A 140656-nucleotide genomic window follows, 5' to 3' on the forward strand; every position below is an offset into this window, starting at 1 on the left:
TGTAGGTCTTCACAGCTCCTTTACCACAGCTCTGTGGGATGCTGCTGGACCTCGACTGAACGACTCAGGTAGGATAAGAAACCCCCCTTCACACACTCACATACACCTCTACATCACAAATACACCTTCATGGATCCAGTAGACAAACTAATGGAGAATCGTAGCTGTTTGGTTTTTGGATTGGAATCATTTGAAATGTGTAGTGAACTGTAAATAAGTAATGTGATTTATAATGTTTTTTAGTTAAATTATTGTTGAAATTGTGCTTTAAGCAGTGAAGCACACAGCATCCTACATGGTATAAATTGTAAAGTCAAAGATGCAAATTTGTGATTTTGGGCAACTTCAATAAGACTGATCATGTACCACAGCCCAGTTTAAAGTGCCAGCAAAATACTAGAGTTTACTAGAGTTCCCAACCCTGATGATTGATTAATTAGCTAATTCACTAACTGGCTAGCTGGCCAGTAAACTGTCTACTTAACGAGCTAATCTTCTGACGACCCATTTGGCTGATGGACGATGATCATCAGAACTGGATACTGGATCAAAACATGTCACCCAATTACCATGAAAGCTGATCAGTAGGTCATAACCAACAAAATATTCATTCATATTTGAATATAACATTTCTCCCGATGTTCTTCTTGGTTCCATCTCCTCCCCGAACATATTGACTGGGATAAACACTCCACAAATGATAACTACAAAATCACTCCAGTGGCCGGAGCAGATCCTGGGGACGCTATCCGGTTAACCCAGCGACTTGATTAACAGGCTGGTTACCTGGTAAAACAGGTGGATTCGGTGACTAGTCAACTTGTTAGCTGGCACTTTTGACTAGCTGGGTAAACACTAACATTTTTAATTTTAGCAAGTACATCATGGATCTTTGTACCTTTTTGGTATTTTACTGTATTGTGCTGAACTACCTACAGTTCCTCACTCTGTCATGTGGTTGTTTTTCTAACGGTTTAACTGCTGAGCCTTAAGCAGATTCTATGACTTGTGAACTCGATCATTTGTTTAACTACAGGTGACAAGAAAACCTGTCTAACTGGTCAACTTTGACTTGGGTTCAATTGTTAAAACTAACTGGTGGGTAAAAAGACAAACCAGCTTAAATGGACATTAGGTATCACAGTGACCGAGCTGTCCTCTGCTGCCAGGCCTCCTGTGGAGGATTAGGGTCATGATCCATCGGCTTTACCTGAGACTGACGCTCAGTCACAAATGATCTAAACACCATTAAGCTCAGTCCAGAGAGAAGCAGGTCAGTGTTTACCTCAGTTAAGAAAGAGAAATATTTCATATGTTTTTCATATGGATGTTAGTGTTTTTATTTTTAATTGCTAAGCTTAAAAATTCTTCTGGAGCCTCTTTATGAACCCGGCACTTAGTTAACAGCATATTTCAGGTTCATATTCAAAATGTATGCATATGAACAAGATTTAATTTGCACACGAGGTAAAGACAGAGGACATAACGTAAAAATAAAGAGAAAACAAACAATGCACATGCTGTAAATTGCTTTGTAAATATGTACCAAATAAATACTGTAAATCTGCCACTAATTTTCACTTTAAACGACACAAAATAATTATTATACAAGATGAAAAAAATATCAATACAAGATGAAGAAAAACAATACTATAAAAATACAAAATAACACTGTACAAGAAGTAGTGACCACTATAGTAGATGAGTGATCACCTGTGGGGCTTTAATGTCAGCCCTCATGTTCATCCCTTTCTTGTTGTTTCTCATATATGTGTATTATAGGATGTTGAGCTGGGTGGTCAAAGTCGTTCCCCAGCCACCTGAGCCCACTCCCAAAAATACTGCGGAGCAGAAGGAGGAGAAAGCAGCTGCACCTCCTGCTCCTGTGAGTCATTTTTATCATGTTTACACATGACAGACACCTGACAAACAGTCACAAAAAGTTATGGATATTTGATTTTCGCATGAAATTTCAAAATGCACCTAAAGTGGACTATATCCTTTACAGGTGAACTTAATTTGACCTTCTCCAAACTTTTGAATGCACATGCCCAGCTCTTCAGTGTTTTAGTACGTTTTGCATAATGTGCTGTTCTCTAAGAAGTTGATTAATTACAAAAGTCTGATCCATGAATCGACCACTAAATGTTCTGGTTCAATGACAATTTGTATTTAAATAGTTCTCTTCATCATGCTGTTCACATTTTGACATCATGAGAACAAGACGACACCTAACAATTAATCGACAATATCTGGCCACTGCGAGGATTCAAACGGGATGTTTTCAAAGGGGAAGTTGTCCCTGAGCTTAGAGTGTCACAGAGTGTCATCAGCAGGTCGAGACTGGAAGAGCCAAAGAAAAGCACAGTAGTGGATGTCTTTTGGCCACATCCCATGTTGATGACCGCTGAGAACAGTGTCCCATTGGAAGAAGCTTGGAACCACCAGGACTCTTCCTAGAACGAGCCAGCCGGCCAAACCTGAGAGATCAAGAGAAAAGGGCCTTAGTCAGGGAGGTGAACAAGAACCCAATGGTCATTCTGGAAGAGCTACAGTGTTTCTCTGTGGAGAGAAGAGAACCTTCCAGAAGAACAACCATCTCTGCAGCACTCCATTAATCAGGTCTGTATAGTAGAGTGGCCAGATGGAAACTACTCCTCGGTAAAAGTCATATGACAGCCTGCCTGGAGTTTGCCAAAAGGCGCTTAAAAGACTCAGACCATGAGAAACCAAATTCTCTGGACTGATGAAACAAAGATTGAACTGTTTGCCAAGTGTCATGTCTGGAAGAAACCAGGCACCGCTCACCACCTGATCAATACCATCCCTACAGTAAAGCATGGTGGTGGCAGCATCATACTGTGGGGATGTTTTTTAGGAGCAGCATCTTGGAGACTAGTCAGGATCGATGGAAAAATGAATGCTGCAATGTACAGAAACATCCTTGATGAAAACCTGTTCCAGAGCACTCAGACTGGGGCGACGGTTCATCTTTCAGCAGGACAACGACCCTAAGAACACAGCCAGGATAACATTAAAAAGGAGTGGACACAGGACAACTGCCCAGAAATAGGTGTTACAAGCTTGTAGCAACATACTCAAAAAGACTAAGGCTGTAATTGGTGCTAAAGGTGCTTCAACAAAGTTTTTTTTTTTTTTATACATTTGCAAAGATTTCAAACAAACTTCTTTCATGTTGTCATTATGAGATATTGTCTGTAGAACTTTGAGGAAAATATTGGATTTGATCCATTTCGAAATAAGGCTGTAACATAAAGAAATGTGGAAATACTCTCAGGACACGCTGTAAGTAGTCATTTCAGAGCATCTTATACTGTTCAGTAAATGGTAAAAACCCTTAGGTCACCAGGAGACTGTCTTGAAATAATCTTCACCAAGAAGCTTTTAACACGTCTTTAATTAAACCTGCAGTAACACGGGTGCAGTGAAACTGATCTCTTCTGCTCAGCAGATTAAAGAAAAGGTCTCACTACATACTGAACACTGTAACTCACAGAAGCTGTTTTCATGTATTTTACCACTATTTACATATTTACTATATTTTTTCTATTTGTATTTAATAAAGAGACATGAAATCAATACATCCACTCTGCTCATCATAGTATTACTATAACAACTAAAACAACCATCTTAGGCCACCATGATTTTTGCACAGTACTCTATGTATTATGTAAATATGTTTATTATTTAACTTATAAATGTGAAAGATGACATAATTTTATGTTTCCAGCAGGAGAAGAAGGTGACATTTCAGGATGAGTGTAAAACTGAAGGTGAGATCATCCACACGGTGAAGCTCACGTTGTTGTTTGATTTTGTTATTCACGCTAAACATAGTTCACTGTTTGATTGACAGCTCAGAAAGCTGACAGAGCCAAGCAGGAAGCAAAGGTAGCAGAGGGGAACAGGTGAGTTAAGTGTGTCTATGGTATGGCTAATCTATGGTATGAAAACAAGAAATAATCATCGTGTGATTTCAATTAGAGTCAACATCTTTCTAATTTAATTTGGAGAAAAAAATTATAATTATTTATATTTATTTGTTTTAACAAAAAAAAAAGGTCCTGTAGCTTTGTTGGCCTGAGTTTGTGACTAGTGTGTGAGTTACAGTAACATCCCATTCTCAGCCCGGCGTCTGGCTCTCAGCCTGGTGTGATGACATGGATCAGCGGAGCTCTGCCTCAACCTGCAGTCGCACCTAACCTGAGCCAGGCCAACTCCACCACCCCGGTGAGGACCACACACACACTGACCCGGGCTCCAACAGAGGCCCCTTCTGCTTTCAGCTCACCAGGAACTTGGGATAGTGTTTTTATGATAATGCTCTGTTTATTTTTTTCTTATTGTCCTTTACAGGAGGAAAATATGGCGAGCAGGTGAGTGTGTGAAGGTGTCTGTGTGTGACACAGTTCAACCAGGAAAGACTTTGAAAGTGAGCCACAAAAATGAATCATTTCTGTATTATTAGTGCAGGAACAGTTTGAAAATTCAGACGTGACATGAAACCTGCTTAAGATGTGAGATGATGGGAATTGTCTCTGCAACTTAACACTTGACTAGGACACAGTCCTCAGTGAATTAAAACATACTTAGAAATTAGCTGGAATGGTGGACTTGATTGTTAGGACGTTACTTTTCACCAGTGGTTCTCAAAGTGTGGGGCATAAAGACATGACAGGTTGGGTGAAGAACAGAAGGACATTTGTCTTATTTTGTGCCTATTTTCATTAATTCTATGGTTTATTCACAATAAAGTGGGTCATCAACATGTAAATTCAAACATCAGTTAGGGACCAGGAGGGAAAAGTGGAACCAGTTCGAAAGTAATTATTTAATGTCGGCATGTTAATTGCAACGGAACAATATAAACGCATTTTCACACAGAGACGCAGAATCGTAAGTAGCAGGTATAACAACATCAATGGATATATTTGTGACACGGACCACCAAAAAAAACTATAGATTCAGCGGCAGCAGAACAACAAGAGACAGAATGTAGGTCTAATCAACCAAAAACAAAACCCTCAAAGAAAATGATGAGGCCTGTCTTTCTCTTGGATTCACCGTAGGGATGGTGGAAGCAGAAGAGAGCCCAATGAGTGTCTTCATTTATAATAAACTAGATTTATTTAGGTAAGACCTGAGACTTCTATTTGGATTAGAGGGCCTGGACACTGATGGTGGCTCGGGGGGGGGGGGGTCATTGACCAAGTCCCAAGCCACGTCTGTAAATAGGACATTGAATCATCATTTTGTTAGTCCATAAAAGATGTAAATTGAAGTTCCTGGTTGAACACTGGTTATAGGTGTTTTGTATAGTTAACATCAAACTAGTTGCTGATGTTTCCTCTGTTCTCTCACTGTGGACGACAGTAAAGCTGAATATAAGTGAGTAATCATCACATGAAGCACTAACTGCCAAAGAGTGAGCTGCTTTCCAAAGCTAAAGAACAAAGCCAATAGAACCTACTTTTCTTGCCACGTATACAAACACACAGTAAAAAGTAAAGCTGCTGGATCTGCAGTCTCTCATACACATCACGTCTGTGTTTTCTCCACAGAAAAGGGGTGATAGCCTGGATCGCTCAGGGTTTGGAGAAGGTTGTTCCTCATCCTGATCTGAAGAGCAAAGAATCTGCAACAGCTGAGCCGCCCACTGAGGTACCACACGTACTGCAGGATGTCCTAAAGTGGACTAATACACTGCCAGGATTTCATTCTGTTCCACTTTAAGTTTTTCAGACCGAATCAGTTCTAGCTCTGTGTACCTAATAAAATGAAATAAAATGAAATCTGTGTATATCTGCACTTTATGTGTAAAACTGGTGGCGTGTTCCTTTAATGTCCGTCTTACCTTGTGTGTGTTCTCAGGTATGTCAGACATCAGCTGCACCAGGTGAGATCAAATGAATGAAAAAAATAAATAAATATATATATATAAAAAGTACAGAGGCTGGATGTTTATCGCTCATGTTCTGTCTTGTGTGTCAGCAGCTGAGCCTCAGGTACTTGTGATGGAGGTGGAATCAGACCGAGAGGATGCCGACAACAAACCTGTGCCACCCAGGTCAGCTGCAGATTTTGTCAATAGATTTAGCTGCACTTCAGTGTGTTTCAAATTCCTGTTGTTCAACATGAAGAGAGACAATCATTTTAAAATCATGGGTCACAGAGCTTTACACGAGATTCAGTGTCATGTTTTCAGATCAATGTCAAAGAAGACATGATGATGTAACTGGACTGAAGTGGGCGTGTTATTCTAAATGCAGCTAATTATGACATATTTGTTAATTTGCTATTTAATGCTATGCTCTGTTGGTTTGGCTGACAGGATGATAGACTGGATAAAACAAGGTATAGAGAAGGTGGTTCCTCAGCCGGAGATCCACATTCGCGCAAAGTCAGACAGCAACGAGAAGACTGAAGCTCCTGCTGCAGCCAAAGGTATAGACCCTGACCAGTTCTTTGTCAGCGTCACTCACAGCCAGGCTTTCAACTAGAGCTGACATGTTGTCATACAAGAGAATCACTACTAATGTCAATGTCTCATTCTGCTTGAAACAGCTCCATCTCCACAACCCCCAGCAGCTCCGAAACCTGCTGCTGACACTGAGAGGTAAGTCTTACTGTAACTCAGAGGTGGAGCTCTTATGACACTGATTGAGAGTCAGGAATGGAGCTTAAAATCTGTCCAAGTGCAGGTCAAGGATGGTCCCTGGTGGTATCACTCAGCCCTTTCCAGTGAAGTCAGATACAGTAACTGACTGTCCCCTCAGTTCTGTGGGTCTCCACTAGTCTCGCAGTTACTAGTTTGATTCCTGGCCCTCGTTCACGCTGCTACAACATCCTTTGTGTGTCCTGAATGTGCCCACACTTCACTCACCGGTGCTCACCACAACAGAAACACTGATTTCTGTTCCGAGCTTGTGCAGCCTTCAGTCCGGACATGTATGATTTCTGTGTTTTCTGTCCGTCTGCAGTTCAATAGAAAATCTAATCATGCTTATTTATTGAGCAAACTCTCAAACACTGATGTTTGTTTTGTCCTTTCAGATCTTCTAAGGAAGCCGAGCAGCAGCCAAAGTAGGTGGAATTGGGTTTAAGGGATAAGGCGAAAGGAAAAAAAACGTATATTTTGGGGTTTTTGAATGCAGGACTTGTACTTGTAAATAAGTATTTTTACATTGTGGTTTTGCTACTTTTACTCGAGCAGGATGTCTGATGATCTGGCAGATGTTTTCTGCTAATGTTTACAAGTGACAGCATAAGAGGATACAGGTTTAGGACAAATGTTTTTGGACACATATTGTGTTTGATTGATCGACCATGTTGGTATTGTGTTGGCAGTATGATGGGCTGGATCGTCAGCGGCATTGGCCGCATGTTGCCTCAGCCGGTGCAGAAGCAGGTTAGTCTCAGCAGTGAGAGGTTCCTCTTCTTAAATTACGTCTAAATCAAGGTTAGAAGCAGATTGTCACTGAATGTATCTATTTTACATTTTCACGCAGGACACAAGCAGTGATGAGGTGCAGAACAGTAAGTAGAACCGTTTCACAGCTCACACTGAAGTCTTGACATTTAAGGACCCGGTTCTACAGCTACAGTTTGCAGTAACACAGGCACAGTGAATGGATTGATTGGTTGGTCACTAGTTGTGTATTGATAGACAGGGGATGGTGTCAGTGATGAAGCGGACTCTAACAGAGCTGCTCTTCTCCTTCTGTTTCAGGGGGGGAATGCAGCAAGAGTCCCTTAAAATAGAAGGAGAAGGAAGAGCAGGACAGAGTCGCTCAATCTGACACTGACAGCATAGTTTGCCTTCGCTCTGCAAACACACATAAGCTAATGCAGATCCCGATCTGGACTGCCAAGAGTTTGGCACTGCTTACTTTTGCTGATCATATTGAGGCAGATATTTCAGTTTAGACATCACAAGCATTTTACTCTGTATTCATGAAAATAAAGACATTGAGTGGTAAAAAAGAGGAATTTGTTGAGTGCTTTTCTTTATGGCAAATTTTAAGGTTGAGGGAATCAACCAACCAACCAACCAACCAATCAATCAATCATGGGTCCATTAAACAATTAATACATGGCCAAATATATGAAGTGTAACCTCCAAGTAACATAAACATCAAGTGTTTCTATTGCATCCCTCACATGTTTGTATAGCACCTGTTCAATCCAGATTAGGGACAATAAATAACCAGTATCATTCAGAACAGGTGGTTGATATTTGCAGTATGTGATGATAACAGATGATCGTCAGCCTTGCTCTCCCTGCTGTGTGCTGTTCAGTTAGCATCGTGCAGAACAAGTCTGACCTGCTGCTAGAGGATGTTGAAATGGAGGAAGCCAAGCAAAAGGTGAAGGAGACAATACAGGAGCCACGGCCACAGCCCAGAAAGAATGTTGAGTCAGTGAGAAAAGAGGTGGGTTTGTTCAGAAGAATCAGCTCTTTAAGCATAGTGTCTACACACTAACAGGAGCATGTTTATATCCAATTGTTGTTACTTACAGGTTACTTAGGTAGCTTGTAGACTACAACAGTGGCTCCTCTGATACTAACAAGTGTTCCTTTCAAATGCCAAGGCACCGATCATGGGTTCCTCTGATATTCTGGTGACCATTTCCTGATACTACCATGGCTTCCTTCATGATGACATGGCCTTTAGGCTGGTTAGTGGCACATTAAGGGTGCAATAGTAATACCAGAAAAGGTACAGCAGGACCTCAGAGGATACTAGTGTAACCCACATGGTAGATATGATGAGACATTCCCCAAATTACCATGCTGCTATCAGATTACTCACTGTGGTACATTAAAGAGTTATCTTCTAGGTTCCAATTACATTTAGTTATTTGGTTTTTATCCTTAGTGACTTACAAGTAAGTAGTAAACACTTGGGACAACTTTGGGGTTCAGTCTTACCCAGGGACACTTCAACATATATCCAGTTGGCCCGGGAGTCAAACCACTAATGTGGTGGGCGACTGTGACAGAGGAAGGTAGAGCGGTTGTCCACCAATCTCACAGTTGTTGGTTCAATCCCCGCCTCCTCTGGTCACATGTCGAAGTGTCCTTGAGCAAGACACTAAACCCCAACTTAGTTGCTCCCGGTGAGTGTTGGCCAGCTGCATAGCAGCTCCCCCATCGGTGTATGAGTGTGCGTGTGATTGTGAGTGTGAATGGGTAAATAAGAAGCAGTGTAAAGTGCTTTGAGTGCCAATAGGTAAAAAAGCGCTATATAAGTGCAAACTATTTCCTAATGCTGTGGTCAGTGGACAACTGATCTACCAGCTGAGCTACAGCCACCACCACTGTACTTTCTGAGGTACAGTGGTACCCAGTTAATATCATGGTAGGTACTTTGAAGAGTCCCATTGTGATGCAGTACAATATAATGGGTTTTGCTGTAGTTAGCATCAGATACAGTTTGTCCTGCAGTAGGTGCTGTGGTGACAGTGGCGCTAGTCATGCTAGCATCACTGTAATAGTCAAAAGGGACTAAACTAGATTCTGTTTTCTCTATGGTCAGTTGCAGACCGAAGATGCTGACACTCAAGTGGATCAACTTACCCCACTGATTGACACCATCAAGAAGGAAGCTGGAGAGGCAGTTCTAGCTCAAATGGAAGAAAGGTCAGTAACTACTGTAATGTGTAATTTATTGTTTTACTCTTCCTCATTCTTCTGTTTGTTCACTATCAGCACCAAACATGAAAATGTTGGCTGTCTCTCTAGTACAGCATCTCAAATGTCTTTGTCACTGTACAGTGTTTCCAGCATTTATGGGACAACTTTATTTTTACGATTGTTTAATTCATACTGAAAACAGTATTTAAACGCGTACTTTCATTCTTGTTTGGTGAGTATTTAAGCTCTTCTCTTTTGTACAGGTTGCAGCGGGAGCGTCTGGAGGCGGCCCGTGTAGCTGAGGAGATGGCCAGGAAGGCAGCAGAAGAGGCAGTGCGACAGCTGGAAGTGGAGCATTCAGCTAAGATTGTCATAGAAAAGCTGCCAGAGTCCATTGAGCAGTAAGTCGCATCAACATCAGTCAAGGCCAAGGCCCTACAACTGCAAATAATACACTTCCAAGAACGAGACTGTTTCCAGCTTGACCTCATGTATGGTTTGAGTTAATGCAGATAATGCAACCTAAGGTGAGATGACCTTAGTAACTGTCTTGCTCTGTTATTAACAGGCTGCCGAACATCCTGGAGGAGGAGAATGAGGATGACCCAGAGTAAGTCCTGCTGTTGTGCTAAGTGAACTCCTCCTCCTCCAACTGGTAGCTCTTATCACCTGACTCTGAGCTGTTGAAGGTTTAGGGTTAGAGTGTAACTTTAAAGGATAATTCTGGTGTATTTAAATGTGGTGGTTCTGCGGCTCATGGTAACTTTGCATCCCCACTTTGGTTGTAGAGATTTGGTGAAACAAGAAGTCAAGCAGCATGAGCCTCATTTCAGAGGTTTGTCACTAAGTTTGGCCAAATCCAGATATCTTCGTTTTTGCATGAGTCATTGTCTCCCATAATCTCTGCAGCAGAGGTGGAGAATGAAGATTTGCATCTTAGCCGACATTAATGTACCAAAGTTACCAGCTGTTAAACAGAAGGGTCTCTCTGGTCGCTACATAATGACACATGTTGTCAATGTGGCAAATATTTTATGTACAGTACTATTCAGATTTGCTTTATAATGCACTTCCTGAGTTTGAGCAGCCTCTGCTGGCAACCTCAGAGCTTAAACTTCAGCCTGATCTTGTAAGGCTCCACTTGATATTCTAATACTTTCTACTTCGGATGCCAATTCCTTTAGCTACTAATTTTTACTGAACCAATGGCCTGAATTGTCTGATGGTGCCTTACCGTTTTGTTTGTTCCTTGCTGCACTGTTCAGGTTGCATAACCTGCACGAGGACAGCGAAGACAGCACAGACAATAGGACTCCTGAGGAAACTAAAGTAGCAGAGGAAAATGACAAAAGCACTGTTGAGGAAGAGGAAAAACCTGATGAGTAAGCTCAGCCATATTTAGATAAAGGCTTGGCCCTGCGATAAGATGGAGGGATGCTCCCATACTTCTAATGATTTAGGTTCAGTTTATCTTTAAACCATCTACAATGAACCTGTTATCTCTGTATCTTGCCTGAACCTCTGATAAAGTTCTGTGCGGAACTCTACAATGTCAATATACACTATGCTGGTGTGGGTTGTACACTTCCTGTGTATAGGTATGTGCCAAGTGCTAGTACTTTGGTATCATCAGATAAAGCTTTTTAGAGCAAGTTGAAGTCCTGCCCTGTACCAGGCTAGTGTTTTTTTTTCTATGGTATCTGTCAAAACCGGACTTTGGTCCTGGGCATCACCTTGTGTCCGTGGTTAACACACCCATTCAAGATGTGTCATGAGTGATGCACCAGAGTAAATGCAAGTTTAGTTGTTTGAGTCCAGATGTTTGCGCCGAAGCAGAAGCAGGCCCAAAGAAGGCCCAACATTTGCTAACTAGATCTGAAACCCACAAAACATGGCCACCACCTGGGGCCAGAGCTGGCTGACATGTGGTACATTGGTAGCACAGCAGCTGAGCTTGTGTAATTTGGCATCATTTATTCTCAAATAGAAGTTATTACATTCTATCTACTTTATTGCTTTGCTAAAATTACAAGGTGGTACAATTCTTCTACAGTTGACTTGAGTAGTGTTGGACTTTGGGTCACAATAGTTTCTTTATACCATAGATTGCTATCTGCTGCATGTTTGTGCAAAGCTTTGCCTTTTCTGCTGTGTTCTCATGGTTTAATTTGACTTTTTGTTGCTTCTGCTATGAATCAGTTCAGAGCTCAAAAGGTAGGTCAGAATTTTCAGTCACCAGACAGAAAGTAAAATTTATATACGTGGGAAAATCTTGGTAAAGTTTTTTTCTCTTGGTTACTATATAATACCAACATCAAAAACCATTATGTATTACAAAAGCTACACCCTGTGACTTTGCTATAGCAACTTTGCTATGAGATCTACACTACTGTCTTTATGGGCCAAGGCCACTAACACTAAGTGAAGATGCAACTTATTGGGGGGCTTATCACAAGGTTTATTCTGCTCTTGTTATGTTTAGTGTTTAGTGGACAAGAGGATAAAGGTACAGTTTAGGAAACAATTTTCTCTTAAAAAGACAAAAAGAAATTAGCTTCACTCCAGGCATTCTAAACCAGCAAAGGCTAACAGATATGATGCTGGAAGGCAGGCAATGGTCAGCCAATGATTGACTGGAAGCCTGAACACACTGGGAAAGTCCAGTAGAGGGGGCAAAAGGCTAAGTCCAAAAAAACGTGGAAGGCTCAGGACAAGAAGTTGACACAGGCGGGTAAAACGGCCAGGAATAGCTGGAAAGCTACGAGAACAGTGGCATTTAAGACATTTAGCATGAGCAGAGAAATCGTTCTGGTTTCTTTTTACAGAAAAAGTATTGAGGGCAGTGGAAACAGGTGTAATGCCTGAGTGAAGCAGGTGATAAGGGAATGGTGCAGGTGTGGAGGGGTATCTGAGGACATCTGGTGGCTAGGGGGAGAAATAGCATGTGACAGAAGGGGTTTCTATAAATCCAGGTCAGTGGGGGAAGTGAAGACAGAGACAACATCAGTAGAAACAGGGCAGAATCCTACAGCTCACCTACCCACCTACCCCTCTTCATCAGGTTCCCAGTAGACAATTATCAGGCTGAAGACCACACCGAGGGTAAACTCCTTGATGGTCAGATGCAGCCTGTTCCAGAAACAGTAAACCCTCCAACTCCACCACAGGAATTCACTGATTCATCAACAGATGTGGAGCCGGTATCTGAGAGGAGAGACCTGGAGAGTCCAGTCCCACAACCAATCACCAAACAACCACAAGCTCCAGTAACCTCCACCACAGATCAGGTGAAGCAGAGCCGAGCAGACACGGAACATTTCTTTATACTGTGGTCAGAAAGCCTCTTGATTTATTTTAGCTCTTCCTGAATTTACTTTACTTTACTTTAAATTAACTGTACGTTGGTGGTTGCAGCTGTTTTCATGCTACAGCTTCTTCAACTGGTTAAAGTAGTGAAGGACCTTTGAGGAAAGTTTAAGGAAAACACTTCTTTTACTAAATGTCACCATAATAACAAATATTAACTTATTGGGGAAATGATATTGATGCTGAGACAGAAACGCAAATTTGATATAAACGAGAAACTTTCATGGCTAAAAAAAAGGAAGAAACAAGTGAACAACTCTGCTTCAAGGGGTTTAGTTTGTGAAAACACATTTTTTTGTGTGTTCTTCCTCAATAGCTGTTACAATTTCATGCATACTACTTTTAGAACTTGTACATGTGTGTATATGCTAAATCCAACTTATCAAAGTAAGTTCTGTGGAAGCGGCTCCTACTTATTGCTTCTTTATTTTTGCCTTCATTAGGCTGCTGCAGCAGCTGCGAAACACGATGAAGGTGGATGTGAAGGTGAGAACTGAAGAACAATTGATAATGTGACACAAGCACGTGACAAAATTTAAAGGCAATTAAAATATAACATAGTTTAGTCTTTACTTTATGTGAACGTACTAACTGGTGCCTCCAGGACCTTGGAAAGTTCTCACTCTGACCATTTCTCCATCCAGCTCCTGTCCTTTGCTCTCCGATAAAGAGTTTTATGCTTCGGTTCCCTCGTGCTGCTGAGTGTCTGAAGAGCTGCAGGAAGCTGATGCATGACCATTACCTCACCCCTCCCAAACTGTCCGTGCCGACCCTGCCGCCGGAGCTTGCTCAGCTGGCCCAGGAGCTGTCACAGCTTCCCAAGCAGGCGCGCCAGTGCTGCATGAGCATCATTAGACGCCTTAACTCCAAATCCCAGCATCCTCCACAGCCTTAATCCCAACCCTCACCTGCAGACCTGTAGAGAAACCTTTTAGATGTTTACCTCTGTGTAGATCTAAACCCTTACTGTGCCAAACAAACTGTCCCTGTCTCTAATTGCTGTCTAACATCCCACATCCTGCTCAACATCACTCCCATCATGCTCTGCAGCTCTGCACTGCTTCACTGTGAGCTGATAGCTAACCACTCTTCAGGTGACCTCAACAGAAGTGCATGTTTGTGACGTGCTGTTCTAACTGTGGCCCCTTTGATGTAAACTGTTCATTTCGCTAAGCAGAGATGTTTCAGGGTTCAAAGAAAATGATTTACAACTTTGTTTCAGTAGCTGTAGTAGAATGTGTGAGAACACCTGTGTTATCTGTGGCCCCTCAGTGTTTTTCCTGCTGTGATTCTCAGGGAGCTGTGGGACAGGGTTGGGTGAAGCTCCGGTGCTGAAGGTGGAGGAAGTAGATCAGAATGTGGAGCAGGAAAAAGGCTTGAACGTCCCCCGAATTATCACAACCCCAGAACCAGACTGTGCACTGCTCCCTGATGTGGCCCTGGCAAGACTGAGGTAACAAACAAGCTGCACATCCGCACTGCTGCTGGGCTGCAGAATCGGGCTCAATAGCCAGGACAATGCTTTTACACTTTCCAACCTAACTGCACTAGTACTGCACTGCACAATGTTGAGATTTTTATAGTATTTCAATTTTATTAGTTTAAATTAGTTTGTTTATTTAATACATTTCAGAGGGAAATATTCATAGTAGCAACATATTATGGTCACACAGCATATGTTGGTTTTCAGACATGAAACTGCCCATAAACTATTTGAAAGGTGTTTCTGCAAAAAACAGCTGCCAATCTGTTAAGTGTGAATCCCAATTTGCTTATTTTCACCTAATGAGGCTCCACACACTGGCTGGAGTACTTACAAAATGCAGTGATAGGAGCTGAGCAATGGTTATGCATAATCAAAACGTTTAAATCCAAACTGACAGAAACGGAACTCAACAGCTCAGCACATAAACATGAAAGTTATAAATAGACTGGACACAAACTGTGTCACATGACCCTCATCTGATATTTATTGCACAAAACCAAGGACTGAAAATATTATGACAGCACATTTTGTTATTCATAGAAACCACAGGTTCTGAACTATGCTAGTGCTTAGCATAGTGCTAAGTGCACATCTGTGTGATGACCTTAAATAAATTAGGCTGTATTTATTTTAGCAAAATGATCTAAGGAAACAAAAATTGTTGACTAATCACAGAAATAATTATGTCAAGCTCCCGTGGGATCAGTGTTTGCAAAATAAACATCAAAGTTTCATGTAGCTTCTATAAAGATTTGTGTGATTGATAAATGGGGATTTACAGTGTGCAGCATTAAAGCACAACCTCAGTGTTAAAGCATCAATAAAATTAAATAGTCCCATGTACTTTTACTCTTACTTTACATTAAATATGTGTTATTTTATTGTCTTTACTCAAGGTAAATTTTAAATGTACCAGTTTTACTTGTAATGATGTTTCCAGCGCAGATGAAAAATATAATTTAACAGACACATTTCTAAACATTTTCTGTTTTTATCTTCATGTTTTTTACATGTTGGTCTCAGTGTCTTCTTGCTCTGTCCCTCTCAGTCCTGCAGGGGATCTGTCTGCAGATGAGGATGATGATGAACTAATGAGGACTGCTCTGAAGACCTGGTCCAGTCAAGGAGACCTGCTGGCTGCAGATGAAGAGTGAGTGAAATCACACAAACACACCTTCTGTCCACTTTTGTCCTCTGTGTTTACAGCCCTATTGTTTTTGTCCTGCAGGACACGTCCTCTATCTGCAGCCAGCGTGGGCAGTGTTGTGGTCCAGGACCGTCTGTATGAGCTTGTCCGCCTGTTTAAAGGTCGAACAGAGCGGCAGAAAGACCGGCTGGTGGACCCGGACGAGTCTGAGGGGGAGAGTCCCACAGCCTGTGAGTTCTGACTCTTCATCATAACTGTTGTTCATTTCCTGATGTTTCATGACAGAACTTGGATTAAAGGGACAGCACTCATTACACCGGTCCATTCATGCTTCCAAGCGTAACAAACTCTAAACAAACGCTACTTTTCTCTAGCAGACTTCACAGCTACAAACACTCGAGTGTTAATGCTGAAAGTCTGACTCCAACAGTAGCAGTTAAAGCAGCAAATTGATGGACAAACTTATTCTTAAGTTTTATTTATTATGACAGAAACTGTCTGTTGTGACAGATCCAAATCAAAATGGTACAATGAAGAATTCTAGTTTTATTACAGCAAGTTTTCATCGTCTTCTCCTTAATGGAGCAGTTTCATCCGGGACATGCAGAGCTGTGCGTATTAGAAGCCAGTTCACTTTCTGTTAAACTCACCAACTAAAACCTGCAGGTGATTTATGGGGGAAGCTCCAGAAGCTTGAGGAGCTGAACCTGAGGGTGAGAGCTTCAGTTGCTGTTTAAATTGATGTCAGGTTGAATCTTTGGTCATGATGGATGTTTAATGTTTAGTTGTGTATTTCAAATTTCCGTATGTGATGTTCATCTGTTCTCTGCAGCCCCAAGCAAAGCTCCACCACCTCCTCCACCCCCACCTCCACCAGCAGAGGAGAAGGACGACGATGCAGTAGGAGCAGCAGAGGAAGAAGAAGAGATTGATCTCCAATTTGAACTTCTGGGACATCCTGTGAAAATTCCCAGATTGCCAAAACTTCCACCAATGCCTGACTGGCTCCGGGCCATCGTGGAGTATCGCTTCCCCTCCAGCATTGACCCCTTCACTGGTAAGCAGAGAGACGGTGTTTGGAAAGAGCTGAACCAGCGAAGAAAATGCTTCTTAAATTTTATTTCAAAATGTGAGGCCCCATTGACAGCGCTGTCTACATGGGAGAAAGTCCCACAGATTAGGAGACTCTTTGTGGTAGTGTTTCCTTTTAGTCCTTTTGTGTCAATGAGGCCTCAGTACTTCACTGTGATCATTGTTTCTCATTTTCAGTTTTCTTTTGCAGCTGTGCTAGTTGTTTGATTCACAAAATCATACATAAACAGTGTGGTGACCTTAGACATTTCTGCTCTTTTGGAAAAATATGTGATATTACATATGTTCATGCATTGTTTCAGGATTTATAAATATTTAAGTTTGCAAGAAAAAAGATGATATCCAAGCTTCCCCCAGCTAACTTTAGTAAAATAGCTAGTGACTACGTTACATCTCTTCAGGAAGCGTAAATCTTTGTCTCCACAGATCTGATCTATGTGGTCTGGCTGTTTTTCGTGGTGGCAGCGTGGAACTGGAATGTGTGGTTGATTCCTGTCCGCTGGGCGTTCCCGTACCAAACCCCTGAAAACATCCACCTGTGGCTGCTGATTGACTACGCCTGCGACCTCATCTACATCACCGACATCCTCGTCTTCCAGCCCAGGCTGCAGTTTGTTCGTGGAGGAGACATCGTGGTCAGTGACAAAACGGCTGGTTTGATTTTAGTGTGTTTGATTTTAGATCCGAGCAGCATCTTTAACCTCAAACTTTTTAATTTCAGTGTGATAAAAAGGACATGAGAGAAAACTACATGACCACTGAGAGATTTAAGGTAAAAATGAAACTGTTACTCTGTCCAAGACAAGTCAGTGCTATCTGTAATTAGGACATAGAAGTTCTTTCAGACCTGGCACCACTGAAACCAATGTTTCCAACCTACAAACGGTCACATTTCACAAAGAACAGATTCACACAATGTAAACAATCTATTTCAGATAAATAATAGAAAATAAAAAGAGACAAATTTCAGATGTGTTGGTGTTTGGTTATGTTTTCCACTGACGAGTATCTGCTGTGTGTTTTACAGATGGATGTCATCAGTCTGTTTCCCATGGAGATATTTTACTACTTCACTGGCGTGAATTCTCTGCTGAGATTCCCTCGTCTGCTGAAGGTTGGGTTTATCTTCATACGTGTTTGTATGCTAATGCTGCAGCACAGAGTGGTTTAGAAAATAAATCCTGTTTCTCCTCTCAGTATATGGCTTTCTTCGAGTTCAATGACAGAATGGAAGCTGTGATGAAGAAAGCCTACATCTACAGGTGGGAAGAACATCTCTACACAATAACAAATATCAGCAAAGGGTGCTGTCAGAAAACAGAAAGGAAGAACTTAACTTCCCCTCCAGGAAAGGAAATAAATCAAACCAGGATGTTGTTAGACATTTTACAAATGTATTCAAATCTTTTAAGTAACAACACCTTGAATCAACTGCATCCATAGACTACTATGCCAAAACGTGTATAAGCAACATCTTCCATTAGGAAATGGTACTGTATATGCTGGTGGAGAACAAGTGGAATCCCACCGGAGAATATACATCTAGGAAATCACCATATGCTAATGAAACAATGCTGCTGAAAGAAATTTGTTTAGGATTTTCAGGTGATAACAGTAGGATAAAGTAACTCATCTATATGAAATTTCAGGGTAAGCGTAGTGTTCACCTTCAGCTTAGAAACAGTTTTCTTGACGGTTTAGAAGTTAAAGTAATTTAACAGTGACTGTGTTTCTGAACCAATAATCAACCTGCTCTATTTTGTGGAAGTTTACAAACCTCTGTCACTTTCACTTCAGAAACACTTAAAATGTGTCTCAGTCAAGGCAACATAAAACAGTGGGTCATCCACATATTGGTTTATCTACAGCATAAAACTCATTATAATGTAATGAAAAGTAGACAAACTGGATCTAAAATTGATCCTTGGGAAACTCCACATGTAATTTTTTTTAAGGCATGTGTTATTTGTGTGTTTTTGTTAATTAAATCATTTCTGTGTGTCAGGGTGATCCGAACCTCCACCTACCTGCTGTACTCTCTGCACATCAACGCATGTCTCTTCTACTGGGGCTCTGACTACGAAGGTCTAGGATCCACCAAATGGGTTTATGATGGAAGAGGCAACGCGTAAGGAAACCACTGTGAAAGTTTGAGAAAACTAAATATTTTAAAGGCAAAACATGTATTTTTTCTTAAAAAGTTGACAGTTTAGATGTTTGTGAGAAAAAATCTGTAAAAATATTTCTTACAGCTACATCCGTTGTTACTACTTTGCTGTGAAGACTTTGATTACAATTGGGGGACTGCCGGACCCCACCACCGTCTTCGAGATTTGCTTCCAGCTTATCAACTACTTTGTTGGCGTCTTTGCTTTTTCTATTATGATTGGTCAGGTCAGTTCATTACTAAACAAATCAGATTTCACTGATGTTTTGCTTACACATCCACTTAATAATAATAATAATAATAATAATAATAATAATAATAATGGCAGGACAGTGGTGAAGTGGTTGTTGCCTCTGCCTCATGTTTCGAATCCTGATTGGCTGCAGCCTTTGTGTGTTGAGTTTGCATGTTGAATGTGATATAAATCTTATTTTTGTCCAAGTGATAATTAAGATAAACCCAGTAACAACACGAAAAACACCAATAATCCACTTTTTTTGAACAGCTCTTGGAAAGGAATAAAACCAAAAGGAAAGCTGGTTTCCTTAAAAGAGATGTAATTCACCAACTCTTGTGCTTTATGAAAGAATTAAAAAAACTTAAAAGATGCCAAATGTCAACGATAAAATAAGGTGAAGGTTTATATTTAGTTTCAGAAGAAATCTGGGATGGTATCTTTCATACTGGTTTCTTATTTCTTTTTTCTCAGATGAGAGACGTGGTCGGAGCGGCAACAGCTGGTGAGAACTATTACCGAGCCTGTATGGACAGCACCATCAAGTACATGAACTCCTACAACATCCCCCGAGAGGTCCAGAACCGCATCAAGACCTGGTACGACTACACCTGGAAAAGCCAGGGCATGCTGGGTAAGAGACAACAGTTGAACCTGAGATGAGCACAAAGCTGACACTTGTGTTCAGGTAAAAAAAGATCAGAGAGAACCAGTCTCTTTCAAAGGAAACCTGTAAATCATCAAACATAACAATGTTACCTCATTATCCCTTAAGCCATTAATTTATACATGACAAATCCAAACTGTATAAAAATATGGATCATGAAAAAAAATCATGAGAATGTTTGAGCTTGTCTTATATTAGAAATCTTAACAAATCTTAACTTGACATAAAATATAAATCTACTCAAGTCATTTCACAGACTGTGTCTCCAGAGGTGCTTACAGAAAGTAACTCAGAGATACAGATTTTACCTGAGTCCCTGAACATGCCACGTTTACTTCAGGTTCACTCAGAGTGTTTTCATCTTTCCCCTGCAGATGAACAGGAGTTGCTGGTGCAACTCCCTGCTAAGATGAGACTGGACATCGCTGTGGACGTCAATTACGCCATCGTCAGTAAAGTCGCACTGTTTCAGGTCAGCAGCAAAGGAAACACACAACCAGGATGAATGGGATGGATCCTTGGTGGTCAAATTTCTTCTACCCTGAAATCTGAACATTGCTTTTCTTTATATCGCCAACCTTTTTATATTTAAACAGGAAGATCTTGTTCGTAAAGCAAAAATGAACAAGTTAACAGACAAAAAGCTGTATCTTTAGCAGATTTTGACAAGCCAGTGAAAGTTAGGAGATGTGGTAGCCGCCCACCACAATGAGAATAACAGAGAAAATAAAATGAGTGAAGACTTTAGGACGTCTCTTAACCCCAAAAGGAAAGGACAAGAATACTAACATGATCTACCACAAAGCTTAATATTGTCTTTAAATGTTCAAATACAAAGTAATTTAAATGTATCTTGAATTAAACAGAATGAATTCTGAACTTATCAAATGGGCTTGAAAAACCTTTTTCTGGAAATCTCCTCCTGCAATAAAGGTTAGAATTTTGTGTCTCTCTCAGGGTTGTGACAGGCAGATGGTGTTTGACATGCTGACCAGGCTCAAGTCTGTCGTCTACCTGCCTGGAGACTTTGTGTGTAAAAAGGTGAGTACACACCTGTGTGAGCTGCTAAACCTGTTACAGAACTGCAGAACATGTGCGTGTGCGTGTGCGTGTGTTGACCCCACATTTCTGCGGACAGGGGGAGATCGGCAGGGAGATGTACATCATCAAACAGGGGGAGGTCCAGGTGGTGGGCGGTCCTGACCTGCAGACGGTGTTTGTCACCATCAGAGCCGGCTCTGTCTTCGGAGAGATCAGGTCTGAGCTGCTTCCTGTCATCCTATAAACCAATTAACTGTATGTCCGTTAGAACAGCAGGCTTAGACTAACAGAGAGGAGCAGATTCAGCTGTGTGATCACTGTGCAGCTGCTTGTGTTGTTCAGCATCTTTGTACACAGCTCTGAAACTTCATGAAGGAGGATTTTCTGCAGCAACGTTATGTTATGTTCAGACAGTTGTTCCTTACAAAAAGGATAATTCATGATCCCAAAATACCCAAATACTGCAGGATTTTCTTTTGATATTTCTTCTACTCCATACTATTTTTCCTCCATCACATTTTTCTTTAATTCACATTTTAGCAAATCACATGAAGGGTATTAAAAATTAAATCATTATTATACCTTAAATAACCCAACAGCAAATAATGTAAAGCTGAAATAATTGTCTTTAACCTGCATTTGGTATCATTAAAGTATTTTTTTTTCTGGTTGTGATAACTTCAGTCTGAGGATTTTCTGCTTTTTCCTTCAAATTATTTAAATTTTTTAATGATGGTTAATAAGGTTTGGACAGTGCAGGCACCACTGTGGACTCACTGATTCTGTCACAAACTCAATCCACTTATTAATCCTCAAAGCGAATAATCTTTAACTTAAAGACAATATTAAAATATTTATAATAGCAGTAATAATAATTATATAATAATAATAATAATAACAGTCACAGGGGCACTTTCTTTAAGTTGTTTATATACAATTCTCTGCATCTACTTCCTGTTAGTAGTTATGCTTAGTAAACCATTGTTTGGGCAGAAAACTAGTGGTCGACAGTTTCTATATGTCTTTCATTGATCAGGGACAGATCTAGAGTGGACATGTCCTCTGCTGCACAACCTCTGGACCAAATTCAGTTAATCGATCTGGTTATTAACGTTTACAAAAGTCAAACTAATGTTACTATTTCAGCCTAAATCACTGCTGACATACGTATCACTCCTCTCTGATTGACTCAGTTTACTGGCAGGAGGTGGAGGAAACCGCCGTACGGCCAACGTAAAAGCGCACGGATTCGCCAACCTCTTCATCCTGGACAAAAAGGACCTGGCAGAAATCCTGGTGCACTACCCAGAGTCCCAGAAGCTGCTCCGCAAGAAGGCCAAGTAAGACGAGATTGTAAACCACATATCATACACTAAATCGAGGCTTCTAAAGTTGTAGCTTCAGTATAAAAAGCTTCTGAAGAGAAGTAATCTGAACAGTTGATGATCATATCTGAAAGCAACAAATATTCCTCCTTCCACCAATTAGACAGTTGCAATCCCAAATGTGAGACTGTGACATACTTTGATCGCTGCATCATACATGAAAAGGAAAACCACAAATCCTGACATTTAAGGAACCATTTAGAGAAAACTGGGGCTTTTTGCTCGATTTTAGTCACAAATGAAAAGCTAGGCAGTCGGGACTGCTAATGAGGACCCCGTGATGGGCTGCTTGGTGCATAGGACCTGAGGGGTCAGGCGGCTCCTGGTCCAGAGATTCTATACGAAGTGACAGCTAATATTTCTTGTTTGTTAAAAGATAAAAAATGGCCAACTGCAAAACAATAGGGAGATTAAAAAAAACAAAAGCATGACTGTTAAAAAAGACACAAAAGAGAAGCATGTTGTCAGCTGAGCTAAAAGAATAAAAATGTCTCACTTATTGCTTATTAAGTTTTGTGGTCAGCACTTTGTTCCATGTGGTCACATGTTGGTGGAAAACTGTATCACTGCAGACAACAACAATAAGATCAACAGCTTCATCACAAAGCAGTTTTTGTTAGAGACAGTTTTTTTAGAAAAGGACAGTGGTTGTTGATGAAAGTCTTGAGTTTTAAAAGTCTTATAAAGATCAAATGGGTGCAGCAGCAGGATGCTCCACCTGCCTGCGTCTGTCTCCAAGTGTCTCGCCCTGTGTCTGTCTGCGTCCATTTGTCTCCTCTCTGTTGTGTCCTGAACAGGATTAGACTCAGCTCTAATCTGCTGGCTTCGTTCTACTTGGTTGTGCAGACAGTTGAAGAACTGGGTCAGATCAGTGCAGAGACCATGATCTGAACCATGTTCCGAGTCAGATCATGGTGCTGCAGGACAGTGGGTGGACGTGCTGGAGATGCTCTTTAGTTTTACTGTGTTTGTAGGTCAGATTCTTTGTGTAGTAAGTTAGGCAAAGGTTTTTGTGTTTTCCTTTGGCTCTTCATCCGATCTCTGTGTTTGTGCAGGAAGATGCTGACGAAGGACAAGAAGCCAGAGGAAAAGGAGGGAGTTAAGGAGGCAGTGGAAGTCATCCCACCCAGACCGGAAACCCCCAAACTGTTTAAGGCAGCGCTGAAGGTGACGGAGCAGGCGGGACTAGAGGGGACCTTTACCAAACTGAAGAAGGCCTACAAACCATCTGAGGGCGCAGCAGAGGTACAGAACAAAACCCGACTTCCTAGGTTCATCCAAAGCTTTTTCATAATTTACTTATTGGAAAGTTTGCTTTATTAACTGTGGAGACAGTCCTGTCAAATTCAACCTGTAGCAGCAGCTACGCAGAGTTTTACATTTCTTTTAACCATAGTTATATAGTTATATCCTGATGATGATACTAAATGAACCCAATCAAGAATCTATTCTTAAACATAAACTATGCTGATGAATAAAGTCTTTAATCTCCACCTGTTACTTACTTGATAACACTAAAAATGCTCAGAGAGCTTTTAAGTTGCGTATCTGCTGATACAGTTTGCAGAGGACAAGAAAAGAAATAGATTTTTGAAGTTTGTGCCCATCAATCTATATGCAAAAGATCCAAATTAAAAATAGTATTTTAATGTTGCATGTGAATCACAAATTAAAAACTGAAATCTGAGATTCCCGATGAAGAAAGTGAAACCTCCAGCCCCAATTTAGACGCTTCAGAAAGACCCTTCCCCTCACACTGTAGCAGAACTGTGCTAATTTTTCTCTCATGCTCTTTTGTCTCTCCTAGGCCCCCACCTCCATCTCCCCACATCCCCCTCCCTCTCCGATGCATCGCTGCTCTGTCGTTCCTCTTGTTCCAGTTAAGGATGATGACGACGCAGTGGCAGAGACGGCCGACAGCTCCTTCGTCATCCGGATGACACCACAACAAGAAGGAGAGGAGCTGCTCACAGTGGAGGTGACGCCGAGGGAGGAGGAGGAGGAGGAGAAGAGGGGGGAGGAGCTGGAGGCAGCAGAAGAGTAATTGGACAGGACAGGATGCTCCTCCACCTGCCTCCTCGTATTCTGCTGTAAGTGAATGACAGACCCCAGTGCATTGTGGTCCCGGGCTGTTGGCTCTGCCTCTTCTTCTCGTCGTTTGAACGTGAAACATGTTTCCAGTTGAACAGTGCAGTGTTGATCCTCAAGTGTAAAAGTATCCGAGGTGTGTTACGTTCATCCTCCCCTCATCCCAACACACTGAGCATTTGGATCCTGGTGACGGAAACTTGTCGGCATCAATCCATCGATGACAGCAGCTCCAACTTATCTGGACATATCAAGAGTCCTGTGATCTGCAACTGTATCATTTCACAGTATTTCACAGTATTTCGGCCATAATGATAAAAATCATGATCTGAACATATAGAACCATTGGACCAAATGTTTTAGGCAAAGGTAGAACACAAAAAGACAAAAAGTGACAAAAATAAAAGTACTCCATATTTAGAATGACTCATTTTCAGAATATTTTGTGTCATATGGAAAATTGTCTGCACTTATATAGCGCTTTTGTACCTTCTGGCACTCAAAGCACTTTACATTACACTTCGACATGTGACCGGAGGAGCCAGGGGTTTCAACTGGTGGTCTAAGGCCCTCTGGTGGTCTGTGAAAGGTTTGCAGGGGGTCCCTGGCTCAGTACAATAGTTACATAAAATTGACATAAATTATTGTTTATGAATAATCACATTTATGCAAATATACTATTTAGAACAGCCAAAGTAACTTTAGGAATAAATATAATGTCTAAACTAAATCTGAAAATCAGCTGGAAATGATCAAATAGATTTAAACAAATCTATGTATTGCCTGTAAAACATAGTGAAGTACATGCTTTACAGAAAATACAGTACAAAATAGCTCATAATTGTGTTGACATAAGGATTTTGAGTTAATGTTCTTTCCACTATCAGTAACTGGATTACACGCAGTAATGGAAAATGCCAATTCAACGTGTTCTGCACATGCCAACCACAAACCACGAGGGAAACTCTGGAGAGTAGCAACAGTAGAGAAGAAGAAGAAGCGTGATGAAAAAATGATGAATATGAAGCAGAACATGGACACTGACCCACAGGTTACAAACCATCACTGTGTGAAACAGTGGTTGCACGTGGCCTTCGGTGGAGACTCTGTCCTAAACTCCACAGGAAATAAAAGCTTTGTCCACCATGAAAAATGAGCTCCACAGATGAAACCCCTTTACTTTGTTTGTTCTTCCTCCTCCTCTGTCTTCACGTTTTTCTTGTCCTTGGGTGTATGTGATGATCACTGGGACATGTAGGGTCCAGACTTAGGGTTAGTCTGACCAGACCCGTGGTTTCTCACATATCCAGCACTGGATTCTCCAGTTTGTTTTTGGGAGTAATTCTTGTTTTTTAACGTCTTCATTAACTTGTTCAGGATCCATCATAGAGATTCGGGAACTAGTGATGGAACACTCCAAGCTGACGAATTATTACAGTATTGAGTTTTCAAAGCAGAAGCTTCGCCAGATTTACAATTACACTCATATTTGAAAACTGTCACACTGCTTTTGAAAAACTGATCTGCTTCTAACTCTAACATGAAAACATCTTGTGTTTTGATCAACTGTTTTAGTGTAATTTGCATGTAATACAGTGGTTTGACCAGCAGATACTTAATCTTTGTTAGATGCTTTGAAAACCCAGTGAACACAGCAACACAGTTGCTTCATGTTAATTCAGTGTTTCAGAAAGCTTCCGTACTTCAGCACCAACCACCGCTGATGCTCAGTTTTCCTCCACTTTGTTTGAACGTCCCTCACAGGGACTGGATATTGGCTGCAGAGCTCTACAGATTCAACAGGAGCTCAGCAAAACCTCAGAGGAAAACTGAAAAAATTACTTTGTTTATGCAGGTTTTCTATGACACAGTTCGGCTACAGCCGGGTGGGTAGTAATCAGGAACGTCTTCATTCCAGCGGAAAGCCAACAGAGTCAGTAAATTACCGGACGTGATGGATTTCCTTATTGGAGCAGCTTCTGATTCTGATGATGGTGTAGAGGTTACTGCCGTGTGATGGTTTTACTGATGTGTCGCGTTGGTGGTCAGAGGACGACCTTCAGCTCTGCAGCATCCAGCTGTGATCAGTCTGCCTGAACAGCTCAATAACTGTCTGACACAATTTACTCTCCACCACTTTTCAGGTCATTCTGGATCATGAGGGCAAGAGACACAGAACCAGTTTTTATTGTGGTCATGGTTCATTCAGGGCCGGCATCAGCACAGTATTTTGCCCACAAGCTTTATGGTGAAGTGCTCATGAAAACCAGTTTAAAACTGTAGTTAGAGACAGTGAGTTGTTAAATAACCACAATGATTTATGCACATTTCCATAGATTGTGCTTTAATAGTAGACACATCTGTAGTCTCACTGTTTGACACCAGTGTCTGTCTCCTCTGAGCTCTCTGCCGAGGAAATAAAGAGCTGGACCCTCCCAGGAATACAAACACTGAGTCTAAGTGCATGAGGGGAAATGCTTCAGGAAGCAGAGGAAACGTTCATTGTGTTGGTCTGAGCCGAAGAGGAAACACAGAAAACAAGAAAAAGGCGGGAAAACAGGAACGATGTGGAACTGAACGCAGGAAGCCTCATCATCACTGCAGGTCACAGAGCAGAGGAAGAAACCACATGATAATTTACTGTGACTGTGTTAATGAAGAACATGTGGAAACAATTTGTAAATAAAATCATTTATAATGCAGCCGGAGTATGTGTGTGTGTGTGTGTGTGTGTGTGTGTGTGTGTGAGAGAGAGAGAGAACCATTAGCCCCTGTTGTTATCAGTTGACCACTGGAGGAACCAAATGAACAGAAACACTAGATGAAGAAGGAGATTGATGTGAGCTGCTTTGTATTTTTACCTCAGAATAATGGCTGCCCCATTTTTTATGAATATTTTACTTCTGTGATGTTTAACTTACTCAAAGCTCATCCCCGATTTTCAGTTTACATGACACGAAACCAGCTTTCCAGAGAAAGACAGCTGTAACCTGGTGACTTAAGTCCATGTAAATACACTGACTCACGTCTACACAGTGTGAGTGAGGCTCGGCCTTCCGACCAATCAGTGAATTGTAATAATTTCTGCTTCCTGGCAGCTTTCAAAGAGCCCGACAGAAGACAGAGGAGAATCTGGGCTGTTTGTGAACGGACGCCATGGATACGTGTAACCAGGTTCCTAATCAGTTTTCTCCAACAGCACGTGTGTAACAAACGGCTGCAGACAGGAACAAGCAGCCGAGTGAATGAATGAAAGTAGAGATTATGAATGAGTTAATGTGGCGATGCTGCTCATTTTAAAAAACAGAGTCTGTATAAAGTCAGAAAGACTTTAACTATCACAAAGATAGCAACCTGACACAGACAGACAAAACCTAAAACAAAAACCCAGAAAAATGTGTTAATGGAACAAATTAATACAGTTAAGCCAGTGTTTGTATGTGTGTGGTGGGGGGCTTGAAAAGTAAAATCATTTATTATTATAATATAAAACATAAGTATACGAACATAAACTGTGTTGAAATCTTAACATCTTTCTGACTAGCTGCTCCGTTTCTCCTGAATTCTTGATCTCCTCCAGCAGCTGCTGTCGTTTTTTATTTACTGTCACTGGCACTTTCAGACAAAAGAGGGGGACAGGAGTCAATGCTATGTGGGGGCCCTGCATCAGCCTGAGCCTCCAGCTGTGGTCGCTGCGGCTCCGTCCCGCCCTCGTCCTTATAAATGTTCTTTGTCTCCGCCCACATGCGCTCTGCACAGTGAATCTCTCTCTGTCCCACGGTCCGTGAAGGCAGCACAGTCAGTCTTGACGTTTGGCGGCGGAGCGACACCCGGATCCTGAACCGCTGGAAAACCGGAGACCCAGCGCCGAAATTTGTCCTCCTACAGACAGGTCAACAACGGGACTCAGACCGGGACAGTCACCGCGGAGGAGACAGCGGGGACCAGAGGTGAGGAAAAGTTCGCTTCCTTCACACTTTGTGGGGCTTTGCGGGTCCGTAAGGACGCAGAGGTGTTGCCCGCTCACAGTGTCACACGGTGCGGATCCGGTTCTCCTCTGTTCATGGAAACGTCCAGCAGTTTCCACCGCTTCTATCTGTCCTCTGCAACAAAAGAGGCTCGGCCTCACCTGGTCCACAGAGAGGGACACAATACCCCACACAGAGAGACGCACAGAGGACACACAATTATACACAGAGAGACACACAGGGACACACAATTATACACAGAGAGACACACAGGGACACACAATTATACACAGAGAGACACACAGGGACACACAATTATACACAGAGAGACACAATAACACAGAGACACAAATTCACAGAGAAACACACACACAAACTGTTTACTGATGAACTGAGTTCAGCCACTGAAACAGGGACGTGTTGAGAGTTTTTCAGGGCAGGGGCTCAAATAAAAGGGGGGGGGGGGGTCATCCATGAGTATGGATCCTATTGTAAACAAGTTAGTTATGATGCTCTTGTGTACTCATTCAAAATGCGTAGACTGCGTGATTTGGATTTTAAAGCTCGGTGTATGTGAGATGTCGTCCTGTGTATGAACGCTGATTCTCAGCAGCTGCTTCTGGTACAAAGTCCATATTATCCGCACGTCTCTGATATACTGTAAACTCAACCCTGTTTCCCACAGTCTAAGTTCATGTTGTGCCTGCTGTGCACACTGACCGAGCACTGAAATCGAGCTGAGTTTGAGGACGATTATTGTGGCCATGTGTGAAAAGTAACTCTGGACAAAGTCCGAGGCTGAATTCTCTGGGCTTCATTTTTAAAAACAGAAACGTGTTTGGCCTTCAGCGCCCTCTACAGTTAGGACGGATACATTACATGTTGTAGGAGACAGTTTATTTGTCTTGATGTATTTGTGTGTAGTCTCATGTAGCGGTGCAGTGTTACACTCCGATACAACAAGAGTTCAGAGTAAATCTTTTGGGCCTCATGCAAAAACAGTTTAATATTTATTGTCATAAATGTCTCCTACTTTCCTCTGAGTCTCTTTAATGTGAATGTTCCACGTCAGATTCACCACATGCTCCAAACTGCACAAACTCGTGAATCGCTTGATTAGTGACACCTGGTCAGGGAAATTATATTTTTAACATAACCAGCGCCGCTAAAAAAACACACTAGGCTCCTTTTCTGCTTTTAGTTTTATTCACTAAAATGTCATGAAAATAAAAAGAATTCGACACAATGGAGCTTAAAGTTTGCTGTGTAAAGATTCTGGTCTTTAGTCTTAAGACTCTCTTTAGACTCCATAGTCCACGTTGTCCTTACCTTTACATCCATGTTGGCCATATTTGTTTTGGTACAAGAACATGTGATAATTTTTCAGTCTTGCAGGATTTGGGTGTGTGTCCATTTCCACAATGTCCAGTTGTCCCCTGTGTTTTCCCCAGTTTACTCAGTCGTCAGGTGCGTGCTGCTCCCAGACTGACAAACACTAGCAATCTGTAATAGTTGGTGGTAGCTCCGTGTGAACCATCCAGCCTTTCACAGTCTTTGCTTGTCTTCAGGTGTGTCCCCAGGTTAAGTGCAGCAGTCTTTCATGTTTTTGTTGCACCTGTTGCACTTTCAGGTACTGAGATTTGATTTGATATAACTTTGTAAAACTGTAGCAGAGCATTTTTTACCCGCGGTTGGAGGCTTGTTGACGTGTCCGCTCGTCTTTCTGACACTCGTTTTCCTGTAAACGTGCTTCTAACCACTTACCTCTGATTATTCCTGAGCCTCATGATCAAACCATTACCCTTTGTCTGATGCCCTTCTCTCAGCAGCAACTAAGCCCCTGTATTTCTGCAAAGATGGCCACACTGCACCTCTTTTAACATAACATGAAACACTCCAAGCCAGTTTGGGTCAGAACCTGGACCAGAGTTTGCAGTTGGCCACTGACTTAAAGAACATCTGTCGTAAATCTTGTTGTTTGCTCTTTTGGCTCTTCTTCTGTGGTAAAGGGTCTTCCTGAGTGCGGGACACGATGTGGACAGGTTTTTTCCAGCAGGTGAACCATTGTTTTGTGTAGAATCTCTGGCTGAAGTAAAGATGCCATCACCTGGCTGAAAGAACAGCCAGAGTCCTCCGTGGATGACCACTGATGTGGTCCAGAGAAGGATACTGATACAGAATTTTAAATCAGTTGAATTTAAAACAATAACACAACAATAAAACGGCAGCTGTGACGATGATGTGAGGAAGAGAATGTTAATGTAGGATTGTTCTATAATCAGTTTCTGTATCACGTCTCACTTCGAAACATTGACTTAGTTTGAAATGTCTGTCCCTGAAAAGTCACAACACACTGGAGGTGAGTTCAGTTTGTGTTAAACATTTAAAATCAGACTCTCGGTAACATTATTGTTACTCTGCACAATCCACGGATGTGTGGTGTCTTCATTAAAGCTGCTTTCTTTTGAGGAAATGAGCCTTATAAAAACCATCAACAGCAACCTAAACCCAGAATTAACCCCCTCCAACACACACACACACACACACACACACACACACCCCCCCCCCGACGGCTGCAGCTCCAAACTAAACAGTCGGATCCTGTTCTATAAAAGCAGACGTGGACTTTCCACCACCTCCTTTCTTTTCTTTATCTTCAGGCCTGATTAAAACTCAGCTTTAATCCCAGACTTAATCCTAAACCCAGGATTAAACATTAAACAGTAACTATCTGCTGAACGTCTTCACAGGGGTTTGTTTTTTTTCCTGTCCTCATGAGGACATGTGGGACACACACAGGCCTTGGTTTCCTGTGTGTGATGACAGTAACATCAGTGTGTGTGTGGGTGTGTGTAGGGTGGAGTCTCCCACAGTGACCGCTCAACACAGACTTTCTATAAATAAATGCAGTTTTTGTCTGCAGAGACAGAGCTGCAGCCACATCACACAGGACGTCCTCATCAGAGATTTCACTGACGTAGACGGGACTTCACTCCTCCTTCTTTGTTCCTTTGTTTCTAATAATTTGAAAAATCAAACTGACACATGAAACTGAAAACATTAAAACAATGTTGGGGGAGAAATTGTCCGACTTCCTGTAGTAAACATCTGGACAAAAAGCTTGAAAGTGTTTGTTTTGTTTTAGCTCTATTCAGACTTTGAAATTACAGGATGAAAACTAAAAGTAATGTTTATCTCTGCATTTTGAGGCTGTTTCCTTGCTGGGCATGGTTACCATGGTTACAGCTGGTGCTCATAGTCCTGTACAGCATTTTACAGTTAACTAATGTGACTGGAGACTGATATTATGAAATGATCCTGTTACCTTTATAACCTCACTACTGACTCCTGATACTGATGCTGTTTTCCAATCTGTCACCATGTTTGTTAGTGAGAGACGGGGAGAGAATCAATAACATCACAAGTTTAGCTACAAACCTTTGGTTTTCTTCACTTAGCACAAGCATAGTTGTTTACCTGCTCGTCAGTGACCTGGTTCCTGCTGTTTTTCTCCAGTAGCTGATTGGCGTAACCAGAAGAACCTGGTTACTACAGTAGAGGATCCGCTGGATTTCTCCTGAGAACACTGACTTCTGTCACAGATCATTCCCCCTCACATTTACTGATTCCTTATCTACCCCGTGTGTATGTGGATTAACAGTAATCTGGTCAGTGACTGGTTTGCTCTTTTGTTCTTGTTGAGGTGCAAAAAGAAGAATATTTGGAAGCAGGAGAGACATTTGAGGCTTCAAGTCATCCATCACATGGACCTCTGCATTTCAGATCAGCCCCCCCCCAGTATGAGACTTCCTGTAACTACAAGCATGTGACTTGTTCTCTGCTATTTGACTTAAACACTGGCCTGTGATCAGCTGTTTGCTTTGCTGCAGCTTGAGTGTCTGTTTGTGCTTGAGTGTCTCTGAGACAAACACAGACCAGCAGCAGTTGGTCCGTCCTCACGCAAACCTGCTCGGTTAAATGCAGCGGCTCAGATCATTAAAGATTAACTGAGCATTTGCTGAGTTCAGGGTCTGAGCCCAGGCCTATGGTGGCTAATAGATGTACAGTGGCTGCAGTGTTTGTTCTTCCTCTGTGCTGTTTGTAGGTCTGATAGGAGAGGAGAGCGGAGCAGGATGAGGTTTAGTCCTGCCTGCGACAATAGTGTTTACTGCTTTCAGAGGTTAAATCTGTATAAATCTGCAGAGACAAGGAGGAGTAAAGGTTGGTGACAAGATTGAAGTGTGTGAAAGATGAGATATAAGCTTGTTTGTGCTTTTTCAAAATGAGAATAAACACTGAACCAATGTGTTTAAAACATTGACTGGAGGACGGAGGGACTGACTGGGTGGGGCCTCATATTTTATTTGCACAGTTAATGAGCTGAAAACATTCTTGCTTTTAAGGGAGGCAAAGTTGCCTCATGTTCACTATGTCGAGAATGTTACGTAAGCACCGACATGAGGCTAATGTTAAAGACAGGACTGATCTGAAAAGCCAAGACTTGCTGCTGTGACTTCACAGTTACCACAGCAGTCGTCTCCTGACGCCACCCACACAAGCCTGCTTTCCAATGTTGTTCCACTGAGTCAATAAAACCATGAGTCTACTGGTTTATAGAAGAACCAGAGCAACACAAATGTGCTGGTGCAAATGGAGATAAATCTGAAACCATTTCCTTAAATGTTCAGCCGTTTGATGAAAAACTACACTGAGAAGCCGTTTGTTTCAGATGAAGTTAAATGTTTGTCATGTGCTAATACTGGAGCCTAATTTAGACTTTGATAAAGTGTAAGTTAATGCTTACTTTAGGGAGGTGATGGCCTAAACCCACAGTAGCTCAAACCCTTAGAGAAGCGAGCTTGTAACTACAGGAATAAATCTGGCTGGACATTAGAAACAAAAGCAGCTCATTAAACCTCAACTGCTGCAGTGGAGCTGCTCAGTGGTCTCAGGTCAGACATGATGGTTGTGCTGATCCGCTTCTAGCTGTGACTGGATGTGATCAGGACTTCCTGAACAAGAGAGGAGACCTCAGTGAATCTGCTCTGAATATATAAAGGTTTTGGTAACATTAAGTTTTTTTTTCTTGTTTTGTATTTTATATTTTTGTCTTTGCTGGAGCTGCTGTTTTATTTTGGTGGTCAGAGGTCAAAGGTCACTGGCCTCACATCTGTATCTCACTCATTTAAGCATGATGTCAGGAAGAGGTCTGCTAGGACTCTCAGATTAACTGATGAGTATGAGCAGTGGAATCTGTCTGTCTCCTGTCCGTTGCCCAGAGCATTCAGTGCAGACAGACAGTTGCAGAGCTCGACTGGATTTTTTGTTTTGTCTTTTTGAGTTTATATAATCAGAGTCGGAATAATTGTTGATTTTTCTAATTAGAACATTAGTCTGGAGACATTAAGGCCTTAAATCCAGCTAATACTTTTATTGGTGTTTTGATGTTATAGAATTTTAGTTTTATTTTGAAGCTGTGTACATTTACCATGGTTACAGATGGAATTCCTATCTTTTGTGGTTGAGATTGAGGAGCTGGATTCTCCCCTTTACAGCAGTTACTTTGGCATGATTCACATAAACTGCATTATGTGCTTGGACCTGCATATCACTGCCGAAACATTTAGTGTAAAAGTACTACAGAAATGTGAGATTCAGTGTGGTTGGAACTGAGCGCTACAGACAGAATAACTGGGTTGGAGACTGAGAAGAAGGTGGAGAATATTTGTATTCCACTGTGACAGAATCGTGTGTGTGTGTGTGTGTGTTGCTGAGTATTGATGTGTTTGCTGTTGCAGGGGTTTGACTTGTTTCATGAACTCGCCTTTCTTGTCCGACGTGCCTCTGAGTGACACCCAGCTTCCAACTGTCGCACTGTTACAGGAGCCGCAGTCTTCAGGTGTGGTGTCGTTAATTTAATCTCGACGATGTGAGATCTGCTTCTCACTAACACACGATGGAAAATTGAGGCTGAAATGCTGCAATTGTAGAAATCCTGCCACAGCCTCAGTGTGTCAGGGAGACTGGGGTCTGTGGATCAGGTGTCTGACAAAACAAAACCCAGCACACATTTACACAAATTACTGAACAGCCCCACCAGACACGAACATCAGGGAGTCCATGGGCCGGAGTCTCTGTATGAAGGGAAGATGGTTCTTCAGTTAGAAAATACCAAATCACGTGACAGAAACGCAAATTGAACAAATTAAGACACAAAACCACCGTGATGGAACCCGATCATGGCTCCCTCAGTCTGCATGTCCATGGCCAGTGGGTGGAGTTTGTTGTCCCTGCACAGAAAAACTTGTAGTTTTACAAAGTTAATATGTGGATGTATGGAGAACTTTTCATCACAGAAGATTTAACAGGAACTGTCCTCATGAAGACCCTGTGAGGTCAAACCCATTTATTGTCTTAGGAGCAGTGTTTGTTCTACCCACGTTAAAACTCCCTGTGTTCAAAATGGATTAAAAATGTGAATAAAGTGAGTCTTAAATGACTTCGTTTGTAGCCTGTGTGACGCTGAAGGAGAGAAAAATAGCATAAGTGGATGAGCGCGATAATGGAACTTCTAACATTATTAGTGTGATTGCTGAAAGCAATCTTGTTGTTTTCAGTATTTAATTTTCCGGATTCTTCCGTACGTTTCTTGGCATGCTACTAGTCCTAAATGCTAACAGCTACAAACATGGTTTCAACTGTAATATGTTACGTTATTAATGTTATGCTATTACTCTGTGTGCTGACAGCTAATGTACTGTAATTATTAAGAATATTAATATAATTTTTTTTTTTGAATGGAAAGTCTATGGGAGTGATGTTTAAACTGCAATATCTCAAAAACTACACATGGTAGCATGAAGCTTTGTGTACAGCTGCCCCATGATGAAGTGATTCACATGTTACTGTGTGGGCTCTATAGCGCCACCGTGTGGTCAGTTATCTACTACTCCTACACGCTTACAGCTAGAAACATGTAACATGTAACATGTTCCAACTGTAATATGTTAAGTACAGTTAATACAGTGATCTATTACTCTGTGGGCTGACAGCTGATGTACAATAATTGTTATGAATATTTGCATGATTTTATTTTTATGCCGTCTATGAGAGCAATCTTCACATTGCTATATTTTGAAAACTACAAGTGATATTGTTATAAAACTTTGGGAGAAATTAGTTGCTGCAGAAAAAAGTTGAATAAACTTTAAAGCATTTTCAGGCAAACTAAAGAAAAAACTGGTAGCACAGGACACACTGCAAATTATATAATGTTTTACATTTGGTTTTGCTTTAAGAAAACAGCAAAATCTAAATTTAAAAGCTTTAAGTAAGGTATTTTTACAGGTATTGTTCATGTCAGAAGAAATAATGGACAGAGTAACTGATTACTACGATGGATTTTTTGTTGAAAAAATTCCTGGAAGTGTTTTATGTTCAGTTTGTCCTGCTTTTTTTTTTCTTGCACACAGGAAGCTGCTGTAGATGTCCTCACAACTATAGAAACACGTATCTGTTTTTGGGCTGGGATTGTGTGTGAATCTCAGCTGTTACATAAAGTGTGTGTCTGTGTTATTAAAACCAGACGCTGAGACTCAGACTGATCCATGTGGGTCGACAGGAGTCCAGCAGGTGGAGCTGTTTAGCAAATTCGTGTGTGTGTGTGTGTGTGTGTGTGTGTGTGTGTGTGTGTGTGTGTGTGTGTGTGTGTGTGTGTGTGTGTGTGTGTGTGTGTGTGTGTGTGTGTGTGTGTGTGTGTGTGTGTGTGTGTGTGTGTGTGTGTGTGTGTGTGTGTGTGTGTGTGTGTGTGTGTGTGTGTGTGTGTGTGTGTGTGTGTGTGTGTGTGTGTACTCAGACATTTAGTTCAGAGCTGATATTACTTTCATAAGATCCATGTCCTGGTTTTTGTATTTGCAGCAAAAGTGTGTAAATGTGTTTTTACGTAGCAGCAGGCCTTTAACAGTCAACAGTCAAGATCAAGACCTTAGACAATTAGAAAAAAAACCAACAAATCTGTTGATGGAAAAACTCAGGGTGGGCAGCCGTTGGGGTAGAATAGAAGGTTTAGAGACGTCAAACAAGAATGAAGCAGCACTTTGTGTTTCAAGTTTTCTGTGTCAGAAGCATGAGGATTTTTTAAAAGCTGGTCTGAAAACCTGAGTAAGATTTATGGCTCAGACAGAGACTGAGACTTTCCCACTTTCCACCGTGTCCACAAATGTTTAACCTATTAAGGCTGACTGTGATGTGTATCTAGACCATGTCCTTGTTTTTGAGTCCTGTGATGGATAATAATGCACTGGGATTTGCTGAAATATTGGCAAGAAAAGTGAAATGCAGCATGGGAAATGTAGTTTGTTAATTTGTGGACCTCACTTGTCCCTTTGGATAAAAGTTTATACTGCATGAATGGCACAGTATTTACTTTAAGAATTAGATTTATTTGTATATACACTATATCATGATGTGACTGTTGTACTGGTAGCTGAGACATAAATTGGGAGGAGGCGGGTTTTGGAAGAGTTTGTCAGATCTAAGATAACAGATAGATAGATAAAAAAAAAAAAACAGGGAGGATTAATACAGATGTACAATGATTGGGAAAATAAAATAATAAATGTGGAGGATTACACTGCCATTTTATTCTTTCCCACTTAAAATGACGTATATTTTCATAATAAACACTTAACATTAGGGCAAAAACAGTATTTTCAGCTAAAACCAATTGTTGAAGATTTGACTTGGTTTTGTTTCTTGTTTCGACTACAGAGGCTGAAGAATGGAGGTTTGGGTGAAGATTCAAGTTTGTTTAAGGAGTTTTAAAAGGGTGACTCAGGACTTAATGGGTTAAAGAAGGAAGCTCTGAGGAATCTTCTGGATTTGTTTCTAGACTTAGGATTTGTTTAAAGTTTCAGGGTTTGGACAGAGAGCTGAGGACCAGCCTCCTCCTCCTCTTCGCTGACTTGGTTCCTTCTCTCCTTTATTTTCTCTTTGCCTGTTTTCAGATGTCACGTCACCATGTTTCCACCCAGCTGCTCGCTCTGTAATTTCCTCCTTAAATAGCTCAGATGGAGAGCTGAGAGCTGGGCGTGTGCAGTGCATGCTGGGAATCTGTGAACCACTAAACCCAAACAGTCCTCCTCCTCTTCCTCTTCCTCCTCCTCCTCCTCCTCCTTCACCATTCCAGTGTAGTGTGAATAAACCAGCTTGAGTTTCTTTATATCTGATCTGGTCCACACACAAACTTTGCGTGAGCGAGCTGCTTAAACATAGTAAATATTAAAAATAAAACACAAGTAAATATTTGAAACTCTGAGATTCACTCCACCGGCTGTCTGTTAACTAGAGGACTGTTTCCTGTCACTCCACCTCTGTTGTACCTGATCTGCAGACCTGGATTCAATGTGGATGCACCTGTTAGTTGTTGTTCTGTTGTTATTTGAAGTGTAACCGTGTAAATGTAACTAGATCCACTGTGTGACCCCCTGGAGAGACACTCTTTGTCTCTTGTTGCTGCCTAGACTTAAATTTGTTATTAAAAGCTTCTTGAATAAAGAGCAGGAGGTGTTTGCACTAATCTGCTTAAATCCAGAGTCACTGACACACCTGCAGCAGCACAGGTGACCTCCACCTCACCTTCGTCCTGTTTTTTTGCTGAGATTAAAGCCTTGTCTCCCCCAGACACAAATCGCTCTGATCTGATAAGTGACACATTTATCTCTGGGTGAGACATTTATTGACCACGGCCCAGTTTCTCTGGAACTATTTATTGTTTTTTATTTTTTTATTTAATCAGATGGCAGGTCACCAAATGGAGCCAGAGTTAGTTTGATCAGGGTGTGTTGAAGTTCAGCTGAAGGTGAATGAACTTAATATTTCTGTGTGTGTGTGTGTGTGTGTGTGTGTGTGTGTGTGTGTGGAAAAAGGATCAAGTGTCAACAGAAACTCACCTCATCGTAACACTGATTTGTCAACTTATAAATCTCACCAATGTTTTTTATCTTAAGCCATCGTTCTAAAGTTCTTCTCTGCTGATTAAACACTTCTTACAGTTTCTAGTCCATCTGCCCTGTTTTTACAGACACGTCTGACCTGTGACGTAAAAACCTAAGGATCATGAGAAATGATGTTCTTTAAAATCCGCTAACAAACTGGATATTACAAAAACATTAGCTGTTTTTTTTTTTTTGGAAATCCGCTGAAGCTTTCAATGTTAAAACAGTGAGTAAGTTGCCAGACATCCTGCTCAAAAGACTTTGAGGCTGGATCTTCTGTAATTAGCAATGTTGGAAGCTGGATTAGAGCTTTTGCAAGTGTGTCCACTTATCACAGATTACATCCTCAGATTTTTGTTGCTCTTCTTTGATTAAAAAAAATTGAACAGTGATCAATTTTTTTTCATTTTTGTTTGAAGTTCTTGTAGAAAGTAGATATCGATAGGAAACAAGTCTTAGTTTATCACCGAGGGATTGTCTCTCATCATAATTATTAACTTAGATATGGTTAGTTCCGATTATTTTTTCACTGTAGGTTCCTGTTGTGCGTCTGGGTCGACTCTGCTGCACAGTCACCTGTTAGAGCTCACTAACCGGATCATGTGCTCAACACATGTTGGGCTAAAACGATGGAAACGCAAAAAAGAGCCAACGTGGCCAGAATCAGATGTCTGCAGCAGACCAGTGATTATAAAACAGTCGAGATTCTAAATTTGAATAAACAGCAGAGACACTGCAAAGAAAAAGGACACAGCATGTGCAGGTTCTTCTATAGATTGCACATGATGAGAGTTTTTAAAAAGCAGCTAAATTTGTTTGTCTCTGGTTGTAAAGTGCAGAACAGCAGGACACAAGAAGATTTACTTTACACTTGTCACCACTGCTGACATGTAGCTGCAGAGACTCACAGGGGCCGGATGGACTTATAGGTTCAGGTATCCCGAGTGTCAAATAGTTAAATTTTTAATCAAGCATCCTTTGATCCTGGAAATCTCCTTGTTTAACATATGATCAGTCTGTTGTGGCTTTGAATGTTTTATAGTATGAAGTGAAACAAGTGTTTCCTGCTGTGACTCCTCCTCCCTCATTAAGACCCTGAATGTGGTCATTGGACTGGAAACGTCCTATTTTTTCCTTCACAAGTTTGTAGAAACTGTCCCAGCTCTGTGTGAGGCACGTTCAGGTCACCACTATATACAGTGAGGTCCTGAAGTGACCGCAGCCAATGAGATCCATGCATCACGATTCACTGGCTGTGATTCACACTGTCAGCTCCCTGTTGATCCAGTTCCCAGGGTGCACAGGTCTTTCACATAAACAGAAGGGGGGTCGAGCTTTCTAGCACACTGAGCAACAAGGTTGCCTCTGACCGCGGTGTAAATATCTTTAAAGGCCTTTTGCTTATCATATGGTAATTTTGGAAAAGTCTGGAACTACAGACAAGTGTTTGCAGATCTGAGTCCTCAATCGGCAACACAATGTAGTAATCTGCACCTTTTCAAACAAACTAAACTCTAACTCCTGATGGAGCATCAGCATTTTTCTTTTTTATCGGCAAATGCTGTTTTTGATGTCTGCACAGTGTTAAATAAATTAGCATTCACTTATTATACATAGATGAGCCAAAATGTGTTTATGAGAAAGTAATCAAAGCTGATGTAGCATTATGTGTCAACCACCTGTCACCACTTAAAGTGGTCAAAATTGGCTCCATATTTACCAACAGTGACCGTTGACTTGTCATGTTTTCCCATAATTATCAGTAATGTTTAAAATACATAATTTTCTTAGTGCAGTACTTTAAGTAAAATGTAGATATTTTACTTTTACCGGAGTAAAAATTTGAAGTGTTATTTGTAGTGGATATGTTTTAGACCAATACTTGCCCTTTTACCTGAATACACACATTGTATCACATGTTGTTGTGTATGAGGGTGTGTAGCTGCAGACTGCTAATCGGGGTGTATCCATAGTAAAGAGGACCTGTTGCATTGTAATTCAAATTTAAATGAACTTTTAAGCACTTTTAAAGAAAAATTGAATTAGTAAAAAGGCAATTAAAATAACAGACTGAGAAAACAGTTTGTGTGACGGTGTCAACATGACTGTGTGTGTATGTGGGTACACACTCAAACATGTGGAGGTTGATTAAATGAAAAAGTGACATATCTGAGGAGTTTCTACATTATGCAGAGTCTGAATGTCTAATAAATACATCTCATTATATGATCCTGTGTTGGCTCATCAGTGACATTGGTCCTCAGCAGAGTTTTTATCCTGTAGCAACAACAGATGGTCTCAGGACAGGGAGGGAGAGAAGGGGGAGGGGACGGGCAAGGGAGGTGTAGGGCAAATGGAGAACACTCTCTCTCTTCAGCCTGTCACTCACTCAGTCTGATGGAGGTGAAGCCTCCCTCAGCTTTAATCCGAGTGCCACAGAGGGGATAATGGAGCAGAAAGTCCGAGCTGTCCACCATGGACGTGACTCGTCCGATCAGGAAACAAACCTCTTAACAAAGAATTAACAAACCGTGTGGAGGAAAGGGACGAAACTCTGAGCTTAGCAGTGGAACAGCTATTGAGGAAACTTGGATTTGGATTTTTACACTTCCTGTTGATCTGGATAACAAACCTTAGAATCTGCAAGTGTGTTGTTTTCAGTTGGAGTCTTGGATCAGATTTGTGCTGATTCAGTATTTGTCTTTTGTCCTTGTTCAGGATTTTACTTCTGCAGTCTAATGAGCGGGAACTGTACCATTGAGCTAAAACTTAAAAAACAAAAAGTTTGTAACCCTCAGGTGGTCATTTGGGAATTTTTAAAAAGTCAGTGCTTTTAACAGTAATAAAATATATTGTCTAATTTTAAAGGTATCTTACTTAGATTTATATATTTTGTTAACAAAAATCTAGTTTGCTTTTTCTGTGCTCATAGTTTTTGAAATGGATGTTGTCAAACCAAACATGAAAGCTACAAAAAGTAATATTTAAAGTTGTTATGGTATGTTTTGTGTTCAAAAGTCAAAATCATTTTTAATATTATTTGGTCTATGTATAGGTAAAACTAAAGCTAGTGGAACAAGCTTTACTTTTATTGTGTGCATTTTTTTTCCCTTAATGTGGATCATCTAATGGGAATCTATTTCCCACCCCACCTGCACTGTATCTTTTTAGGAAGATTTAAAGTAAATGTTTTAATTTTGTGACTTTTGTAAATTTCAAACTAAGAGTTTCACTTTAATGCAGTATTCACTAGAAAATTTCCTTTAGCGGCTGTTTTAAAGTAGATGACAAAACACACTAAAACACTAACATTCTCAAAAGGTAAATTTTTTTTAACCCTGCTTTTTCTCTTTTATGCTTTTTTTTTTTTATTTTAGACTAACTTGAATATTTATATTAAAAAAAATTAAATACTCAGTAATTTTAGTTATACCTTAATGTCTTGTATGTTTTTAGCAAGAATCTAGGGGGGAAATCTCTGTTAGCTAAACCAAAAACAAACAAAATTCTATTTAAAACCACAGTTTGTCTAAAAATATCACATTCTTTAAACATAAATTTTATCTATTTTTTTCCCGTCACAACTGTTCGACAAGGCAGCTTCAATAATAATTTTAGTCTTTTTGTGTAAACAATTTTAGGGGGAAAAATAAATTCAGTGAGATGTCAGAAAACACTGAACTGTTTATGCTGTAAACTTTGAGTTATTCTATGAATCTATTTCCTGCCAGTTCTGCAGCAGCTGTGACTGCAGAGGGTTAACGTGACGTAAAGTTGTTTGCAAGCAGCTCAGTGTTTTAAGTTACACTGAGAAACTCAATCTGCCTCCTGCAGGCTCTGGTTACCTGTTGATTTAATTGTAGACGTAACAGCAGAGGACGTGACAAGGTACAGAAGGTTTTTATCAGTTCTGTGGAACTGTGGACTCTGTGGGGGCGGGATTCAGAACAGAGGTGAAACAGGTGAGATACAAAAGCAGTGTTGAGAGAGAAGATTACACAAACACGATTGAACAGGTGCCATCTACTTTCACCTGGGATGAAACTTCAATAACTACACAGTGTTTTGGGCACAAGTTTATGTCTCAAACTTGTAAACAAGACACCTGTGAGTTTTCACTTTGACTACATCTTAACCCATGTGGTTCTGGATTCAAGAAAGCCAAACGTTCACTTAGCAGAGCCCTCAAGCTTAACAAGAGCTGGACACTTTAGTGGAGGTGGAACTGGATCTGCAGGACGGGGTCATGTATGTCCTGTGCACCCTTGCGGTTATGACCCTCCACAGCCTCTTCAAGAAGCGGAACAACAAAGGCGCGGAGCCTGGAGGAACCTCGGAAGTTGCGGGGCAGGAAGGTAGTCCGGATGTTGCAGGTGTTGCCGAGGTGTGGTCCAGAACTCGGGGTGATGGGAGTGGTGCGGTGAAGATTGTGGACCCTATAGGACAGATTAGCTGCAGACCTGAGAGGAAGAGGAGGCGAGGAGCTGGACGTAAAGTTTCTGACAGAAGGAAACAGGCTCAGGTGAGAGGAGGTTTTGGAAGAATGGTTCAGATCCCTTTTTTTATTTTTTATTAATGTCTGAAAGGAGGAACGACGGGAAGAAACTGCAATAAGTACTTCAGTCGTGCCATTTTATGGTATTACTGGATAACTTATGTGATAGAGTTACAGGGGTTTGCTAACCTTTTTATAAGGGCTGCACAAATTATAAAATGGACAGAACTCGGTGTCGAACAGAATAAAGTGTGCTGGTAAACACTGCAGCATGGCGTTGTTTTTCGATGGCTGTCTGGTTGTGGTTTTCATATAAGGGGATGCAAACTTTTTCACTCAACGGTAACTGGAGAATGTTGAGTGCTCAGCTTTTGGTTTTTTGTTGACACGCTGAGTGACATAAATTCATAAAGATTATGGAATTCAGATTGGATAAAATGCTATCAAACCCATCCCTAGTCTTTGCCTTGGTTTGTCATAATGTTATTGTGTGATTAAAAACTGGATTTAGTGGCTGTAAACCTGGCGTTGGACTTTAGATTTTGGTGTCTCCTCTGTAAGATTGAGAGTTGATGCCAAGAGTTGGTCTGAAATGTTTGTCTGAAATCCTGAATAGAGTGAAAGACCCCGATAGAACTCACTGTTAACTTGAGGGTCTCAGGGACCAAATGTCTGTAACACCTGAACCGTCTTCATCATTAAGCCCCAGAAATCAGCATCCGTGCTTAAGGGCTTTCTGTCAAGAATTTACAGTGGACCTCATGTTTCTCTGTGCGTCTTTGACATTGTGGCGTTTCCTCCCATTATTACTGACGCATTTGAGGTCCTGCAGCCTTTTGACTCGTTACGTGTCGATGTGTTCTGGACCTAGACTACAAGACAGATCAGGAGTTATGTAATGGATTCATCATCGGACGTTAATCTGCTGAGCTCTGGAAGCTCTGACAGGACAACATGGACTCTTTATTGTGTGGTTTACTGGTTTTGGTCTGGTCTACATTTAGTGCAGAAGAGAAAAGATTTGAACAGTTAGTTGGTGCAGTCATACATTGTCCTAAATGTTTATTTATATTTTGAATATAACAAGTCATGTTAGCAGAAATAAAATGTCCCAATCATATCTGCAGTCCATAAAATATCCTCACAAAACAGGATTGTCCTCTAAATGTAGAAAATGTCCTCATGATGCAAAATATCCCTGCAAAGACTGGTCCTCCATTAGACAGTCATACATGTATATGCACACACACACACACACACACAGGCCTGCTGAATATTTCAGGTGGGGGTAGGGGCAGCTCCTCATGCTTCAGATAAGGCTGAAATATTTATCTGCTAAGGAGGGGAGGAGGCGTCGCTATAGGAGGTGTAATGCTGCTGTGCAGTTGCCATGGTAACAGTAGGAGGAAGCTGTGTGTGGTGGGGGTCGGTGGGCAGTGTTGACACAGATCCTGCTGCTGTGTGTCGTCGGTGTGAAGCTGCGGAGACGAAGACGAGGAGGTGGAAGAGAAGGATGAAGGGATGATGTGGAGGACGAGGCCGCAGGGAGGGAGGTAAGAAAGGAGGGGAGGGAAACGGAGATGGAGGGGTGAAGGACAGAGGGTGGACAGACAGACATGTTGAATACAGACAGGAGGTGTTAGAGAGGAGGAGGCCTGACTGTAACCTGATGCAGAGTGTTGCGTTTCCTCAGTGAACAGTGGACGGCTGCAGAGCGCTGCATTGTCAGTTTCTCTTCCTCCGTGGATTTTCTCTCCTGATGATTATCCTCCTGCTCCTCCTGTCCGGTAACGTTCTCGCTCTCTGTGCTTTTTATTTTAGCTCCACCAATCATTGGTGTGTTCCACATGTAGCAGCTCATTAAGACAGATTACCTCCCCATGGACCAAGGGCAGTCGTTTCTTCCGGTGAAAAACCTATTGATCATTTCATGATTTCAGTCATTTTTCATAGTGAAACTGTGCCATATATCAGCAGATTTCAGCCTCAGCAGAGATGAATTTTGGTGCTTTTTGTGCTGAAGACATCAATGTTGGCGTATTAGTGACTAATCAACAGCTGTTTTGATAAATGGTTCATGTTTTTACTCATTTGTTTCAAGGAAACTGCCCAATATCTGCACATTTCAGCCTCTGTTGGTCATTTCTTAAGAACAAATATGTTTTTCCCAAAGATGCTGACTTAAAGCTCTGAGGTCATAATGGACATTTATATTGACCTTGATTGATTTAATCAAAGAGATAATCGTGTATCCTCCAGCCCAGAAGAGCCCAAACAAAGAACAGTAAGATTTTTTCCACATATTAAATTAACAAAATCCTCATTATTACAACATATCAACCTGCATGTCTTCATCACACGATGTCTCACACCTCACAGTCTGTCAGTCAGAGGAGGTACAGCTGCAGTTGGGTATTTTTAGCTGCACCCTGTTACATGGTGACTTCAGCAGTTTTTAAAGTGTTGGTCCAAATGTCAGTTTGTGTGCTTACTGTTACTGTTTTTATTTAATTCATTATTTATCTATATAAAAGAATGAACCTGTTCAGTACAGTTTCCCAGAACCTAAAGTCATGTTTTCACAAAATCTACAATAAGACGAAGAGATTTATCACATTGCAGAGGCTGGAACCATCAAATATTTGTCATATTTACAAGTGTAGCTCCTACAACATGAGAAACGGGACTTGTTGCTGAATCATTTAGTCATTTAGCAGAATCATCATGTTGCTTTTGTGTTTGTCTTCTCTTGGTGTAAGAAGCTGCTTATTAAAGGAGCAGATAAACCAGCTTCTTTAGATATTTGGTTCCAGTGACCAGAAGATACAGTTCCAAACATGGTGCAGGTGGATGGATGAGACGCTGATTAGTTTATGAGTAGTCCATGTTCTATATTTAGTTTTTTTGTTTGTTTTTTTTTAAATCAGCAGATAAAGTCAAACTGTTTGTCATAGTTCTAGTTTTCAGATGTACTTTTTCTGTAGTTTTTGTTTAACCACACAAAAGATCCCAAGTTAAGTTCTTCTCAGTTTTCCCATAATGGTTTAACAAGGTGCAGAACTCTGCTGTAGCCACACTCACTTTTACTCAAAAAAACTTATGCACCTAAATCTTAACAAATCAGATCTTTCTTGCACTTGCTTCTCATGAAACAGTAACACTTCTTCTCATGTCACTTTGCTTTGGCGTTTTTGTCTTTTTGGTGAATTGTCCCTTACCTGCAAGTCGCTTTGGATAAAACCTTAATGTACCTAAAGGTCAAAAAAGATTTCTTTTCACATTTTTATGGATGAAATTAACACCAATGATTAGGAAAGAAACTTGATAAATGCTGTTAGTTGATTTTGAAGGAGAAACTCTAAATGTAACAAAGAGAGGAGCAGTCCACCTTTTGTGCTAGAGGTTGTTTATACCTTTATATTTTGCACACTTCAACGGGAATTCGTGGACATTTTTATTTTTCTGCCTGGTTTCAGTGAACATGCAATTCGCATTGTGTCTAGGACGTGAAAGTGTTTCTCCTAAACTCAGGGAGGCCTTTGCACAGGTTCTGTCGTAGTACGTGCTGGTTGAAGCTCCAGTGAGTGTGAGCCGACTGGGTTTGATGTGAGCACATGAAGAAAACCAAGAAAGATGGTGTGACCTAATTTAGTAGAGAAGAGGAGGAGGGAAGGGGATGTTAAGTCTCTCCAGGAGCTACACAGACCAGGAGAAGCATATCCTCATTGTTTTAATATGGAAGCTCGTGCTGCAAGATGCTTGAGCTGCAAGTTCCTTGTGTTCCCTGTTAAACGAGGGTGTAGCTAGCAGCTACTTTAATAACCTCTCAGTTTTCAATGCTTGTGAAAATTTGAACAGATTTCCTGAAACCATGCTTTTGCTTTAACCAACCTGCAGAATTGGGATGAAACAGAACCATTAAATCTAGGAAAAAGAAAACTGTTCATTCAGACATTCAGACCTGTGCAAACATGTCCAGGTGAGGTAAATGGCGAGACAGGAAAACAATGAGCAAATGCAGTAAACGAATAAAAGCCAACGTGATTAAATTTTAATATAAAAGAAGGCGACAAAACAGATAAAAGCAGGGACAATTAGACGAAATAAATCCTGTAATAACATGAGTGAAGACGATAAAATGATTGAACTGTAACCAACGGCAGTAAAAGGTAATGTTCCAACGGAACTTGGAAACAAATGGAGTGATGGGAGCCATAAAACACCGGAGGAGTCATATCGCAGTGTGTCAGGATTACAGGACAGTTTGTGTTTACATGTGTTAAACACTGAGAACAGGAAGGTGATCGAGTCACTGTTGGTCAAGTAAAATCTGAAAAGAACTGGTCCATCACAAGATTGTCTCCTTCAGTCCTGACTAGTACACATTTTCACTGAACTCCTCCTGTTCCATGTTGTCCCACAGATCAACAATGTAGAGAATTTATCTACTTCAAAGTTCTCTTGTCTGTAAATGTGTCAAGATAATCACCAGCTCTCATCTTTGCGGCTTATTCAAGTGTTACTTGTTGATTCAGACAAAAGGCAACATGAGCTGACGCAGCAGCTGGTCTTCTTTGGCACTCGTTCTTTGACGTGGGCTTGGTGGATCACGGCCCACTGCCTTAGTCCACTAGGTGGTTTCTTGGCTGTTTAGTGTAAAACACGAAGTTTACAATAGTACTGAAGTTATTGTTGACATGGGTCAAAGGTTTGTGGCTCTTTTTAGTTGTTAAACTGTGTTCATTCATCCTCTGCATCCTTCACTGCCTGTTAGCAGGAGGAAAACTAGTCTGAGATCACATCACATCCACAACGTGGATCAACGTGAATTTGATGCAGCCTAACTATCAAGGTTTCCAATCGGCTTCTACAAAGTGTGCAGGACAAAAGTCTGCAGACAGTGAAAGTGCAGTATTTGAAAGACACAGATCATCACATGGAGAGAAACTCAAAGTAACAGAGTGACTGTAGAAGAAGAGTTAAGTCTGTGTCCACAGTATTTGTTCCAGCTGTGACAAAGGATAAAAATTTTTGGACTCAGCTAAAATCTGTGAGCCATGCGTCAACAGTCTGATCACTGATTTTATCCCTGTAACATAAATTCTTTCATATTAAAGTGAATATAGTCTCAGGGTTGAGCAGACGGTGATTATGGTTATTGTAGGTCTCCAGTGAATTAATCGTATTCCTGTAGTGATGTTTGTGGTTTGTTGTGGTTAAACCTGAGCTCTGCAGCGTGGATGTTCTGCAGGGAGGAATGTGTCAGCAGCTGTAAACAAGAATAGATTTCATATACTGTGTGTGAACAGTTTTAGTTCATTACAACTGTGATCTGATGTTTCTGCACCCTGTGTGTGTTTGGTCTTAAAAATGTCAGTTTACCTGCATCTGAAATGATACGTGTGTTGTGCATCACCTTGACTTCCTGCGTTTACTTGTTTTAGTCTCCAATATTACAGCGACATTACCATAGGTTGCAGAAGCCAAGGCATCGTCTATGGTAGGAAAGTCTGTCACCCTGAACTTCACCTCCAAGGCAGTAAGACTGCCACATCCACTACCTGCTGCGTGTAAAAGTGATTCATTAACCTGATAGTAAACAGCACTGCACATGTTACCTGTGGTCAGTCCAGCGCTAAAGAGGCCATCTGCTCTGCTGATTAACAGATTACAGCTACACTGAGATCATCCCACTGATAGGCTTCCCCGGCAGCTGATCCGAGATCAGATGTTGATAATTCTGTATCCATTTAATTAGAGAGAGTGTAGGTCTGTTAACTGACTCCAGGTCAGTGTGTGGGCCCAGCAGGGAGCCCTGTCTACCTGAACCCCTGCAGCAGGATCAGTCAGTTCAGCAGCAGGTCAATGGTTGTCTGTGAATGGGACACGGATGTGAGGGTGTATAGCAGCAGCGTGCTTGGCTTGGTGGGGACTCTGATCAACGACAGTTGGCTGGACAGGGACCGTTACATTTATCCACCAGAGAGAAAACATCACTGTGGGCATGGATGGATGAGAAAACTGCTGTTTAGTCCAATGGTGCAGTTTGTTGGGGCTGAACTTTAAAGACACTTTAGTGGATTTGATGTGATGCAGTTTGTTGTGTTCCACACCCAAGTGTGATGGTTGTGTTTAGACTTGCTCTAAGGAAGAGTTTGGTGTCAGTCTAATACCAAACTGTCTCTGCAGCTGTTGACTTGTGGTGAGAATGTAATTAGACTGTGTACTGTCCCCACTAACAGTTTTTGCTTTGTTGCTAGATTTTTGACACAGCACTGACTTTGTCTGCAGAAAAGTCTGTCAGTGGCTTCATGTTTTCAACTTTTCTCCAGTATCACAGTGATGCAGTTATTGTTGTCTGCACATTGATAACACACTCTAAACAGGAGCTGATCACGAATAATTCACTAACTTTTAAGGTGGGAAAAATGTAAACAAATGTTTTCTAAAATAGCTTTTTAGGATACAGTACATGCGTTGTAGGTTTTTCTTTGCAAGAGAAGAACAGACAGTAGAATGAACAGATTTTTATTTAGAGTTTGGAACTCTGGTCTGGTCTTTTCAGTTTTATTCTGAGTGACACCGGTCTGATGCTGATTGTGTTTGCAGCCGGTCCAGCGGTCCAGTGCTCTGCTCAGCCCGGCGGTCATGTTCAGCACAAGAAAGACCTGGGACCTCGGCCACGGCAGCTGCCTGCAGGAGTTCTGGAAGAAGGACCTCTCATTGGATGGTGAGTCTGACACGTGGGCTGCAGAGGAGGAGGGAGAGAATGGAGAGAAACACCGGTGTGGCTGCATTTTTGGCATGACAGGGGTGTGTGTGTGTGTGTGTGTGTGCTTGTGTGTGTGTGTGGAGGCAGCAGAGGTGAGTCATACCTGTAGGGAGGAATCATAAGTAAGTGCGGACTGTCAGAGGGACAGGTGAGCTGAAAATACTCTTATTTATTTAATTGTTCACGTGTGTGTTTGCTCAGTTTTTCTCAGCTGATCGTTTTACAGTCCGAGTCTTGGGAGGCGACAGGTCAAGTTAACACTGCAGCTATTGTTTGAGAAACACACTGAAGAGAGGAGAGAGGCTTTCTGTTCACTGTTCTAGTGTTGAGCAGATTTTATATTGGTTTCTGTGGTTTCTTGGTTTTTATAATCTGAAAGTTGATTTATCTCCTTAGATCTTTCAGAAGTTTAGATTCATTTAAAGATGCAACACACAGAACGTTAATCTGAACGTTCACTTACTGACTTGTTTCTTCTTCAAACTAATTCTTTGGCAGTTTATAAAAGTCAGTTAATAAGCAAAATATCCAAAACCTTTTAAATCTTCTGGAACATGAATCAATGTACTTAATGTTCAATGTATTATTATACCTTATAAAAACATTATTATTATATTAACGTGGAGAACAGCTGTAAAAAGGCAACACATTTCCCAATGGGATCAATAAAGTTATTACATCTTGCATCTTGAAACTAAACCTTGAAAAATATATTTAAACAATAATTACCCAGGACCTTTTTGACTGGTGTTTTTATTGCCAAAATAATAGAAAAGTAGGTATTTAGCAGATTATCAAGAAAGAAAACACATTTCAGTGACGGAGCTTAATCAAGTTAATGGCGATTATTTGGTTTATACTTTTACTGCACTGCAAGTTCTGAATATCTAAGCTTTGCTTTCTTTATATTTTGCTTATATTTGTTAGTATGTATTCATGTTTGAATGACCTGCAACTAATGATTTCATGATTATAATATTTGTCTTATATTAAAAAAAATCTTTTTTTTTTTGGGATGGTCTTATTCCTTTCATCAAGCTTCGGCCCTTTACCAGAGGCCTGGTGGATTTTATTTTTTATTTATTTACTTTCGGTCTAAAAACCAGCAGTGGAAGATCAGATCATTGAGGTAAATGTATCATTACCAGTTGACTTTTATCAGTAAAAACTTCACAAAGAATTAACATTAAGAGTAGCAAAGCTGCAGATCCTACAAAACATCTAGTGTTTGACGAAGAATTCTGAAATTCCAGCACTAACTCCTGAGTGTGACAGTTGGATCCATGTGTCATGTTTTCAGGTTTTGCAAGTGTCAACATTTACAGACAAAAAGCCAACACGCAGCAGTTTGAGCGTTTGTTTCACAGCAGGTTTGTGTGACGGAGTTAAGTCTGTTAATGCTCCCATTTTCCCACAATGTGCAGATTGTTCTCAGCTTGATAAGATTTGAACTCGGCGAGTGGAGACACAGAGTTCAGGTCTGTTATCAGCTGTTATCTGGTTGGACTGGTTTCCATGGTTTTTACTCAGGAGGGGGACAGTGGAGAAAATGGAGAGGTCAGCTTTGATTCAGGAGAAGAATTCACTGGAGTTCAGGTTGTTTCTTGTCAACTACATTCACCTCAGTAATTACCGATCACTTGTAAATCTGCTTATGGATTATTTTACATTCCTGTGGTGGAGACTGTTGTGCACATTGAGCAGTTCAGCCTTTTTGTACAATTAATTCTGAAATTCCTCACTTTTGACTGAAGTAATCAATCAAACTTGTTTCTTCCTTCAAATCAGATCAGTAACTGAAGCTGATAAAATTCATGTTTCTGGTTTTCAGCTGCTACTTTATTCAAATCCTGGAGATCCTGGTTCAGGAGGAAGGAGCTGATGTTTCTATGGGTCACACACTGATTTACTCTAGAGTTACTGTAGGAGACATAAAGACCAGATATTAGACAGCACCCAACCATAACGGACTCAGCACTCAGGTGATTGTGCAACACTGCAGAGTTTTGAAGCTTTTAGGCGAAAGCTTTACTCGTTTTACGCACAGTCTTCATGCAGACAACAAAACCAAGGAAAAAGTGTCCTGCTTAAAGTTTAGTTTCTGTCAGTCTGCAGCCTGGATCAGGATCAGGTGATTCTTCTGTGCCGCAGACCTTGGTTGATGCTGAAAAACTATTAATCCCAAACTCGTTATTCATGCAGAAAAAAAATGTAGAAGAACCGCAGATAATTATGCAAGAGCAGACTTGACCTTGTGATTTATCTGAACTCCCTTTGTGTTTTCTTTGTGTGTCTCCAGCAAGCTCAGTGGACTTTTTGATGAGTGATGAAGATGACGGCTCCTTCCTGTCTTTGCCCACCGCTGCCTTCTCACAGCGCCCATCTCTGACCGCAGAGCTCAACGAATCAAACTCACTCAGTGAGCCGCTGCTCATCCAGGTAAGTCAGGCTTCAAAGCCAACACCTGTGTTACCTGTATAACAGGAGTAATTGTATGTGTGGATATTTCATCAACTTGTCACTAGCTCAGACCTCATCTCTGTTCACACTGTGTTGCCACTAAATGTCCCTAAAACTGCTTTTAGGGACATTTTTGCATTTTTTTTACATTTTCTGCTTTTAGGGAAAAAAAAACAGTTTTCTGTTGACTCTTTAATTAAAACAGGGAAACTGCACCTGTCACCATGGCTACTTACCATTACAAACACCTGTCTAATTACATTCAGACCACAGTAACTCCCGACATTGTTTCACTAGAATTATTGTGCATAATGTTACTGACTACACGACCGTAAAGCTCACACTCGCTGTACATTACTGGCTGTTATGTCAACACATTTCAGCAGAGGTTATGCTACCACACCATGTTTGGTTTCCTCCTACAGTGGACTCGAGCAGAGTTTCTGCTGGTGTAGATCATTTGCTACTTCCTGTCAGCATTTACCCAGAATCATGTCAACTGGACTGTCTTTCTTTTTGGTTAGAGGAAGAAACAAGCCAAGTTAACATCCAGAGAAATTCTCTTGGAGCTGCTGGCAAGTTTAGTGAGATTTCTTCTTCCTCATTGTGAAGATGTTTTGTCTACCCCTCAGCAGGTCACAGGTTACAACCAGGTTTAAGTTGAGGAGTGAGTCATTCACTTTTGATGGTTAAGGTCAGGTTGAAAATTTGAGGCATGCACCATGTCGAAATCCTTCCTGCTATAGTAAGACATACATGTACCACGTGGTATTGACGGAGCGCTGACTTCAGCACCAAAACTGGGTCGAGGTTAAGCTGACTGAACCGACTGAACTGCCGTTTGTCACTTCCCTGCTGATGTTTTAGTGAGTCTGCATATCTCTGCTCATCTCTACGGTCTTGTTCAGCCTCTTGTCACACTGGGATTCTGTCCCCACAGTTGTCTATGCTGGTTCAACATCCTGAATCTCAAGTTTAGTTTCACTCTATTTATTCAGGTCTTTGTGTGAAGTTGGTCTTGCAGTCAGCCTGCCCCCTCAGTGGATTTGAAATGGAACAGTCAATGTGTGCACTAACTGTAGACCTAATTAAAGGCTTGGTTCCTAATACTGGGTGAAGCTCATTAGTTAGTGTTTCCCTGGGTAGGAAAACTGCTCATTCAGTTCAAAGGGGGTTAAATTTAGCAGAATCTGTCCATTGTCTGCTTGGATTTACCTGGCCTCATTTATATCAATGGGTTGGACTAAACAACAAAAAGTCAATGTTGAATTGACTCCTGAACAAACTGAACATGATCACCTTCGTCAAGGAGGATTCACTGCAGGACTGGTGGATTAGACTGACTTAATTCTCAGCGCACTGTCTTCGTATTCAAATAAACTTGGACTGACGTCCTTGGTAAAGGGGTTTAAATGAACAGAATGAAGCTTCATTGTTAGGACACAGCGATAAAGTTTCAGTCTGAGTACTATCAGACGTTTTAGATCGTTCACTCTGTTCTTCTTTGTCCACCGGTTTTTCCTCATTTCTTGGTCACTTCCCGTCTTACTGTGCTGTCCCACATCTGCAGAAGATCACCTGGTCCTGCTGGTGGACTCCTCCCAACGTAAAAACATTGATTCTTATTAACTAGTAGATTCTGCTGCAGTCCCTCAGCACCATCTCTCTACTTCCTTCTGTTTTTTGTCTTTTCGTCCTCTGCTTGTCCCCCCTGAGTTGCACAGACTGACAAAGGTCCCAAAACTGTAGATGTGATAACATTTAGCTGTAGAATCAGCATTTCTGAAGTTTTCCATTGTGGAACCTGCTCCATAGTCATGGCTTCGTGTTTGTCTGTGTTCAGACTCTACAGGATAAAGTGTGTGAGTTTCAGGCTCGTCTTCGCTCTGAAGAAGTCACTCGGCACCTGCTGCTCCAGCAGCTACAACAGCACAACATCCAGCAGGAGACCTGTGTAGGGGGCGGAGGTTTTGGGACGCCGCAGCAGGAGGAGGAGCAGTCATTGGTGCCACCTAACGGTGAGACGGTGGGGGAAGGGAGGAGGACACAGCTGCAGCAGAGAGGACTCCTCAAAGTCCAGCCTGCATAATTAGAGCTGATGTGCTCGTCAGTTTGTAGCTTGGCTTCCCTTTCTCAACATCATAACATTGGTGATTTGATGTGTCTGGAGTCTCTGAAGCTGGTTTAAATTTATCTGGGGATGTTGTCATAGCAACAAGTATATAAACTTAAACCTGCAAAGTTCAACAGTTACTTGGATCAGGACCAAGACATGTACATGAATGACAAATTTAATAAAAGTAATTGCAGAAAAGATGTGAAAGATTTTAATTTAGCTTCAGATATTTGAATTCAGGAATGAAAACAGAACTTCAGTCTTGACTGCGCTGCAGCATAAACATCCTTGGTTAAAACTCTATATTTGTGATCTGTGTGTAGGTGTCAGGGTGCTGCAGGCTGGTGAGCAGCCTACAGATTGTCTCAGCTGTCCAGAAGAAGAGCAGCTCGTAACTCGGCTGCGCACACAGGTACGTCTGCAGATAACCCACCTGTACAGCTGAAGACAGGAAACATTAAAATGACTGTGCTTGTTTGCTAGCATGGAGACATTTTGACTGTAATGATTTAAAACAGACTTATGCAACAAAAATGTTTTCAGCTAAAAGTTTATTTATCTTTATTTATTTATTTATTTATTTTTGTATTTATAAACCCTCCCCATCATGGATGGGAGATTGTGACATGGATGTACTGACAAATATTCCTGGATTACTTTGATTCTGACAAAGACGTAAAATTGTAAATCTGAATACAATTCTGCAGCCTCTGATTTCTAAGTGGATCTAAGATTTATTCTGGATGGATATTAGAGATAATTTTTATTATTTTTTTTTTTTTATCCTTTCGTCTTATCCCGTGAGTTCAGGGTTGCCACAGCGGATCATTGTCCGCATTTTGATTTGGCAGTTTTAACGCCACATGCACTTCCTGACGCAACCAACACATGTTGGGGCTTGGACCGGCTCTGCACAGCTGGGGATGGGAAAGGGCTTTTGGGGGTTCAGTGTCTTGCCCAGAAACACTTAAACATATAGCCGGGACCAGGGATCGAACCAATAATGTCATGCTGAATTGGGCCTGGCTGATTTGTTGGATATATTTGAACTTTATTTTTTATTTTATTAAACAATATGGAAAATGCCTAAATCGAAAGGAGCTACCGCAGTGATGTCAGGAGTCTCCATTTCCTTGGAGACACATGCACATGTGTTGGGTTTGCTAGTCAACAAAGTGGAGCAGCAGGTAAACCACAGAAAGCTGCTCATATTACCTCAGTGATTTGGAATGTGTTCACCTTAAAGAGTCACTGTGTCGCCATAGCATTTGCTTCCTCTGACCAAGAGTTAACACTTAATGTGTTTCTGCTGTGTGATCTCCTCTGTGATATGTGTGTGTCAGAGCTTTTGCTACAGCTCTTGCTGTTGACGGTCACATCTCTGTCGAACTCTTCAACTTGAATGTGTTGTTTTCAGACCTGAATAATCACAGGTGGTGCATCAGCTCTATGTGCAACATTAGCAAACGTGAAACCAGTTGTTCAGCATGGTTCTGTCTTCTTAGTCTTACAGAATAATGTTTGTTTTACATAGTGTTTATAATAAAATCTAATCTGACTATGTGCTTTAGGTTGTATAATGTGTGTATATACAGTTTTGAGGTTATTTTTTTCTTTAATACTTTCAATGTCTCTGTGCTGCTGTAACATCTGTCTTATGCCCAAAGCTGTTGGAAACTGAAAAGGAAACTCTTCATTGAAAAATGCAAATATTGCATAAATTAGTTTTTCAAATATTATTTAAATTTTCATAAAGTGTCACTGAAGAAAACAAAAACTTGCAAAAACAAATCTGCATCTCTAAATATGAGGAGAGGAGCAGACCTTATACTACTCGTCTTTAATCCAGCATGATGTGTTTGCAGGTGGAGGAGCTGGAGGAGAAGCTGTTTGATCAGACTCAGGAGGTGGAGAGACTTCGCTCTGAACTGGTGAGACCTTGCTGGACTACTTTCCTTAGAAACCCTGTGGGGGAAACGAGTCCAGAGCAGAAATTACAACACACACACACTCACTCACTCTCTCTCTCTCACACACAAACACACACACAGTCACACTCACATGTGTGAAAGCAGGTCTCACACATTAATGCAGGAATGAAAAGATCAGACAGCACATTGTTGTGCAGGATGTTATACTGTTAATATTCAGAAGCAGTACTTTGTAAAAAACAAAAACAAAAAACATGTATATCTTGTCGAAGTATTTAGGCTAGAAAACTTAATTAGGTCCTTCTGTCCTGTAGGGGGCGACAGACCTGGAGAAGCAGCTGGAGCTGCTGTTGGTGGAGAACGAGCGTCTGAAGCAGGAGCTGAAGTCATGCCGAAGCTCAGAGCTTCAGAAGCTCGGCGCTGCTGCAGAGACCTGCAGCTGCAGCCATTGCCCATACAGTCAGGTGTGTGTGTACAGTACAGGTATATACAGCCAGACCTGAAGCTGCTGTGTTTCTAAACCCTGAGCGTGTCCCTCAGGATGCGGAGTCCCTGCGGAGGGAGGTGTCCCGCTGGGAGAGCCAGGCCCGTCAGAGGGAGTGGAGACTGGCTGAGCTGGAGCGGGAGCTGCTGGAAAAAAGCTCCAGGGTGGAGGCTCTCCAACAGCAGCTGGACGAGTCCACCCGGCAGCTGGAGGAGTCGAGGCGAAGGCAGGAAGAGACTGAGAAGAAACTGGCCCTCCGGCTGCAGGAGTGTGAGGAGGAGCTGGCCAGACAGGCAGCAACACCCCCCAGAGTCAAGGTGAGGGGGGAACGGTGGATAATATTCTCAGGTAACATCACAACAAACTGGAATGATGCTGATTAGAAAACTACGTGTGCAACAGTCGAGAGTCCTGATTTCATCTAAGATCAAGATCCACTTATTAGAACAGAGGAGTAATGAGAAAATGAGGTGGTGGGCAGACTCACCCCCCTGCAGCATACAGGGCCCCCAGACACACACGGGACACAAAACAGAAACAATCCAACGCTTGTAGTTTTTTCACTGTTAGTATTTTTGTCTTTGTATTTAGTCTCTTTTTGTACTTGTTACTAATCTAGTTAATTATTGTGAGCAGGTCCATATAAATAATTATTTTAATTGTTTGTCTTCTAAATCATTGAAGGATGAGCTCAGAGATTTTCAGTGTTTTTGAAAACAGAATCTTCAATTATTCCTATGAAGGGATTCTAACCAGCTGTGATCTGTGTTGACTCACTGTAATGTCTGTGAATGCAGAACGTAATTTAGCTCATTCTCTGCTCCGTTGAGTTCCATTGTTGTCTGAAAGCTTTTAAACGCTTTGAGTCATAACATTACACTGGGTGACATGTCGTATAAACGGCTTCAGACTATTAACAGCATCACTTTCACAGCTCACTGATGTCTTCCCACATGCTCCTGAATGTAGTTTATTGTAAACAGTCGCAAACTTTTTTTTTCTTTTTTTTTTCCTCACTTTTTTTTCCTCACTACCTGGTGATCTGAAATGGACAGTTCTGGTCCCTTGCAGCTGCTGCAAAATCACTTTCAGCCTGACTGACGCTGAAGACTGGGAAGGTGGAGCTGTTGTATATCTGTGTATATGGCTCACTGAGGTGTTTTTATAGTTTCTATCAGTAGAGCAGGTTGGTGAATCACAGATGTTACAGTGAAAAGATGCAGTCACCTGAAAATCAAAGACAACAAAGTGGTAACCTGCTCATTGGTTATTAAACAAAGAATCAAACAGCTGTGCTCATAGGATGACTGGTGGATTAATAATGAAGTTCCATTAAAAACCCTTTGACGCATATGAAGTCTAATCAGAGCTGCGTTTGTTGCTCCTCAGTTTGTGACTCATACGGTGGAAGTGGAGTCAGCTGACTCTCAGAGAGCTCTGGTGGACACGCAGACGAAGAACGCCGCCCTGCACGATCAGCTGTCTGTGCAGAGGCAGCTGCTGAGAGAGCTGGAAACACAGCTGCACGAGTCGCAGAGGACGTGCGCTCAGCTAAGAACGCAGGTAACATCTGCACCTGTCCCACCTGCTGCACCAAAGACCCAGAAACTAGCAAAAATGTGAAAAATATTCACTCTCGAGGAGCACGACTCCTCCTCCAATGTAAAACATTCAAGTGTTTGAAAACTGTGAATGAACATACTTTAGGTCAGACTACAGGTCAATAACTCAACCCCCCCCTCACCTGTACAGTTTATCTTCTCTCTGCACGCATCCTGATGCAGCTGCTCTCTGATCGAGGCCGTTTGTGCAGCCTCCTCTCCAAAGCCTTTGGCGGGGTCCACAGTGGGCTGCCTCCCACGTTGTCAAAGGTTGGACCCCCCCCTTCCCTTCCTCTCTGTGACATCACTCAGGTGTCAGAGAGCAAAGGTCACAGCGAGAGTTCCCATCAGACTAAGACCTCAGGCTCCAAAGCTCCCAGACAAACCACAAACCAACCAGGGACCATTTGAGAACAAGGACGCGATAGTTTATCAGTTTGAAGTTTAGTTCAGTAAATAGCTGAACTATTGACTGTTGTGTTTTATATTTAAATGGAATAAATATATAAAACAGCTGTGAGGTTTACTTTACAGATACCAATCAGTTTGTAATAATTGTATTTGTACGATCAATAATTCTAGAAAAACACCAGACGTTTGATAATTTCAACATTTCAAAGAGTGAAAAGGTGTAGAGCTGGTTTTGAATCAGTCTGGTCAGTTATTTTTGGTTAACTGTGTCAGTTGTGTGTTAAAGGAAACTGACCTCGTGGCTGCTGTTCCAATGAAATCTCTGCTGACATCTCCTGAAACAGCCACTGCCATCAGTTTTTTAAATTTTGTAACACTAAGGTGGTTTGTGCAGTCAGGCTGGTGTCGACCTTCAAACATGTTAAAACTCGCACTGCAGTCGGTGGATTTTCAAAATACGATAATTCAGGAGGTTTTTGTGCGAGTGTTTGGTTTGGAAGATCTGGCAAAGCAGCAGTGCTTTACGTTTTTTTCTGCAAATGAAAATCTAAATGAAAAAACATATTTTGCAGGTGGTTTTTCAGTCTTAAATGTTAATTTTAGTTTCCTTGCAGTTAGCTTATCTCAAAATGTGCATATTAGATGTGTTGGCATCAAAACAGTAATTGGCTTATTTTAGCAGCTAGCGTTAGCTACTTTAGACAGTAGTTTGCTTGTGTTACACGTAGTTTTATATCAAATTAGTAAGAACCAAATTGTTTACTTACGTTAGCAGAAGCAACATTAGCTTTTATTACGTGTTAGCTATTGGACGTATAAAACTAATCCTTTTACTTTTTTCCTGTCTTTTTGGGACAGTGTCAACACTAATTGTATTTTTCTATTGTATATTTAAATTTAAGCAGAAAAACATGTTGCAGCTCTGAGAGCAGTTTTGGAAGATGAAGTCTCTGAATTAGTTTGAACATATTAATAATTATTGGATCAATTCCCATGAACCCTTTCCTGTATATAATATCTTAAAATAAAATGATAAATAAATATACTTGTATATAGCTGTGACAAAGTTTTTAAATTAGAGTAACACGAAAGAAGGAATTTCCTGGGAATGTAGTATAAACTGGTTTTACTGGTCAGCTTTGGAACCTTTCAGGCTCTGAGAGTCGTCCCCCCCTCTGTTCACACTTCAACCAAGACTCAGACCTGATTTATTGCTTGGAATCTGAGTTCACATAGTGTTTTAAACATGGCCACATTTAGAACGATGACTGGAAGCATGCGGGAACTGCAGGTCTTCCAGTCTGGAAACAGATCCTGGTTCTGACTCTGTACTGGACTCAGATTCAACAAAACTGGTCACACTGAAAAGGTTTCTGGTCTCGTTTCTCTGCAGTGTGAACATTGTCTTGTGCTCTGTGTGGTCAGATGTACCTTGATGTTGATGTGAAATAGTATTTTTATGTGGGTTTTTAGTCCAGTTCCCTCTAAACAACCATCTTTACATGTAGAATATTCACATTCTGACTTACTTGACAACCCCTCGTTATGTGTGCTCCACTTCCCTACTGTCAGGGTGCCAGCTTGGCTTTTTTCTGTTCTATCGGAGCCCGTCCCTGTGCTGATGGTTGTCTTCAGTTGTCCCTTTTAGAAAGTGTTTTGTTTAGCTCCTCTCTGAACGTCTCGACACAGCTGACGGTTTCTGTTCCTCAGATCTTGGTGTACGAAGGAGAGATGGAGCGAGCTCATGGTCAGCTCGAAGTGGAGATGCAGAACCTGGAGGAGGAGAAGAACCGAGAGATCAAGGAGGCGTTCATCAGAGCTGAGAGCGAGATGAAGGCCGTCCACGAGAACCTGGCAGGTCAGAGTTTAGACTCATGTTCCACTGAAACTTTAAATCCGCTTTATTAAGGACATTACTTTAAATTGTCCTTTGTCTCAAAGTGTTTTTCACTTTTGTCTTGTTGTTGAGTTGATTGTTTCGTTATGTTGCTGCTGTCTGTCAGGTGTGCGTATGAAGATGCTGAGTCTGCAGCGAGCCCTCAGGACCCTGACCAGTGACTACAAGTGTCTGAAGAGGCAGGTGCAGGATTTCCCCTTCATGCTGGACAAAGCCATCACTGAGGCGAAGCAGGAGGTGAGAGGGAAGGTTGAAAGGGAAATAAATGCTTCCTTGAGGTATTTTCTCTGGACTGGAACAAACCTGTGTCTGTGTTTCAGATCTGTCAGGTGATCAGTGACGTGAGCAACACAAACCAGGAGCTGCTGAGAAAATACAGGAGAGAGATGAATCTGAGGAAGAAATGTCACAACGAGCTGGTTCGACTCAAAGGTCCCAAACTAATTGATTTGCCTGTAATGTTTTCAGACATGTTCTTTTGCATAATTTTTCTATAAAGATATTTCAATAAAACCTAAGACAAACCATAACAACAATCATCCCTCAGTTAATACTGGATCATGACATTATCAAATAAAAAACATGATAACTTCCAAACAATAATGAATGAATTACTTATAGGAGAAAATGTCATAGCTCGTTACATTAGAAATAGATAAAACCAGCAGAGAATTGTACTGTGCTATAACATATTACTTTAGCGCGTTGCCTTTATTAGCTAAGAGCAAATGGGGAAACATGAGGGAATAGGTGGATTTTGGCGTGATGCTGCAGTTATGATACCAGAAATCTAAAAAAATTAGAATCTGTCAAAAAAACAAAAGTAGGATGTGTCCTCAGTGGCAGGTTTGTCTCTGGCTACAAGGTTTACTACTACTAGCTTAGTACAAGGACACTTGTAAAATTGCAAGTATTCAGCCTGATTATGTTAAACTGCCTCAACCTTTCCATGTCCCGGTTTCCTAGGCAACATCCGTGTTTTCTGTCGTGTCCGGCCGGTCAGTCAGGAGGAGCAGGACTCCGCCGATGCTAAAACCATGCTGAGCTTCGACTCGGACGATGACGCCATCCTCTACCTCTCCAACAAGGGAAAAATCATGAACTTCGAACTGGACAAAGTCTTCCCTCCGCAGGCTACGCAGGAAGAGGTGAGTGACAGGACAGGAAGATGTCCTCTATAAACACCTGGGATATGAGGTGCCACTTCCTTTCATAGGCTACAGCTGTGTCCGTGTCCTTCATACTTTTGTCAGGGTCTATGTATAAATTCCCTTAAATGGCAAAATGTTCTAAAAAAAGTTTTACAATTTGAAACCTGCAGAAACCCAGCACATGTGATCAGATCTCTCCTCTCTGACTTCTCTCCCATTGGTCCACCAGGTCTTTCAGGAGGTCCAGGCTCTGGTCACCTCCTGTATCGACGGCTTTAACGTCTGCATCTTTGCCTACGGACAGACCGGCTCTGGGAAAACCTACACCATGGAGGTGGGCTGTTTGTTTTGGAAGGACGCAGCTGTGATATTTGACACGATGATGAAGGTGATAAACTCCTGTGTGTTGGTTCCAGGGTGTGGCCGAAGACCCCGGCATTAACCAGCGAGCCCTACGCCTGCTGTTTTCCGAGGTGACGGAGAAAGCCCCAGACTGGGACTACAGGATCACCGTCAGCATGGTGGAGATCTACAACGAGATGCTTCGGTGAGGAAACGCAGAGCCAGAGCTGATCCTGAGTCCGAGTGTTAGTCAGGATGAGCTGTGATGACTTTGTGTTGTATTTGATTATTAGCGTCACATGATTTAAGTTAAAACAAGGCTGAGCCTGAAATGACCTGACACAGTCACCAGAGGAGAAATGCTTCTTATTTATATAACAAGCTCAGAGGAAACTTCACATCTTCTGCTTGTGGTCTTGAGGATTTAAGATGAGTTGCTTCTCAGTCCTGTTTTTTAAATGTTAACTTACCACTTCTATCCAAAGTGCTTTACAATGGTGCTTTCCATTCTCACACACGCACACACACACACACACACACACACACACACACACACACACACACACACACACACACACACGGCCCACTGAGAGCAACTTGGGGTTCAGGGTCTTGCCCTAGGACAATTCAACATGTAGCCAGGACTGGGGATCGAACCACTGACCATCGAATGCACAACTGATGCATTTACAACTGCTTGCCAACTGAACTACAGCCGCCCCTGTTTCTTGGTGTGATTTCTAATAATTTACTAAAACAGCTGCTCACTGTGGGTTGTGTCAAACAGGAGCAATTGATACTGGTTTGGGACTTTTTGCTGTGTTGGATTAATCCACATGTCTGAAACTGTAGTGAGTATTTGGAGTTTTGAAAAGTAGTATTTCAGACCTCTGAGTAAATCCACAACAGAATTGCAGCTGTTTCAGGGCAGTTATATAAAGGGGGATTATCTCCATCTGCCAAGCCGTTATTTAATGGAACATCTGTGTCCAGCCTGAGAGGAACCAACATCTTGACGCTGGATGAACTGACAGACTTGTCGATGTCACTGTGGATTGTAATTCAATGTTTTTTGTGCCCTGAGCTGAGTCTGCAGGTAGTAAGTATGTGTTGTCCTCCAGAAACCTGCTTGGGGAGACTCCCACCGACAAACTCGACATCAAAATGAACCCAGACGGCAGTGGACAGCTCTACGTCCCCGGACTGACTGAGTTTACAGTGCAGAGCCCTGAGGATATAAACAGGGTGAGGACTTGCTGCTGCTCTTTTAATATAAAATGCCTCTAGTCAGCTGTGGGTTGTAGGACAGAGTTGTCACAGGGATTGTGCCTTTAGATCTAGGACTTTAAATTATGTTTCTTCTGCCTACATGCACCAAATAAGAAAGAAAAACTCCTACACATTGACACAGAATTAGAAGCTTTTCAGATGCAGACAATTTGTGACAAACAAATTTGTTTAATCTTTTGGCACAAATGTTTTCTTTTTTGTGTGTGTGTGTGTGTGTGTGTGTGTCCTAGGTGTTTGAGTTGGGTCACATGAACAGAGCGACAGCCTGCACTAACCTGAATGAACACAGCTCTCGATCTCATGCTCTGCTCATCATCACAGTGGCAGGATTCAACTCTGCCACAGGAACCCGCACACAAGGTAACACCCCCCCCCCCCCCCCCCCCCCCCCCTTAAAACGACCTGCTTCTGCGGAGTTGCATTAAAGACTATCTCTGAGGAGCTAAACCTCAGCGTGGTCCTTACACGTCTCTGGACTTCTGGTTTAGGTAAGCTGAACCTGGTGGACCTTGCGGGGTCAGAGAGGATTGGTAAGTCTGGTGCAGAGGGAAGTCGTCTCCGAGAGGCTCAGTGCATCAACAAATCTCTGTCGGCGCTTGGCGATGTCATCAATGCTCTGCGCAGCAAACATTCCCACGTCCCATTCAGAAACTCCCGTCTCACCTACCTGCTGCAGGACTCCCTGAGCGGGGACAGCAAGACCCTGATGATGGTGCAGGTGAGACCAGGAGGACGGGGGTTTGTGAGATCTTTAGACATCAGGCAGCTGCAGGTTTTAGAATTTCCTCACAAAAAGCGTTAAAAGGATGAAATAGTTTTTATTTACAAAGGTTTGAAAATATTTCTTCATTCTTTCTGAAATTTCAGTCATTATTAACAATTTATTATAATGCTAAAAAAAAGCATTTCCGAAAAGAGAATGCGGTGGGAATGAGTCAGCACCGAAAGGAATTTCCAAGCAAAGCTGAAAAAAAACTGCTGAAATGTTTACTATAAAAATGTAAACAATTTGAAAAAAGTAGAAAATAAGCAGAATTGAAGGTTAACTGTTTTTTCTCGGGTCGACGTAACATGAAATAGTGGCATAAAAATCCTGGGACCTGTAGAAATGTAATAGCTTAGTGCAAAGTTAAAGTCAAACGCCTGAAGAAAAATAGAATTTATGAAGTACTTTGACCAAAACATCATGTTAAAGTTGGAATCTCAGTAGGTCAAAGTATCAGATCCATTTACATCTCAATGTAGAGAAAGTTGAAGAGATTCTAACAATCAGTGAATCTGGACCTACTGCAGCAAGACTGAGACCACAAACCAACCAGTCATTTAAATGCTAATTTAAAAAAAAGTATCAAAAAGGCTTTTATTTTGAAAGTGTTTCGTGTGTGTGTGTGTGTGTGTGTGTGTGTGTGTGTGTGTGTGTCTGTGTGTCTGTGTGTGTGTGTCTCCACTGTGTATCGTGGGAGAAATTCACTCACATATGCTAAAGACAGGTTATAACTTTGTATTAGTATTAGTCGTATTGACAAAATGAAAAACCTGTGAGCGGCAGAAGGCTTCAGTGAACACGGTGATATATTTGATTTGAAGACACTCGATAAAATGAGGGCAGGACGGCGATTTTGGCTCGGAAATAAGAAGAATAAGAAAACTAAAGATTAGGATTAATCACAGGGTTAGGAATGATTAGTATAAATCAATACCTGTGTGTTTATAATTGTACTTTTTATTATCTGTACTAGTTTTTATTGATTATTCATACTTGTGTTAAAAATTGAATCACTTTTTGTAAAACTTGATATTAGCTAAATGAACCTTCGTGATGAATCTTCCTGCAGCTGTTTTTCTTTCTTTAGCTTCAACAGAAACAAACGGGTGGACTCAGTCTCCATGTGGTCTGCAGTGTCCTCTCTGTGCTTAAACATGAAAACCTCATCAATGTGAGCAGGACTCTAACTGTTCCCTCTCACCTGTTCAGGTGTCCCCGCTGCCCGCTAACATGAGTGAATCAGTCTGCTCGCTGAAGTTTGCTCAGCGCGTTCGCAGCGTGGAGCTCAGCTCCTCGTCCTCCAGGAGACTGGAGAACTCGTCCACCTCATCCTCGCCCACGCACGACAGCGTCGAGGTAACACACGTTCTGATCTAGATCTTTCTATCTGAACAGAGGCCAAAAACATATAACACTTAAAATCATCAAGGGTTTCAGCTTCAATTGAAGGGGTTTGTCCAACGAGTCAGGAATTACAGCCAATTTCATTCATGACCAGTTTGACCTTTGACACCCCTCCCTTCAGCTGGACTCTCCTCCAGTGACCCCGGTTCCTCTCCCCATCTCCCGGGCCAGCAGCGCCGGCTCCACCCTGTCCTCGGCCTCCAGAACTCCCAGTGGCTCTCGCAGGAGGTCCCAGTCCCAGCTCTCCACAGGTAAATACACACCGGCCATTTTTACACAGAACAACAACCAACAATTTTCACTGTTTGACCTGGAAATTAATTTTCTTTTTTCTTTCTGGAGACTTTTTTTAAAAAAATTCAATTGCAAAATACATGTGTGACTCTTTAATTAATTTGTCACTATTTTCTGACTTCAAACCACTGAATGAAAGATTAATTCAAAATGAACAATGATCTGTACTTGTGTATAAAATGTTAAAATGAGAAAAAAGCTGCTCATCCATTAATTATCATAGCCTGTATAAAACTGTCCTTGATGAATAACTTTAAATGCATTTTACATACTACTTGCATACTTTTACTTCACCTTAAGTATTTAAGTATTTCTCCAGTGCAAAACAAGACAACACAATCAAACAAACTGCTCAGCGAGCTGAAACCATTTTAATGTGTTTCAGTTAACGTGTGCAATAAAAAGAACTTAAAGACTGATGAAAGTCTGCTGGTGATCAATTGACAGTTCGTTTCAGCTCTAATTATTCAAATTAATAATGATTCTCTAATTAAACGCATAATTGATTTTTATCTGATGATCACACAACTTCCAAACTCACACTCTGAATCAACCACTGATATAAGGTTCATCTTTCTGCAGGCTGACAAAATGCATTCTGGGAAATGTAGGAAGAAATGGAAGCAGATGAAATGAGGTGGAAGCAGTGAGATAATTAATAATTTAATAAATGACTCCTGAACGTCACAGGTCTGAAGTGTAACCGTGACAAAGGATTTTCCCAGCATCACCTGCTGTCAGCCTGCTCCTCTTCTTCTTCTTCTGTATCCTCATTCTGTGGTCTGATTGGTTGGTTTACAGACAGGCAGGTAGACAGAGCCAGCCCATTGGTGGGGGACAGTGGGCAGGTAGGTGGGGGTGTATGCTGATTGGTGGATAGCTTGGCATGGATGCGCTCAGCATGGCATGGTGCCCTCCTCCCCCCTCCACCCATCTAACACTCCCCACCTCTAACCACAGAGCTGCACTAGCTTGGGTCTGTGTGCCTGCAAAGCAACGAGCAGGGCCCACAGAGCCCACGGGTCTCCTGTGCTGTTTGTGTCGTCTGATCAAACGCTGTCGTCTTGTTTTGATGAAACCTGAGGAAACTGGTCAAGTCGCGAGGAAATGACACCGCAGTGGCACCTTTAATGAACTGAATTTAATTTCTGTAGAAATTTCAGGGAAAGTTAGCCTAGCTTAGCGCAAAGTTTAAAAACAAGTTGTGCTAAGAGCTATAAAGTCTGGAATCTTAGTTAAAAGTGTTAGTATACACACAAAGACGAAACCGATAAACTGCTATAAGGCGAGTTTTTCGGTTTATTTAGAACTTGACTGTTTTCCTTGTGTGTCCAGCGCGTGTGGGTGTGAGTGAGTTGGTGTATTGAAGAACTGTTCCCCTTCCTCCCTCGTCTGTGCTGCTCTGAGCAGGCGCCCTGCTGGTGGTTGCTTTCTCCATGTCTACACGGATAAATCTGAAAACATTGTTGGTGTCGTATAAAAACGTTTGTTTCAAAAACACAACTCAACCAACATAGTTCAGTAGCTGAAATCATTCCAGAATTTGTGGAGTAAATCCATATGTATTTCCAATATTCCACATTACAATAAAAATGTAGTTTTATTTTTTCCACATTGTTGACTAGCACTTACCCAAAGTACAGCTTCAGCTAAAGTATGATATGTTATAAAAACATGTAATAACTCATTTTCAACCTGGAATGCTGTTTACAGTTATGCTATAATTGTATTGACCTACTTATGCTTAAAATAATATAATTAACATTAAATGTTTGAAAGATCTGTATTTCTACAAGGATGGTGTATGTGAGGAAACATTTAATGTTCACTTGAAAAACATGCTCATGTGTCAATACAATTATGGCAAAATGGTGTAAACTTCATTTCATCTGATAGTTTAGCAGATTTAATTAGTTTGCAGTTTTGTAATAATAATGTTTTAATGTGGCTTTAAAGGAAGAATCTTTGTCATTATGTAGTAGATGGAGATGTCAGTCAAGAGTTTGGCCAAAAACCAAAGTATTGGACCAAGGTTCTTACAGTTCATCGCAATCACTTCAATCTTGACCACAATGGTGAAGCAACAGCAACATCCAGTAGTGTTGACGTAAAGTTTTCACATTTATTGGCTGCAGTGTGGACATGGTCAGACATGTGAACAGGTGAAGGCTGCTGACTGATGGTCTGGTTTTCTCTGCAGGACGACTGAAGATGACGGCCTGAGATTCCGAGACGACGCCCTGGCATGTCCGGATCTGACTGTGGGGTGTCAGCCAACACCCTGAGCTTTTGCCCTGCTGGGAAACAACCTCCATTCTCTCTTTGGTGAAACGTGGGATAAAAGAGAAATGGCTGATGGGAACTTTACAGGGCAGAACAATCTCAAATATCTTATTGCTGTTATCTGTCAGCAGAGAAAATGGCCAAATGTTTCAGTGTTTGCTGCCTCGTGTTGAATTGACTGCTGCTAAAACCTGAAAGAACTAATGAGAAACCACTGAAACCCTGCAAGCTTTTGAGCTAAACTCGTGTGGACTGAACTAACGTTTCATCAGTATACGCTTTCCAATCACAGTATTTTTAATGGTTTTGTAAAGTTGCACTTTAAATGTCTAGATTATTTGCTGAACCACGAACCCAGATGTGCTTGATTATAATATATGCATAATATTATATATTTATGTTTGAGATGCTTTAAGACTGTTTTTACTTTGTTTGAATTTTTGCCGGAGGACGCGAGCTACAAAAACAAATCTGAGGTTAATCTACATATTTGTAGCAGAAAATAAGGATTTTTCTCGGCATTTTGATGAATCTCATTTTTTGGTTCTCTTATGTAGTTTTCTAACAAAAGCTGACTGTGTCCTTGTGGTCTTCATTTATCCAGTCAGGGTCGTCCACGGATACTGAGCAATACTTGGAATTCTACACCTGGGTCCATGATTATCCCTTTTTTTTTTTTTTTTTTTTCAGTTTTTTTTTTTTCTTCTGTTCCCGTGGATTTTTATTTTAATGAGTGGACTAATCTGTCTTCCTTCAACTTATTGAAGTGAAACAGAAAACTTTCAAATCTTAATTTTTCTGGACTGTTTTTCTTCTGAGTAATCCTGCTATTGTCTTGTCGCCTCCATCTAAAACACATTTTGGAAACCACAGGTGACCTTTTGACCTCAGACAAAGCAGATCTGTAGCCGTTGACCTGGTGCTGAGCATGATGTGACGCAGGAGGAAGTAAACTGTAGTTGTAGTAAACAAGAATACTTAGAAACGCGATGCGATGCTGTGTGTTGTTGACCTAATGTCTGCTTGCTATGTCTTCACTGTAGATTTCTAGTTTTTTTTTTTATGTAATACCATTTTTAATAAATACTCCAAAAACTGACAAATGCTTCAGGCTATGTTGATGCACAGTGGAATGTTAGAGAATAGTTCTTTTGTCAAGTCTTTGACTTCTGTGTTAGGAAACACCAAGCCTGGCTTTGTCGAAGCTTCTTCAAAATACATCTACCCACTGTTCTTTATCATTTAATAAGAGCTTCTAACACCAGCATTTAAATCAAAGACCTTCACAGCAAATTCACCATCAACATCCATCCATCATCTGTAATCACTTGACACAACTGTCATGATAACATGCATGTGTTTTAGAGTGTGGGTGGAAACAGGAGTAGCCAGTGGAAACCAAAGGAAGCAGGGGAGAACATGCAAAATACCACACAGAGCCCACAGCCGGTTGGGGATTCAAACTGGGGACCTAATTGTGAGGCAGCAGCACTAACCACTCAACAACCCTCTACAGGTAATGTGAAAAAAAACAAAGCAGTTTGTTAGTTAAAATTCCTTGAAACTCCACTTTATTTCCAACATGTACAACTTTATTTAAATAACTGTACATTTAAAATAGTTGATCAAAGTGAAAAGTAGAAAAAAAGTGAAAATATTAAGATCAGAAATTCATCGTGTCAACGAAGAACTAAATATCTCAATCTTTGTACTTTAATCCCCGCAGGAATCTTGAAACTCGACGCCTGACTTCAATTTTCTAACTGAACACTTGTTCATTGTGAACCATTACATCAGTCAAAGGTTACAGGTGAACCCCACCTGAGATCCTGCGTTTCAGGTGTGCAGACACAAACACATCCATCACGTGTATTTTAAAACCACACTCAATCAGCAGCAGAGGCACTGTGTATTAATAAAGGACCAGATTTTGGGGAAAAGCTTGATTTGAGATTTAATAAGAACTGTGATATCACTCCTGTTTGTGCAGTAAATATGAAACTAAAGAGCAAGTTTAGCTGGACTGAACAGTCAAACCCGCAGCAAGAGTGAACAAACAAACACCTCAAAATGTGCAACAACTTCTTCAACATGAGCAGAATTGGCTTCGCACATTTAGAGTTTTGTCACTGATTAAATTTGCTGAGTTTTGGTTTTGAACTAGTTTCACAGAACAAATAAGATCAAACCTTCTATAAACTGAAATCTCTTACTTGTCTATGTTTAACAGCTCGTCAGGGCTAAACTGTTACTGCTCCTGTGTAGAGTTCTAGCTGCACTCAGAAGGATTCTGATTCATTTGCAGCTTCACTGTCGCTCTCACGACACTTATTTACAGCCTGCACCCTGTCAGTGAGTCAGGACAAACTGATTTCCTGTCGTCTTCTCACTTGTGGTCTGAACAGGGATAAACAGTCTGCTGCAGATCATCTGATCCCCGAAGCTTTGAAGTGTGTCCTCGCCGTCAGAGCGAGTCGTCCAGTGGAGCCATGAGCAGCTGCAGCTCTTTGAAGGTGCTGCCGTGTCGACCGACCTGCTCCGCTTTGTTCTTCACAATGTTGCTCAGGTTCTTCAGGTGCTTACAGCACATTCTGCACTTCTGGTGTCTAAAACGGCACAAACATTAATGCATCAGTAATTATATTCCAGTAATATTTATCATGTCATGCTACAGTGTGTGAGGAATATTTTCGTTTTGAGACTTTTGAGTACATTTTGCTGACAATACTTTCTCATATACTGTGGTATTGATACTTCAGTGCTTCTTTAACCACTGGACTGCAGCTGTGAAAGTTCATCCACACTCACATTAACAACTCGTGATACATGTTTGTCAGGATGTGTGTAACTTTTTTTATTTAAATGAAACTAGAACTGTTTTTAAGCTAACAGCAGAGACTGCTAGTGCAGACACCTGTCATGTTTATGTAGAAAAAGTATCTGTGACTGATTAAAAATGTTTTTTTTGTCCACCAGATGTGGATTGTATGTCTTTAAATGTCGGGTGAAACGTGAGGGGTCCTGCAGCTGACTCACCGCTCCTCTCGAGAGATGTCGACTCCAACAGACGGTGTGGCCTTCAGCGTGTCCGAGATCAAAATCCAGAAATGTTTCATGATGAGCTTTAGAGACGTGCAGCCGGTGTGCATGTAGCTGGGGACAGACAGAAATCAGAAATCATGTCTCAGTAGCTGTTATAAATAAACAAACAGTAGTGAAACTCATACTATACACGTATGTATCTACAACCCCAACCCCAAAGTTGGGGCGATGTGTAAAACAGAAAATCCGAATGCAATGACTTACAAATCTCATCAACCCATATTTTATTCACAGTAGAACAAACAACTGGCAACAGGCCAGTAACATGACTGCGTATTAGGTGCGTTTCAGAGAGACAGAGCCTCTGGAATGTAAAGATGGGCAGATGATTGTCACCATCTGTGACAAAATGTCTGAAAATTGTGGAACAACTAATTGATCCATCTATATTTGTCGGCCAATGATACTAATATTAACTCAGTCAATTCAACCTGCTCACACCAAAATATTCATAACACTACTTGTATTTGTTCGTCAGTAGTTTAATTAACCTGCATATTCCAAAAGCCTGTATCTTCTATAGTCTCACCGCTTTTTAGTTTTCTGCAGCAAATGACTGGAATCATTTGGAACAGACTCTAAAGCTCAAACAATAATCCAAGATCACTGCACTTGTTTTCAACTATCCGCCGCAGACACTTTCATTCTGAATGTTTAAATGTGTTTTTTTGTTTTGGTAAGTCTTTTGTTTTAAATTGCTGTTTAGCATCTGTCCTTCATGCTCTCTATTGGCCAGGTCGTTATTAGAATTGGTTCTCAATAACTTACCTGGTTAAACAAATACATAAATAAAATACAGTTTTTGTCATCTAACATTTTTCAGCAGAAGATGAGACAAAACCAGTAAATTAGACATGTCACGTGGCTGTGGAGGACTGGAACTGACATTTTACACAAATCTAAAATAATAATGTCAAAATCTGTGACCTTCAAACAAGGGAATGAACCTGAATGTGGTTACTCACCTTTCATAATTACTCTGTAGCAGTTTGTCGATCTGAGGAAGAATCGTTGTACAAACGTCCAGTTTCCACAAAGACCTGAAACAATAAGCTCAATTATTACAGCTAGAAAATGAGCTTCAGCTTCACCGCAGTCGAGAAAAAGCAAATGACAGGTGACATAAGGTCTGAAAATATGATTAAGAGAAAAGCTCCATGTTGTTCAGATAAAGACAAATGTTTAGGGCTGTATTGCTGCAGATGTTTCTGGTAGCTTCTACTGATCTGCAGTGCCTCCCAGAGGGTAAATGTATATTAATCGCCATCAGGAGGCTGCAGCTGAGCAGATAAATTTTCAGTGCTACACAACCAACAGCTCAATAAACTCAACTTAGAGAAGAGTTGTTTTCTTGTGGTTCACATGTTACTACACTCATCAGAGATCAGTGTCTGGTTTTAATTGGTGACAATGAGACCAGGTGAGTGTCTCTCAAAACCAGTGCATGGTTTCGTTGAACATCCTGATTAAAATCCAACCCTGTCTCTGCTCCGCTGCAGAGAACATGGGGAGCAGTTCTGCAACAATAAACTCTTTACTGCTCATCCACAGTAATTGGACAGCAGGCTCTGAAAGTCACAGCTCATTAGTGAGAGTGTGTTTGGCAACATTCACGACAGAGAGGAAGTGGATCATCTGCGGTTTCCATATTACTTTCTTCACACTTAGGTTTTATTACAATGTTTTCGCCTGCTGTGACCATCATTTCTCTAGCTTGTTGACTAGCCAAGCTTATTGTCTATTTAGCATTGGATTTAGACATTTTTCATTTTGTTCAAAAACAAACATCTGTATTAATTAACCCAATATGGTTATCGCTTCGTCCCTAACTGGGTGTAAAATGACGTGTTTAGTGACAGAGTGAGCATGTGTGACTCACGGCTGGAGGTTGATGATGTTGAGGATGTCCACAACAATCGAAAGGTCATTCATGGAGACAGCCATGTCCAGAGCATTCTGCGGACAGAGAGGAGACAGAAAGACTTTTCATCAGAAAGACCACGAGATGTGGCTGAAAGCTTTAGCTTGTAACCAAATTATACTATACAGTATATTACAGTACATCAGCACAAATAAGCCTGGATTATTCCCAGTTTTCTTCTCACTGAATGAATATTATTGCTGAGCAAAAAGACAGTGTCACAGTCAAGAAGTAAAGTAAAGAAAAAGTAAAAAAAAAAATACAACACTGGTATTGAAAATCCAAGATTTCAAATGGAATATGTAACAATTGTGGTGGTGAGTCGTGGATTAGTAACTGATACGACCCAATTCTGGTACCGAGGCTGCTAAGGGGGAAAAGGTCTGACCTTCATGTCGTCTCTAGCCCACACAGCTCGCACCATCTCCAGGTTCTTATGTCGGCTGCTCAGCATCACACACATGGTGTCGTGACCCTTCTTCATCTGAGACAGAGCCTCCTCATCGTTGAGGGCTGCAGCTCTGTTGTTGGGCGACGACTGCAGAGCAGACACAGAAACTCATTTATTTTGTGTTTAGTTTAGTTTTCCACGATTCAAAACTGGATATTGTTGCCTGGCCAAACTCCTGGATGAGCTGTTAGGACTCTATTCTGTCTCCTGCAACAACATGAGTATAATTACACTCTCCAGTTGTTTTTTTTAATACATAAAATTATTATTTGGCAGATGTTTAGGTTTATTATTTTTAGTTTAATGTGAACAGAATTAACTGACACCCTATGCAGGCAGAATGCATAGTGTGATGACGAAATGGCCCATCATGTTTTTGACACAATTAGTGGCTCATGGAGGAGAAAGCACAAGGGTCTGTGCAACGGAAAATCAGTGCACATCACGTCCCTCTCACTGGAATGTTGACTGCTAAAACCTGTTCTGTCCGATTAGGTCCATACATACTTTTACACATTTATTATTTAACATTTTAAATAAGTGTTGTGGCCTGTTCGGGGTTGGGTCAGAAATATTACACTAAGTAGTGTCAATAAAAATTATTTAAGTAGAAGGTTTATGTTTACATTTTTTCTTCAATAATTATACATGTAAAAATATACAGTTGTGTGCAAAAGTTTGCATTCCTTAAAAACAAATATACAGCTTCAAACTCACACATGTGAAATGCAAGTTTACAATTTTGACATATTTTTTCATTTGTACGTAAAAAACAAAAAACAAATAATAAATATTTAATAAATATTTAGACTCACAGGCAGGAATTCAGCCACATTCAGGCCAATGGGCTTGTTCCTGGTGATTGGGATGATTTTAGGTTGTGCCTTAGTCTTGGCTGTTGTGATTGGAGGCTGAGTCTGAGGGGGAGGGGGGCCTGGGGGGGCCACACTGGCAGCTGAGGCGCCGGGACGCTTCGAATAGGAGACCACTGTGGGTTCCACCCTCTGGACAGGAGTCGAGGAGGCCAGTGGAAGAGCCTTTACCACACAGACATACTTTAAATCGTCACGTAACAAAAACAGAATTCAAAGCAATAAATAATACAAGATAACTGCCATAACTTCTGGGATTGTCCAGTAATTCAAGGAGTCTGGGCAATAAAACCCTCACACTGGTTACACACTAGATTCAGTAGATATTACATCCAACATTGGCACTTCTCAGAAGAAATGGCATTTTTAACTACAACTTCACAAGCTGAGATAATCCAGCAAACCTGTAACCATGGTAACTGCACACAGATAAGATGGAGAAAGCTCCAGCTTCACAGCAATTAGAAGATGTTATTAAAATGCTGGACAAAAAAAAAAGAGGCTAGAAGATTTCTTTAAAAATAAAGAAATCTAGATACACTATTTCATTAAAGACTAAAACTGGAAAGAAACTCAAAACCATAATCAAGAAATTTTGGAAACATGGACACACTGAGACTCTTCCAAGAAAACCAAGAAAAATAACTGAAAGGTGCAATAGAAAGCTCTCAAGAGATACATACGAATCCAAAATGCGGGGAGCTAAAAAACTGGAATCAAAGTCCATATCTGCAAAGTCAAGCGTTGTCTGCACAAGGCTAAACTGTCTGGGAGCCATTGCTTTCTTCTACACATAAGGCAGCATGTTGGAGTCTGCTAAGGAGCATGTGAACAAATTAAATGAGATCTGAAACAAGATTCTGTGCTCCGATGAGATCAAAGTCTAATTGATTGGTCATAATTGACAATGGTCTGGTTAATTCTTAACCTGTGATGCATGTTTTATTGTTGAAATGTCGCAGTAGAAGTAACTGTGGGGACGTGATGTGAAATAAAAGCATCAGACACAAATAAATGGCTGAGGCTGTTATAGGATCTATTACCTTTAAATAAAATGTTCACTAATCAGTGAAACCATTGCACTTCTTCAGCTACACACTTTCTCTAAAGCGGCTGCGTTCACTGACCTGCTGCTTGTCAGGAAATGGAGATATTATGTCTTTCATCTGACTTCCAATCGCCAGCACAGTTTCTGAAAGAACAAACATATGCGTCTGAAAACACTGTATCTTCTCTCTATTACTTATCACTTAGTTTATATTTGAAATATTATGCTGCTGTTTTAGTAATTACAATGACCAACCCACACAAAGACAATTCTGCCAAACAAAACAGAAAATTAAACAATTCAACAAAGTTTTCTTCAGCCAGAAAAACTGCAACTACAGCTGCACCTTTGGTTTGGTGCTGACAAAGTTTTGCTTAAAATGGAAAACTATCAGGTCCATTCTAAGAAACACATTGGACAATTTTAAACGGTTCACTACTAAAGAAATCTATAAAGGTTTTCTACATTTCGTACAAAACAATGACCTTTTGCAGAAGTAAACATGGTTGTTTTGATTGAGTTGATTTCTGACCTAGAAACAGTTCAAACTATTTGTGAAGCAGAAACATTTTCGGCTTCACTTTAAATCTCACAGCTTTTTGAGTCTTCACACACGTCATTTCTATTTTGGAGCTATGAAAACGCTAATATGCCTGATTTTGCATGACAGTAAACTTGATGAACTCACCATCTTCCGGAGGAGCAGGGAAAGGCTCGGATATCTTGGGAGGAGTGCGAGCTAGAAGATAACAAAACCTCAGTAATGATCCTATTTAATTTAGGTTAAGCTGTAAGGAAAACTTGTTTTTATCAGACAGAATAACATAAAACTGTTGTTTTTACGCTTTTGTCAAATGGGAAAAGTACAAGGAAAAGTAAAAACGTTGTTTGTTCCACCTTAAAAAAATAATGTGACTTAACCTAAAATACAGATATGAGCACATTGAGAAAAACACATGACATTGATGGCCATGACCACCTCAATAATGAATAATATAATAAAATAAGCTAAACTTCTAAAATAAAGCCTGAGTCCTGAATTGAACCAGGGTTATTAGCGCTGAGGTGCGGTTGGACAGTCAACCTACAGATTGCGTTCTTTGGCTGAAAAATCTCCTTGTAGTCTTCAGCGTTGTGAATTTCAGCTGAGGATAGTTTCTCGTCAGCCTCATCCTCACTGGGACTCCGTCTCTCCCCTTCCGGGCTCCGCCTTTCAGCGTCTGACCTCTGCTTCACTCTGATGACATCACAACATATGAGCAGGTTAACCAAAACATCTACGTCAGTTAAAGTCTCCCGCTATGACAACCAGACTGGATGTGTTGTACCTCTGTGAGCTGCAGGTGGTTGTGGGTCTGTCGTAGTTCCTTCGCAGTGCACATATTTTAGGATCCTTTGGCTCAGACAGTGGCTGATTGTCCTGGATAATTCCCCGGATCATCGAGCCACCGCTCTTCTTCACCCTCTTTAGATCGACCACATAGGATGACACGCTTGAGAGCTGATGAGACACACCAATCTGCAGTGGAGATGACAGAGATTTAACTTGTAAAACAGCTGAACATAAAGTGAGTCAGCTGCTACAGGAAGAGGAAGAATATATAGACATTTCAATCATTTAGTCGTCAAGTTTGTCTACAGTGTCGGGCTTTAATACTGTTATTAGAGATTTCAGTAAATGTTTTATTGGGACTGACAAATATTATGCATAAAAAATAATTTTAAAAAAGTAAATAAATAAATAAATCTATCACTGCTACATACCCTAGTCTGACCCTAAAATGCAGTTCAGTGACTTACTAAAACAATGTGTTGGTGTGGAAAAAGAAGAGACCTGCTTTCACTCTGAACAGTGATGTTAGAGCAACATACCAGCTGTTGGTTGCAGACTGCCAGGTCAGATACTTTCCCCCAGCCCACTGGCAAAACATCGAAGCAGCGATCGGGCTCCCAACCGAAGACCCGCAGGGAGTCTGTGGCCCCACTGTACAGACAGCTGCCATCAGAGCTGAATAACATACACCTAAAATCACAGATCAGAGGTCAGAGGTCAGCAGCACGCTGTAAAACATACTATTGTCTTCAGAGACAAAACTAACCTGATTGGACTGGTGTCTCCCTCCAAGGAGCCAATTATGGTAAATTTCTCCAGATCCCACAGCTTGATGGTCCTGCAAACAACAAGTTTCGACAGTCAAAGTTCAAAGTAATACACTGAGGGAAAACTATCTGTAGTGAGTAGAACATCAAAACTGTAAAATCTTTGGAGCCTCATGACACAAATGCATTAATAAAGCGAAATTTACATTATGAGGTTCCATCATTAAAAACAGACACTGATGCACAAGACAAAAACATGGAATACCAGAGCAAAGAAACAAGAAATCAACAAAGAAACCAGGGGGGAGATAGCTACTCGTCAGAAGTCACGTGTACCTATCGGAGCTGCCTGATGCCAGCAGGTATTCGTTGGGGTGAAACTGGATGATATTGACAGCTGCAATGTGAGACTTGAACTCTGTAATCGTCTTCCCCTGAGTCAGGTCCCACAGCTGATGGAGAAAGGGGACAATCACAACAGTCACTTTATCTTCAATAAACTGCGGTTTCAGTCCTTCATGTCCTATAGCGTAGCTGTGTGAGGGAGTTTGTACCTTGACAGTGCAGTCGTCACTGGCTGAGGCCAACCACTTCCCATCTGGACTGAAAGCCAGACTCCTCACTGCCTGAGTGTGACCCTGCAATACACACCCAAGGATGTTCAGTACCAGGGCTGTATTTAAATTGAAGTTTTAGTTGCAATTATTTGCAAATTAACAACAAGTTTTATCTAGTCTGAATTTGCTGTAATGGGACAAGTGAGGCTGGGGTGGCCAGAGCTCAGTTATTAAGTTATGTAAAAAAGCAGACGAGATGGTTCTCATAAGCTGTTGGTTTACAATGACTCACTATAGGCATCACATTACTGTTTCATGTTTCTGATTGTTTGAGATGTCTGTCATCTCACTCAGTGCACTCCACAAAGAAAACGCTGAGAATTAGTCAGCATTAGTACTCAGAGTCACTCACACTGTCGAGTTCTGCACAGATGGTTCAGTTATGGTGCACAGACACCATAACTGAACCAACCTGCGTTAACTGCATCAAATAAATTGGGGTTAAATGGAATTTGCGTCAACACATGATTATTGTGAGCCCTATTCCATACAGAACAAAGTTTTATTCCGAAATACACTTTCTTCGACTTCTTTCATATATGCGACCATAATAGAATAAATATCTTTTATATATTAGAATATTCTGTAGCCATGTTCTCAGACTATCTAAAAAGGCATTTTAAAGAAAAATCTGCTCACATCTGATACATCACAATGTGTCTTTACCCAATCACATACAGATAGTTCTTACCTTATACCTGAACACATATCCTTTCCTCCGTACGTCCCATAGCTGGAACCAAGTTTACATGTAAAAATAAGAAGAAAAATGCATTTATATATTGTCACATGCAAATGCATCAGGATTGCACAGACCTATAATGACCTTGATGTTTGTGTCCATGGAGCTAGAGGCAATGAGGTCTCCAAATGGATGGAAGCCCAGACTAGTGATGTTGGCTTTATGTCCCATCAGAGTTCGTAAAACTGGAGATGACATGAAAGAGCACAGTCAAGCTCATTACGTTTACCTGCCCTGTAGTAACACGGTTACTGTAAATCCACATTTCCATAATCTGTATCAGATTAAATCTTTCTATATTTCACATGTAATTTCCTTAAACAGCTACCCAGCAGGCTGACTAACAATGCCATAACAATGGAGAATGTTCTTAAAATAATAATTATTTAACTTCTGAAAGACTAGAAATTGTGACTAAAAAAATATAAATCAAAAACAAACATTTAGGACACATGCAATTGGATTTTAGGACAAACACTTCACAAACACAATCAGATTTCTCTGATCCCCTACCATATCTGAGATATAGATGATACGTCTTAAAAAACTTCAGCTCTAAAGTCTGACTAAGTGACAGTCAGGAAACAGGAGGGGCAGCCACAAACAACAACGCTTCTACCAGCCCATTGATGGAGCAAAAAGTTAGACCAGTTCACTTATTCGGGGAGTTGAATAAAATGACTAATCTCAAAATATCTCCTGGGAAAAGCATATTTGGCTGGACTTTTGTAGAAAGAAGTTGATTCACAGATTTTAACTGTATAGTGAGACACTGCTTTCTGAGTTTCTTCCCCGTCTGGAGCCTTTTGTTATGCACTTGCACTGATGTAGAAAACTGATTACAAACCTGGTTATGTATTTATATGGCAGAGAAATCCACATGGGGAAGTCATATTTCCCTATCCCCCACCCTGCTCTCCTTTCTCATGGTATGTACAATTTTTCCATGCAACCAGAGAAAGACATGTACACTCACTCTTTGCAGCCTCAAGGTCCCAGACTCTTATTGATCCAGACTGAGAACCAGCTACGACCTGCTCCTCTGACATGTTGAACTGGACACATTCCACTGGGGTTTTGTGACCAGTGAGACTCTTACACACACACAGACACACACAGACACACAGAGATTAAGGATGCATACTACAGGAAAACCTCTGCAGAGCAATTTCATTTGTTTAAACTCAGCTGTAGTAACACTTTTAGTCACTGTGTATATAATTACATGTAACATGCACTGAACCAAACCCTAAAGTTTATTAGTTTAGTATTGTATATATTCCCGGTTTAAATTACATTAGAGACAGTTGTCTGCAGCTGAGGATGCAATTTCTGCGGTTGGAGGCCTCACCATGATGCAGTTGGCCTTGCTGACAGCCCAGATGTTAACCCTGCAGTCCTCTCCTCCTGTGGCCAACAGACGCCCAGAGCTTTTCCCCACAGCCAAACAGGAAACAGTGCTGGAGTGGGCCTCAAACTCCTCTGTACAACACAGAATGGACACATTTAACTGCTGCTATACACTATATCATCTTTGACAGTAACCACAGGTAAAATGTAACAGCTCACAGCACAAACAGGTTCATTTGTACTCACGCAGTCGCCATGCAATCTTGGTGGTGCTGGAAGCAGCCATACTGGTCACACTGGGAGATTGGCTGCGTTTGAACTGGACCAGTTTTAATTCATAAATTCAGTCAGGGTAACTTCTGTAGGCTGTGGGGAATTACACATATGGATCCTTAAGTTAAACTACAAAATATGTTTATATAGTAATTATCTATTATATCTAAATCTATTTACTCTCTCTTCTGAATTTTTACTGTCAAAGAAGAAACGCGGAGTGGATAAAAAAAGGAAAATTAATATAAAATCAAAGTAGCTACTCAAGTAACAAATACCTCAAAACTATAATTCAGTAAAATTTTAGTTACCATTTCCCTGCTTGTAATTTTATTGGAGAACGATAACACCAGTGATTCTTTGTTATAAGACAGTTTGAGTTAGCTAATAGTAACAACTTAATGCTAAATTAAGGTTATAAACTCGATTATACCACAAGCGTCCGAACGAACAATAATTTAGTCAACGCTCAAATTCAAAAGTTTAAATTAACCACATAACTGAAAAGTGGCTGAGACAGAAGAGTTGTATAGAAAAAACTAACATTACCTTTACCGTTTGTTAGTCAGGCAATTAGTTAACGCTAGCTAACTGAGGGTAATTAGCAGCAGCTAGCGAAGGCTAACGCAGGGTTTGTTGGCAGTTTGAGCTAAATTACCGCTGGTTGTTAGTCCAGCCATCAGAGAGGAAAACAACCCAGACCGTCGTGTGTCGGCCGCAGTAATTGGTCTAAACGACCACACAAGTCACAGATTACAACGTTCACAGTTGATCTGTCTACAGCAGAAGGCAACTTGTTGACAGTCTGGTTGCTCCTCAGCTGCAGCTTAGCAACTGAGCGACTCATACGTCACATCCGCTGACGTCTCAGCCGACTAGACGCTGCAAAAAAAAAAAAAAAAAAAAAGTCTCGCCACTGCAATGGCGACCTGCTGCTCACAGTAATTATAAATTGTTAAATTTCTATATTCTCAAGTCCAAATTTACAAAATCTCTCCCATCCTTTTAACTGTTGTAAAATAGAAATCTGTATTAAATGTGTTAAACTTGAACCAAACGAAGAATCTCATTAAATAATTGACCTTTTCGAAGAAATATTTAGCAAAACTTAGTCTTTACGTTTTTACAATAATTCTCATTTACACGTTGCAATTATATTATTTCATTGTCTATTGTCTATTTTTTATTTCTCTTGTACATTTCTTTGTCACTTAATTTGCGTTTCCCAATTACTATTAAAAAGAAGGAATTCTGTCCTATAAACGCTGCAGCTCAGAAAGAGATTAATTTTGGAGACTGACGCCCTTTCGGTGGGTTAATGACAGCAAACCCTCTTTCGGACAGGTAAATATTATAAAGTAGTAATATAAAAATGTGTGAACGTGCTATTTAACCGTGGCGAAGTGTCCGCGGCAGCAGGTGGCGGTAGACGGTTGATCTGTGGCCGTCAACTGCCGGAAAACCCTAAAGAAGAAGCTCCAGCGGGGGAAGTGGTTGTCAACACTGTCCGTCTACCTTGGGTGTTGTCAGAAAACTAATTTTAACGTGTTTGATCGGTAAATATTCACATATTAAACCGGTTTTACCGTTTCACAGACAAACCTCCAGCAGCGGGAGTTTGACCTCCGGTTTAAACATGGCGGCGGTGGACGTGGAAGATGAGAGTATCCTGGCGTCGATCTTTAAGGACAGCTTCCCGGACAGCTGGAGGAACAACCCGGACTTCACTGCCTACCTGTCCGAGCTCAGCTCCTTCGGGGTGGAGAAGCTGAGCCGAGAGCCGGAGCGGCTGGCGGAGGAGCGGGCTCAGATCCTGCAGCAGACCCGGGAACTGGCCTTCTCTAACTACCAGACCTTCATCCGCACCGCCGACTGCACCGAGCACATCTACCGGGACTTCGGCCGTGTGGAGAGCAGCGTGTCCCGGCTGCTGGATAAGCTGCCCGGCTTCGGGGAGAAATGCAGGTCGGCGGATTTAGCTTTAATTAAGCAGGAGTGGAAGAAATATTTAGTTCCTAGCGTTACTTTAAAAGTACTCCATTACATTATGTGATTACTCTAATGTAATTTACTTTGTAGAACTAAAACCATAGTTACTATAGGAGGAGTACTAGCGTCAGTCTTATGTTTATTTACAAAAAAAGAATCAAAAGATCAAAGTAGTGCTGAAATTATTTAATCTGCCAATTATTTATAATAGCAGAAACATCAGCAGTGTTAACAGTCCATCATGGCTTTAAAGATAAAACACCAAAATGTTAAAGTAAAAGCACCAATCCTAACAACTGACCAGTGTAACTCAAATAAAAATATAAATTTTAATTCCAAATTTTAACTTATTTTAATTCTGTAATTGGGCAGGAAAATTAAAGCTACCAGCCATTCTCAGATTATTGCTCCCAGTTATTTCACTGTTATACACTGCCAAGTTAAATGTGCCAGTTTTTTAAAAAATAAACCCAAAATACAGTGAATAAGCAACTTAAAGGAAACACGGTAAACTACCAAAACTAATCAAATCTAATCTAAGTTAACCAAATGCTCACAACAGAACAAACTAATACATAGGTCTGGTGCCATAGTAATTGTAGTAATATTAGCTAACAAAATATTGTTCATTTTAATTGAATTTATAACAAAGCATACAGTATAACTTTTCATAGGTTTTCTTTGAAAACATCTTGATTTATGAAGTCAGCTCAAATGTCAGATATATTTTGCAGTAAATACATCCCTGCTGAAACACGATTAAGTGCTATGAAAGGAAAAAACTGCTGGTGTACTTTACACACTGAAGGTGGTGTTCTGGTTTAGAGGGTTCATGAAGAAGGCGGAGGAGATCGGAGCCAGTCGTCGGATGAACAGCCTCACATTGAACCGTCACACTGAGATCCTAGAGATCCTGGAAATCCCGCAGCTCATGGACACCTGTGTCCGGAACGGCTACTATGAGGAGGCTCTAGAGCTGGCAGCGTATGTCAAGAGGCTGGAGAAGAAACACTCTTCTCTTCCAGTCATCCAGGTGAGTCCAGTGAAGCTTAAAAAATAATTATTAAAATTATTATTTTTTGTTATGTTATGTTGATCATAGAAGAGAGTTTAAGACAATGGCGCCTCAACAGACCTACATCTTTCAGCCCAGGTAGGCCAGTGCAGCTTTTTCCTCTTAAATCTAGTTTGGACTTGTTCAGATCTTAAGTATGTTTATGTATGAATCTTGAATCTTTTCATTCGCAGTCACTTTTGCTAACGTATTTTTCTCCCTGCATAAGTCAGCAAAGAAAAGGCACTGATGACTATGCAAAGCTGATTGATTTTTGTCCCTCCACTGGTGTGGAGGTGTTCACACCTGAGGGATAGTAAGGTTACATTTGGGCATTTAAGTCAAATTGGAACAATCGTAGAGGAAACACTTAGTTTCACAGTTTTCATTGATCAACTCTGTTAAAACCTGGTATTTTGTCTCTTTAGGAAATTGTACGTGAAGTGCGTCAGTCAGCTCAGCTCATGCTCAACCAGCTGTTGCAGCAGCTGCGCAGTAATTCGCAGCTTCCCGTGTGCCTGCGTGTCATTGGTTACCTGCGACGGATGTACGTGTTTACAGAGGCGGAACTGCGGGTGAAGTTCCTGCAAGCTCGCGGCACCTGGCTGAACTCTATTCTTGCCGCCATCCCCGAAGATGACCCTTATTTCCACATCACCAAAACTATAGAGGCCTGCAGAGTCCACCTGTTCGACATCATCACCCAGTACAGAGCCATCTTCTCAGATGAGGACCCCTTGGTGTCCCCTGCTGGTGAGCAGGTGGTGGTGAATGAGGGTGCCATTTTCTATGGCTGGGTAGTGCAGAAGGTGGCAGAGTTCTTGGAGACTTTAGATATGGACCTGCAGCGTGGTGTAGGGAGCCGCCTAGACTCTCTGCTGGGTCAGTGCATGTACTTTGGGCTGTCCTTCAGCAGGGTGGGGGCAGACTTCCGCGGGCAGTTGGCACCCATGTTCCAGCGGGTGGCGGCTGAGACGTTTAGCAGAGCTGTGCAGGAGGCAATGGAGAAGTTCCAGGAGGACATGAACATGTACACGCTCATCGCGATGCCCTCAGTGCTGGCAGGGATCCCCTCTGTGGCCCCAAGCACCCAGCCTGGCACTCTGCAGCCCCCCATGTCCCTGTTGGAGTTCCAGCCACTGGCCTGCTTCCTCAACAACATCCTGACCGCCTTCAATGACCTGCGGCTCTGTTGTCCCATTGGAGTGGTAGAGGACGTCACCAAATGTCTGGAAGACTCTCTGAAGATGGTGAGCAGAGTTCCTCATAAAGTTTGGGTCTGTGCCTGAGCTCTTATGTCCCTCATCACCACATCAGGTCTATAAAGGCCTTAAACGTTTGCTACAAGTCATTTTAATGGAGATGAATTAGAGGTGTTGAGCCTCTTCAAAACACCTTATATGAATTGATTGTTTCTGTTTAATTTTTTTACAGTTACTTTAATTTACATCAATCCTCTCTGTACTTTTGTGAAGTGTCTCATTAAGTTACTTAATCTGTAACTCTGTTTGGATTCAGCCTGCCCTCTGTGTTGGTCTTTCAGTGCATCCAAAAAGTATTCACAATATTTAATAATAGTAGTTGCCTTATTCCAAAATGGATCAAATCCATCATTTTCCCCAAAGTTCTACAAACAACACACAATACTGACAACGTTTGAGCATTTTGAAAGAAGTTTGTTTGAAATCTTTGAAAATTTCATTTCCTTTGCGATGACACTCGAAATTGAGCTGGTGGATCCTATTTCCACTGATCATCCTTGAGATGTTTCTAGAACTTGATCGAAGTCCACCTATGGCAAATTCAGTTGACTGGACATGATTTGGAAAGGCACACACCTGTTTATATAAGGTCCCACAGTTAATGTTAAACCAGGCAATGAACTTCAAGGAATTGTCTGTAGACCTCCAAGACAGGATTCTATTGAGGCACAAATCTGGAGAAGGGTACAGAAAAAATTCTGCAACATTGAAGGTCCCAACGAGCACAGTGGCGTCCACCGTCCCTAAATGGAAGAAGTTTGGAACAACCAGGACTCTTTCTAGAGCAGGCCAGCCAGCCAAACAGAGCAATTGTGAGAGAGAGTAGGGCCTTAGTCAGTGAGATGAAAAAGAACCAGAACTCCTTCTGGAAGGTTCTCCAATGTCCACAAAGAAACACTGGAGCTCTTTCTGAGTCACAATCTCTGCACCATTCCACCAATCAGGCCTGGTTGGTAGAGTGTCCACATGACAGCCTGCCTGAAGGACTCTGACCATGAGAAACCAAATTCTCTGGACTGATGAAACAAACATTGAACTCTTTGGCCTGAATCCCAAGTGTCATGTCTGGAGGAAACCAGGCACCGCTCACCACCTGACAAACACCACCTCTACAGTAAAGCATGGTGGTGGCAGCATCATGCTGTGGGGATGTTTTTCAGAGGAACTGGGAGACTAGTCACGATTGAGGGAAAGATCAATGCAGCAATATACAGAACAACTTGATGAAAACCTGTTCCAGAGTGCTCAGGGCCTCAGACGGTTCATACAACAACCCTAAGAACACAGCCAAGATAACAAAGAGGACAACTCTGTGAATGTCCTTGAGTGGCCCAGCCAAAGTCCAGACTGGAACCTGATTGCACATCTCTGGAGAGATCTGAAAATGGCTCCCTATCCAACCTGATGGAGCTCGCGTTTGGTTTTCTCTTTTTATAAATTTGGAAAAATTTCAAACAAACTTCTTTCATGTTGTCATTATGGGATATTGTGAAAAAGAATCCATTTTGTAATAAGCCTGTAACATACAAAATGTGGAAAATGTTGTTCTGTGAATACTTTCTGGAATTACTATACCTGTCTGTTCTGGACTGGTGTGTTGAATGTCGCTGGTCTTGTTTCAGGTGACCCACCAGATTTTGTTGTTTCACCGGGCTGAGGAGTCGGCTTTCAGCAGCAGAGAGAAGGAGCTGTTTATCAAGTTCTGCTGCTCGTACGCTGAAGATCTGCTGCCGTTCCTCAATCACTGTTTGCAGGTCCTGTTTCCTCCAGCTCAGCTTGCCCTCATCCTGGGTGAGGACTCTTCTAGTTTTCATCTTTACCATTATGTGTCAAACATTTCCATTTAGCCAGTTAGCAGACGCAATGTTACAGCTTTTTGTATTTTATCAATGTGCGTCTGTTTCGTTTATAAAAAGTCTTGACAGATTCAGGAGTCAGGTTTTGTTGTAATAACTCAGTCATACAAATTCAGATCGGCCTCTTAATCCTAATCATTCAGCTTAACGTGCTCTGCACATTGATTTAGCAATAGTTTTTACATCAATTTGTAGATATTTCTGCTCTAGCGGATGTAGTGAAATTACTTAAACCCCTTTGGTACCACAGGATGACAAAGATCAGTTTTAGCTGCATGACTGCTAAGACACCACCAACACCTTTATATTACATGCTGTTACACATCAATGTGAATAGAAACATGAATTGGACTTTTGTCTTCTGCAGGTGTTCCAGTGACTCAGCTGCACAGGTATGGCAGTCTGGGATGCATCGACCTTACTGCAGTTCTCGAGCCTCTGGATTTTTTGCTTCCAAAAAGAGAGACATCACAGCCACCAGCACCGGATCTCAATATCAGCACAGAGCCTAGCAGCACGACGTTTGAGATGCAGCTTAAAGAACCGATAACACATCCAGACCTAATTCTAAGTCAGTCTGGACCCAAAGACCCAGAGTCTGAGCTGCATGCTGAGCTGATGGAGCCAAACTCTGTTGAACAAAAGGAAGAGGCGCTAGAGGTTGAAGAGTTTTCTTTGGAGTAAGAGACAGTACACATTTTTTTATGAATTGTTTAATGACTGGAATCAGTGTGAGGGTTTCTCTCTACATTTATCCGGGATTTTGGGTTTGAGAAATAACTGACAAATAGTTTCCGTGAGCAGTTTGTGGATTAAAAACATGTTCAATCTTCAGATTGGTGATTTTTTTTTTTGTTTAATGAATGGTTTTGGATTAATGCCTCACTCTGTACATCATCACCTCACCTTTTACCAAGTCAGGTGAGATCAGATGCACCTCTGTAAAACATGAGTAGGTACAACTTAAGATGGATTTTCTGAATAGTAAATATTTTTCAAATATATAGGGATGATATAGGATATTTAAAACTCTAGTAGCAATATGATGTCAACATGATAATACACTTCAACAATATCTTTTTGGCCACATCAGCATCTTTACAACCAAACAATTCATGTTAAGAAATGAGTCTGGACATCTTTAAATACTAAACCAAACTAGCAGCTAAAAACAAATATGTTCTGAATCTGACAGTGCACATATCATCAGGTTTCAGGTTTTCTCGGTCAGCTGCATGCTTAGCTTGTCACAGACTGCAAACAGAGGGAAACTCTTAGCCTCACTCCATCAGAAGAGAGAAGGACTTTTCCTTGTTCTGGATGAAGTAAGTTGAGTTACAATCCAGGTGTCTAAACACATTTAACAGAAAACTTCAAAAAACAACAATTTAACTTAATATGTTTCAAGCAGCACCAACTTAAGTCAACTTTAACATTTATTGGGTATTAAACAATATACTGACGATCGATGGGATTTAACATCAGAGTTTCTCTGCTGTCCTCAGTAATATGTTACAATATGAGAAATGCTGGTTTATATTTAAAGTGTAAACCATTTCACGTTTTCTGCCATTACCTGATTTAAAGCCAAGAACCACATGAACGGTCCTTTAATGTTAAATCTGATGACCCTGTGGTCTCATGCAGCTTTCTTACTCTACTTCTTCTTAACAAACTTCTTGCGGGCGGCGTTGGGGTTTTCTCGCTTCCTGCCACCTCCAAACTGGCTGTCTCTGATCTGCAGGTTAGCGGCGCGGCTGTAGATGTCATTCTCACAGAAAGGCGACGATCCGGCCACATAGTCGGGGTCGAACACGTTGGTCTTCTGACGAGCCTTTCTGGAGAGTCTCTGCTGGGGTAAACGTTGGTCCTCTGTCAGGTGGGGGTTGTTACTGTGTTTCCCACCGTGGGGTAGAGGCAGCGAGTGCTGAAAAACGCCACAGGGCGGTTAGTACACAAACTGAATATTCATTCTGAAGCTTATAGCTGCTGTTGGATGAACGGAAATATTTGTCCACTCAGCAGAACTAACTTAATTCCAACCAAAAGAAATTCCACAATGTACATTAATGTACTAATAACGGGAAAAAAGTGACATGAAAATAGTTTAAACTGTTATAAAATCTGAATACAACAGCTAGACTTGTCTCACCCTGAGTCCTCTGGGGTTCAGCACTTTGGGGTTTTTGGAGAAATGCATCTGCATGGTGCCGTCTTCGTTCACTGTCACTGCCACCTTCTTTAGAGTTTGGTTTCCACAGTTGGGACAGAAAACTTTAGTCATGTTACTCGTCGTCCTGAAATTAAAAACCTAATTTTAGTTTAATGTCTTAAACAATCATGTGACTTAGGACATCAAACCCCCCAAGTTCTTCAATCTAAAAAAACATTTATGTTTCCTGTAAGAATTTAAAACAACCACACCTGGAAGACAAGCGCTTATACAACAACAAAAAAACAAAACAAAATAAAACAAACATTAAAATTGATCTTACTGTTCAAAAAATACAACTCCTGATGCAATAATTTCTTATTGCAGCTTTTCAAGGATGTGCTTCGTGTGTAGCTACTGTTTATTGAACATCCACTCTCAAAGTTCACCTGTACAAAGTTTTGATAACTTTTCTAGAATGACCTAGTATAATTCCAAAGACTTTTTATGATGAGTTGCTGTACGTTGAATATGACTAAAATCTAAGCAAAATCCAGAATGATCTAACACTACAGACCAGCCTAATATTTTATATAACTCGTCCCTAAGAAGTTATTCACCAGGTACCAACTACAAGGAATTCAGTGTGGTCCAGTCTCAACACAGAGCACAGTACGAAAACAAGGACATACAGTAACACGGATACATAGTTTAGTCATAGTAATAATAATAATAATAATTATTATCATCATTTTAAGGGGGGGGGGGGGGGGGGGGTTGTCCTTGTTAAAGATGTCAGGCAGGTTTGGTTCTGGCGGCTCTGAGTCAGATTATTTTATCATCAATCTGTTATTGCTGTGAGCGTTTCCTAATCGATTACTCACTTAAAGCAGGCGTGGCATCTCAGGATGTAGTTTCTGGCCTGTTTGATCAACATCCCGTTAACAGAGAGCACGTGGAGTCCAATCTGAATGAGAACATTCTGGAAAAGTAAGAAATTATTTTAGTAAACAACAATATGAATCTGCTTTGGTCATAATTGATAACAAGCAGGTTCCAGCCTTGCAGTGATTTTCATTTCTTCTCTATCTTAACTGATACTAAATAACAGGTGAGAGTTCAGAGCTGCACTTGTATAACTGAATTCAATTAATCACAGGAACATTTCTTAAACTAAGAGAAGAAGCTTTGAGTCATGTGTTATATTCAGTATTACCTAGATCATTTAAACGTATGAGGAGGTGTTAGGAACACCTAACAGATACGACCTGTCAATTACCTGCATGGCAAAGTCAGTGGTCAAACATCCGACTCTGACATCACCAGGAGCCACCCAATCAGCCGATTCCATCTTCACCTGTTTGATGTTACTCGGAGTGATCCAACCTCCTTCATTATCATCCTCATCCTCCTCTCCATCTGGCTCATTCTCTTTGTCCTCATCATCTGATTGGACGTCTCTTTGAGGTGACGAGCCTGACCCTGAGACGTCCTCCAATTTCTGCAAACAAACCACGAGCTTCAATTACGAACCAATGTCATGTGTCCTAATTTAGGTTTGTGTTTTATTGATGAACATGTATATGATTATTGACTAGGTCAAACTCACCAGTAAATCCAGCAGGCTGTCATCAACAGATGGAAGTGGTTCTCTCCAGAACTGGAAGCTGTTGAACTCGTCACTGTCTGGTGCCTGAGGGTTCTTAATTGTCTGTTTGTTGCTTGAATTCAAAACCTCTACTGGTTCCTAACAAAGCAACAATAACTCAGAGCTGCAGTGTTCATCACAGTATGAATGTTTGGACAGAACATCATCCTAATGCTTGAGCTTTTCCTCTCCAGCTGACTGGTGCTGTGCATTGCAATTTGTGCTGAAAACTTAAAAATACTACTACTACTACAATACTAACTAATTTCACTACCTGAAGAGAGTTCACTGTTTTGTCTTACTCACCAGTAACTCCAGCAGGTCGTTGTCGATGGACGGCAGAGGTTCTCTCCAGAACTGAAAGCTGTTAAATTGTTCAGTGTCAGCTGTGTCTGTGTCAGGCTGTCTGCTGCTCGATGTGTCTGCAGGTTTCTGGAGAGACGGCAGAGAAAACATACTACTGAATGATAAAGAACCCAAACATGAACTGACAGGTCTGGACAACCAGTGTCTGTGTTTTACCTTGGAGGGGAAGTGGAACCCTGCAACGTTAACAGGTGTCTCTGGGTGGCGCTGTGTGCTGTGAATATTAACCTGTAACAGAAGATGTTCAGATGTTGCTCTCTGGTAAACCTGAACCTGTGTCTGTTTACCTCAGACTGTGTCTAAACACTGAGCAAAAGGCAGAATTCAGTTGTCAAACCCAAAGGATTCAGCTTTCTTTAGTAAAAGACCGGATACCAGGGCACATTAGTTCCATTAAATGAAAAATAAACGGGTTTGTCTGAAAGTTGCCGTGTTTCTGCAGCAGATACCTTGACCTCTGGCTCTCTCCTCAGGTGTTTGGTGCCAACATGCTCCAGCTCTAGTTGGTACGTCAGAGCCAGGACTTTGATATCAGTGGCTGAAAGACTCGGGTAGTCTCCGGTCTTCTTTGAGAACTCCGTCACTGAACATCAAGATATCAAACAAGTTAAACAGGTTGATTTTTTGGAACACAGCATTTAGTTTAGTTACCGTGTCTGATGTGTTCAGGTTTGGTTTAGTTACCGTGTCGGATGTGTTCAGGAGCTGGCTCCTTGAAGATGATCTGGTACGGCAGGAAGGCCAGACTCCTCCTGGTCGGTTTGTCTCTGATCTCGTTCACCACATCTCTTAGAGTGTAGACGTTCCTCCCGATATCCTGCAACACAAACCAAAACACTGATCACTGCTGTCTAATGAGCTGTCAGGTTTTCTCTGACTCTTTTCTGCTCATTATTAAAGAAAACTAAAGCTTATTCTCACATGTTCTGAATTCTAGTTAAGATCAACAGGGAGGATGGCATATCACACAAGTACTGTGACATGAAACATTCCTATATTTGGAACAGTACCACTACTCTGTTAATTTTTCTGTTTTGCCTTTCGTGTTAAAGTAAAGTCTCCACTTGCACTTACAGTATCAGCAGCAACTGAGCTGGGTTCAGTGTCTAAGACACTGTGACGTATGACAAGAGGGGGTTTGAATCGAACCAACAACCCTGGGATTGGCCTCCTGAGCCAGAATCGTCCAACTTTACTATACGTCTGTTTTACACAGGGTCACAGCACCAATGGAACAAGTATTTTTACTGTTGGTCTGTAGTACAGCTACCTGTACAATCATGAAAACGAACAGACTAGCGTTCAAAGTCTTACTTTGAACATAATCTATTGTTTCTCACGTTGCTTCTCGGTTGAGGAGGACATGCTGCCATGACTGTAACATGAAGTCTAATATGAAATAAAGTCACTTATCGGGGAAAAAACGCTGAGTTGAAGCTAATGTTTTCTTTTAATGTGACGGAGCCGTGGCCTCCACCACAGCCAGCTTCAGCGTCTACAGACTGAACAACTCCAACACTAAAACTCATCTGTCTGACATGTTTCATTCACATGAATCAAATTTTTTGTCAAATACTCGCAGATTTCTCACCTGGAGAGGAGCTTTCTTTAAAAACGCTCCAGCATCTGCGACAACATGTTCCACCAGAGTCGGCGCCATCTTGAATCGATGACCACTGTCTGGACCGACCAATCACAAGAGACGATAAGATGACGTCACAACAATCGTGTCATTCGTGTTTGAAATGAGACGCCTCCAAAAATTGTTGTGGGCCATTTTTGATTTAACTATTTAATCGAATTATTTTTACAGGGTCATGTGAAGAGAAGGCCAATTATCTTTTCTTCATTATTTTGTTTTTAATAAACTGGCAGTAATGTTTGCAGACAATGCCAAACATACGATATAAGTTCGAATTGTGACCTATTAGGTAAAAATTTGCTGTATAGTCACAATACATGTTCACTTTAAAGAACATAATCTTGATTTAGATTTTTACTTATTAAGTGAAAAACATCAGTTGATCTTGACTTAAGTCAAATTATCTTATCTAATTAAAACATAAATGTCGAATTTTGTTGTAGTTATAATTAAGATAAAAAGTCAAAATGATGATATTAAAAATAAACTATGCCATACATTTTTAAGTTGGTATTATGAGATATAATTGCAACATTAGCATAAACATCGTTTTTTAAAATCATGTAAAACTTCTCTTATTTATTTACATTTTATTTTACAGATAGAAATAAACTGCAAGTTGAGGATGTTTTGAACTGTACTTTAAACTGATTTTTTCAGTGAAATTTAGATACTGTATTTATTAATAAACGTTAATACACGTAACGTAAAGCCAAAAAATGAAAAATAAATATTTAAATAATTACACAAAATTGCATACATTCATATACTGTAAAGTGTGTGGCGGGTTTTAATGGTCTGAATTGTTTTCTTGCTTTTAACTAGCGATGTTTTCATGTACTCATTTATAAAACAAGTTTAAAAAAACGGGTAGTTTGCTGACTATTTCAAATATTGTTAAAAGAACAGCTGACAATAACAGAAGAGCAGTTTCCCGTGTAACTCACTGATATGAACCGTCATATTTGAGCATCTTCTGGTTTCCACATTCTCGCCATAGACAGTGAATGCGGCATTAGGGCTCATCACGTCACGTGACGTTTGTTGACGGTAGAAACAGCAGGAGGAAGATGGCGGCTCGGTGGAGCAGTGAGAATGTGGTGGTGGAGTTTCGGGATGCGCAGGTATTTGTGCCTCGTAGCTCCGGTGTGAGCAAAGGGATCCGCGGCTCGGGTGAACAGGTGTACGGCAGGTTTCCGGAGCCTGGAAAAGTCCAGTTAAACAGCAAAGCGCAACTCTGAGACCAAGTTTAAATTGAGAACTGTGTAAAGAATTAATCAAATTAAATGGAGTTCAGGTTCCCGCAAATCAGGAATTAAGAATAAATGATTAAATACGGAATTAAAAATGAATTATACAAAGGAGAAGGTTCCGAAATTGGTTAAAATCGGTCAGAAGTCGGGCCATAAATAAAGAAGCGTTTTAAAGAAAAGTTTTTTAGATGTTTCAGATGCTGTATTTTAATATAGACGTGTTTAATATGAACTTATATTAAAAACGTAGATTGAGATCAGCAGTTCGCATCTCATCTAGGATTTAACATTTACATTTTATTTGATTTATATGTAGAGTTCATTTTCTGTACAGAATTACTACTAAAAACGCTGCAGATTAAAAAAAGAAATTGAGCAACAATTGACATTTAAACACTAAAACAGCCTGAGTCCTGTTTATCTGGGCATTTAACAAATTCAACAGATGCTTCCTGTGTCAATGACTGAGGACAAAATCCACAGTCCTCATGTTATTTGCTGCTTTGTCCCTTACTTTGTGTCTAAATGTCTTGACAGATAGAGAATGTGGAGAACTGCTGATCAGCAGAGTCACAGGGTTGTTGATGATGGAGTGAACTTTGCTTCATCCTTTGTCTCCCCCACATATTATCCTGCTGATCAGGCTAAAGTTAATTAAACTGATGCTGATGTTTGGTTGAAAGGTCAAATCAGTTTCACTTCTGTCACTTCAGTTTTTGGTTGATTTAAACAGTGATAAAGAGCTGCATGTAACTACACCTGTTACTGTTTTATCAGGCCACCACCATGTCAGTGGACTGCCTGGGCTACCAGGCCGTGCTCTCTGGGTAAGTTAGGTCACCCAAACATGCCACAGTTCAGAATCATGAATTGATTTTAGTTCACTCAGCTCCTTCTCTCATCCTTTTATTCAGGCGTCGTTTCCTGTACATAGTGAATCTGGAGGCTCCATCTGAACCACCTCGGAAAATTAGCCGTCAGAGTAAATGGGACGTTGGCACGGTGCAGTGGAACCCCCACAAATCAGAGTCACATGTCTTCGCCGCCTCGGTGAGTTCTGCTGTTCACTATGGCCGAATGTTCTGTCTATGAAGAAAATGTAATCCTGACATTGTATGTGTTCAGAGTAACCAACGTGTGGATCTGTACTCGTGGAGGGATGGCTGTGGAGAGGTTCACACCTCACTGCAGGGACACACTCGGGTCATCAGGTAACAGGCACAGTAAATCAAACTATATCAAATCAATCATGATCTATTTTCTTTAGAAATTGGTTACATGCCTCATATGTAAAACGCTTAATCCTGGTTTCAGAAGCTTGTGTAAGGCCCAAACCTGTTTTTTGACTAACCTGAATACATCATGTGGCGTATCAGTAGGAGGAAAACAGGACACTGTGGCCTGTAAAAAACCGTCACTGTGTGTATATATGTTTGCCTGGAGTTGCATACGCACATATTTGTGTTTCTAACTCAGGGCTGGCAGTGTTGACATGGTTGTGTACAATGTCCACAAAACCGAAATATCTGACCAAGTATATAGCATTTTGCTATATGCTGTATATACACAGAATCAGTTGCCTAGTTTGAACAATGTTTAGCTGAGAAAAAATAAACTAAACCTGATCCAGGTTCTGAACCTTAGTTGGTACTGAGATGGTGGGAAATCCAGACACAGCTGCAGGCAGGCCAGGTCAGAAATCTGGAGACAGGGACGTGAATAAATAAAGGCCCGGATGTCAAACATGATGAAAAACTGGAATCAGGATCAGGACCCTCATGACAGTGAACTCTAATAAACCTCCTCACTCTACTGTCTGACCTGTGAACTCACTGCAATGTTCTCTATTTGTGTCTCCAGTGATCTGGACTGGTCCTGGTTTGAACCTGAGTTTCTGGTCACCAGCTCAGTGGACACCTACATCTACATCTGGGACACCAGGTCAGCAAACCACAAAGAAATCATCTGTTACAGCTGTAATTCTCTTTAAGTTTCACATCTGCTACTCTCCTACTTTAGCAGGTCATTTTGGGCTAATTTGCAGCTTGTCCAACAATTTAAAGCTGATTCAGATCAAACGTTAACAAGTCAACATTCCATTAGTAAAAATCAAAAAAATATATAAAAACATGTTGATTACTGCCCTAAATGGATGAAAAACAGCTTTTTCCCCGATCATGTAGTTTTCAGTTTTGTGTTTGACTCCACAGAGACACTCGGAAACCCACCGTGGCTCTCTCTGCTGTCGGTCAGTATTTTTTATTTTTAATGAAAAACATTGTTAGTCCTGCTAATTGTCTCAGTGTTTAGATTAAAATCCCTGCTTCCATTCTGATGTTGGTTTCAGTTGATTTCTGTGTAAGAGGGATAAACCACCAGACTTGTATGCTAGGTTGGACACTAAAGAGGGAGAGGTGGATTTGTACAGGTTGGCCAGACAAAGAGATAGAGATGGGAAGGATGTGCAGCAGGTTAGGGTGATTAAAGATAAGGATGGAAATGTATTGACAGGTGCCAGGAGTGTGATGAGAAGATGGAAGGAGAACTTTGAAGAGTTGATGAACGAGGAAAATGAAAGGGAACGAAGAGTAGAAGAGGTGACTGTTGTGGAGCAGGAAGTAGCAAAGATTAGTAAGAGCGAAGTGAGGAGGACATTGAAGAGGATGAAGAGTGGAAAGGCAGTTGGTCCTGATGACATACCTGTGGAGGTATGGAAGTGTCTAGGAGAGGTGGCAGTAGAGTTTTTGACTAGTTTGTTTAACAAGATCTTGGAGAGTGAGAGGATGCCCGAGGACTGGAGGAAAGGGTACTGGTACCAATTTTTAAGAACAAGGGAGATGTGCAGAGCTGTGGCAACTACAGAGGAATAAAGCTGATGAGCCACACAATGAAGTTGTGGGAAAGAGTAGTGGAAGCTCGGCTAAGGGCAGAGGTGAGTATTTGTGAGCAGCAATATGGTTTCATGCCTAGAAAGAGAACAACAGATGCAGTATTTGCTTTGAGGATGCTGATGGAGAAGTACAGAGAGGGTCATAGGGAGTTTCATTGTGTCTTCGTAGATTTAGAAAAAGCGTATGACAGGGTGCCGAGAGAGGAGCTGTGGTATTGTATGAGGACGTCTGGAGCGGCAGAGAAGTATGTTAGAGTGGTGCAGGACATGTATGAGAGCTGTAAGACCGTGGTGAGGTGCTGTAGGTGTGACAGAGGAGTTCAAGGTGGAGGTGGGTCTGCATCAAGGATCGGCTTTGAGCCCCTTCTTGTTTGCTCTGGTGATGGACAGACTGACAGATGAGGTTAGACAAGAATCTCCCTGGACTATGATGTTTGCAGATGACATTGTTATTTGTAGTGAGAGCAGGGAGCAGGTGGAGGAAAATCTAGAGAGGTGGAGGTCTGCTCTGGAAAACAGAGGAATGAAGCTTAGCCGCAGCAAGACAGAATACATGTGTGTCAATGAGAGGGACCCAGGTGGAATGGTGAGGTTACAGGGAGCAGAGGTGAAGAAGGTGCAGGACTTTAAGTATTTAGGGTCAACGGTTCAGAGCAACGGTGAGTGTGGAAAAGAGGCGAAGAGACGAGTGCAGGCAGGTTGGAACGGGTGTAGAAAAGTGTCAGGTGTGTTGTGTGATAAAAGAGTATCAGCGAGAATGAAAGGAAAGATGTTCAAGACGGTGGTGCGACCAGCAATGTTGTTCGGCTTAGAGACAGTGGCACTGAAGAAAAGACAGGAGGCAGAGCTGGAGGTAGCAGAGCTTAAGATGTTGAGGTTCTCTTTGGGAGTGACGAGGATGGACAGGATCAGGAATGAGGACATCAGAGGGACAGCTCATGTTAGATGTTTTGGAGATAAAGTCAGAGAGGACAGATTGAAGTGGTTTGGACATCTTCAGAGACGACATTGTGATCAGTGATATCAGTAGAAGGATGCTGAGGTTGGAGCTGCCAGGCAGGAGATCTAGAGGAAGACCAAAGAGGAGATTTATGGATGTAGAGAGAGAGGACATGAAGTTAGTTGGTGTGAGTGAAGAGGATGCAGAGGACAGAGTTAGATGGAGGCACATGATTCGCTGTGGCAACCCCTGAAAGGGAGCAGCCGAAAGGAAAAGAAGAAGAAGAGGGATAAACCACCAGTGTTTTTCTAACTTTTTTTTTATTGTCATGTGATGATTGGAAGAGAGAAACTTTTCTTAATCATGTTGTGTTCAATGACACTTTTAAAGGGCACGTAGAAACAAACTTCTTTCAGTCCCACAAATGATCTATTGTATGTTCAGTGTTTACTGCAAAGTTGAATTTATATTTGTGAGTCTAAATTTGTGCAGAGTGAAATAGATGGTAGGAAAACAGCAGAGAACAAAGAGGGGGGGCTGGGTGGAGCAGAGGGGATGAGCTTCGGCAGTTTCATTAGTTTGAGGCTTTTCTGCAACAGTGAATGGTTTGTCCTTTAAGGATTCACTAAGGAGTAAATTTTCCTCACGATAAAAATGCAGATTTGCAAAAGAAAGACAACAGCAGTTATCGATTTGCTTTTATACATCTGTACAAACAACTGGAACTAAGATCTTCCTGAAAGGGGGAAATTATTCTAAAAATGAGGGAGGATTTGGAAAAAAATGTTATCAGGAATGCAAAGGTGATTTGTAGTTAAAGAGCCAGAAATACAAAAACCAATCTGTGATGTTTCACTTCTCCCTGTTGTGTCTCCAGCCGGGGCGTCTCAGGTAAAGTGGAATAGGAAGAACCAGAATTTGCTTGCGTCAAGTCATGATGGAGACGTCAGGATCTGGGACAAAAGGGTGAGTCGGCAGGAAGAATTTAACATCATTGACGATTTGATTGTATCAGTGGCGTGAGCTCTTCTCCTGCTCCTGATTTACCCTGAGCAGAAGCCGAACACAGCAGCTGAGTATGTGGCTGCTCACCTGTCGAAGATCCATGGACTCGACTGGCATCCAGACAACGAGTTTATCCTCGCTACGTCAAGCCAGGACAATTCAGTGAGGGTGAGAAACTCCAAACACATCTCTGATCTCCTGTTATTACTGTTGGACTGTTAAATACAATCCCTTATTTTTAATAACCTGTGCTTTCTGTGTAGTTTTGGGATTACAGACAGCCCAGGAAGTACCTGAACATCCTGTCCTGTCAGGTGCCTGTCTGGAAGGCCAGGTACACGGTGAGTATTGTCCATGCTGAATGCTCTGATCACTGTGGATGTGCACTTTGGTGTATTAAGTTGTGATTTTCCAACATACAGAAGTATTTTGAGCCTCCCCCTTTTTTAGGTTTGCATATCTTTTTACCACAAGTCTACAAACAGTAACGTAATAATAGTAGTAATAATGTTTCTTTAAATTAGTCTAAATCATGAGTGTCAAACTGAGGTGATGGGACATATTTTAGAAAGACACTAAATCTATTTGTATAAGGTCCCATTATTCACACTGTGTATCAGGACAACAACTAGTTATGAAGTCCCGTGAACAATTACATTTAGTGGTGAGTCACAGATCAGGACGTGTATAAAACCATTTACCATGTTCCCAGGACCACAGTGGCCTCAATAAACATAAAACAGGAGATCATTGCACATTTCTGTACAATAAAATTCTCTTGGAAGCAATCCTTTCACAGCAGCATGTGTAATTCCTTTAAGGATAAAGGATTCCATAAAGAGAGTAGTTAAAGGAAGAAGGAATAAAATAACGGAACAGAAAGGATGGAGTGTCCACTGTGGAAAAAGGCAGTTTGAGGTGCAAAGTACAGCTCATAGTCCCATCAGAGCTTTCACAGCCCATAACTCTGAGCCTGCCAGAAGGGAGGTTGTCAAAAAGACACTGTGCAATCAGACCAAATGTTTTGGAAGATGGGTACTGATGATCTTTTGTGCAGGGTGGTGATTCGCTGCAGGTCTTTCTTCTCCTGCAAGGTGCAGCTGGAGAACCACACCTTGCATCCATAGCTTAGGAGTTTCTGTGGGATTTCTGGGTCTGATGAGCCCAAATTAAATTCTGTGTGGACAGAACTCTAAAGAACTGTGCCTGACAAGCAATACAGTCAAGCATGAGGGGCCGGGGGCAGCGTTTTAGTGTTGGTGGTGGGGGGTGGTTCTCAGCAGCAGGGACCGGGGGACTGGTCAGAACTAAGAGAGGGTCTCTGAAATCTCTGACTGTCATTGAGTGGTTCAGCCAAACCAATCTGACGGAGCTGTGAGGATCTGTCAGAAAAAATGGAACAAACTGCCCAAATCCAGGTGTGAAGAGCTTGAGGAGACTGAACAAAGAAGATTCATGTCATGTTTTGTATTTGTTCTGTTTGTGTTGTCTCAGCCCTTCTCAAACGGTCTGGTCACAGTGATGGTTCCTCAGCTGAGGAGAGAGAACAGTTTGTTACTGTGGAGCACGCTCGACCTCAACAGTCCCGTCCACGCTTTCGTCGGACATGACGACGTGGTCCTGGAGTTTCAGTGGAGGCCGCAGAAAGAAGGTGAGTAGCTGGTGCAGACGACTTCTAAACCCTCATCCTGCAAAACCTGGAATTCTTCAGAGCAGCTTTCCAGTTGAGGAAATTACAAATCACATCCTTCACTGTGCCACAGTCAGAAATGGTTAAATTCTGTTGGATTTAGATTCTTTTATTACACAACGAATTTTAGTTTTTTGTGTTTCTGAAATGTTTTTCCTGACAGTGAATCTGAGATTGTGGTTTTCGTTTCACAGTTTAGTGTTTTAGAAGAATTCTTTGTTTGTTGTACAGATTCTGAAGCCCCTTGATGGTCTTGATGGTTCTGACTTTTATAAGTCAGATAAATGTATTGCAGTAAAAGTATCCTAAACTGTACAAGTACCTTAAACCTGTACCGAAGCACATTTCTTTATTGGGTTACTGTTCTTCTTGTTGCCTACAGGCTCTAAGGATTATCAGCTGGTCACATGGTCGAGAGATCAGACCCTGAGAATATGGAAGGTGGATCCTCAGCTGCAGAAGGTCAGTGTGCTGCCTCTAGTCAGACAAGTTCTCAATATCGGATTTTTTTATTTTCTTTTATTTTAACGACTGGTGGTTTTGTTGTTGCTGGACAGCTGTGTGTCAGTGACATGGTGGAGGACCTGATGGAGGGGATATCTCTGAACGAGGAGTTGGAGAAGTCCTCTCAGGAGCCTGAGATCCAGCACAGCGTTGGTCCCACTGCAGGAAACCTCCAGGGTGAGGCGGTAATGTATCTACACACTAGATCAGATTTCCCTGTTTCTGATGAAGGACTTTCCATGAGGTTTTAACGTTTCTTCATAACGGTTTTATCAGTGAACCCAATAGTCCCAACAGTAATTATCCACATTCAAAGATCAGTGTCTGCACATCACTGTGGAGCAGGAACAGAGGACTGTTAACATGAATGAAACAGTTTTTGCAGCTTGTCCTCCCTGTCTGAGTCTGACCTGTCATGTCTTAGATCAGAGCATCTCTCTAAACTCTGGAGGTCGTCAGGACTCGGTGGTGGGTTCAGGTCTCCCCCAGACTCTGCAGCAGGAGTTCTCTCTGGTCAACCTGCAGATAAGGAATGTTAATGTAGAGGTGAGGCCTCATGTTTAGAGCGTTACAGCAGCCAAATGTCATCAATACACTTTAAACACTTTTTTCAATTATTTTAAATAAATTACACAAATCACAAAAAAAACCCACAAGCTAGTATATTTTAGAAGTTGTCTTTTTGTTTTTGACAGATGGACGCAGTGAACTGCAGCTGTGTGGTATCTGCTCACTTTGGCAGCCATCAGGTTCACCTGGTGGTGAAGTTTCCCGCCCAGTACCCCAACAACGCTGCCCCCACCTTTCAGTTTGTCTCCCCGACCACCATCCCTTCTGACATGAGGATCAAGATACAGAAGGTACTGATGCTTCTGAACGCAGTGAGTGAGTTGGCTTGTCCCTTCAGGGGTCATCATTTGGCAGGAGTTCTTACGCCCGATCCCCTTACTTCCACAACCCTCCTGTTATGATCTGGGTCATTATTACTATAATTATTGCTTGGAATTGTTTTTGTTGTTTCTCTCTCCTCCTCTTCCTTGTGCGTTTTGTGTGGGTGTTTCAGACTCTGTATGAAAGATTTGTGATTTTTGTGTGTAAATATATTTCATAAGTGTGTACAACTAAATGTTGAGCACAAGGTAGCACAGTAGGTGAGAAGCCGTTTTATTATAGAATTTGTTTCTCCTGTTTTGTGTTAGGGGTTTGGTTATACATCCTGTTTATTATTTTGTGTATTTGTTGGTGGTCCTAATGGCCAGGCAGGGCACCAACTGGGGGGGTGGGATGCAATCCTGACCGTCTGTATCTCAACCTGAGGCTTTACTTAATGTAGAATAGTAAAGTGACACACTTTGTGTTCGGAGACAATACTAAAATAAAGTGAAATTTACGTAACAAATTTCTAAACAACACATAAAATTCAAGAATGCTGTTGTAATGACATAAGCAGAAAACTGTAAGCGCTGGTGAATTATGTGTCTCCTTTTATCCTCTGTTCAGATCCTGACAGACACGTCACTGCAGAAAGTAAAGAGGAACCAGAATTGTTTGGAGCCGTGTGTCCGACAGCTGGTGTCCTGTCTGGAGTCGGATATGGTGAGGACACACACATTTACACACGTTTGTACATGTCCTCGCATTGCCTCTTTGTCCAATACATCTTTGTGTCTCAGACTCAGGACGACGGCCCAGCAACTGGTCCTTTCGTCCTCTCTAACCCTGTTACTCCGGCCCTGCCAGCATTCCCTCGAGTCACCAACACATACGGCTCATATCAGGTAACGGACTTGCAGGAAAACACTTTTCTGTTGTTTATCTAAGTCTTTCTGGGTGAACAGTCAAATTATTCAATCAGTCTGAAAATAATTTAAATATAAATATAAGTAGCTATAATATTAAGCAACATTTCTGTTGGTGCAGGTTTAGGAGTGCGCTGATCTGCACCCACCTATTGTACATGTAACATGCAAAGGAGAAGAAATAAAAAGGACTTACGTCCACCGGAGCAGGATAGAATCCACTGTAGAAGCTTTAGGTTGTATATCAAAGTGTTGACACAGACGGCAGCAAACTCTCAGAAATGTCTCAGTAAACCCATAAAGTTTAGGGTTAAATTAAAACACAGTTACTGCTGGAGTATTGAACATATTAATTAATGCATCATAAAGTTGAAAAAGGTTTTCTGTAAGGACCAAGTTCTAACTTCTTTCCATTTCTCCTGCAGGATGCAAACATCCCATTCCCTCGGACCTCAGGGGCTAGATTCTGTGGCACTGGCTGCCTCGTCTACTTCACCCGACCAATCACAATGCACCGCTCTGTCCCACCCACAGAGCCCACCCCCAGGTAAACACACCAGCAGAAGCGGAGAAAGTACTCAGCTTTTATGCCTTTACTTTGTTTAAAAAAAGTGAATATTATGTTGATGAAAAAAAAAAAGTTTAATCACAATTAGCTATTATAAATACTTCATCAGAAAATAATTAAAGTACATTTTTTTTCAAGTGGTGGTCAAACCTTTGCAATTTTACTATAACTTTTATATACACTCCTTGACCACTTAACTTTTGTTACTTCTGATTTTTATTAGGTAAATGTGCATAGTTCTTATGTTAGGCTTATGGTCAAGTTTGCATCCCTTTACATTGAAATAGCATTATACAGTGAGATATTCAGAAATTTTACTGGAATTATAAGTTACAAAAAAAGCATCAGAGCCTTGTACCTGAGAAGTTGCCATGAAATATTTGGTATTTTTGAAAAGTTGTTACAATTATTAGCAAAATAATTGGTCATTTTTAATCCCACGGAAACTGCATGTTCTCTGGCTACGTTTTCTTCCCCTTTTAAATTATATTTCAAAGAATAAAATGTGCTAAAAGTAAAAGCGACTCAATACATTCAGTGTTTGACTGTAGAAAAAGGTTTTCTGAACTCACCTTAAAACCTCAAGTGGTGCACATATGAGCAAGATGTCACGAAGACGCTGAACATAATCTGATAATCATTTTAAAGAAGTCTTTTCTTCAGGATTTTTTACTTCCAGCCTACAGACATTAAGAACATCATTTTTACAGGTTCACACATCCACAAATTTTCAGCGAGGAGAGAAACAGTTGGTGCTTGTGAAACTTTTAATTGGGTTTAATGACCATTTGTCACTGAAAGCTACTTTAAATGTATCACTGCACAACTGGAGGAACCTTATGCTCCAGGTGAGTCTCCAGGAACTGGTTGTAAGTCTGTTAGACTTTGTAATGTGACGACGACTTTGTGTGTTCAGGTCTCTGTCAGCTCTGTCGGCCTATCACAGTGGTGTGCTGACTCCCATGAAGATGCGTTCAGAGTCTCAGAGCACGCTCCGGCTCTACAGCGGCAGCCCGACTCGCTCCGACAAGGACACAGTCTCCATCTCCTCCTTTTATTACAAAGAACGGGTGAGAGAGACACACACACACACACACACACACACACACACACACACACACACACACGGATCAGTGAAAACTTTTCACCTGTGTGTTTCTGATCAGTTCCACTTTTATAACATAGACTTTGATGTTTGACTAAATTAACAGACACACATTGTTTGTTGGACTGCATAGACTGAACGTTTGTCCCATTAACACTTTCTGTCTGAACACTGTCCCAAGGTTCATTAAAAACAAAACTATTACATGGAAATGTAAATAAGCTTCACGTATGTGAACATTTGATCATTTTGCCAGAAATCACAGCTGCCATGGCTGACAGCGAAGCTTACAGCACGTTACAGAGATTGCTGCAGCTAAGCTGGAATATGGGACTGAGGCATCAGTCTAATTACGTAATTAGTGAAGATCATCAGCAGGAAAGTGACACGTGAGCACGGAAGTGTTCCATCACCCAAACAAACTAATCTGACAGAATGTCAGCACATACCACGAGACTTAAACCGCTGCCTGTTTAAGTCTCTTGGTATGTGCTAATGTTCTTACAGCTTGAAAATGCAAAACTTTCCCAAACTTTGCAGAGACCATGTCCTGCCTGCAGACAACTGGGTTTAAACATGCTGAGTTCAAGGTCAGATCATGCTCCCACCACAGTGAACTGTTAACAGTTCATTTGGGGCCACATGGCAACCACATGTCTGCAGGGTCTCCGTGCTGCTGTTTTAATCCAGAGCACGTTCAGACCTGCACAAAGGAAACAAACTTTGACAAAGCCTCTAACAGTATCATGGCAGAGAAAAGCTGAATGAACCAGCTTCTTCTGATGCTCCCAGGAAGGTTTCACTTAGTGAGGGTGGAGGGTGTAACACAGACAGATGTTCCTCCTGGTGTTTTCTGTCCATCTCTGTCTCTTTGTTTTATTTTTTCCTCTGTGTTGTTTTTCTCCAACCAATCACCTGTCCCCATGCTGCTGTGGGCCCTTCCTCCTTCTCACTCTCCTCCAATCAGAAGCTTCCCATCTCTGCCTCCCGTCGCTGGTCTGTGCAAACCCTCCATGATTGGCCGGTACTGAGCCTCTGTCCACCCATTTACCCGCATCTCCTCCCCCGTCTCTCCGCATCTGTCCTCTTCTCTATTTGTGGGATTTTAACATTTATGCTTTTTGCATGTTGCACCCGTCACTAACGCTTTACGGAACGAGAGCTGCCACAGACAAACCAATCCATATGTTCTGATATTAAATGTGTATCTGAAAACATTTGTTTTCAGACCTGAGGACCAGTGTAGCATCATAAAAAGAGTGTGGAGGGGACAAGGACAGATGTAACATAATTATGTTAACATTAAAGACAGCCTGCTACTGCAGGTCCTGCAGTTTTCTGTTCAGCTGCAGATGGGATGTTTTCTCATGTACTTATCCAACAGGCAAACGGTCTTGTTCTCATTTAGGAATTAGTATTTAGAAGGTTGATGCTATTTGTTTTGGGATGTTTAGTTATATAAACCTTACTGAATAAAGGCATTACAACATGTTGGTGAAGGATCTCAGTCATTCAGGTTTGTCATGTTAACTGGAATTATTTGTTCTTGGCTGGAAACATTTCTCTACCAAAGCAGCTTCTTCAGCCGTAGGAGTAGCACAAATGGTCCATTTTCTCAGTACAGAGTAAAGCCCAGAGCAGCTATGTTGTTGGTTATCACTTGCAATAAATTTGTCTGAGTCCCGTCAAAATGTTGTCTACAGTGGACATTTCAGCAGCTGTTCTGTAAACAGATACATGTACGTACTTAAGATTCGTCACTGACATCTGTTCAACAGCATAAAAATGATGCATAAAACAACAAATTCAATCTTTTTATTTTTAATGGGATTTAGATTTGACTAAATCGGTTACTTGCGATAACCCGAAAAGTCAGAGCATGTTCAGTTGATTTGTGTAAATCTAATAACTAATAATGCTCCAACATTAGGCCTGTTACTAACATTTAACAGCTGCAGGTAAGTTTCTGACAGTTTTAAATAATTTTAATGTAATGTTTTTATCTTTTCAGGCTCAAGAGTAGCTAAGCATGTATTCACAGCGAGTGCTCAGACAAACTGACGAGTCGACTGAACCACTATCAATGCAAACTTTACTAAGTTCAGTGTGAAGCCTCTTTCCATGTTGTGAACCTTAAGTTCACTGATCATTTCAAGCTTGTATGTAGGGAAAATAAATCAATAAAAAAAACTGGCACGTTGTCTTCTTATAGAGACTTGTTGTTCCTCTTAGTAATTTTGTGTCTTTAAAACAGTCCAAAAGGTTGGAGACTTTCTGTAAAAGACAACTCTGCTCTGATGCTGCAGAGAGATGACATGAAGCTCATTCAGATCATAAATTTTCAAATTTTACATGTCTGATTCTCAGAGTTTACTGAGGAGTTTTGTGAATTGTAAAAAGCTCTGGGAAGCTGCGACTCTTCAGTTTGGGCTGTGAAGTTAAGATTTTGTCCCAAATGTTAGAATCTGTCCCCGTCTGTTTCATTCTGTGTCCTGCAGACTCTCAGTAATTTGTCATCCAGACCACTTTTAATCAGGTGGTGCTTTGTCTCCTCTGGGCCTCTTGTCTCCCTACCTGTCTGTCTCTCCATCAGAAATCCCGCCGGTTTAAAACAAAGCGAGAGGGGACAGACTACAGCAACCGTCCCATTAAACTGGCTGGCAAAGTCATCATCCAGGAGATCTCCTGCCTGCTACCTGTCCACAAAGCTCTGGGAGAGAGCTACATGTGAGAATACACAACTGCAACCATCAGCTGACTAATTCATCTACAGATAATAACTACAATCAGCTGTTAATTAGGGCAGAAACCTAAAACTAACAATGGTGCTGCAGTATATCCTCCATCATGGAGGTGATAATGTTCTGTTTCCTGTCCCGTTCAGTCTCAACATGAACGACATCCAGGAAATGTGTCAGAAGAATGCAGCTGCAGCGCTTCTAGTTGGACGCAGAGATGTGGCAAAGGTCGTGACTTTATGTTTAGAAACTTTTCTCTTTGCTCTATTTTCTTTCCTTGGATTAAACTTCATCCCCATGTTTGTGCAGGTTTGGGCTCTGGCGTCTGCAGCCACCAGTCAGGATCTGAGCCCAGATCCAGACCCAGACACAGAGACTCCCTGGGCCAGACACCCATTTGGACGCCACCTGCTGGAGACTCTGTGAGTTGGTTTCACTGCCAGTAATCCTCAGAAATATTCCCTCCACTGTCCTCTATGTTTGGGTTTGGAAGTTGTTTCCACTCCTCCCAAATAGACGAGATGAAGTTAAAACTTCCATAGTCTTTGATTCACAAAAGTTAAATAAACACGGAGAAACCTGGCAGTAAAACAGTAAACTAGTTTTCTACAGGTAAATGTTATTGTCCTGTATCTGGGTGGACTCAGATGCACAATCATCCTGTTAGACCACAGCAACTGGGTTACGTAGCCCTAAAGGTCTCGGTCCCAAACAAGGACAATATGCTGTTAGAAGGGTAAAAATGAGCAGATACGAGTCAGACGTTAGCAGAAGATGATGAACTTTTAAAGAAGAGAGGTCACAACACACCAGTGGTTTTGAACTGGTTCAAATTTCTAAATTTGACACCAGAGCGATATCTACAAGAAAGCTTGTCCAGCATGTAAAAAGGAAAGGTTGCCATTCCAGTCACAAAATGTCAACATCTGCAGCACAGGTAGCCAAGCTCCCGACAAGTTCAAATGATCAAACAGTTAAAAATTGTGGAGCTGTGATGAGTGAATAACACTTTCTGTCTGTGTCAAATCCTCAGTTTGGATCACTACAGTCACATGAGTGACGTTCAGACTCTGGCCATGCTGTGCAGCGTCTTCAGAGCTCAGCCTCCACCTCAGGACTCTTACTCACTGTACGGACACCACCCATCACGCTCCTCCATGTTCCCCCCACCCCACTCACGTTATGTAAGTCTGTTTATCTGCTCCATCAGATTCATTTCCAAACATACAGCACACAAACCCAGGACTGACATTTAATTTCAGGAGTTGGACATTTTTGGTGGCTCATAAAACAGAGACATCTCCAGATGTTGGGTTTCTCCACTGGTGACGCTCTTGTCAGGACTTTACTGCAGCTGTTTACAGCTCCTTCTTTTTTGCGTTGGCTATTTCCCTTCAGAAAGTGAAATGAAGTTTGAATCAAGTCAGGTGACGTTCAGGTGACCATTGCAGAACATTCTATTTCTTTGTCCTGGGATGTTATTATAGTATCTTTAGGTTATTGTTAATCTGCACCGTGAGTTTTGAAACATTTGTCTAAACCTGAGCAGATAATATATTGTAATCCCAGTACACTTAACAATTCATCCTACTACTTGTCAGCAGTCACTTCAATAAATACAAGAGATACAATACAGTTCCATTAGCAGGCATGCGTGTCAACACCTCTACCCCACTTCACTGAAGTGTGATCTAAGAAATATCTGACCCACTATGAGTAAAGTGTTCCAACAACACTGTGAAATACGAAGAAGCTGGAAACCAAACTCAGTCCCACAATTAGGGGATAACCTCTCTAACTCCTGGGCCACAGCTGCAACACCTATGCATCTGGTTGCAATTCTTCCAAAGTTCTTCCAGTATTTTTAACTGAACCCTTAAACGTGACAGGCTAAACTTTAAACACATCTTGAAGGTTTCATTTCTAATCCATTGTACACCAATCAGCCACAACATTAGTACCGGTGTCACAGAGGACCATGGTCAGCATGGCCACTGTGAGCAGCTACAGTACACAGCAAATTGTGATACACTGTGTGCAAAGGAGGTAAAAGTACACAATACGCAAGTAAAGTGCAAGTATTTGCCTAAAGCAACTCCACTACAAGTACCACTTCAAATCTTTTATGCAAGTATAAGTACAAAGCAGATTAAAAGCGTGTATAAATAACATGTATTATTATCATCATTATTAAGTAGAACTAAGAAAGCACTTTAATATTAAAGCCACCAGGTGGTGTTAATGTTAGGTGGGTGATAGGTGTAGATGGACTTGACTGTACGAAAGTGCAAAATGTACATGTGATGTAAACTGCATTGTTGTCTTAGCCCAGCTACACCTCCAGCTCAGTCACCTCCGGATCATGCTCCAGCACCTCCGACTCCATCAATACAACCACCTGGAACACAGGCCGAGACCCCGAGCACCCCAACCCCTGGGGGGAATCCTCTCCTGACGACTATCGCTATGGAAACCCATGCTACACAGATCCACGGGAACGAGAACGAGAGCAGCACGACATGAACAAGAGGTGACAGGGCACCATCTGTTTGTCGGACAGACTTCTGTGTTAAGGATTGTGTTGGACACCTGGTGTGACTGGTTTTCATCTCTTCCACAGGCTGCTGGACCCCGCCAACACGCTGCAGTTTGATGACTTTAAGAAGTGTTATGGTGAAATCTTGTACCGCTGGCGTTTGAGAGAGAAAAGAGCCGATGTGCTCAAGTTTGCTTCTTGCCCTCCAGAACCTCACAAAGGCATCGGTAGGTTTTCTACTAGTTTTTCGTCTTTAAACTCCTGCTAAAGTGCTCTGATCAGACACTGACTAAAGTTTCTGTTCTTCAGCTTTAGTTTAATAGTCAGCTTAGGTACAAATGTCTCTATGCACCAAGAACAGACCAAAATTAATGAAATGTGACTGATATTTACAACCATAACATTAACTATATAACAACAGGTTCAGTCTCATGACTTAAGCTTTATCACAAAAATCTCCATAAAAATGGAGAAGACAGTAATACCTGACCTTGTTTTGGAGGTGTCCTGTCAACAGTTTCCTCTCCATCTCTTTAATCACTAGTCTATGGGAGAAATTGAAGGCCTGAGTGGTGGCAGTCAGTTCTTTTAATCCATCAGTGAACAGTTGTTAACTCTTCACTGGAATCAAGAGATTTGCATGAAGTCGAGGCTGTTTAAACTCCACCAGTTTGGCCGTGCTGGTCTCACTCCGTTGCGGTCCCAGCTGTTTGAATCGGCCTGTGTTTTCCCTCTGCAGAGTTCGGGGTGTACTGCTGTAACTGTCGCAGTCAGGCTCGTGGGACAGTGTGTGCTGTGTGTAAACATCTCACCTTCCAGTGTGCCATCTGTCACGTAGCCGTACGAGGCTCCTCCAACTTCTGCCTGAGCTGCGGTCACGGAGGACACACCAGTCACATGATGGACTGGTTTCGGCGACAGGACGAGTGTCCGACCGGGTGTGGCTGCCACTGCCTGCTGCAGAGCACCTTCTGATGCCGCACTGAGACTCTGCACACAAAACCAAGACACCTCCAGGGGAAGAAGAAGGACCCGAGAGTGATCTGAGCCTTCACCGTGTCATCATAGAGGAGCCTTTTTAAAGAATCATGTGTCCTAATGCAGACGGGCCTAAAGAGGGTGATGTTAGTCGGTCTAACACTTTAGATCCAGAGTTAGACATCTCATGAGCTGCAGGAGAGACTGAAATTTACTGTAGGTATTCTTGGTTTCCAGAGGAGACAATTTGTCCACACAACTTAGGAACTGATGCACAGTCTTTAACAGAACATGGGGTTTAAAATATTTACCAAATTATTTCAAATAATACAACAGAATTAAGACTAATTTCTAACCCATAAAATCATTTTTTAACTCTTTGGAAAATTAATCACCAAATCTGCAGATATAAAGCAGACCTTCCGGATGTTTTGCTTTTCTACTCTTCACTTTTACGCCATCCTGGTGTGGAAGGTGTCTATCCTCTGAAGTAAGTACAGGCCATAAAACCAAAACTCTTAGGTCCAGATGCAGTAATATTTGTTTGTTGCTTAGTTTCCCTCTGGATCGGCCATTTTGTTTTCACAGTGGCCTTACATGACTCACTGCAAGTTACAGACGTGACTTTAGGGCTGTTTTTAATGTGAAAACACACAAACCAACAGAGAAGAATAACACGGAATCTTCTGTGTGAGCAGTTTACAAAGTACTGTATTGTAAAAAAAAATAAATAAAAACATGTTTGTAGTCTAATGATGAGAAATGGAGAACGAAACAAAATGACAAAAAGGAGAAAAACACTGACAGGAAAAGTTGAAGTAGAAAGAAACAAAGGTAGAACTTAAGTAAACAAAAAAGAAGAAGACATTTACAGCTGACCTGATTTTTAAAATCTCTTCAACTTTCTTCACATTGAGATGGAAATGTTCTGCATACTTTGACCTACTGAGATCTTAACTTTATGGTGAAGTGGTTATAGATGCACGCACGCACGATTTACATTGATGCGTCTTCCCACACGTAGGTTGGACACACTTTTTTTAAATTTTATGTCCTTTCATCTTATCCCGTGAGTTCAGGGTCGCCACAGCGGATCATTGTCCACATGTTGATTTGGCACAGTTTTTACGCTGGATGTCCTTCCTGACTCAACCCTCCCCAATTTCTACTGGGCTTGGATTGACACTGCAAAGCTGGGGAGGGGAAAGGGCTGGGTTTTTTTTTGTTTTTTTTTAGAAAACAAAAAAAAGTCTGCTGCAGCAGACTTTTCCCGAATGTAAACAAATGAGCGGCTCCAGCTCCGAGCGCTGGTCATAGCTTGAAGCAAAAAAACAATTCACTGACGATAAAAACAAAGATAAATAAAAAGATCAAAAACTACCTCAGACTGTATGGGTAGAGAAGCTACACTTGACAAAACAAACTGGGCACTTAAGTATACTAAGAAATATGAAAAAGAGAGTACATTTAAAAGAAATACACGAAAAGAAGGAGCAACTGCAACAAGCTGCAGCTCGGCTCGCGCCTGCGCAATCGAGAAACAAAAACCCAAAAACTGACCTTGAGGATGTGAATCCCTAATCCTTCAGTTCTTCTCTTCTCCATCACCTGTGAGATCTCCGCCATGTTCCCTATGTCCCATAACCGGACGGTCCTGTCCTACAGTGTGGGAAATCAGTTTCTAAATCAAACAGCCACGTGAATGTCCTGTAGCGCGTATGGTTGTTCCAAGTTGTTTTGTTTGTAAATTGATGGATGCTCCCCTCAGAAGAATACTAATAAATACTCTTAACATTCATGTGGTAACTATAATAGTATAACTATATTTATATTTCAATACTACTAATAACAAATACTTGGAACAATGTCACTTTTCATAAAACCACAATGTCTAATAATGCTGGTGCATTTAACATGAACTCTGAGGTGGCTGGGGTTGAAAATCACTGCAGGTAACTGAATAAATGCTGCAGACTGGTACCTTGGAGGCAGAAGCCACCAACTTCCTGTCAGCGCTGATTGATACATCTGTAACCCAATCACTGTGGCCCTGAGAATAAAAACGCATAATACACATTCTGAACCTCCAAAAACATAAAACTCATGAAATTTTTTATATCACCGGGAAGTGTGACAGCCCGTTTAATCACCTTCAGGATCAAAGCCTGGCAGAGGGACGACATATCCCACAGAGCAACTGTCCTGTCGTAGGAGCCGGACACCAGCAGGTTTCCTGAGAAAATCAAGACACAAAGCAGAACTGAAAATCTGTTATATGTGATTGTGTATTCACTTACTGGGCCGTTAACCAGACAACCCAGGAACAACCCCCAGGGATTTTTTTAAAATCAGATTTTCAACTTTAAAATCCTTGAATTAAAACCTAAAAATTAATGTATTATGTCAGGATTTGGGAAAGGTGCTGCTGCTGCTGCTATCTCACCATCAGCAGAGAAGCTGCAGGAACTCACGCTGCCTAGGTGGCCTCTCTGCAGACTTGTCCCACCGTGAGACCGAAAAACGCCCGTGTGCAGGTCCCACAGCTTCAGCATTTTATCCCATGATGCAGTGCACAAGAAGTGGCCATTGTTGGTGTAGCAGCAGTCAGAGACAACATTGCCATGGTTACTGTGGGAGAGAGATGGGTAACAACAACAGTGAGCAGAGGAAGAAGTCAAATATGTTCAAAGACCCTCAGTTGGGCTGCAAAAAGCAACACCACCAGATAAAAACTAAAGAAAAAAAAAGACAGGTGACTAAACAACAAACTACATCTTTAAGTTCTGTTCGTCACCTGTTGATAGACAAGGTGGTTTTCTTAGCTCGCTGATCCCACAGTTTGATGCTCCGGTCTGCAGACACTGTGGCCACTCTTTGGCTCTGAGGGTCAAACCTGCACCGTGTGATGGTGGAGCGGTGATGATCTGTGAGAGAAAACAAACAAACCTTCAGCAGGAATAGGGATATTAATTCTGACACAGATTATGTTGAAGAGAACAGAATAGAATATTGATTCTGACTGTTCGCTGCCGTACTGTTGATGTGGTGCAGCGTCTGTCCGCTGGCTGCATCGCTAATGTAAATGCTGGTCTGTGGCTCCACTGCACAAACAACCAACTGGCTGTCGGACGAGATGCTGCAGGAGGTCAGCAGGCCGACCTGCCTCGACTGCCACTGTACCACCAGACCATTATCAGTGAAATATGAACTGTCAGCACTGTCAATCACTATTATCCATTAAGATCTTATTTTCAAATCCTGGGGCTTTTGTTGGTTTAAAACTCGAGGGAGAAATTTACCAGAATCTGTCCCGTCTCCAGGTCCCAGGCCACCATCTTCTTATCCCAGGACACAGTGATGATCCTGATGGACATAAAGAGTCCAGTCAACACACTTTTACTCTGGCAAATCCACTTAAAGAAAACTGTTCAAAAGACAGTAAGGTCAAAAGTAGTTTGGGTTTGAGGCTCGCCTGTTGCTGTTCGGGATCAGCGCGCACTCAGTGATCGTTTTTCCATGAATTCCATTAAACATCCTCAGAGGCCTGCAGCTTCCTACATCCTGCACAGGTAAAAGGTCAACAGGACATGTGTAATGGCCACAAACACTAACTATCTGAATGAAATGTAGTAAAACGAAAATGTTTCTACAAACAAATTTACAAGGATTTCTCTCCTTCAGGCTTGTAAATATTATAAAACCTAAGTGAAAATATTTATTTTAAGGTAAAAAAAAATCATTTTTAAAACATCTTTTTTGCATGTTCTGCACAAAGATATTAGACTCCACATATTTAGGAGCTCCTGTATTTTAATGTGCAGACAGCCCATGACTGTCCGTTTGAATCCTCCATTGGAGCTGCTCAGCAACCACGAGCCTAAACTGGTTGGACTGGGAAGCTTTAGGTGTGAATGAGAAAAGGTAGTAGCAGTATTAAGGTACAGATTACCCAGAGGATGGCACTGTGGTCTGAGGAGCAGCTGAGGATGCAGCGGCCGTCAAAGCAGAACTGAACGGCGGTGACGGCATCAGTGTGACCCCGTAACACTTTCACTGGAACCTGCAGATGTGTGAACACAGCACTGAAACTGACAGTGTCATCCTGATAATCCAATTATGATAGCAGGGAGACCGAAAGCTGAAAAAAAACTACAATTTTTACTCAAGTACACACAGTTGATTTTTCAATTGAAGGGCTGCTTAATCATGATTTAAAAAAATTAAATATACAATTTAAAAATAGGACCGTAAGTTCGGCCATTTAAACAGAATAAATATGAGCTATTTAGAAAATGTCCAGAAGAAATGGCTACTCAAACCACATTTACTATGAACTGAAAACCCTCAGTGTGAATGGAAAGTGTATCACACTCCAGTGTTGCATCACATTACTTTGGTACCTTCCCAAACATGTTTTACTCACCAAAACTAAAAACAACTGTTCCTTCATGTGCCGTGAACGCACCATGCAAGGCTAACATTAGCTGCTGAGCTAACATCTCAATCTGTGAGTTTTTACCCGAGAGTCCAGATTCAACTCAGCTTCTGTTCCCGTCTTCTCGTGTTCCGGCTCCTCTTTTCCTTCCAAGCGATCCTCCACTGTCAAAGGGTCCAGACTTTTTGATGTCATAGTGGAAAGTGGCAAAACATACTTTCACTGTGAGTATATTAACGTTAACTAGCAGAGTCTCGCGCTGGGTTACCATAGCAACGGACACTTTCGATGGAGCCTTCAGGGGGGATCGGACAGACGACTGTTCGATCAGCCTATCAATCCCTGCGACAAACTGATCTGCAACTTCGCTAGTTATCCAAGCATCTTATTCAGACTGAAGAAGCAACTTGGATAACTAGCGAAACATTTCTAACTTCTCTAACCAAGGAAAAGAAGTGCAGTTGACTTGATAACCAAACCTGGATGACTGAGGATCTTCACTACCAGATAACGCTATGCTGTTATAATTGGATATTGTGCTATTACATTTTGTCTGCTAATTAAAATGTTAATGCTATGTAGTAGTAGCTACTATTAATGGCATTGTAAAACTTAATGCTGGTCTTTAAAAGTCAGTTGTTAATGTTTGAGATGTATTTATTTATTTTTCATCTTTTAGCGTTAGTTAGCAGGTACCTCTGCTAAAGTTACCAACGGCAAACTATTGCAAACACTTAGTATGACAAATACATAGTGTTTGATAAAAAAAGACATTTTGCCTGTGGTTACAATTTTATTTACTTTATCATCAGCAAATCTAAGTTAAACAAAATCGGATAATTATACATTTTAAGCTGAACATCCGAGGTGGCAGCCAATCACTTCCATCCTGCTAATGCTGATGCCACAGGTTTTACTGGGGGGAGGTTTTCATACATACGACACTGTATATGGATGGATACGTATACTGATTTTGAAGATAAATTCCAAGATACTTCCAAGAAAGCTACAATGAGGCATCACAACTGTAAGACATGGAGAAGATTATGGGATACATGGCGAGTACTGAGAATCAAGGAACACAGAAAGAGAAGAGGAGGGGGCCTGGTCGTCCACATCAACATGTGGTGTCGTACTTCTCTCCTTAGGCTTCCCATGAAATCTAGAAAATAATATAAAACCCTGCTTCTTACCTGTAAAGCTCTGAATGGTCCGGCTCCATCATATATAAAAGACCACATAGTACCATATAGGTACTATTACCAGCAGGACTATATTTACTTATAGGCTTAGGCTGCTGGGGGACCCACCCCCCGATGCACTGAGCTCCTTTCCTCCTCTCGCCCCACAGTTGTCACCACTGTATGACATTAACTTTGTGTGTTTTCTCCCGTAGTTGTCTTTCTCCTTCTCTCTGTCCCTTTCTGCAGGTGTCCCCGGCTTTGGAGCTGTGTGTTTTCCAGCGTGCAGCTACTGGTCCTAACAACCTGCCCGATGTTTTGTTGTTGCTCTTTTCTTTTCTCTCTAAACTTTCCACTCACCCCAACCGGTCAAGGCAGATGGTGAAACCATCTCTGCACACCCTTCACTTTGCTTATCAGCCTCTGCATCTTCACCCACCTGAAGAAGATGCATCCAAGACGGAGATATCACAGAGTAACAATCACTGGTGGACAGTTTTGTTAACTGGCACAAACAGAGGAACTGGTGGTGGACTTCAGGTTCTCCTGCTTTTGTTTATTTTAAACTCTGGCTTAAGTTTCATAGTTACTCAATTTGACAACACTGCTGATGCTCAACATTTAGCAATATGGTGGGAAAAAAGCTCACTTTACTAGAAAATTACTAAATAAAAAAACAAAACAAAATAGATGTTTTCATGAAGATCTGTAAATTTGGGAAATTAGGGTTTTTAGATTTTTGTTAATATGTCCAACCTGAATCCAGTATGTCATCTTACAGATTCCAATTATATTCTTCTTACGAAAGTTCCAAACATGACTCAATGTTAAACTTTAAAATCTGTTCGATGTAATGTTGGTGCCAAAGGTCCTTATCTCACACACAGCGGAAGAAAGTATGAAGTGGTGATGCACATCACATTAAGAGCCCAATGACTTTGGCACAGTTTTCCAACAATCTATTAGCATGGAGACATTGAATTCTCAGATGAGCTCAGGATATTTATCCATCCAAGACAGCGGGTGTCCTTAAATTCTGTATAGTAACTACCAACAAGATTTACATGTCTATGCAAACTGAAACTATTTGTAGAACTATCTCAAACTAAGATTCCAAGAACAGGCTACAAGAAAACTGTGTGTCCGATCATAATCAGAGGTAACTGCATCAGTAGTGTACAAATAAACAAATAAAAAATCCCAACTCCCCACAAGTCCTGAAGTTCATTTAAAAAGTCATATTTGAAAGGAAAGACATGTTGATAGCATGTGAAGAATGATAACATCAAAAACAAATACACTATAAAAAAACCCCAAATGACTCCATGAAATAAAATAACCTAATAAAAATGTAAGACTATTAGAATCTTGGTCTACACTGAATGTTCAGTGGGGATGTGAGTGATAGCTCTTACCTCAATCTCTTGCAGTGTTGTGTTACAGCATGTTTCCCCACTGACATGTGAAGTAGAAAGAGTGCTTCTGGATGACCTGACACAAACACAGCACATTTCGATTGCAGCCCTGCTGTTAAGTTACAATGAGGTGCAGCAGGAACTGGTTCAGGTTGGGATCATCTTATTTTGGAGACAAACAAACAGAGCTTCCTCTTTGTTTGCATGAGACTTGTCGTGAGCTTCTTAGCAACAATATTTCCACACACCTGAGAGGGTTCTTCAGCAGCTGTGCTGAACATTTATTGTGTGACAGACAAACATCACACTGTGAATCTTGTTTGACGGAGCTGAAAGAGCGAACAAAATACATCGACACTAGAAGATCAACTTTTTATTTTTTTATAACAAGGACACAAGGTATCTACGTAAAATGGTAAATGGCTGCTTATATAGCGCTTTACAGTGTTGCTTCTCATTCACACATTCAGTCACCCATTCACACACACACACACACACACACACACACACACCGATGGAGGTGGCTGCCATGCAAGGTGCTCACCTGACCCACCGGGAGCAACTAGGTGTGTAGTGTCTTATCCACACATTGATGCACTGACCCTGTGGTTCGGGGATGACATCCTTACCAACTGGGCTATAGTCGCCCCATAAAATGAAGGTACACTCTTTCTGGCTTGGTTGTCCTCACAGAGGACAAACTTCCAGCTGATTCACCAGCTCTGATGTGATGGGACACTCTTCAGTCTGGAGGAAGGGACATGGGTTTCAACTTATGCTGCAGCTCTTTGACATTACACTTTCTCAGACTATGACTTTTGCATTATTATGTAAAGTAAATGTCTCTGTAATCTCACCTTTTCAGTAGCTCCTCTGTTGACACCGGGCCATCGTCACCATCGCTGTCCTCTGAGCTGCTGTTTGACGCCTCTTTCTTACTCTTCTGCTGCTTCCCTTTGTGTTTGTGTTTCTTATGTTTCTTCTTCTGCAGAGAAAAACATGAACATGATGTTAACAAAACAATCACATCTGCAGTTTGCAGAAGTAGCTGTGTCTCATCTTTATACCTTCTTGTCCTTTTTGTGTTTGTGCTGCTTCTTGTTCTTGTGTTTCTTCTCTTTGCCTCTCTTGCTTGGTTTCTCCTCATTGAGGGTGGCGCTTCCTCTGACTGAACAGGGGAACAGCACATCGGGTTAATCAACCTCCACTCTAAAGGTTAAAAAAAAAAAAAAGCTGTGCACTATGTAATAAACCCTAAACTAGAGAAACATCTTGTTCTGGTTAATTTTTCTGTCTTGTCCTCTAATTCTATGTGCATATCCAAACCAACATTGACTGATTAGCTACTCCCAGTGTGTCTGTAATTAACAAAGTCAACACAATGTCTCATTAATATCTACAATCTGCAAAAAAACAAACATTTTTTTAAACAATAAAATCAGTTGCTGCCACGTTAAGGCAGAAACACACTATAAAGTTGGTCCTGGCCAGAGCTTTTCTGGCTCAGTCGCTGCCAGTTTTGAGGTGTGTCCTCAGCTGTAGTTATCAGTAAAATCACTAGATGTGTGCAGACTTACTGAGAGAAGCTGAAGGAGGTGGGAGCTTTGGACCAAACTCCTCCTCTACTTGTGTTTGAGCCAAAGCCGCTGTGGAGAGAAAAAATGACTTCAATCACATCACATGTGTCAGTCACCAAATGGCTTCTATTAAGTGCATTCAAACATTTCATCAAACCTGCAAACAACCCGTGTGACAAAACCCTGTTATTATCACGGTCACCTTCCTTTTTTTAAAATGAGACCTTACATCCTCTTAACTTCTATTTCCCTTATTTCTTGCCCTTGATGCACTTTTGGGATTTGCGTCAGGTAAACATATGAGAAAATAGGCTGGAAACTGTCAACAAACAGGACTTTTGGAATGACAGAGGTTTGAATTGCAAAATGCCACTTAATTGTGCCTCACTGTTCATTTTGGCAACAAAAACTATGACGGAAAATATTTGCTGATGACAAAGATGACACTAAAAATTAACCTTTGAAATTCAGAACTAAGATAGTATGTTTAACATTGCTCAAAAATTAATAAAAACAACAATAATTTGAATGACAGACTGATACATTGTAAATACCCATTGATTTCCCAACACATGAAAAAACACATAATGCCTGCACATAATGTTATACAACAAGTAAAATGATCAGTTGTTTTTGAAATTTGGTGCTACACTAAAACTATGTTGTGCCTCACAACTCCTGGGGTTGAAACTGTTTAAACGGTTTCTGTACATTTGGACATTATTAGAAGTTTGTGTGAAGAACCTGAGGTTCTGGTTGTTATTACCTGTCTGCTGACTGGATGTTGTGGAGGGGGTGATGGATGCAGTGACTGTAGAGCAGGTGACGGAGGAGGTGGAGGTGATGTTGAAGAGGTTAACAGGTTGTGGTTCGTCTGTTCCCTCATCCTTCTTTCTGTCCTTTTCGCCCCCCTCATTCTCACTCTCTCCTTCAGATGAAGACGATGACTTCTCATCAGAGGAGCTTTCAAAAATGGCCTTGAACAGATCCATGGGCGGCCTGCTCTCCTCTTCTTCATCATCACTTCCTTTCTTCTTGTCTGAGCTCTGCTGATCCACTGGCTTTGTCTGTATGAGGAGAAGACATTTGTTGTTGTGTCACGACAGTTATCTTGACAACAAATTTCTAGTCAAATTCTCACAAATCCTGCTCCCTAGAGGACGAACCCTTTCAGATTTTGAGACAATTACCTCAGATTTGTTGCCTGGAGTTTGATCATTGGCTCTGGTAGGGACAGGTAAGGCAGGTAGATCAGGTACAGAGGTTTGATTCACTTCGGTCTCAGGCGTTTGGTTTCGTGCAGCAATGATCAGCTCACTCAGTGGGTCATTTTTCTTTTTTTGCTCTGTGTGCTCTGAAACATCCCACCTAGACTTCTTGCTGGACTCTGGAGGCTTTGGAGGAGCTGGGAATGAAAAAGAAATTAAGTGACCTTGCCCACTAGGATTATCAATACTTAGATGCAGAGGTTGCGTTAGACTTTTGCTGACTGTCATTTTGATGGACACAGTTGTAAAAATGTTGTCAGTTATTATAATCATTTAAATCTTTAACTATCAGTGTGACATTTTTAATTCGACCTCCCATGGACCACAGTGGTCAGTGGCCCCAAGTTGCTCCTGGTGGCTCAGGAGTCCACCACCATCGGTGTGAGAGTATGTGTAATTGGGTGAATTAGAAGCAATTTAATTTTGATTGCTTCATTTTATAATTATAAATGAATAACAACAATGGCACACTGTTCGTCTTTGAAACAGAGTGGCGACACAAATCGATCCAGCTACAGATATAAGTTAGAGAAATGAGCTTTTCTAAGACAAAAAATGCTTAGACAGGGCTGCGCTCTGGCACAGTCCAGTTTCCCCATCCTGTAAGATGCCTTTTGTACTAGTGGTGCAGCTACATGCAATGGAACCCTTACATTCTTCTGACTTTGTCTGGAGGCTGTGTATGTGAGAACACACATGTACGAGTGAGACATTATGCAGACTTTATCCTTCAAACTCCTTAGTACGAAGTCTGTACTATGAGATCGAGTGTGCAGCACAGTGGTCTGTCCCAAATCAGTAGCATTTAAAGCAAGTGAATGGGTGTTTTGATAACCTTTTTTATTAGATGCATGGATCCGATGTGCTGTAAACAATGAAATCTGAAGAAAAATTTAGCAAATGACTCCTAGTCACAAATATAACACTTGATACTTTTTTCCTCTTATTCAGCCCAACTTTAACTTTGATTTTTAAATAAGATCTAAAATTAGAGATTATACATTATTGTTAACTCTCATTTCTGTGTGCTTTCATAAAATATATTAATTGTCCAAATCCTTGTTCATTTTATTTATCTTTTAATAGGCCTAGATAAATTTATTCTGAAATAGTAGAATTGGCTATTGGGCAAGTATTAAACCTCAGCTACTTGTGAGTGGTCTGAAAAGGTTCATGTCAAGTACCGTCTCCTCTGATGTGCACTTGAACTTGTTGCTCACGGGACATGAAATCTGTGACAGTTTTACACAGTGTGAATGCTGTGAGTCCAACAGCTGCAGACAGCACCAGGCAGCTAACTGTCAATCGACAAAGCGTCATCAGCACTAAAATTGCATTGGTGATTCAAAGTACACAATCACCAGTTCACCAAATAGAGAAGCTTAATATAAAAATTAAGACAATGGAAAAAAACTGACTGATGATTCAGTGATTTTAATGTGAGTCAACTAGAGCCAGTATGTAACATCAGGAGGAGAAAGGAGGCTCTTTGTGCAGAAATGAAACTCAGATGTAACTGCAGTTTGATCAGTAACGCTGAGCTGACTGATAAAAGGTGAATGAAGTTACCTCTCATCTCTCTGCTGTCTGCCACAGTCAGGAAGTTGAAGACTGAAAACTTGTCCCTCTTAATCTTGGGCACACCCACTAAACCTGACCTGTACAGATAAAAGTTACAAATAAAACAGCTGGAGTTGTTTAGCTCAACAACTCTGGACATTCAGTTCAATTTAGAAAAGACTTGTTGCCAGGACCAGCGTCTGATTAAACAATAATTCCGATTTAATCAGTTGAGTCTAGAATTACCCAGTATAGGGGTCGGGGACATTGAACCTCTTGCAAAGCAGTTTGTCAGGATGCCATTCAAATGTCTCTCTGGTTAGTTTCCCAAACATTTTCATCTTGACAGCAGCTTGTTTGTCGTCTACGTCGCCCTAACGACAAAAATTACAAAATAATAATAAATAACACACGTTTATCAATCACTGAGTGAATACAGCTCTGGTGAAATTTTTCCCATTCTGGTTTGTTGCAAATGTGGACAAAGAAGAGCTAAAATACAAATAAACTGATGAAAAGGTTTTGCTAAAGTAGTTTAAGAAAAAAAAAAAAAAAATCAGTTCTGAAACTGCTTCCAGGGCTTAGAAACCGCACACACTTCCTGCCAGCAGTAACAGGTCATGTGTTGGTGTATGTGAACTAGACAAATGATAAATGGGTTGTTTACAACCTATACTGCACATCACAGAGTGTGATCCTACCTCCTGGTCCTGGCTGACCTCTACGGTGTCGTCGTCTTCCTGCTGTTTGGCTCTGGTGAAGCGGGAGGTCAAGGAGGAGGAGCTGGGTCTGTACAGGATGGAGGCTCGGACAAACTCTTCCCTTTCTCGGCTGCGTTCCCATTCTGTCATCCCCGGGTCCAGACTCTGCTCTAGTGCATCTGAGGGAGACAAAGGACTTTCTGTAGTATATGTTTAAATACATGCTCATTCCCAATGTCCACTGCAGGGCTCGACATTAACTCCTCCCTCACACTGTTTCCCAAACACTGATTTATGGGAGTCAGCCAGCCCCCAACTTGGTCAAATCGTATTTCATGGAAAAGCTGCGTGAGCGTGTCCAAACTTAAAGTGTCCAGGTCTTTGTATTTTGTATTTGATGCTGTTTACTAACTTCACCACACCTTTCAGAAGCAATAATGAGGTGGATGTCCACTACAGAATGAAGAGTTTACCCTGTTTTGTCATATTAAATCATTGCGTACTAACAACTTTAGTCAGTAAACTTTAGTTTACTGTGTGAATGTGGCAAATTATCTGTGTTAAGTTTAAAAATTCTGTACAGAAAAAAGCTACATTTTGTGCTTAGATTTAGAGAAAGTGTGAGAAAATAATCAATAGAAGTTGCTTGAGATACAGAAAGAATGCAAAAGAATGAATGGAACTAACTACCTTTGTGTCCCTGCCTGAGGCGGCTCAGATAGTGCTCGTAGCGTGCCTGTTTGCTCGGGTTTTTCTCAAAAGGTTTAAAGGTCTGAGATGAGGTCTGGACACCTTTCCATGCTGCCAGAGCCTCCTGCTGCTGAAGGAGACAGGTGGAGGCTGCAGAACTTTGAGGCAACACCCTTGCTGCTAATCCAGTTGACTGCAGGGCATCAGGGGGGTTGGTGGTGGTGGTGGTTTTATTGGAGGTCTGGTTGGAGGAGTTACAGAGGCTGAGCAGGCGCTCTCTGTCCTCAGGCCTTAGCAGCTCCATGACTGAACTAGGACCTAATCAGGATTCAGGATAGTAGTAGGAGAAGGAAGGAATTTTTCTGTAAATTTGTTTAACCCAAACCACATATCCTACACGTGTCATCTCATTTTTATTAGTTTTGGTTGGAATAACTAATCCTTTCCCACCTTGCAGTGTGTCCTCCCCCAACAGTGCCCTCCTCTGGCCAGAGTCCAGCTGATGACGTCCTCCTTGCTGGGGCTCCTCTTTGACCATGTGGCCCTTCGAAGTCCTCAGAGCCTCAGCCAGTGCTGGACTGATTCCAGAAAGACCAGAAATACTGACTGATGGGAGGAAACGATGGATCGGTCTGTAATCCCTGGGCAGGGAAGGGGGAGGGAAGATCTGCAGAGAGGTACTAGTTAGTAAAGCTTTAACTCACAAAAGCTCGAACTCCACAACAAGGAAGTGACAGAATGTCACAAATTTATAAAACGCTCACAGTTTTTTCCTCAGCTGGTTTTTGTGCCAGAGTGAATCCCTCAAGGATTTTACCAAGGTATGATGCATCTTTGCTCCTTTCTGGGGGAAAAAACCCACAATTCTTCAAAAACATTTATTATTACAAATGTTGTTGAATGAACACACAACAGGTTTGCAAGTAACATTTGAAGCAAACTTTCCAAATTTACATGGAGTGTTACCTGTTTTTTTTGTGTACTGCTGCGGAGCTGTCCAGCCATACAGGCCATCTCCTGGCTCCTCTCCTCCCAGCGTGGTGTCATATCTGGACATATTATCTCTGTGGTACACTTCCTCATCATCATCATCCTCCAGAGCCCCGACCCCAAATGCCTGCAGGTCACAGGTCAAAGCAGCATGTAGCTCATAAGATTGTAAACATCTTATTGGTGTCAAACTCAACATGACTTCCCACCTGTCCGGCCACTCCTCCTCTTCGTGAGCCTCTCTGTGCATTTCCAAACAGCCGACTTCTCGTCTCTGACTCAGGTCTAAACAGGTCAATGTGTTCAGCAGCTCCTTGGCCCAGCAGTGCCAGGCTTGGGTCCAGACCACGATACCCCAGGCCCTGAACCCCAGACCTGGGGGTGAAGTCAACCGGTGTCACATCCTTGGGGGCAAAAGTCACATTCTCTGGAGCAAATTCCCCATCATCATCATCATCCTGCACAGCAGAGAGATGAAGAAATATGATGTTGTTCAAGAAGTTTAACATTTTCATTTTATTTAAATCTAGCAGCAGGGACATTTACCAGCTCAGGTGGGTTTGATTTATTGACCATAAATAAAAATTGTAGCCTCATGTTTTAATTTGTATGGTTCAGTGCAAAGTTTAAGAACAAAGACAAAAGGAGGGGGTCTCGGGTGTGTCCAACCAAAAACTACACCAAAAAATACTAACACTTTATCCAGAGGATTTAAAATTTGTTTAACATATTTGATATTCATTAAGACACAATAGGATGTCATTCATGGCCACAAATTATTTGATCATTTTAACCTCTTAAAAGCACACAAATGTTTATTTTATAAAACAACACTCAGATGCCCTTATGACGGCCATTATTCTTCCTGTTCATTTTGGTATTGACAAGATTCATTTTAATGCCTTCAATGGAAGCAATTGGGGATCAAATTCACACTCCACAAAGTTAAGCTAGTTAAAAATAGTTTGTTTCCTTTTTCGCAGTTTTTAATTGTCGTTGTTCCATTGCAGCACAGCAGACAAACACAAAAATGTAACTTTGTCAGAAATGAACTTCTTTTTATTATCTTACACTGTTTAAGCCTAATTTTAGCTTCAGATATGCATGTGATATCGATAGGGTGCTCACCCACCTCAGAGTCTGCTAAACCTTCAGGGGGCAGTGCACAGCCGTAAACTTTGGCTCCACCATCTGCCAGGAGAAGAAAGAAATTTGTCCTAAACTAAATATTTTTATAAATAATGGAATTAAAAAAAGGGGATAAGGTCAGAACTCCAGTGACACTTGAGGTAAATAATTCTTTTTGCTGGACTTTTCACATTGTTCTCTGTGTAGATGAGGTTGTGCCAGAAATCCCTGCTCTGTTTATCATACAACTGATTAAACCAAACCACATGAATCACAATAGAAATAAAAACAGGAAAGGAAAAGTAGAATCAAAGAGCAAGTACTTTACTCTACAGACATTCTTCCCATCACTGTTTTTCTAATAAATTCTCATTGCTTCCTTTATAAACATTAAAGCTGAGATGCAGCTGCAGAAAAACCTGCAGCTAAATATTTAGTTTCACATTCCTTTCCTCCATGAACACATGTAACAGTTTAGTAAAATTAAAAGTGAAATAAGTCCCACAGGCTCATGTAATTTAAGATGAAATTTAAGTTCATCCTAACCTTTTAATGAAATTAAATGATCTCAGATATTTCTAAATGTACAGCTGTTAGGCTGTCCCATAGGTGAATGTGTATAATTTTGGATTGCTGCTTCATTTTACTCCTGGTGCTTCTCTCCAATCATCCTCATTGGCTGATCCCTGGGAGATGCAGCCAATCATGGTCCACCAGGCACAAATCATGATGGAGAAGATGCTAAGCCTGGGTCTCAAGGACACTTCTGCTGCCTGCTTGACATCTGAGCACATGTGTGTCATGGGCTGTTTTTCAGGAATTTTATGTTAGAGCTAAACTGGTCATCTTAGAAAACATGATATTATATCCTATATTTTCACAGTTCAGAGGTAACTACTATCAAGATAAGAACAGTAAATCTCATAAATACCACTCTGCTGTCGGCGAGCTTTCCTTTTGACACGAGGCCCGACACCTTGACCTTCTTTCCAGCCCATCCTCTTCAGCAGCTCCACCCCAATAGACGACCTGACAAACAACACATACATGCCTGAGAACAGACCCACTCTGACTTTACTAAACTAGCTGTAATTCAGTTATTTTTTTCTGTCAGAAATTGTTTGTGCCATTTTCAAATGTTTGTGCAGCTAATAATGAAACTCGGGCTTTGTCTTGGACCGAGAGACAAAACAGTCTGAGTCTGAATCTAAAGTGAAGAGGCTGCTGGTCCACAGTGAGCTCTTACCTGGCAGGTGCAATCAGCTCCTCAAGCAGAGTGTCCCCGGTGATCAGAGCACTCTGAGCGTTGACAGCTCTCGCCTTCTCTCTGGCCTCATCTCTGCGGCTGGATGAGAACTCCTGACTGGTGGTGATCTCTCTGGGAGCAATGCCATGCTCACCGAAGTCCTGACACACAACAACAGCAATCAACATTTAATCTGTTTCAACCCCTTTCTCCCACGGATTCATGATGCTCTTCTTTACTCAGTACAGTTTTATCAATCTATGGAACTCTTCGGCTTCTCCATATTATTATACAATTCTTCATAATTATAATATTAATAACAATAATAATAGCAATAGTATATATTATTTATAAGCACCTTTCAAAACACTGTACAAACACTAAACAAACAAATAAAAGAGAAGATAATGATGATTATTGCAAGTGGGCGATCTTGAACAGGTGGGTTTCGAGTCTGGATTTGATGACTGCAAGAGTCAATGTTTCTAATGTCCGGTGGGAGTGAGTTCTAAAGTTTGGGAGCAGAGCGGCTGAAGTAAGCAGGAGGCAGTGAGGTGGATGGAAGAGGAAGATCTGAGAGAGCAGGAGGAGATCAGACAGATATGAGGGTGTGAATGGCCTTGTTGTACAGGAGGATTTTGAAAACGATTCTGTAGGAATGGGGTGCTGTGATAAGATTAGGACATGTGGTGATGATGTGGACAGATGAGTTTTGGACCAGTTGGAGCTTATGGAGGGATTTATGGGGGAGGCCAAAGAGCAGAGAGTTACATGAGTCAATACGGGAGGTGACAAGGCCGTGAAGTATGGAGGTTGTTTGTGTAGTGAGGGAGGGGCGGAGAAGATTAAGGTTTCATCTAGTGCTGTCATTGATGTGGGAGTGGAATGATAATGAGCTGTCGAGGACGACACCCAGACTCTTAACCTGAGGAGAGGGGGAAACAAAGAGCTGACGATTGTGAGGGAAAAACTGTCAACTTTGGATAATGTGAATTCTGTACCAATGAGGAGGACTTCTGTTTTATCACTGTTTGATTTTATGATCTTTGAGGTGAACGGGGATTTTATTTCAGATAAGGAGTTAGTAAGAGAGGAGGGCAGGAGTGTGGAACTTGGTTTGCTAGACAGGTAGAGCTGGGTGTTATCAGGGAAGTAGTGGAAATTGCTAATGACTTAGTGGAAAAAATTGCCAAGGGGAAGGAGGTAGGTGATGACGAGAAGGGGCCCAAGGACACATCCGTAGTGGCAGGGGAAGACTGGGAACTAAAGGATTTGAGATGGATGAACTGAGTGTGTCCTGACAGATACAAATGAAACCAGTCTAGGGGGGTGCAAGTAATGCCAATGGAGGATAGTCTATTGAGGAGAATTGTGACAAAGGTCACACTCAGATCAAGGAGGATGAGAACTGAGAGTAAACCAGAGTCAGCTGCCATGAGGAGATCATTAGAGATTTCTAGGAGAATAAAACTGATTATATGACAGCAACAATCCAAATCAACATTGTTTTTTTCTTTAGTTGTATTGTAACTAAATAAAAACAAGTTTTTCACTCTCAGCACCTCTTCATCCATGAAGTCTTCAGGTCTGGCATTGGGTTTCTCAGCTTTCTGTTGCCGTGACGACAAAAAGGTTGATGGAGTCCAGCCTAAAAGACAAAACATATTGACACAGGTTCAGGATATTTACAGTGAGGTGCATATATTCTGTATTTAAACACTGACTGTTTTAATGATTTTGGCTCATTTTAGCTATTACATGGATCTGACATGAAACATGACAAATGGGATTAATGACAACAAGAAAATATTCAGAAATTATATTGTCAGACTTAGTACTTAGTTGTAAATCACTTGTAGTCAATGATTGCCTGAAAAACCACAGACATCATTAGATGCTGGTTAATTTCCTGGACGTGCTCTGTTGGCTTTGTCTGCCACTGACTTTTGTTCCTGATTGTTTTTGGGTGTTTTACATGTAGCAATTTAATGCTTCACCATCCCTGATCTTGGACAAACCATCAGCCCTTTTCTCACAAAGCAGGTGTTGGTTCAGGTGTTGTGATGCAGCATAACTTACCTTCTTTAGAGCCAACAGTGTTGAAGTAACCTGCTGAAAACCCTCCAGTGAATGCTCCATGGAACCTCTTATATCGACCCTTCTCATCTTTGACTGTCTGTTCATGGAGCGGGACTGGCTTCTTCAAAGGCTCGTCTGCAAAACAGAAACATACATACAAGATTCAATAAAAGTGCTACCAATAGATAGCACCCCTCAACAATCTGTCATCCTTAGAATGTCATGCCATTCTGATTATTATTTTTTTTGCCCTTTCGGCCTCGAGTTCAGCGTTGGATCATTGTCCACATGTTTGGCACAGTTTTTACGTCGGATGCCCTTCCTGACATAACCCTCCCCAATTTCTACCGCACTGCACATCTGTGGGGATCAGTGTCTTCTTGTCTCTGTCCCAGAGACACTTCGACATATAGCCGGGACTGGGGATCGAACCACTGACTCTGTGGTCCGTGGACGACTGCCTTTACCAACTGAGCTACGTGCCATTCGGAATACAGCACCAATCACAGTCCAGGTGATTGTGATCTATCGACTACAGGGTCGGCTGGGTCTGTGATGAGTGACATGCTGCTGTCCCACTTCCTTGAGGATGCCACTCCTCTCATTGTCTTCAGATGCATGAACATCCACATGGACAAACACTAGGCTGCTGACGTGTTTCCTCTTCTGAACACGTTTGATCTGAGACTGGTCTCAACTCCCCCGACTCACAAAGCTGGCAACAACTTGGACCTCATTCTCACCCAGAACTTTATCTCAGGCAACATCTTGGCAGCTCTTCTGCATTTATTGGATCACTTCAGCATTAGTTCAGCTCACAGTCACTAGACATTCTTCTTCTTCGTCGCTTTGTTCTACCACACTTTCCACACAACACTCCACTGCAACCTCAGGTCTTTCAATCTGGAGAATTTCTCTTCACTGGTCTCTGCAACTCTGACCCCACCACAGGACCTCTCCACCCTTGATACAGGTGGAGCCAGTGACAGCCTCTGCAATACACTTTTGTCCTCTCTGGATAGTCTCTGTTCCATATCTTTTAGACCTGCTCATCCCTCTGCCTCTAATCCATGTCTCATCAACCAGAACCACCTCCTACATCTACCGCTCTCACCGCTGATGATTTTGCCACCTCTTTTTCTAATAAGGTGGCAGCCATCAGATCCCAGTTGTCTCCTCCAGATGATGACATCCTGCTAACTTCATCCAACAGTGCATCGCTCTCCTCATTTTTGACTCTGACTGAGGACAACGTATCCAGCCTCCTCCTCTCTAACGACCCAATTACCTGCTCTCTGGATCCGATCCTTTCCATCCTCTTTCAAGCAGTTGCTCCCACATTAATTCTTAATGTGAACTATCAGATCCTCTTGTATAAAATCTCTGACAGCACCAGACAAGACAGTAGGTAAAACTCTTCAGCTCAGTGATCCCACTATGGTGGAACTAGCGACCAAACAGCAAACTCACTCCTTTACATTAATATTCAAAAACTGCTGAAAACAAAACTCTTCCACATCTTCTTATGCACTTCCTTTCTGATCTTTCTTGCATCACATGAAATGGAAACACTTCTTCTGTTAACACGTTGCTTCGATGTTTGATGAATTAAATTTTTGCTGCCTTGTAACTCACTTATAAGTTGCTTTAGGTAAATGCGTTTGCCAAATGACTAAATACAAATGTATATTATTATCAGCACAGTGGACTGTGTCTCAACTAAGATCCCTGGCAGGTGTGTTACTGATAGAGCTTGATATTAGAGTTAAAACAATTATTGCATTAACCAACAATAAATGAACCATCAACAACAGTCACTTATGTTGGAAAATTATCATTCATTTTCATACAAAATACTGTAACTTAATCTGATGCTAGTATCCTCAGTTTTCTGCATATTACGATGACTTACTCAGAAATACCACAACAGGTAACTGAATATCTTTGGGTTCTGAACTATTACTTAACTTAAAAAAAATGGCTGAAATTCTAGATTGGAGTTCAGGGAATTAAGACAGGAATAATTATCCTCTATTCTTCATGTTTTTAGATCTCCAGGTCTTATAATATCTACAGATTCATTGATAATGACTGATTAATAATAGCCCTTTTCATTTTGGTGCTAGTTCATTTAATCATGAGAGGTACAGAATAAATGATTTAATAACTGTATATTCTTCATTTAAGGAACAATATGTAGATTAACTGTCAGTTATACAGTTCAGTAAAATAAGTTTTCAAACGATGTAAACAAAAAAAAATTGTGTTACAAAGTTACAAAATGTTCTCCTCTGTGTATAACTTTGCACAACTTTACAAAGCACCACAACATTTAAGTGATGAGTGGTGATCATTAGCAACAGAGTCAATTTGAATACAAAATGTTTTGTCCACGTTTCTAATGTTAAACGCTGAGATAAAAAAACTTACCTCAAAGCTAAACCACCAAACTACACCACTACACTTCCACTGTCTGTTTAGCTAACTTGTTTCTGTTTTCTGGCACATCATTTCTCTGCTAAGAAACAAAGAATAGCTGTGTATCACTAATAAACGATGTGGAAAAATTTTGAATTATTTGCTGTTTTTATAATTACCTGTGGCTGCTGTGCGTCATAACATCAAATACACATATTTCTGAATGAAATCTGACAAACAAACCAGGTGGTTTGTCCAACAAATATGAGCTGCAGCTAACTAGCACCTTAGCATCTGCTGTGACTGCTGGTAACATTGCAGTTCGTTTGTGTTTCTCATCACACAGTCGTGCGAAGGTTAAAGTACAAACGAAGGGATTACTGAGGAATTTAAATAATTTTTACCTTCTTCCAGAGGCTCCAAAGGAGTCCCGTAAGTCACAAAATCCTCGTCGCTGTCACTATCGGACGCCATTTTTTCAAAACTACGGAAGGCGATGAAGAACAGATTTTGCACGGGGTGGCGAAGCGCTAACCTGTTCACACGACAGCGACATCCTGTGGTGGCGACACGTAAACAATTTTAAAGTGTAATAGTGTAAATGAAGAGCATAGAAAAAAAATCCTCAGGTGTGTAGTGAGTAACAGGACGCTCTGATGCTGCTGCTGATTATTTTTTTTTAAATATTATTATTTTTAAATTCTTTATTTAGCACATAGGAAATAAAAAATGTACTGTCCCATCTGACTGTGTGTAGCTGATTTATTTGTTTTTTCTGTAGACTCAAGACATTTAAATCAAAAGATGGATATGAGACAAATGTTGAGAATTTATTTTACCTTGATACAATCAAGTAAAACAGAACTGTGTCATTTTGTGTGCAGCAACAGAGCAGCTGAAGTATCAGGTATCCAAGGTCCGTCCAAAGCTCACATCAGCTTGTTAGTTGTTTTCTTTGAGCCTGATATCACTCACACCCCCTCAGTGATCTATAAAAGCTCACGCTGATCCACACAAACCAAAGCCCTGGCTCAGCAGAAAGCTGAGGCCTTGTAAAGATCCAAATCTGGTACCCCCACGACTTTGTAGAAAACACACAGAGCCCCCCCACTCAGCTCTCTGTAACATGACCGAGCTGCTAAATGTCAGGGGTTTAAACTAACTGGACTGGACAGAACCAGACCATGCTCAGGGTGGGGAACTGTAGTGGTGTTGGTGGAGCCAGGATGGGCTCAGGACAGAACCAGCACAAAGCCAGAGCAGGTTCAGGACAGAGCTGGGAGAGAACCAGGACTTTTTGTCATAATGGAAAATTAATGTTGAATCAACTACATCTGAAAATCAAAAAACAATGAAACATTTTCCGATTCAGACTAAATCCGAATCTACCAAAGAACTGTAATCTCAAAGACAAAACCTGTTGTTTACTCCCTAAATACAGGCATCTTCTGCTAATGTTTCTGCTCTAACTTGGATCAAGGCCACAATAAATTTTAAAAACCTGCAGAAAAACATTTCAACTTTTTATGGATTAATGTGTTTCTGAGCTTTTCTCTCTGTGACCACGAGGTGTCACTGTCTGCCCACAGTTCTCTGGTTTGAAATTCGTCAGAAACGGTAAAAGCTTATTGTTTATCTAACAACAAAGTAACCGATTACTCTGTGGATCCTAATATTACGATCCATGTACATGTTATCTGACTCAGTCTGTGGAGAAGTGTGTGATTCTTCACCAGACTCATCTACATTTTTCTGACAGTTTAGTTACTTTACAGGTTGAGTTTAATGAATAAAATAAGCAAATAAATGAGGACTGGTTGTTAAAGGTTAATTTTAAATCAACTCCATGTTTAAAGTGCTGAACACAGAACAAATCCAGATGTTTCAGCAGCTGGGACACAGATACACAAAATCAAAGAGATTAAAAATAAAAAAGGTCACTGATAAGAAATAAATCTACCATAAAATGTGAATAAAAATGTAACAAACATCCCATCCAGAGAGTGATGACCAAGAATTAATAAAAACTTCATGCAGGACTTTTACCGCAGTATTTCTACTCTGTCTTGATACTTCGTGTACCTCTGTCATTAACTCACAATGTTTTCACCAGAAAAATGTGAGTTGGAGCTCCGACTTGATTCTAACTCAGCAGGAACTCGATGCTGTGACACCCATCAGTACCACACTAAGGCTCCTGAAAGGTTTGAGGCTCGTCTTTGTTGTGACTTTGTTTCCTGTCAGATTCAGTGCGAAGGTCTGAAACAGTTCAATGTGGGGGGCAATAATGTGTCACAGCACTAAACTAGTATTGAGGTACAAGTTGTACATTTCTGCAGTTGCAGGTACACGACTCTTTGTTGACCACAAAGTCAAATTAAAGAGGTCCCTGTGTTCAGGATGAAAACCGCTGCTTCAGTGTTGTGGTTTGTGAACAGCTGTGACCTTTGACATCCAGCTGCTGGATGCAGCTGAAAGCCCGATGACTGACAGTTGATGAACAGAGGTCGAAAGTAACCAAGTGCCTTTAGTTGTTGAGGTATTTGCATGTTATTTTAGTCATCTTTAGGTACTTTACAGAACTATTAAATACCAATGTGTTTGACAGTTGTCAGTACATGAAGTGCAGTTTACAAACAAGAAATGATTTGACATAAAATATTTTAAAATGTTTCTCTGCTGTGTTTCCTCCAACATTTGTTTTTTATTGACACTAACTAAAGCGCCAATTAGCGAACAGGAGAAATAAAATGAAAGTTTTATGTTGAACATTTTTCACAGTGAATAGTCAGAAATCAGGTTTTTTGAAGTTGTTCTCTGCTTTAATCTGTACATGAACTGAACCAGATCTGAACATTTGTGATTTCTGCAGAAACTTTATTTAGAGGCACATGTGGAACAAATCTGGACCAGACTTGTACATCGATGTTATCAACAGCATCAAGTTCGGTAGTGGTTGAACACTTTGTTTGTTTGTCAGTTCCTCAGAGAAATCACTTTCTTACTGCACTACTGCTTCTTTCACAGTTAAAGTACATTGTACAGCACGTACTCAGTAAACTTGAGTTAAGGAGTAGAGTGCACTTTAGGGTTAGTGCTTGCACTTTTACTTGAGCACTGAAATGTGGTAAACATGGTAAATAACCTGCATGTTTTGTCCACGCAGAAAATGTGACTCCAATTTGGGTTTACTATTTTACAATATGTAAAACGGGTTGTAAATCCACTAATTTGTGGTTTGAAAGATGCAAACACATTTTGTGTGAATGCTCTAAAGCAGAGTGCAGAGTGCTGCAACAAACCAGCAGCAGTAAAAAAGTGAACGCCTAAACGTCTTGTTATCCTGAAATAACCTGAAACGAAGAGTAGGCTGTGCCGAAGTAAAGGGTGAGAGTTTGTCTTCTTCAGCTGTTTCTGTCCTCAGGTCGTGTTGGAGCAGCGTTACACCTCCTCAGCTGTAAGTGTCATCATGGTGCGATAATGCAGAGCCGCCTGAATTATTAAAGAGACGACTGTTCAGGCTGCTGCACTGAAGCTCATGACTAAAGCATTAAGAGCTGCTTCTGATCTCCCTCTGCAGGTCTGCTGCATGAGGCAACACGCTGCAACCAGCCGGCGTGTGGAGGCAGGAGAGAGCGTGGAGACGAGGATAAAAGGGGGAATAAAAGAAGCTGAGGGAACTGTGGAGGAGGTAAAAGGAAAGGATGCTAGGAAGTAGGAACGCAGGAGAGGCAGTGTAGGAAGGAGTGCAGTGCTGAGAAAGGGATGAAGTAGGGAGGGAAGAGTAAAAAGGAAAAAAGAGACAGTTGAGAAGGAGATAATTTGTGTGCACTGATTTAACACTTTTCCAAACCAAAGTGCTTTAAAGTTCAGCAAAAGACAGGAGGAGCTGGGAATCAACCCCACAACTGGGGTGCACCCACCCTATCTCCTGAGCCACAGTCACCCAGTAATACAGGAGGGAGGGAGAGATTAGGAAGGGAAGGAGACAGATGATGTGACAGAGGAGGTGGAGGACTAATGGGGAACGAGAAAGGACAAGAACAAGGTTGGACAGAAAAGGAGAGAAGGTGAGAAAGAACAAGCAACGCAGGAAAGCAGGAGATGCAGAACGAAACACCCTTCAAATTCAGATTCAGTCAACTTTTTAATCGCTCTCCCTCCAAAAAATAAAACAGGGCAATTCATTTGTGCAGGCCACTCATTAAAGTAAATAAATACATGATAACATCATCATCTTCCTACTCCTCCTCCTCATCATCAAAAACAACAGGTTCATAGGTTAAAAACTCAATAAAAGTAGGTGGTAGGAAAGACAAAATAGGAAAGGAAGGAAGGAGGTGAAACACACAACTAGAGTGGAGGAATGAAAAGGAAAAGACAAGAAGGGATGGAGGAGGCAAAGTGTGTGTGTGTGTGTATTTGTGAGTGTGTGTGTGTATTTGTGAGTGTGTGTATGAGTGTGTGTGTGTGATTGTGAGTGTGTGTTTGTGAGTGTGTGTTTGTGAGTGTATGTGTGAGTGTGTGTGTCCGTGTGTGAGTGAGTGTGTGTGAGTGTGTGTGTGTGATTGTGAGTGTGTGTTTGTGAGTGTGTGTTTGTGAGTGTATGTGTGAGTGTGTGTGTCCGTGTGTGAGTGAGTGTGTGTGAGTGTGTGTGTGTGATTGTGAGTGTGTGTTTGTGAGTGTGTGTTTGTGAGTGTATGTGTGAGTGTATGTGTCCGTGTGTGAGTGAGTGTGTGTGTGTATTTGTGAGTGTGTATATGAGTGTGTGTGTGTTTGTGAGTGTGTGTATGACTGTGTGTGTGTGATTGTGAGTGTGTGTTTGTGAGTGTGTGTTTGTGAGTGTATGTGTGACTGTATGTGTCCGTGTGTGAGTGAGTGTGAAAAGCCGTCCGGGCTCTGGCTGCCGCTCTGCTCGCTCTCATTCCTCCCTCTGCTCTCTGACCTGTAGCTTATCACATTTAATTCTCTGCAAATCAGATTTAAAGGGACGGACTTTGTCCCGCTCACTGCAGAGAGACAGAAAGTGTGGGTTTCCAGCCAAATGTGGAACAAAGTTTAACAGGATTTCAAGAAAATCTGCAAAAGAAAAAGCTGGACATTTCCCTCCTCTGCACTTATGGAGGAAATGTGCATCTGAGGGCATTTTCAGACCCGAATCGTTCAGTCCATCAGATCTTCTGGGAAATAAAGCAGCAACCTTCTGCAGCAGAGGCTGAAAGTGCACCGAGCCTCACACATCATTCAGTCACACACTGGAGGGGTTTCTGTGACCCAGACGGGACCAGACCGGCCCCTCATGGTCCTGATCATTCGTTATTTCCCCGTCACCTCTGATGTAGCACAACTTTGTGTCCTAACATTTAGGGAGCAGCTGAAATCACCTTGTCAAGGTGAACCAAGGTGCTATTTACACAGTTTTTTGCAGCCCACATTGAGAACTTAAATAAAAGTGGTGGAGGGACGTCCAGAGAGAGAGGGAGGGAGGGAAACACAAGCACACAGGTTTTTACTTTGTGTAAAAGACTCTTGATTAAATGTTTAAAGTGACTAAAACTTAATCCTGGATGCAGTAAAAGCTGCACACCCCCCCTGCGCGGCCTCCTCCCTGCACAGCAGATAGTGCAGCACGGCTGTTCATCATCAAAACCCATTTAGGAGTAAATAAAATTCAACAGCGGGGGGAGCAACTATTAAAAACCCTGGAGCTGAGGCAGGATGTTCCCTGAGGCGATGGGAGCTGCCAGCTCTGATCTGCAGGGCTGGAGGAGGGTTTCTGGAGAAGTTCAGAGGTGGTTTGGACCACGAGACCGGATGGGAAAGCAGCAGATCCAGGAGCTGGAGAAAAGTGAACAACGTGACCTGTGGTTCCACATAAAGCTATGGTAAAGGAGCAGTTTCACACTCATTCAGGGCTTCTCTTCGTCCATCTGCTGAAAGTTTTTCCTTTCCATGTGTCAGATGTCCTGTCATTTGCAGATGTGACTCCTCTTTGTCGCTACCTGTCGGAGCTCTGGAAGAATTCTCTAGATAAAGGACTGAAATGCTCCGCGAAAAAGCAACTAGGTTTAGTGTAAACCAAGACTGCAGGAGCTTCACCTGCAGGTGAACATGCACTGACTGCAGCACATGTGTATGTGTTCATACATGTGGAAGGAGAAATGCAGAATGACGTGATGAGCTGAGACAACGAAAGGCAGAAAAAGTGTAAAGGCAAGACGGGGGACATGTAACGCTCATTTCCAATTTCCTATTTACAAAATTAAAAATACAACACTGAAAAGAACTGAATTCAATGTTTAAAATCATATTTCTCATTTATCACATCAGTGTAAAATTTCAAACTTCTATCAATATAATGTGAGAATCAGAGGAGTTTTTATTTCTATTAATGCTGCAGAAGTTTTGGATCTAAAGATGCAGCTTCTCCTTCGGTCGTACTTGTTGCAGAGGACAAAATCTGCAGGGGACATGTCAGCCGGCGTCCAGAACATCTGGGTTTGAGGGACCAACACACGAGACATTTAGAGAGAAAAAGAACATCTGTAAAAAATAAATAAAATCATCAGCACATGAAGCTGCAGTGTTTACATCAGACATATTGAACGGATGCTTGGTTCACTTCTAGAATTTAGAGTAAAAACCACTTAGATTCTATAATTTTCCATCCTCTGATTGTTTATCAGACATTGTATCAATAGAAAGTTTAAAAAAAATCTTAGCTTTACATTGAACTGGTAGATGAAAAATACAATTTTAGAAACGTTCCATTTTTGGGTTTGTAAAAAGTGAAGTGATGGGCATCACACTGAGCAGTGTGCACAGAGCAAAGATACGTCTGTTCTCTCATCGCAAAGCAGAGGAGTTAGTGTCCACTTGGCTTCTTGTGTGCTTTAAATACCCCCTGGTACCTGATGGCAGACCTCTGCGCTGAGTTTATCTGCTGCAGCTCGGAGCTGTTTATGTGAAGCAGTCTGGCTCCAGTTTGATTCTTGTGTGGGTCGAAGAAACAATGAGGGAGTGTTTTTTCTTCTTTCCAGCTCCTCCAGTTCATAACACATCTGATATTACAGTTGTTTGTCCTCCTGTCAGCAGCCGGCACTCGGCCAAAATCCTCGACCGCTGCGAGCTGTAAAAATCAGCTGGAGAGGGAGCTTTGGTTTCAGCGGGGGGAGTTTTTGGATCCTCTGCTCAAGAACAAGTAGTCGTACAGAAGGGGGAAAAAAAGGTGCAATTCTTTGGCAAGTTACTGAATTAAAAGCAAAAAAGAATGAGCAACAAATACACTTAAAAGTACCAGAAGTAGAAGAGCTCATCGCTGCATTCACAGTGGAAACGTCACTGATGATGTAAAGCTGCTTTACTGTCATGCAGCTTCATGTCTAATTGTAGTTCAAATGATTTATTAGTTAGTTTGTATTTTGTAGTAACAATCTAAATGCACAAAGGAACTGAACCTTCAAATACATGTAGTGTAAATATTCAAGTAGAAATACCTACAAATTCAGTTACTTTTTAGTAGTGATGGAAAAACACATTGACGCCGTCTCGTCCTGCTGCCTTCCTGTTAAATCACTTCCTCCCAAAAGCAGTTTACATTTTCTGTCAACTGTAATTTTGGACAAAGAAATGTATATGAGACAAAGATGAGGACAAAGGAAACAAAGAACAACAGAAAAAACTGAATACACAGACGAATATCCCAACATGTCCTCCAGACTGTGGACTGTGTTTGTCCCATTAGGGGGGCTGTAGGCTTTGGACATGAAATGTGAATTAGTGGTGGGGTGGAGGCACATGTCAGACTCATGAAGGTTTGTACCTTTTTCTGCAGGAAGTGTTTTGACACTGTTGTAGTTTTATAAAATGGTTGCACTCAGTCAGATGCTGTTGATGCTGTGGCAGCTAAAGGAAAAACAGAAATGTGAAGATGAAAATAAAACATCCTGATTTTCAAAGCGATAAACTCAAACTGAAGTTTGGCTTTTGAGTCTGAACAGCCAGAAGTTGATTCTCTCTTGGTTCAGGACCTTCAGCCTGTGCTCATCAACCTTGAGACCGTGTTTTCTGACCGTGGCCTCGCTTTTTAGCCGCCAACTGGCTCCTTCCTTCGTGTCATTGTGGACGATCCTGCTATTAACCTGCTGCACAAGCAACCTACGGACTGGTTCTTTACAGGATACAGTTTCCGCAGGACTTACAAACAGACCCTCAGCCGCTGTCCTCAGTCTCAGTCTCTGTGGGTCAGAAAACCTGCCGAGTGGAAATAAAAAGTGATTTGTGGCTGTAATAAAGTGAGGTGGAGACTTTCTGGATGGTTCTGACTGTTCTGAACTCACTTCCCGCGGGGATTTAATACGGCAGTGCATCGGGTTGATCTGATCTCAGAACAGTCAATGTTTGTCCAACAGGTCGACGCAACCTCAGAGAGGGACGAGTTGATCGCGCTGCTGCTGCAGAGACATCACACTTTGTCCAAACACGTTGTCTCATTTGCACTGAAAGTTACACTTAAATTACACTTCCATTGGAGAAGTTTTGAGGACACCATGACTTGTTTTGATGGAATTTCAGGAAATAACAAGTACAATAACAAAATTTGTGGCTTTTTCTTAAATCAAACTCACTTTACTTGTTGAAAGTGTGACACTGTCTTGATCATTGTGAGATTTCTCATCGAATTCAGCACAGATTTGGATCCAGCCCCTGTCACTGGAATTTGTTGCTACAAGTTGTTCCCATGTCTCCAGGTAGATAAGATCATACAGATAAGAATCTTTATTGCCATTATGCATACGCATAACAAAATTCCCAACAGGTAGCACCTGAATTAAAAAACAGACAATAAATACGAATAATGACATATACAATAAAAATATGAAGACAGCATGTTGCCAGCAATGGCACAGGAAAACAGGACGATGTCATATAAAGTGCAACATAGTGCCGGTTTGTTTGTGATAGAAAAGTGTTCGTCAGCTGGTGACTTTTATTTGTGTTGCAGTGCAACGTCTCAAGCAGAGCTAAACACTTTACTGTGGGTTTGTGCAGTAACGTTTGCAGACATCCCTCCTCTCCCGAAGTTCCTGGAGTCTCCTGCCCTGACACATGCAAATTATCGACAGTCTGAAAACCACACATTTCTTCTATTCTTGTCATGAGTGGACCTTCTGTGTACATGTAGCAGCTGCACCCTGTGAGGTGTTCAGGGTCAGCACAGAGGGTAGGTGAAATGTGTGTAAAACCTGCCCTGATTTGTTCGTGGAGAATTCACAGGGACTGGTCCAGAACTCTCTGGACGGTGTGTCAGAGTAAATGTGGACTGATTACTGACCTGCGTCAGTCCAGATCTGACCTCTCGTGTATCTGAATCTCAGAGTCGCGCTGAAAAACAGAGCTCCAGATGCTAAAGGCAGCGTCTCCTGTGGTCACAGTTGAAGGCTCTGGAGGTAAAAGTATTAATGGATGAAAAACATGACTGCGACTTTTGACCATGAAAAAAGATTTGATTTCTGATGTAAATAT

The 140656-nt window shown here is 41.4% G+C and overlaps 8 protein-coding genes across 24 annotated transcripts; 4 read left to right on the forward strand and 4 right to left on the reverse strand.

The window, feature by feature from the left end:
• Positions 1–1783: 1783 nt before the first annotated feature.
• Positions 1784–24935, forward strand: cngb1a (cyclic nucleotide gated channel subunit beta 1a). The gene is made up of 37 exons (XM_067493132.1): positions 1784–1885; positions 3752–3794; positions 3878–3929; positions 4149–4251; positions 4378–4397; positions 5583–5682; positions 5893–5917; positions 6013–6088; positions 6353–6465; positions 6586–6637; positions 7075–7104; positions 7369–7429; positions 7530–7557; positions 8320–8453; positions 9567–9664; positions 9922–10059; positions 10227–10268; positions 10924–11040; positions 12720–12945; positions 13468–13510; positions 14321–14440; positions 15534–15660; positions 15739–15887; positions 16490–16714; positions 17176–17384; positions 17471–17521; positions 17777–17863; positions 17947–18011; positions 18755–18877; positions 19002–19143; positions 19626–19785; positions 20193–20290; positions 20776–20859; positions 20957–21075; positions 22053–22199; positions 23300–23489; positions 24052–24935. Exons 1-37 carry the CDS (start codon positions 1784–1786, stop codon positions 24286–24288), a joined length of 3936 nt encoding a protein of 1311 aa, XP_067349233.1. The 3' UTR covers positions 24289–24935.
• Positions 24936–28123: 3188 nt separating this feature from the next.
• On the forward strand, positions 28124–69095 carry kifc3 (kinesin family member C3). Of its 13 annotated transcripts, none has more exons than XM_067491951.1 (22): positions 28124–28282; positions 49400–49520; positions 51862–52001; positions 53866–54040; positions 54462–54550; positions 56004–56069; positions 56384–56533; positions 56610–56870; positions 57943–58116; positions 60276–60423; positions 60569–60699; positions 60783–60894; positions 61429–61610; positions 61843–61947; positions 62030–62160; positions 63077–63200; positions 63476–63605; positions 63734–63963; positions 65221–65367; positions 65537–65666; positions 66511–66557; positions 67910–69095. In XM_067491951.1, exons 2-22 carry the CDS (start codon positions 49439–49441, stop codon positions 67916–67918), a joined length of 2763 nt encoding a protein of 920 aa, XP_067348052.1. In that variant the 5' UTR covers positions 28124–28282; positions 49400–49438; the 3' UTR covers positions 67919–69095. The 13 variants fall into 13 exon arrangements, 12 of the variants coding, with proteins under 12 accessions (XP_067348052.1, XP_067348095.1, XP_067348023.1 ...); XM_067491922.1 differs by lacking the exon at positions 28124–28282 and adding an exon at positions 42283–42817; XM_067491975.1 differs by lacking the exons at positions 28124–28282; positions 49400–49520 and adding exons at positions 44172–44343; positions 44484–44577.
• A 451-nt stretch (positions 69096–69546) lies between these two features.
• Positions 69547–81312, reverse strand: katnb1 (katanin p80 (WD repeat containing) subunit B 1). Of its 2 annotated transcripts, none has more exons than XM_067492047.1 (20): positions 81127–81312; positions 80442–80561; positions 80197–80327; positions 79822–79939; positions 78930–79030; positions 78795–78836; positions 78041–78124; positions 77823–77938; positions 77486–77557; positions 77259–77409; positions 76715–76905; positions 76475–76623; positions 76075–76125; positions 75466–75530; positions 74282–74503; positions 73404–73553; positions 72974–73050; positions 72060–72134; positions 71029–71145; positions 69547–70598 (listed from the first exon to the last, which is right to left on the reverse strand). In XM_067492047.1, the coding sequence occupies exons 2-20, from the start codon at positions 80479–80481 to the stop codon at positions 70457–70459; spliced, it is 2094 nt and encodes a 697-aa protein (XP_067348148.1). In that variant the 5' UTR covers positions 80482–80561; positions 81127–81312; the 3' UTR covers positions 69547–70456. The 2 variants fall into 2 exon arrangements, with proteins under 2 accessions (XP_067348148.1, XP_067348140.1); XM_067492039.1 differs by having other exon boundaries at positions 81018–81312.
• Positions 81313–81927: 615 nt separating this feature from the next.
• On the forward strand, positions 81928–87511 carry cog8 (component of oligomeric golgi complex 8). Of its 2 annotated transcripts, none has more exons than XM_067492059.1 (5): positions 81928–82433; positions 83283–83490; positions 83940–84761; positions 86396–86564; positions 86997–87511. In XM_067492059.1, the coding sequence occupies exons 1-5, from the start codon at positions 82105–82107 to the stop codon at positions 87311–87313; spliced, it is 1845 nt and encodes a 614-aa protein (XP_067348160.1). In that variant the 5' UTR covers positions 81928–82104; the 3' UTR covers positions 87314–87511. The 2 variants fall into 2 exon arrangements, with proteins under 2 accessions (XP_067348160.1, XP_067348164.1); XM_067492063.1 differs by having other exon boundaries at positions 82291–82433; positions 83266–83490.
• Positions 87512–88052: 541 nt separating this feature from the next.
• Positions 88053–92510, reverse strand: nob1 (NIN1 (RPN12) binding protein 1 homolog). The gene is made up of 10 exons (XM_067492076.1): positions 92387–92510; positions 91480–91612; positions 91245–91378; positions 90952–91023; positions 90736–90861; positions 90391–90528; positions 90061–90282; positions 89666–89763; positions 88782–88926; positions 88053–88556 (listed from the first exon to the last, which is right to left on the reverse strand). Exons 1-10 carry the CDS (start codon positions 92453–92455, stop codon positions 88287–88289), a joined length of 1407 nt encoding a protein of 468 aa, XP_067348177.1. The 5' UTR covers positions 92456–92510; the 3' UTR covers positions 88053–88286.
• Positions 92511–93487: 977 nt separating this feature from the next.
• On the forward strand, positions 93488–111196 carry wdr59 (WD repeat domain 59). 3 transcript variants are annotated; one of them, XM_067492090.1, is made up of 26 exons: positions 93488–93561; positions 94468–94517; positions 94605–94740; positions 94816–94901; positions 95551–95631; positions 95901–95938; positions 98398–98486; positions 98577–98693; positions 98789–98866; positions 100020–100176; positions 100598–100677; positions 100773–100896; positions 101144–101265; positions 101415–101579; positions 102220–102315; positions 102393–102497; positions 102944–103065; positions 104003–104156; positions 105159–105215; positions 106785–106918; positions 107076–107157; positions 107239–107351; positions 107963–108113; positions 109257–109459; positions 109550–109692; positions 110205–111196. In XM_067492090.1, exons 1-26 carry the CDS (start codon positions 93508–93510, stop codon positions 110438–110440), a joined length of 2973 nt encoding a protein of 990 aa, XP_067348191.1. In that variant the 5' UTR covers positions 93488–93507; the 3' UTR covers positions 110441–111196. The 3 variants fall into 3 exon arrangements, 2 of the variants coding, with proteins under 2 accessions (XP_067348191.1, XP_067348200.1); XR_010912108.1 differs by lacking the exon at positions 110205–111196 and having other exon boundaries at positions 109262–109459; positions 109550–109689; XM_067492099.1 differs by lacking the exon at positions 105159–105215.
• Positions 111197–111874: 678 nt separating this feature from the next.
• Positions 111875–115073, reverse strand: LOC137108486 (WD repeat-containing protein 88-like). Its single transcript, XM_067493144.1, has 11 exons — positions 114963–115073; positions 114393–114503; positions 113916–114004; positions 113743–113806; positions 113464–113617; positions 113238–113367; positions 112887–113071; positions 112594–112676; positions 112425–112493; positions 112004–112102; positions 111875–111883 (listed from the first exon to the last, which is right to left on the reverse strand). The coding sequence occupies exons 1-11, from the start codon at positions 115071–115073 to the stop codon at positions 111875–111877; spliced, it is 1104 nt and encodes a 367-aa protein (XP_067349245.1).
• A 2759-nt stretch (positions 115074–117832) lies between these two features.
• Positions 117833–131630, reverse strand: gpatch1 (G patch domain containing 1). Its single transcript, XM_067492118.1, has 20 exons — positions 131536–131630; positions 128714–128848; positions 128197–128282; positions 126635–126795; positions 126320–126417; positions 125393–125451; positions 124470–124718; positions 124237–124387; positions 124035–124114; positions 123721–123937; positions 123271–123588; positions 122581–122759; positions 122126–122253; positions 121889–121977; positions 120242–120456; positions 119818–120118; positions 119052–119120; positions 118542–118642; positions 118332–118459; positions 117833–118221 (listed from the first exon to the last, which is right to left on the reverse strand). The coding sequence occupies exons 1-20, from the start codon at positions 131603–131605 to the stop codon at positions 118188–118190; spliced, it is 2868 nt and encodes a 955-aa protein (XP_067348219.1). The 5' UTR covers positions 131606–131630; the 3' UTR covers positions 117833–118187.
• Positions 131631–140656: the final 9026 nt, after the last annotated feature.

Source organism: Channa argus, chromosome 2, assembly GCF_033026475.1.
Source record: "Channa argus isolate prfri chromosome 2, Channa argus male v1.0, whole genome shotgun sequence".
NCBI classification, from domain to species: Eukaryota; Metazoa; Chordata; class Actinopteri; order Anabantiformes; family Channidae; genus Channa; species Channa argus.

What these genes read in the sequence shown, in the direction of transcription:
- cngb1a (XM_067493132.1), top strand. Translation starts at nt 1,784, where the DNA reads ATGTTGAGCTGGGTGGTCAAAGTCGTTCCCCAGCCACCTGAGCCCACT. An exon ending in TTGAGTCAGTGAGAAAAGAG is followed by an intron (nt 8,454 to 9,566) that starts GTGGGTTTGTTC and finishes GGTCAGTTGCAG; the next exon opens with ACCGAAGATGCTGACACTCA. An exon ending in CGATGAAGGTGGATGTGAAG is followed by an intron (nt 13,511 to 14,320) that starts GTGAGAACTGAA and finishes TGTGATTCTCAG; the next exon opens with GGAGCTGTGGGACAGGGTTG.
- wdr59 (XM_067492090.1), top strand. Translation starts at nt 93,508, where the DNA reads ATGGCGGCTCGGTGGAGCAGTGAGAATGTGGTGGTGGAGTTTCGGGAT. An exon ending in TGGATCCTCAGCTGCAGAAG is followed by an intron (nt 100,678 to 100,772) that starts GTCAGTGTGCTG and finishes GTTGCTGGACAG; the next exon opens with CTGTGTGTCAGTGACATGGT. An exon ending in CCTTTTATTACAAAGAACGG is followed by an intron (nt 104,157 to 105,158) that starts GTGAGAGAGACA and finishes TCCTCCAATCAG; the next exon opens with AAGCTTCCCATCTCTGCCTC.
- kifc3 (XM_067491922.1), top strand. Translation starts at nt 42,542, where the DNA reads ATGTATGTCCTGTGCACCCTTGCGGTTATGACCCTCCACAGCCTCTTC. An exon ending in CGAGCTGGTTCGACTCAAAG is followed by an intron (nt 60,895 to 61,428) that starts GTCCCAAACTAA and finishes CCGGTTTCCTAG; the next exon opens with GCAACATCCGTGTTTTCTGT. An exon ending in CACAGGAACCCGCACACAAG is followed by an intron (nt 63,606 to 63,733) that starts GTAACACCCCCC and finishes CTTCTGGTTTAG; the next exon opens with GTAAGCTGAACCTGGTGGAC.
- gpatch1 (XM_067492118.1), bottom strand. Translation starts at nt 131,605, where the DNA reads ATGGCGTCCGATAGTGACAGCGACGAGGATTTTGTGACTTACGGGACT. An exon ending in GAGCTGATTGCACCTGCCAG is followed by an intron (nt 126,418 to 126,634) that starts GTAAGAGCTCAC and finishes GTTGTTTGTCAG; the next exon opens with GTCGTCTATTGGGGTGGAGC. An exon ending in ACAGAGGAGCTACTGAAAAG is followed by an intron (nt 118,222 to 118,331) that starts GTGAGATTACAG and finishes CCCTTCCTCCAG; the next exon opens with ACTGAAGAGTGTCCCATCAC.
- LOC137108486 (XM_067493144.1), bottom strand. Translation starts at nt 115,073, where the DNA reads ATGACATCAAAAAGTCTGGACCCTTTGACAGTGGAGGATCGCTTGGAA. An exon ending in ACCACAGTGCCATCCTCTGG is followed by an intron (nt 114,005 to 114,392) that starts GTAATCTGTACC and finishes TTACCTGTGCAG; the next exon opens with GATGTAGGAAGCTGCAGGCC. An exon ending in CTGCAGCTTCTCTGCTGATG is followed by an intron (nt 112,677 to 112,886) that starts GTGAGATAGCAG and finishes TGATTTTCTCAG; the next exon opens with GAAACCTGCTGGTGTCCGGC.
- katnb1 (XM_067492047.1), bottom strand. Translation starts at nt 80,481, where the DNA reads ATGGCTGCTTCCAGCACCACCAAGATTGCATGGCGACTGC. An exon ending in CAAGATTGCATGGCGACTGC is followed by an intron (nt 80,328 to 80,441) that starts GTGAGTACAAAT and finishes TGTGTTGTACAG; the next exon opens with AGGAGTTTGAGGCCCACTCC. An exon ending in AACATCATCAACCTCCAGCC is followed by an intron (nt 72,135 to 72,973) that starts GTGAGTCACACA and finishes TTATTGTTTCAG; the next exon opens with GTCTTTGTGGAAACTGGACG.
- cog8 (XM_067492059.1), top strand. Translation starts at nt 82,105, where the DNA reads ATGGCGGCGGTGGACGTGGAAGATGAGAGTATCCTGGCGTCGATCTTT. An exon ending in GGCTTCGGGGAGAAATGCAG is followed by an intron (nt 82,434 to 83,282) that starts GTCGGCGGATTT and finishes GTTCTGGTTTAG; the next exon opens with AGGGTTCATGAAGAAGGCGG. An exon ending in TCAGCTTGCCCTCATCCTGG is followed by an intron (nt 86,565 to 86,996) that starts GTGAGGACTCTT and finishes TGTCTTCTGCAG; the next exon opens with GTGTTCCAGTGACTCAGCTG.
- nob1 (XM_067492076.1), bottom strand. Translation starts at nt 92,455, where the DNA reads ATGGCGCCGACTCTGGTGGAACATGTTGTCGCAGATGCTGGAGCGTTT. An exon ending in GGTTCCACTTCCCCTCCAAG is followed by an intron (nt 90,862 to 90,951) that starts GTAAAACACAGA and finishes CCGTCTCTCCAG; the next exon opens with AAACCTGCAGACACATCGAG. An exon ending in ACGACCTGCTGGAGTTACTG is followed by an intron (nt 90,529 to 90,735) that starts GTGAGTAAGACA and finishes TTGCTTTGTTAG; the next exon opens with GAACCAGTAGAGGTTTTGAA.